The 135,565-nt window shown below is 47.2% G+C and overlaps 18 protein-coding genes and 1 long non-coding RNA gene across 24 annotated transcripts in view; 14 read left to right on the top strand and 5 right to left on the bottom strand.

The window, feature by feature from the left end:
• Positions 1 to 5,470: 5,470 nt before the first annotated feature.
• On the bottom strand, positions 5,471 to 6,193 carry LOC100826630 (putative invertase inhibitor). The gene has a single exon (XM_010228933.3). The coding sequence runs from the start codon at positions 6,143 to 6,145 to the stop codon at positions 5,606 to 5,608; it is 540 nt and encodes a 179-aa protein (XP_010227235.1). The 5' UTR covers positions 6,146 to 6,193; the 3' UTR covers positions 5,471 to 5,605.
• Positions 6,194 to 8,866: 2,673 nt separating this feature from the next.
• Positions 8,867 to 10,347, bottom strand: LOC100826005 (E3 ubiquitin-protein ligase ATL4). The gene has a single exon (XM_003581527.4). It carries the CDS (start codon positions 10,194 to 10,196, stop codon positions 9,117 to 9,119), a length of 1,080 nt encoding a protein of 359 aa, XP_003581575.1. The 5' UTR covers positions 10,197 to 10,347; the 3' UTR covers positions 8,867 to 9,116.
• A 2,588-nt stretch (positions 10,348 to 12,935) lies between these two features.
• LOC100828455 (receptor-like protein kinase FERONIA) lies at positions 12,936 to 14,935 on the bottom strand. The gene has a single exon (XM_003580383.4). It carries the CDS (start codon positions 14,581 to 14,583, stop codon positions 13,039 to 13,041), a length of 1,545 nt encoding a protein of 514 aa, XP_003580431.1. The 5' UTR covers positions 14,584 to 14,935; the 3' UTR covers positions 12,936 to 13,038.
• An 8,614-nt stretch (positions 14,936 to 23,549) lies between these two features.
• Positions 23,550 to 25,458, top strand: LOC112269392 (histone H3.v1-like). The gene is made up of 5 exons (XM_024456075.1): positions 23,550 to 23,733; positions 23,816 to 23,926; positions 24,022 to 24,168; positions 24,261 to 24,436; positions 25,405 to 25,458. Exons 1-5 carry the CDS (start codon positions 23,550 to 23,552, stop codon positions 25,456 to 25,458), a joined length of 672 nt encoding a protein of 223 aa, XP_024311843.1.
• Positions 25,459 to 26,798: 1,340 nt separating this feature from the next.
• Positions 26,799 to 27,677, top strand: LOC100822402. The gene has a single exon (XM_010242022.3). The coding sequence runs from the start codon at positions 26,917 to 26,919 to the stop codon at positions 27,235 to 27,237; it is 321 nt and encodes a 106-aa protein (XP_010240324.1). The 5' UTR covers positions 26,799 to 26,916; the 3' UTR covers positions 27,238 to 27,677.
• A 2,302-nt stretch (positions 27,678 to 29,979) lies between these two features.
• On the top strand, positions 29,980 to 30,869 carry LOC100822608. The gene has a single exon (XM_003580364.4). The coding sequence runs from the start codon at positions 30,109 to 30,111 to the stop codon at positions 30,409 to 30,411; it is 303 nt and encodes a 100-aa protein (XP_003580412.1). The 5' UTR covers positions 29,980 to 30,108; the 3' UTR covers positions 30,412 to 30,869.
• A 1,686-nt stretch (positions 30,870 to 32,555) lies between these two features.
• Positions 32,556 to 33,505, top strand: LOC100822298. Its single transcript, XM_010242021.3, has one exon. The coding sequence runs from the start codon at positions 32,837 to 32,839 to the stop codon at positions 33,137 to 33,139; it is 303 nt and encodes a 100-aa protein (XP_010240323.1). The 5' UTR covers positions 32,556 to 32,836; the 3' UTR covers positions 33,140 to 33,505.
• A 694-nt stretch (positions 33,506 to 34,199) lies between these two features.
• On the bottom strand, positions 34,200 to 34,926 carry LOC100821989 (oleosin 14.9 kDa). Its single transcript, XM_003580362.3, has one exon. It carries the CDS (start codon positions 34,876 to 34,878, stop codon positions 34,366 to 34,368), a length of 513 nt encoding a protein of 170 aa, XP_003580410.1. The 5' UTR covers positions 34,879 to 34,926; the 3' UTR covers positions 34,200 to 34,365.
• Positions 34,927 to 39,742: 4,816 nt separating this feature from the next.
• On the top strand, positions 39,743 to 40,553 carry LOC100821672. The gene has a single exon (XM_010242020.3). The coding sequence runs from the start codon at positions 39,948 to 39,950 to the stop codon at positions 40,236 to 40,238; it is 291 nt and encodes a 96-aa protein (XP_010240322.1). The 5' UTR covers positions 39,743 to 39,947; the 3' UTR covers positions 40,239 to 40,553.
• A 7,010-nt stretch (positions 40,554 to 47,563) lies between these two features.
• On the top strand, positions 47,564 to 48,507 carry LOC100821368. Its single transcript, XM_003580360.4, has 2 exons — positions 47,564 to 47,858; positions 47,957 to 48,507. The coding sequence occupies exons 1-2, from the start codon at positions 47,653 to 47,655 to the stop codon at positions 48,111 to 48,113; spliced, it is 363 nt and encodes a 120-aa protein (XP_003580408.1). The 5' UTR covers positions 47,564 to 47,652; the 3' UTR covers positions 48,114 to 48,507.
• A 2,232-nt stretch (positions 48,508 to 50,739) lies between these two features.
• LOC100821069 (angiomotin) lies at positions 50,740 to 52,041 on the top strand. The gene is made up of 2 exons (XM_003580359.4): positions 50,740 to 51,253; positions 51,394 to 52,041. The coding sequence occupies exons 1-2, from the start codon at positions 51,120 to 51,122 to the stop codon at positions 51,653 to 51,655; spliced, it is 396 nt and encodes a 131-aa protein (XP_003580407.1). The 5' UTR covers positions 50,740 to 51,119; the 3' UTR covers positions 51,656 to 52,041.
• Positions 52,042 to 61,967: 9,926 nt separating this feature from the next.
• LOC100825384 (serine, glycine and glutamine-rich protein) lies at positions 61,968 to 63,934 on the top strand. Its single transcript, XM_003581526.4, has 2 exons — positions 61,968 to 62,494; positions 63,277 to 63,934. The coding sequence occupies exons 1-2, from the start codon at positions 62,175 to 62,177 to the stop codon at positions 63,455 to 63,457; spliced, it is 501 nt and encodes a 166-aa protein (XP_003581574.1). The 5' UTR covers positions 61,968 to 62,174; the 3' UTR covers positions 63,458 to 63,934.
• Positions 63,935 to 65,557: 1,623 nt separating this feature from the next.
• LOC100846877 lies at positions 65,558 to 68,630 on the top strand. The gene is made up of 5 exons (XM_003580358.4): positions 65,558 to 65,975; positions 66,074 to 66,153; positions 67,799 to 67,874; positions 67,945 to 68,076; positions 68,155 to 68,630. The coding sequence occupies exons 1-5, from the start codon at positions 65,646 to 65,648 to the stop codon at positions 68,281 to 68,283; spliced, it is 747 nt and encodes a 248-aa protein (XP_003580406.1). The 5' UTR covers positions 65,558 to 65,645; the 3' UTR covers positions 68,284 to 68,630.
• Positions 68,631 to 69,728: 1,098 nt separating this feature from the next.
• Positions 69,729 to 72,646, top strand: LOC100825076 (uncharacterized protein At4g15970). Of its 3 annotated transcripts, none has more exons than XM_010228932.3 (4): positions 69,729 to 70,094; positions 71,034 to 71,399; positions 71,633 to 72,051; positions 72,189 to 72,646. In XM_010228932.3, exons 1-4 carry the CDS (start codon positions 69,852 to 69,854, stop codon positions 72,208 to 72,210), a joined length of 1,050 nt encoding a protein of 349 aa, XP_010227234.1. In that variant the 5' UTR covers positions 69,729 to 69,851; the 3' UTR covers positions 72,211 to 72,646. The 3 variants fall into 3 exon arrangements, with proteins under 3 accessions (XP_010227234.1, XP_014751242.1, XP_024311252.1); XM_014895756.2 differs by having other exon boundaries at positions 69,729 to 70,122; XM_024455484.1 differs by having other exon boundaries at positions 69,730 to 70,094; positions 71,039 to 71,399.
• Positions 72,647 to 74,299: 1,653 nt separating this feature from the next.
• On the top strand, positions 74,300 to 86,991 carry LOC100846265 (glutamate receptor 3.1). Its single transcript, XM_024456074.1, has 22 exons — positions 74,300 to 74,797; positions 74,885 to 74,977; positions 75,182 to 75,255; positions 75,334 to 75,392; positions 75,486 to 75,534; positions 76,495 to 76,592; positions 76,775 to 76,809; positions 76,878 to 76,979; positions 77,402 to 77,460; positions 77,549 to 77,723; positions 78,377 to 78,550; positions 78,769 to 78,880; positions 80,109 to 80,166; positions 80,260 to 80,365; positions 80,719 to 80,917; positions 81,715 to 81,804; positions 83,024 to 83,311; positions 83,420 to 84,768; positions 84,852 to 85,129; positions 85,494 to 85,525; positions 85,631 to 86,037; positions 86,165 to 86,991. The coding sequence occupies exons 1-22, from the start codon at positions 74,414 to 74,416 to the stop codon at positions 86,663 to 86,665; spliced, it is 4,722 nt and encodes a 1,573-aa protein (XP_024311842.1). The 5' UTR covers positions 74,300 to 74,413; the 3' UTR covers positions 86,666 to 86,991.
• Positions 86,992 to 89,699: 2,708 nt separating this feature from the next.
• LOC100845961 (protein S-acyltransferase 21) lies at positions 89,700 to 96,173 on the top strand. 4 transcript variants are annotated; one of them, XM_014903419.2, is made up of 11 exons: positions 89,700 to 90,009; positions 90,115 to 90,522; positions 91,592 to 91,705; positions 91,797 to 91,899; positions 92,000 to 92,199; positions 92,709 to 92,777; positions 92,888 to 92,959; positions 93,109 to 93,237; positions 94,435 to 94,515; positions 94,603 to 94,794; positions 95,112 to 96,173. In XM_014903419.2, the coding sequence occupies exons 2-11, from the start codon at positions 90,481 to 90,483 to the stop codon at positions 95,958 to 95,960; spliced, it is 1,851 nt and encodes a 616-aa protein (XP_014758905.1). In that variant the 5' UTR covers positions 89,700 to 90,009; positions 90,115 to 90,480; the 3' UTR covers positions 95,961 to 96,173. The 4 variants fall into 4 exon arrangements, with proteins under 4 accessions (XP_014758905.1, XP_024312055.1, XP_003580403.1 ...); XM_024456287.1 differs by having other exon boundaries at positions 90,115 to 90,707; XM_003580355.4 differs by lacking the exon at positions 90,115 to 90,522.
• A 7,033-nt stretch (positions 96,174 to 103,206) lies between these two features.
• On the bottom strand, positions 103,207 to 105,576 carry LOC100824774. The gene is made up of 3 exons (XM_014896193.2): positions 104,576 to 105,576; positions 104,227 to 104,456; positions 103,207 to 104,114 (listed from the first exon to the last, which is right to left on the bottom strand). Exons 1-3 carry the CDS (start codon positions 105,285 to 105,287, stop codon positions 103,986 to 103,988), a joined length of 1,071 nt encoding a protein of 356 aa, XP_014751679.1. The 5' UTR covers positions 105,288 to 105,576; the 3' UTR covers positions 103,207 to 103,985.
• Positions 105,577 to 106,219: 643 nt separating this feature from the next.
• Positions 106,220 to 106,886, top strand: LOC112269452. Its single transcript, XR_002961303.1, has 2 exons — positions 106,220 to 106,361; positions 106,444 to 106,886. It is a non-coding gene; the product is annotated as an uncharacterized LOC112269452 (long non-coding RNA).
• Positions 106,887 to 133,029: 26,143 nt separating this feature from the next.
• Positions 133,030 to 135,565, top strand: part of LOC100823959 — a 2,775-nt gene continuing 239 nt past the window's right edge. The window contains exons 1-3 of the mRNA XM_003581524.3: positions 133,030 to 134,398; positions 134,673 to 134,902; positions 134,992 to 135,565. The exon at positions 134,992 to 135,565 is cut by the window's right edge and continues 239 nt beyond it. Coding sequence (XP_003581572.1) covers positions 133,372 to 134,398; positions 134,673 to 134,902; positions 134,992 to 135,565 — 1,831 coding nt within the window. The 5' untranslated portion in view covers positions 133,030 to 133,371. The remainder of the gene's footprint in view (positions 134,399 to 134,672; positions 134,903 to 134,991) is intronic.

Raw genomic sequence — 135,565 nt, 5'->3', positions numbered from 1 at the left:
CGCAAAGACGAGACCTCTTCCGCTTCAACGACGTCGAACAGGGAGCAGCTCCTTGCGCCAGAAGAAAATAGGCAGAACTGGGCTTCTTCGACGACCGGAGTAAGAAGAGATTGCCCCGACGAGAACGACTCGCACAACGGCAAGCCCGCGCAGCACAAGGTCCTCCCTGGCCAGGATCCCAGCCAGGCCCCCTAGCGAAACATGCTCCACCGCCAAACGAGGGCTCCGGAGGCAATGCCTCCAAGGAGGATACGACGTCCGAGGACGCCGCCGTTACCTGACCCGGACACCGAATCAGAGTTTTCGCTCGGAGGCACCTCGTTTGCGAAGGGTGGGATGTGGCGGAGCTGCACAACGATGCCTTCAGGAAGGAAACGACGTCCAAGAACGCCGCCGTCGCCGGCACCGACAACGTCGATGCAGGGTTTTCACCCGCAGCCGCCGCACCCACCACGGACAGGAACGGACAGCTCCGCCGCAAGCCCGACGGCCAAGGATCTGGCCAGAGGCCACCACACCACAACGAGCGCCGGCGAAGCCCGCCGAACGCCATGCGCCAAACCACCAAACGGGCACCGGCCAGGGCGCCGCAACCGCTCCATGCACCGGATCTGGCTCACAACGCCGCCTACGGCGGCCGAGCGCCACCACCCCACCCCCCCCCCCCCCCGCCGCCGCCACGAGGCATCAGCAACCACGGATCCGGCACAACCACAGATGGAGCAAGCTGCTCCGGCCAAAGATCCGGCGCAGACACCGCCGAAGCACTCAAATCGGGCACCATCGGCCCGATGCCCTGCCGCGCCGCCGCAGGAGAGGACCCGCACCGGATCCGGCCTCCCCCTCCATGGATCCGGTGCCAAAGGCCGCAAAACCGGCGCCAGCGGCCACCCCCGAGCTCGGAGGGGCCGGGCTGCGAAGGAGGCGCAGAGGAGACGAGGACGCCTCGAACGAGGCCCTGCCGCCGCTGTCCCCACGCGGGCTTTGCCCGGCGGCGACCACTGGCGGCGGCGAGGGGGTGGAGATGAGAGGTGGCGGCCGAGAGTTGGGGCGACGGGGTTGCCTCCCGAGTCGCCCGACTCGAGCGACGTGGGGGCCTGTTTTTTCCTTGGCGCCGTTTGTGTCTGTGACAAGAGTACTTGTTTCAACATTCAACATTCTATAGTTATCGCAAGAATAAAAAGGTAAATGTATTTAGCACATCTACGTATCTGCATTTTCTAGAAGTATATGTACATAAGTTTTATCGTTGCGACGTTGAAAATAGAAGAGGGCATCGACGGAATGGCAGTTGTTACGAACAATCTATGTGGGCTCAGTTTTTGGAATTGACACTGTGTACTGTATTTTTTTCTGGAGTAAACACGTTAAATAAGATAACTCTAGCCATGCTAAGTACGATCTTCGGTGCCTAATAATTTCCTAGTCTGTGTGTATACTGGTGTGAGTGTGACGTGTGGTTTAATGGGTCGTCTGTTTACATTCTCAGAGAAATGACACTTGTTAAAGAGGTCAGGCCTTACCGTTGTTTATAGATACCAAAATAGGATTACTTGTTGATGGGTTCGTTGCATAGAAAACAAAATTTTTCCTATGAGATGTGCGGAAGAAACCCAAAAACATATATACTAGATGTAAGTAACATGAGGGATTATGAGCATCATACTCTTGTAGACCACAAAGCGTTACGATCATGGGATCGTTGTTGGTGTAGTGATACTTTTGATGAGATCGATCTCAATGCTGAACGTACGGCACCTCCTTGGTATCCACACGTACGGCTTGATGTCGTCTCCTCCTTCTGGATCCAGCAAGACGAGGGGGAGAGGTTGACGAGATCCCGGCAGCACGACGGCGTGGTGTAGGATATGGTAGAGAGCTCCGCGGGCAGGGCTTCGCTGCGCACGGGAGAGAAGGAGAGGGGCTCAGGGGAGAAAGATCCAGCTGAGAGCTTGGTGTGTTCTCTCCCCTTGCCCCTCACCTGTACTTATATAGGGGGTGGTGGCCAGGGTTTGTCCCTCCTCCAAGAAAGAGCTAGGGCCGGCCAGGGAAGGGAAAGGAGTCCCGGAAGGACTCCCTCCCCACGAACTCCTCCTCCACGTACGGTTCTCCACCGTACGGTGGAGTTGTTCCTCCCCTTTCCCCCTAGGCCCATTAGGGGATAACTAATTAGATTGCTCTAATTAATTACTATAAAGGCCCAATTAAATTCTCAGGAATATTCTGAAACATTCCAGAACCTTTTGAGAACTTCCGGAACCTTCTAGAACATTCCCGGTCGATAACGGAAAATATCCCAAACTTTTCCGAAACCCTGAAACAGCTTTCCCATATATAATTCTTTATCTCCGGACCATTCCGAAGCTCCTCGTGATGTCCTGGATCCCATCCGAAACTCCGAATCAATATTCGATATCACCATTTATTATCGCATCGAACCCTAGCGACATTGAGCGTTAAGTGGGTGACACTACGGGTTCGAGAACATGTGGACCTGACCGAGACACCTCTCCGATCAATAACCAATAGCGGGACCTTGATGTCCATAATGGTTCCCACATATTCCACGAAGATCTCATCGGTTGAACCACGATGTTGAGGATTCAATTAATTCGGTATTCAATTCCCTTTGCCTCGCGATATATTACTTGCCTGAGATTTGATCGTTGGTATCACCATACCTAGTTCAATCTTGTTACCGGCAAGTTCTCTTTACTCGTACCTGTCGTGGTGGTGTCACGGCAGATGTCATAAGATGGCTTAACTTGGGGCCGATGGACGAAGGAGAATCCGGAGGAGGGAGGACGTGAAGAAGAACACGCACGATTCACACAAGAACACACAGATTTACCCAGGTTCGGAGCCCTCTTGCCGAGGTAAGACTCCTACTGCTGCTTTGTTGTATTAGCCGAGATAGGCAAGCTCTACAATGGCGCTCCTTGAGCTGTATTCTTGAGGAGGAAGAAGAAGAAGGGGAAACCCTAGAATGTCTAAGTGCTCGATCCCTTCTCTAGGGAGGTGTAGTGCTCTATTTATGGGCCAGGCATGTCACACTGACATGCGGGCCGAGTCTAACGTTAATTTCCTTGGGCCCCGCCGGGCACGCGGCTTGGCTCCCTCCAGGCAGTACCGCAGGGGACAAGACAACTTTACTTTTCCCTGCCAGCCTGCAACGGGTACAGCTATCCTCTGCCGGCTTCCGTCATATATTTCCTTTCGGTGCTTCTCTAGCGTGGTCACCTGACACAGTATGCAGGCGCTGACTGCTTTTCTGAGATGATGATGGCACTGTTTCACTTTGCACCGCGTGGTTAGGATAAGACCGTTGAAAGATCTTGGCACCGCCGAGGTCAAGGGACTCGTCCTTGTCCTGCAAACTTACAAGATAAGAAAACTATGTCGGCATACGCCCAGGATGCCGGCTTATCGTTAGTTTAACTTTATGATGCTGGCACACGTTGCTAACCGGCTTTGCCTCCGTTATCTCGGCTAGAGTTGTGTCGCCATGACCCTACCCGGGGTCATCCCCCCGACACTAGTCCCCGAAGCTGTTGTGATCCGGCATAGAAGTATGTCGGGCTGCGACAGTTTTCCATAGACAGACCAATGACACCGCTGAGGTCAAGGGGCTCGTCCTTATCCTGCAAACTTACAAGATAAGAAAACTATGCCGGCATACGTCCGGGATGCTGGCTTATCGTTAGTTTAACTTTATGATGCCGGCACACGTTGCTAACCGGCTTTGCCTCCGTTATCTCGGCTAGAGTTGTGTCGCCATGACCCTATCCGGGGTCATCCCCCCGACAGTACCGCAATATAATATCTCCGTGACTAAACACATTAGTCATATGCTTGCAAACTCATTAGGATGTTATATTACCGAGAAGGCTCAGAGATATCTCTCCGTCACATGGAGTGACAAATCTCAATTTTGATCCATACAACCCAACAAGCACCTTCCGAGATACCTGAAGAACACCTTTATGATCACCCAGTTACGAGATGACGGTTGATGTCCACAAAGTATTCTTCCGGTACTAGGGAGTGGCATGATCTCATGGTCTAAGGAAATGATACTTGACATAATGAAAGCATTAGTAATTTAAACTTAAGTGACACGATCAAAAGCTATGCTTAGGTTTGGATATGTCCATCACATCATTCTCCTAATGATATGACCTCGTTATTAAATGACAACACATGTCTATGGTTAGGAAACCTTAACCATCTTTTAATCAACGAGCTAATCTAGTAGAGGCGTATTAGGGACACGGTATTTGTTTATTTATCCATACATGTATTTAGTTTCCTGTTAATACAATTATAGCATGGATAATAAACCTTTATCAAGAACAAAGAAATATGAATAATAACAAATTTATTATTGCCTTTAGGGCATATTTCCAACACTTGTAACTTTGTAAGTTTGAACATGTCAACTAATGCATGAAAAAATATTGGTAGAAGAAAATTTATTCAAATGATTCTAATTTAAAATCAGTACAAATGTACAATTGATTTGTAATGAGTTGAGGGTTTTTACAATTGATTTACTTTATAAAGTAAGAGTGATACAACAGGGTGTGCAGATCCTCAAATTGTACATGCAGACCGCTTAAAGAAAAGCATGGCATACGTCAAGGCGGTGGAGCTTTTCGATTATGTGATGAAAGTCACCATCCATGTTGGGCGAACACCTACTTGTCCAGATTAAGATGTCATCCATAGTGAGCGAACATGTTCCACCTGAGAACACGTCACTAGTATTTATCGATAGACCGCTAAAACAGAGTATATCAAGTATACACAACCAATGTGAGCATAACCAAGCTTAAAAAACAAAAACAGGGAAATGCGAGCACACATGTCAAGTCGGAGAGTTGAATCAGCGTTGTGTTTTCAGTGGGAGTGGCGTACCCGTCAACTACGAAGCGTCTGCGGTGACTTTGTCAATCTTAAGATGATGTGTCGGACTAGTCTCTCCGAGGTGCTCATAGGGATACGATGTGCGCGCGTTCGTCGTAGGATGAGTGTGCGTGTGTTTGTCAGCGTTTGCGTCTGTACCGTGTTTTCTAAAAAAAATAAAAGCAATGCATAACCAAGATCAGAGACAGCAGTCTCTTAGACGACCCCGCACGTAAGCTGTTGAATATGGCCAAAGGATACTGATATATATCGGATATTTTGCTGCATAATTGCATATGGTAATTATAATATGTAGATATAGATTGATTTCATTGCTTATTAACAAGTAGAGTATCTTGTGCTTATCTGGCTACTAGCATCTCCAGCATCTAGAATCAATCAGCGTGCTTGTACATTGCGTGAGTCTTAATATAATCGCGATATCCAATCAAATCATCACCGATCAGGGCGGGCCTTGGCGCGCCGCAGTTCTCTCGGAAAAATCACCGATCATGCATGCGCAAATCGTGTGCCATTCCCAAATCAACACAAAATCAATCCCACGAGAGAGAAAAAAACTGCGCCCAAACGTACATTGATCTAAAATTGCGGCTTAATTACAGAACTCCATGGAATTATTATTCCAAACGGTTCTAGGCTCCTTAAGCTGTTCAATTCAGTCCTCGATCGGCGCGGGGGGCTAGCTAGAGAGCTCGCTCGTTACAGAGAGGGCGAGGGTGGCCTCCTTGAAGAACTCGGAGTTCTCGGCGGTGAGCGGCGACTTCACGCCTAGCTCGCCGAACCCTTCCTCGCAGGTCCCGGGGGCGCCCATGGCGGCGCTGAGATTCGTCGCGGCGTCCCGCAAGCCCCGGGGTACGCCCGACGCGATGCCCTTCGCCGCCGCGCGGAGCTCGTCCACGGCCTGGGAGTACACGTCAGCGCAATCGGAGAGGCCCTCGCGCGTCTTCTTGTCCTTGTCCGAGGCCTTGAGGGCGTGGATGCGCTTGACGGTGCTCGCGGCCGTTGCTCCGGTGATCTTCACGGCGATGAGCGCGAGGCCACGGATGTCCGCCGTGGAGCTCTTCTTGCTGGCTTGGAAGAACTTGATGCAGTAGTCGTAGCCGATGCCCTTGTTGGTGGCGGCGATGGACTTGCACGCGTCCTCTAAAACGGAAGCGCCCGACGAGCTGGACGATGCGAGGAGGATGGCGAGAAGAGAGAGAGCTTGGAAAGGCCTCATGGTGAGATTTGTTCCCAATGTCTTTGTTGTTGATCGAATCGACTTATATGTAGTTGGTTGTTGATATATAATCGCACGACGGAAATTGACCGTCCGGTTCTTAAAAAAAAAACGGAGTATACAGGACACTGACATGGGGAATAATGAATACATACTCCGTATATTATATCCTTCCATCAATGAATACAGATATTTTTTTCATCGCAAGAAAAATGAATACAAATATTATATCCGTACATGGCAAACCACGAAAAATGGTCCGTATCGCATAGACATTAATCGTTTCCTAGTACATAAACTACTAAGTGAAAAAGGAAGCTGGTTCCTTATTTACAGATAGAGTACTCTTACAGATATTGCATCCGGATATCAGCCCGGACTAAAATCTTGCAACATTAAGTGTTTGTTTGCTACGGAGTAATAAGCTACCAAGAGAAAAGAGAAACTGATCTGCTACCTCCGTTCCTGAATGTAAGATATTCTAGTAGTTTCGTTGTAAATCAAATTTCTTAAAATTTGACCAAATTTATAATAAAAAAATGTACTAATATGCCCAATATCAAATCTACTGCTCCGTGCAGTTTTGGTACTGTGCATCCTTAAGAAAATAAAGTCAAAGAGGAATTAGAAGCCTAATCAGAGAAACATGTCTAAACTGATGCCCTATGGTAGTAGATATGAAATATCCGGGTCAACTTGTTTTTTAGACTTTAAACCGCAGCTCTTACAATCCGACTGTCTATAAATATATAAATTTTACAAAAATGAGACACCAAAGTGTAACTTTTGAGGATCAAATTCTGCTGGGCTGCTAGCACACCTGCCTGGTTGACCATCCAAGCTATGCAGCTTGGTTCTATATCCGGATCAACTTGTTTGTTGGACCTTGAGTCCTTGACTCCTCCAGAAGTTTTTTTTTTTGGCTCAAAAGGAAAGAAATTTCGTCTTGGGTTCTTAGCTATTTTTTAAAAATGTGGATGAGTACTTAGCCCATTTGCGGTGGTGTTTCGCTTGCCCGTTTAAGGCCTTGTGCTCCTATTCTGGGTTGGGGTTGGGTTTAGGTGGCGGACAGATTTGGCCTATTATCTGGAGAGCTTGTAAGCCTTGTAGGAGGTTTGGACGAGCCAGAAATTCCTATCCTAATATCGATGAAGACAAGGGGTCAAGAGGACAAGCCCAGCCCAAGTACGTGGTGATTATCGTTTAATGTGCGCAAGGCCTCTCTTCGGCCCAAAACTGATGATAATAGATCCCTAGAAAAACAGAAATAGTAGCAGCCGTAGGCCTGTACCAGTAGCTCTGGCAAAACAAAAGGAAATAGCAAATATTTCGGATTCGCTCAAAAAAAAACTAATATTTCGGATGAGCTAACAAAATTTGACAGTTGAGTTCAAATGGATGATACTTTTTCCTTAAACAAAATCAAACTTTTAACTAAATTTAAACAACTTCTAACCGCTCTGTAACAAAAACATTTCAACAACTTTCAATCCCTTTGGTTTAACGCGCAGCTATTCGTGGCAAAGGAGCGCTTTCGGTGAGCTTCCTCGTACTAAGTCTGTATTACAGTATATATTTTGATTCGTAGTACGGAGTACAACACATGAACCGTATATACAGTTTTACTTCACCCTGTAGTAGCATCATCTTGTCCTGGAAACGTTTTCCACACTCTTCGGTCGACAGTCGACAGGAGTACTATACGTCAGTAATTGTACCAAACTCGCGTTCACTTGTTATACCAACAAAAAAAAAATCCTGTTAAGTCGTGGTGGCACTGGTAAATGCAGCTTTGGTTACCTAAATGGTACTGCTAATAAACCGTAATCAGCTTAATAGAAAAAGATCTGCCGGTAAAAGTGAAGCTGGCTGACCAGTGACAAGTGTGCGCTTGTTTGGAATCGTTGCACCAAACCAACCTTCAGAGATCGAAAAGGGCGGCGGAGCAACTCTGCTCGTACCGTAAAGCAGTGCTCGTGTCGTGGGGTTTGACCGTGGCTCTGGAAAACGGCACGAGAATTCTGCTCCCGTCATGGATAGAGTTGTTGACCAAATCACATCAGCTAACTAGCTGCTGCTGAACTTACGCCGATGACATCGCCGACCAAGGGAGCTATAGGAGAGGACGCAATTTGACCGACTTCAGAACGCCCGCCGCCAGCTCCCGCCCGTGGCCATTGTTCTGCAGCTGGGTTAATTTCTCTGAATGTGTGCACGAGGAACGCGATCAAGGTTTGGGTGACCTGGGAGAACGGATTATACTTTCTACCCTTCTTTGCCTTTGCTCGAGCACTCGCTCGTGTTGCCGCGGGCTGTCCGTGCCAGCGGCGTGTGACTTGGGAGCTTCAAAACTCAAAAGTGAGGCGTATATACCCATAATTCTGCTGCCTTCCCTGTGACTGCAGTCAGTGGTCACTGACTATGTTGCAGCTGGGAGCCTGGGAGTAGATATCTGAAGTTGAACAAGTGCATCGGAAAATGCAGTACAGGATCTCAAGTTTCAGAACCAACAACCAAGACATGACTTTTTTAAGCATGCGAACTCTTAGATCCATTCTTTCCTAATTTCCTCCGCGGACTGTACTAATATGGCAACAACTCTCACTGCCGTGCCACGTCGCGAGGGTCGTGGACGCAGGCGCATGAGTACACGACACGGCTGCATCCCTGGGATACCAACGAAGGACGACGCGGTCTACTACGGAAAAGAACAAATTTGCGTCCATGGATTCTATCCTGTTCTTCATCAATTTTGCTTGTTTTTTCCAAGATCCAAACTCCCAGGACAGACTATCCTATCTGCACTACAACTGCCAACTGCTCGCACCTACAATAGAAGCTTCCAAAGCATCGGATTCACATTCACCTGACAGAGGCCACTCCCTCCTTTTCAGTTTGTAATAACACCACGGCATCCTACATTGACAGCTTAGCGCAGAAAGAAACCCTCAGCACTTTCAGTAATTACAGTTTATACCGCGGCGATCCACCGGTACAGCACCATGAACGCCGTCTCCTCCTCGTCCGACCCCGCCGCCGGCACCGCCGCCGCCTCTGTGTCCCACAGCCACGGCTCCTCGTTCCTCTGGCCTTGATTGTTCTGGCTCCACCGGGAGCTCCACCGCCCGGAGAAGGAGAACGATGACGAGGCCGAGGAGGTAAAGCGGTCCAAGTAGTCCCTTAGCCAGCCACGCGTCGAAGGCGACGACCCTGCCGCTTCGGCCACCGCTTCCCCTGGAGGCGATGGCGTCCCCGGAGCCGCCGAAGGTTTCTCTTCCTTGGTAATGTCGGCGCGCGCCGTGCGGGGCACGACGGCCTCGACCTCCTCGTCGATGTGGTAGTCGAAGGAGCCGAGCGAGTAGGTGCGGCTGTCGCTGCCGGCTGCGGCAGGGGACGAGCCGCGGCTGCTGACGACGCTGCCCATCTCGACGCGGAAGCTTCTGGACCGGTACTCTCTGCTGCTGCTCATCCTCGTCTCCGGCCCCGGCGGGGGCTGGGCGGCGGCCGCGAGGATGGCGGCGACAGAGGGGTGCTGGAGCGTCACGGCGGCGCGGCAGAGCGGGCAGGTCGGGGCGGCGGCGCGGAGCCACGCGTCGACGCAGGCGGCGTGGAACGCGTGGCGGCAGGCCGGGAGCAGGCGGAGCTCGGCGTCCGGGGTGAAGGGCGACAGGCAGACGGCGCAGTCCGGGGAGCTCTTCGGCAGCGCCGCCAGCGCCGACGCCATGGTGAACCGGGGCAGCGACTCAATCAGCCGCTGCTTCTCGTCGCCCGCTTCATCCTTCCTCTCCGCCGCAGCAGGATCATCATTCCCTGTCTCGGCGCGGCGAGTACGATCCGTCTGGGGGAGCGGCGGAAGCGAATCAGAGGACGAAGAGCGGGAGAGGTAGCGGAGGAAGGTGTGGATGGCGATGGAAGCGAGGCAGACGAAGAAGAGGAGAGCGAAGATGATGAGGAGGGCGGAAGTCACGGAGTCAGAGGCGGGGCTGTCGACAGAGTCGGCGGGGACGGTGTAGTACGGCGGCGAGGGAGGCGAGAATGAGTTGGATGCCATTACGAGGGATCGGAAGCTTAGCTTGGAGTGGGCCGGGAGTTGATTTAACCGTGAGGGGATGCAGTGTCTCGCGCCTTTTATTTGCCGGGCTCGGGGGCTCTCGCTCTTTGGAGTGCGGAGGGCAGAGGCCGGGAGTAAATGCTGCAATCGGATATCCGGAAATGAAGACATTTCTTTTATTTTTGCTGGAACTGATTAATGTCTGTGTGTGCTCCCTTTGTTTCTCACCTACTTATTTCTTTCTGATTACACTGTTTTTTTATCGTCAGGTCAGTATTACTACGGTATATATGTTTTCTGAAGAGGCCATATCCTCCAAATTAAGTTTTGGAACAGAAAGCGGAAGTTTCGCCCCGTTTCGATACTAACGCGGAAGCTTTGTCCACTTAATTGGCCGAAAACCGGCCGATCACCCACAATGTCGTTACGGAACATGAAAACCTGCCGAACACCCACACTGTCATTGCGGAACATGAAAACCTACCGAACACCCGCAATGCCGTTATGTAACATGAAAACCGGCCGAACACCCGCACTGGCGTTATGGAACATGAAAACCGGCCGAACACCCGCAATGCTCCCTTTTGTTTCCGATCTGCTTATTTCTTTCTTTCACACTACCCTCTCTTTTATAATCCTCGTTATTAATTTTTAAAACGGAAGTGAAATCTTTCTCTCGTCTTAATAATAAAGAAGAAGTTTGATTGCCCGTTTAATAAGACCGACCAGCCAATCTATCGACTCTGACTTCAGCGCAAGTCGAGCAACGAAATATGGTACTCCCTCCGATCTATAATAAGTGTCTAGGATTTAGTACAAATTTGTAACGAATTATCAACACTTATTATGTACCTGAGGAAGTAGCACTTTAATTCTAGTATGCGTGTAACCGTTGACGCTTGGCTTACGTATTACGGTGCCGATTTCACTACCAGACTACTGTAGCAAGCAGGGTAACTTAAAGCACCGCCCCTTGTGTAAATGCTGTAATGTCACCATAGATTAAACTGCTTACTAGCGTATCCATTCTTTTCTGAGCTCTATGCAGGAGGCACGTAGCGGTCCGCGGGGTCCTTATGCTTAACGAGGTACACTTCTCAGCGCTAGACATGCGAACACACTGAAGCTAAATCCGAAAATATAATGGCACAGTATGTAACTACACCTAACTCCTAATTATACCGACGAAAATGGTAACATCATGACAGACCAACGTGTTGCATTGCTATCCGTCTCGAATTTATCCTTTTTTTGGCTACGAATGAGCTGTAGATCCATAACTCGATCTCCATTTCTTCAAGTTTCCTCCGAGATAATTCCACGTACCGGTGGCAGCACATGTTTTGTACTGATGGCTCATTCAGTTACTAGCTGGCACTTGGCAAGCGTCACGAGACTCAATGACTCATGGCCACAGCCCACACACAGGCCACAGCCCGGTTACGATAGCTAGCCCGGTTAATTTCAGGTTTTCAGTTATCTCTCAAAAGGAACAAGGGAGTGTTGGAGTTACTGCTCTCTACTGGAGAACCATGTTGTTCTTTTAGGGATTTATTTGTTGTCCCAAGGTGGAGTAGCAGCTGACAAGGGGATGTTTCGTCATTAATCCCGGCCGAGAAGCTGTCTTCCGTTAGTGCAAAAGATGAAGCGGCTAGACGTGTCCCAAAGCAAGGAGGAAAGCGCACTACAATGCTTGCTTCATTGCTTGGCTTGCACACTTAGCATGCGGGTTCCTCGATTGGTTTCTATCGTCGCGGCCACGGTTTGGGAGCCATATATATCGGGAGATTGCGGCAAAGGCTTTGCGCTTTGGAGATGAATTCCTGCGCCTTTGTTTCCTGCCTCGTGGCATTCACTTTTCCGCCCAATTATGATGGGCATGAGTCGTTCCCCTGTGCTCCTGACACTTTCTAATCTTACTAGAGTTGTCCGTCATGATGATGCATGCTTAGCCTTCGCTTTTTAATGGAGTACAGCTTTCTAGCTCTGATCTGAAGGTGGCACTACCGCGAAATCGAGAGAAAGAATGTGAACTTGTCTGGTGCTCGGTGCTCCCCTAATCCAGTACTAGTACTCAGTGAAAATGGTTGTAATTGAGTGTTTCGTTTCGTTTACCAATTCACATTTTCACCTGAATCACCTGAATTAAAAGCTGATAAAATGTGGTGACAAGATCAGGAACCTACCTGGCTCCACCGTATAAATCATTGTTTTTACCGAACTTCCACTTGAGCAGACTACTGCATAGATGCCGTTGCTAAAGAGGTTTTTAGGGGGAATGGATTACCTGATGCCACGAATAACTACCGATGATTTGTCAGTCGAATCGTGTAGGACCAGCATAATTAACAAGCCAGCTAGCTACACGTACATATATATCAGGCTCACCCGAAAATCCATCCAATATACGTGTACTAGTACGGGTTGTTAGAATGACACGACGTGATCTCTCGCGAATGCTGTCAGCCTGTCACGGAGCTAGAGCTTTCTTGCTTGCTTGCATCCACACGGAAAATCGATCGTCTCCTGGCTTTCCATTTCCGTTGATCCACCGCGAATCATGGCAGGCGCAAAGTTTGTGAACGACGACGTGAAAAACCGAAACCAGCCGAATTTGTTAGCAGGATGTTGCTCACCAAAACAAGAGAAAAAGAATCGCCAACGCCAAGACATGTTGATCTGGCTCGCACGTAATCGTCCTGCAGTCTGCAGATGCGAGGAAAATCGGAAGGAGGGGAATAAAAAAGAGAGAGAGGAAATTGCAACCTTAGCTCACAATTTGGGCCCAATATTCACTTTGTGTAATGCCCAGTAACAGTATAAGCCCAAAACACAACCCTACTTATTTCTGGGCTGAGTTAAACAAAGCAGAGCTTTTATTTGGGCTAGGGAGTCCATGAACCGGTTGCTCACCCGAGGACTCGGGTTCGGACACGAGCACCGGCGCGGCCTTCCTGCCCCGCCTGCAAATAACGCACGCGCAGACGAGCCCAACCAACACCGCAAGGAGGCCACCGGCTGCGGCTCCACCCAAAGCCGCAGCGAAGCCATTCTTCCTCTTCTTGGAGCTTCCTCCTCTGCTTCCATCATCCACGGCCTGCTCCTGCGAGATCGGCGGGCTTTCCCCCGCAAGGCTGTTGTCCCCGTAGGTCTGGAGCTTGAACACCTCGAGGCCATTCAGTATCGCGTCGTAGTAAACCGGCCTGGTGGCCACGTCCGGGTGCAGCGCGACCCAAAGGTCCATCTGGCCTGACCCCGCCGTGACGACGAGGTAGTCGGTGTACACCGGGACCCCGATCCCTCCGCTCCACGCGATCACGTCCATCTGCTCCCTCGCCGTCTCGTTGCTGATGTAGACGTCGAAGGAGCGCTGGTTCACCTTTGTGATCGGGTACTGGATCTCGCAGAAGTGGAGCCTGACGAGGTAGAAGAAGCCGGCGTCGACGGGGAGGATCCAGGTGAGATTGTAGTTGAGGTTGATCTGGGCCGTCGGGCCCATGGACCTCGCCGACGCGTACACGGCCTCCGGCGCCACGTACCGCGGCACGGACGCCGGGTACCGGATCGTGACGTTGGCGTCCTTCCCGTAGGACACCCCCGCGGCCGCGCCGAAGATGTAGGGCGCGTCGTTGTCCCAGGAGCGGTAGAGCCTGGCGGAGTCGTCGGTTGGGGAGAGGGACTCCCCGCCCACGTTGAGGCGGTACATGGTCTGGAACGCCGTGTCGGCGCGGATCGGCATCGGGTCCGGGCGCGCCCCGTTTGCCAATGTCGGCACCACGGGCGCCGCCGACGTGAGCATGTCCGGCGTCGGCACGATCTCGATGCCGTTGATGAACGCGTAGTGTGAGGAGGAGGACGAGGGGATGAAGGTGACGTTGAGTGTTCCGGTTGCGCTAACGTTGACGGAGAACTCGCGGACGAGGTAGGCGTAGTTGAGCGCCAGCGCGGTCTGGGACGCGTTGAAGCCGCGCAGCAGCGTGACGCCGCCCGCGGTGACGCCGAAGAGGGCGTCGGAAGCGGCATGGGTGCCGTAGTTGGAAGGGTAGAAGTAGAGGCGGAGGAAGGCGCGGCCGGGGCGGACGAGGAAGGAGTATGTGTAGCTCGACGAAGCGAAGACGCGCGCCGTCGTGTAAGGGACGAGGGAAGGCAGCGAGGGGTCCTTGTATGACGCGCTGGCCGCCGCGGCGTCCGGCATCGATGGCGCGAACTTGGAGGCCGCGTCGCCGGCCCATGCGCGGCCGTCGGCGTCAGTGGCCGAGCCGGACTCGCCGCAGTTCAGGCGGATCTGCCCGGGGTTTTCATCCGTGGATTTGCCGGCGCTGTCCGCCGCGGCTAAGGACACGATGGCTAGCAGCGAGAGGCATCGGAGTAGAGTCGAGATGGCCATGGGACTAGGAAGAGTGTACGCCAGTTGCTCACGCCAGGTTCTGCTGGGTCATGTTGTAAACGGCGCCCGTTTGCTGCCCGCTTAGCGCCGTTTAGGTGCAGTACCGTGGAAAACTGACGAAAGGATCAAGCTAGACAGCTTAGAATTGTGAGAAAGATGAGGAAACGGGCCCTGGCAGACAATAACTGGGCACCGCCTGACATCACTACTGCTGGGGCAATGTTGCAAGCTGATGTTGCTCGCGCGCGCCGGGTAATTTTTGTTGGAAGACGATGGAATGCAGGATGGAACTCCTGTTCGTTGGTGCGTGGGGAAAATGGGGGTTGTGTGCAGAATGCAGAGTGGTGGTGCTGGTGGGAGGAGACATTTGTAGTTGTGGGGCGCCGATTTTTTCCAGTCACTATCTCAGCGTGTTCAGCCGCGCGACAGCTAGTTCATTGAATCGGTCGTTGCTATTCAAATTCCCGCGTTGCTATAATCCACTGGAGGAACGCAGCAAGGGCTCTATTTCCTCTTCCGAGAGGAAAAACGATCCGATCGATCGTGTTCTCCTGGGTGGATCCAAGCTGGTGCCTCGCTGACTGATTGCTCTATTTCTCGAACGCGTATATATTTATGCACCGAAAAGAGCCATAGAGGGCTATCTACATCTGTAAACCACTGCCTGAAGCGACGTCGCAGAGGACTCCCGTTGAATGTTCAAAGTCGTCGGATCGTCGACGAAAACATCAGCCTCACCGTGTCAGCTCATCTCGTGATCGCGTATCAGTGGGATGTAACGGGCTAGCCGGCCACCAGTGGCACAGCAATTTATACAGTTCATCTCCGGGACTTCAAAACGCACTAATTCTGTCCTAGTCGCCACTGCTCTTAGCCTCTTAATGTTCAGTAATTAAAGCCACGTTGAGGCTTTACCTGCCGACTCATATTATTCTCGTCAGCTTTCCTTGCAATGAAATGATTCGTTAAAGAAGTTCCGTAATATTCTTTCTACTCCATAGGAGTACTCACTCGAGAGCTAGGTTGCACGGATACCGTGATACGGATACGGACACTGCGATACGGCAATTTTGCGAAAACACTGGTACGGGCATACGCTTATATATACACAATAAATATTAATAACATATACAAATTAGTGATTTTTATACAAGAATGATGACATGGTTGTTGCTAGGCGAGCAGCATTCAGTACCACTGTCCACGTTCGAGTTGGAGCTTCAACTCTACGACCACACCAAATGGAGTAGATGGGAGATTGGGAGGTACAGAGAAGAGATTAACGAGCGAAGTGGAGATGGGACAACAACAGGGGCGGTTGGTCGGGATTGGAGAACAAAAATGAACAACCTAGGGATGGGATTAGGTATCCTTCCCGTATCAGTGGGTATCCGATGGAGTATCCGATTTATTTATTTTAAAAAAAAGGAAAATCATCCAATACGTATCAGGCACGTATTTTGCCGTATCCGACCCCCGGTACGCGCGTTTTCCGAAGTATCCGTGTTTCCCAGCTGGAGAGAAGAACTCAGGACGAAGGAGGCGGGGGCGGCAATTGCCGCGGAAGGCCTAGGAGGCGCAGGGGCTGCATGGGCGGCCAGCGGCACAAGAGATGACCGTGTCCCCGTGCTGCTGCGGCAGCCTGAATCGGTGCCGGGAGCGGAGGAGGAGCCTGACGAGATAAGGTTGGGCTGAAATTTCAATTTTTGGATGGTTGGGGTCCCTCCATCCTTTTGGGTATCATCATGGGTAGCGTAGCTTTGAGTATTCATATTTGAATAGTGAAACAAATCTTGCGTTGGTTTTCAACTTTATTGCCCGTGCTTCGACTCTGTCTATACACGCTTGTACCTACATAATGAAACATGCCTAAATAAATGTGAATCTATACAAAGCTACGTCGGATGTAGTAAAATGTTTCTAACTCTTTTGAATATGTACATTGCCTGAGAATATGAATCATGTCTTATAAAGAAAAGAATCTACCTTGCTCAATACTATAAGTAAACGTTGACTCAAAAGGTTTCTTACTTCTTTTTTTAACTCTGTGAATATCAACATTTGCTCTTCTTTTTAATTGAGCGATTGTGCTCCTGCGTTTTATTAATAAATATTTCCACTTAACAAACAAACACAACAAACTTCGTTATCAAAAACTAATAATTGGACAATTTATTGCGTCTTTTTACACACAAACCAAAATATGACACTATCGGGAATACAAAAGAATGCGACATTCTCTGTCAAGTACACAATTGTGTTTGTGTAGGCTGCACTCGAAAGTGGCATGATTTGTCAATCTAGAAGGAACTCGAGGTACACATATATTCATTACCAAATCACAGATATTTCATAATGCTTGCAAAAATTATTACACCTTTTTTTTTTAATAAAGATCTGCGTTGGTGGTCATCTGTTCGCCGTATTGAGACTATCCTATATATATTACTGTAAAATTATTATAATCTGCACACATTCAATAGGGTAGATATGCATATAACAATCTTTTGATTATGATTGATTGGATCCATGTACATTTTAAGATAATTGCTATTCAACACCAAATTCAGGAAAATAATGTCAAAAACGGATTTAAACAAGTTATAATAATAATAATAATAATAATGATAATAATAATAATAATAATAATAATATGTTTTTATGATCTAAACAATTGATACGAGAACAAATATAATTATATATTCTAAAAATATATTATATTATATTATTTTAAAATAGATAATTATACAAGTAGGAAGGTGCTACCTCATTGGGTGCCCTCTTTATCACAGTCCTAAGACGACCACCGCTCCGCTGTCCCGTCCTATGAGCCAACCTTAGGCCATGAGTGATGACAACTCTGGCAGAAATAGGTTGGTCACTCTCGTCGCGTTTTCTAACGAGTACCAAAAATACCGCAACCAGGTTCGCATGGTTAGTTCAATCTATGTGAAATAATATTCAGTTATAGTCCTACATTTCCAAACACCGTATAATCATCGATCATCTTGAGTGTAGCGACGTCTAGAGTGCAAGGTAAACGCACAAATTCACCCGCGACAGTGACAAAGTTATGAATAGTGGTCTAGATGATCGTATTTTCATATTCTATGGTGACCACAAATCTCCTGCTGCGCTTAGTAAGTATTCAGAACTCAACAATTCAAAACAGATAATATGCTTCTACCTTTTTTTAGGTCCATACTTATGAAAACAAAATGAATGCAGGAAATTGTCACATTATGGGTTGAGACATTCACGTAGCTTTGGAAACATGTGCAATGCTGGGATCCGTCCTGAAACGATGGAAAATGATGCTACCCAAGCATGTAAAAATATACCTTCAGATATTTGGGAATCAATTCACAAGGGTTAGGAGCTTGAACTTTGTGCTTCGGTCATGGGTTTTTGAGGAGAAAACTATAATACTGAGTAGTAATTTCCCTTTGCGTCTATAATGAACATTTAGTTTAAATGATGTATCAGCATTCAACAAATGAATGACAGTTGATGTTGTACAACATCGTTATGGTTCATGACTAAACTGTATATAAACTTATGTTTTGACTTCCTGGAGAAATACCCAGGAATTTTAAATCTCTGATTGTGATAGCAAATGAATGCTAGGCAGCGATGTCATTTCAGTACTAGTGATCACGTGCAAGTTGTTTGCTGCTGCTAGCTCTTCAGTTCTTATCCAGCTCCAACCACACAAGCATCTTTTTTTTCTTGTTTTGATGAACTGTAGTTTCAGGTTTAAGCTATAAGAGCCATTATAGCTGTTAACTTCACTCTGCCTGGTTTCATATCAATAGAACTGGGGGGTGGTTTCCCTGCCCCCTGTCGATCTAAAAAAAATATGAGCCATTATCATTGTCAGGTTTCAGATATGTTTGGCCTTGTGATCTGAGATACAGATTTCAATTGGGATGTTACCTGGATGATCTCGAGTTCTCAAGTTTTGTTTTCTATCAGATTTAAGTAATGTTGTATTTCATATCAACGGCAAAAAAATTTTGTCTGAATTTGACTGGACATCAATCTTTTTTACGACTTCTGAAAAACAAAACTGAACCATGTTTCAGTTTGGCTTGAATTCACGTGTCAGTGATTTTTGTGGCTGATCATAGAATTTTTGACTGACTAAATGTTAATATGTCGGCGCCCAAGGAAACAGAATTTCAGGAATGTTTCTGATGGAATTTCAGGGGAAATGACATCCCTGGTTCAGTCAATACTCTGTCCGGCATACAGACAGAGAGGGTAGGGTGACCGAGGGTCATAGTTTTGTGCAATTGGAACCAAGAATGAAGAGCTCAACTATAATTTGGTAGGAAGGTAGCCCACTGCAAAGGGCAATGCCCCTGTGCAATAACACTGAGTTTCTCAACTAGGGAACACAGTAGTAGAAGCTATAGTGGTATAGATTGGTTCCTCGGTCATCATGCATTCACACAGCGAGGGTATTGGTCACCGGGCGATAATTTTGGTTACCGCCCGGTAATCGCGTTTGATTTTTCTGAAATATTCGAACTTAAACGCTCAATGAAAGAATATATTCGTATCATACTGTAGGCAGTTAAGACATTGTGGCGCACTGATATACTTGCTCCTCGCCAGTCCTCCCATTCAGATCGTGGGTTCGACTCCGCAATCCCTTTTTTACCCTGAAATTCAGATATAGAACACTAAAATGAAGTGGGCTGTGGTTAATTGAACTCAAGACCAGGCAGCTGCGCGGAAGAGTGTAGTGCAGGTGAGGATTCAGAGGCTGAACAGATAAGGAAGCTTGCTAGAGAGATCAGGAGACATAAGAGGGACAAGAAGATGGGGCCCACAACAGGTCCAGTTGTGAAAGACAACAATGTTGTAGAAGAGAAAGCTGGTGATCTTGATGCAGGTTATGACATTGACTATTTTGACTCAGATGATGATTGCTCCTATGATGAGGAGAGTGATGGTGAAGGAGGTAAACTATTCAAAAGGAGGAAGAGTTCATGGCCAAGATTTGATAGCAAGGCAAAAGAACCTAAGTTCCAGCTAGGCATGGTGTTTAGGGGGAAAGAGCAAATGAAGAAGGCTCTCATAAAGTATGGGATAAAGCAGCATGTCCATTTGCTCTTTACTAAAGATGAGAAAAACAAAGTTAGAGCCCATTGTTCATGGCCAGGTTGTAAATGGATGATATATGCATCCAAGACAAGTAAGAATAAGTGGTTGCAAGTTTCTACACTAGTTGATGAACACCATTGCATTCCTAGAAGAGACAACAACTTGGTTACAGCACAAATGATTGCAGCTAAGTATGCAAAGTTGATTAAAGCAAACCCTACATGGAAACTTGAGAATATTAAACAAACTGTTCTGGAGGACCTGGGTGTTGATGTGCACATTTCAAAGTGCAAGAGAGCAAAGCAGCTTGTGCTTAAGAAACACTTTGACTCAACACATGGTGAATATTCAAAAGTATTTGACTATCAGTTGGAGCTGTTGAGAAGCAACCCAGGCAGTACTGTGCATGTCATGCTAGATCCAGACCAGCCTGATGGTAAGCATGTGTTCATGAGATTTTATATGTGTTTCAAGGCATGCAAGAAAGGTTTCCTGGCTGGCCGTAAGACAGTGATAGGTTTGGATGGGTGTTTTTTCAAGGGAGCATGCTATGGTCAGCTCCTATGTGCACTTGGTAGAGATGCAAACAATCAAATGTACCCTATAGCATGGGCAGTAGTTTAGAAGGAGACAACTGATTCATGGTTGTGGTTTCTTAACTATGCGGATAAAGATCTGAAAATCAAAAACGAAGGAGAAGGATGAGTATTCATATCTGATCAACGGAAGGTACAACATGTCTTGTTTATATTATGTTCTTTGAATTCAAACTTCATATCATATTAAGTTTATTCTAATGATGATCTTTCTTACAATTGCAGGGTATAATTGGTGCTCTTGCTGGAATAGTACCAAAAGCTGAACACAGGATGTGTGCAAGACACATCTATGCCAACTGGAAGAAGAAGCATCCAAACCATGATTTGCATAAAAGATTCTGGAGGTGTGCAAAAATCTCCAAACAGAATCATCTTCAACTACACCAGGGCAAGGCTGGCTCAATTTACACCAGAAGGAGCAAAAGATATGATGAAGACATCTCCTGAGCATTGGAGCAGGGCTTTCATGAAACTGGGTGCCCATTGTGATTCAGTTGACAACAACATGTGTGAGTCTTTCAATAATTGGATCCTTGAGTCCAGGTACCTTACTATCATCTCAATGCTTGAGAGGATTAGATGCAAGGTCATGGTTAGGATACAAGAGAACATAACAAAGGCAAGTAAGTGGCAAGGAACAATATGTCCTAATGTTTTCAAGAAACTAAAACTGAGCATCAATAGGTCATATAGTTGTCATGTACTTTGGAATGGGAAGGATGGGTTTGAGGTTAAGGAGCATGACAGGTTTAGGTTTACTGTGTCATTGCAAAAAAGAGAGTGCACATGTAGGTATTGGCAGCTCTCAGGATTGCCATGTTGCCATGCCATTAGTGCAATATACAAGAGCTCACAGCAGGTTGAAGCTTTCATAGCAAGTTGTTTCTCTATCGAGAATTATCACAAAATCTATGATCACTGTTTAGAGCCATTGGAGGGAGAAGAGAGTTCGCCCACAGCAGACCATCCTAAGCCAGAAGCACCAAGGTTCATAAGGATGCCAGGCATGCCTAAGGTAGAGAAGAGAAGAGAACCAGGTGAAATTCCTAAAGGAAGCAAGATGACAAAGGTTGGAACTAAAATCACCTGCAGTCTTTGCCATAAACAAGGACACAACATTAAGAGCCGCAAAAACAGTCCTAACCACAAGCATAATCTGAATGCTCACATAGTGAAGCAAGCAGCAAAGAAAAGAAAAGCTGATAAGGATGCTTTTGAAGCTGAAAATGCCAAAAGAGCTGCTAAAGGGAAGGTATGTAATGTCCTAAACTTTTTGCAACTGAACATGTTTTGCTCTTGCACCTGAAACTGAACATGTGCCTTTTTTATTGTAGGGTATTGCACCTGTACCTGAACCAAAGAACAAGTCTTCTTTGATTGAGACAGCTTTAAGAAGGAAGCCAACAACTTTCAAGATTGGAGGAAGTCAAGACTTTCAACCAAGTTCTCAGCCAAGTTCTCAACCAAGATCTCAGACAAATTCTCAAACAAAGAAGAAGCCAAGTTCTCAGCCAATCAGCAAGAATAGCTCACAACCATCTAGGCCATCAAGTTCCCAGCCATCTCACTGTGTATTCAATCTTGCTGCTTTCAAGGCTGCAAAAATGGTTAACAGTGGCAATGATGGTTCATCATCAAGGAAGTGAATCATGTAATAGTGTCATGAACATGTATTTTGTTAGCTTAATGTGTCATGTTAACATGAATTGATCTGTATGTGACATTTATGTGCTGGTAACTTGAAGTTATGGCACTTATGTTTTGTCAGCTATTTGTGTGCTGGTAACTTGAAGTTACAAGGATGTGTCAATTTCAGTCATCAAATTCAAATGGTATTTGCAACATCAAGTAAGACAATCTATTTATTCAAGCCTGACACAATTTTGCCTTACATTGTAAACATTACAGGTTCACATTTGTCCCATTACAAATTACATCCATCAAACTGACATTACAACATAAATAACTGAAGCTAACATGAAAACTAGGACAAAATTAACAAGTTTCTAATTTTGTAGCTCCTTCCTCATTGTCTTCACCTCATCCTCTAAGCTCAGAACTTTATTTTCCTCCTCTGCAATCCTCTTCTGCATCTTAGTTAACTGCATTTCAACATCAGCAGCCTCTGCCTTCAGCACTTCATTCTCCTTCCTCCATTTCACACAAAAATCACGAAGATCTCCGATCAATTCTCGAAGAAATGTTGTTGTCGGAGGGTCTGACATACAAATAACTTGCAGCCCCTGGAAGCCTAAAGAAACAACAAAACATCATCTTTACAGGGTAATGCAAAATTTCTGCCCACTGAATGCCTCAATCAAGAGAACTTACATGGCGGAGGGGGCATGTGTGGTATCTTCGCCCTGGGTTAAGCACGCTCCACGAAATCCAACAGGGTGCCTTCAACCCGCAGTGGCAGATCACCACCGGCGAGTAATCTAGTGGCATCTCGCGGTATGGGATTGGCGACGATGAGACGGGAGCCCGCGAGCATGAAACCCTAGAGGACGACGACCCGTCGCGATGCTCCATTGACGACCCGCCGCGATTTCTAAGGTTTCCAGGTGGGGAATCGAGAGCGATTCGAATGTGGCAAGCGGGAATCGAGAGCCTCTTCGCAAAAAGAAAAAAGAATCGCGGGAGATTTGACCGCCGTGGCCAACTCAGCAGTCAACAAATCGGTCCACTTTGCCTAATCACACACTAAACCGCCTCAAATGTGGCACGTCAGTTCAAATACCGCTAATGGGGTGATTTATCTGGTATTAGTGAATTCAGTGATCTAAATAACCGGTTTTGCAATTCGGAGGTATCCGGCTATAGGGTCACATTTGAGGGTGAAAAATGGGCTTCTTTCGAACAATGAAGACCTCAGGAGTCAGGGCCGCATAGGGCAGTTCGTTGACGAAGGCCTGGTTAATATTGCGCTGCAGATCCTTTTCCTCAGCGGCAGCTTCGGCATCTTTGCTGTTGGGCCACATTGGGCCTAATCCAAATTAAATCGAAATGTCACAACGGCTCTCCCTCCCCCGCCGAATCCAACATCTCTGCATCTCTATATAATCACTTCTTCTCCGACCCGTGCCCTGCGCCCTTCCCCTCCCGCTCCTTTCTCCCCGCCTCATCTCCTGCAATTCTTGCAAAGGTGTTCGATCGTTGGTCTCATAGCTAGCGTCTTGGTGGCGTGGGGTTCCCGGAGGCGAGATGGGCGACTGGAAGAGGAATTCCATCGCAGGCGGGCCGTCGCCCCAAGCGATGTCGCCGGCGACGCCCAATCGCGGAGGCGTGATGGGCGACTGGAAAAGGAATTCCATCGCAGGCGGGCCGTCGCCCCAAGGGATGTCGCCGGTGACGCCCAATCAAGACATCCCCGGCGCCTTACACTTGGATTTCTTCTTCCGCGCCGGCGCCTCCCGCACCGCCTCCCCCTGCCATGGAGGTAGGTGCTCAAGATTCAAGAATGGAGCACGGTTCCTTGCGATTCTACGATACTCATAACGTCGTTTCTTGGATTCTTGCAGTCGGAGGTAATTGCTCAGGGAGCACGAGGGAGGTTGGGGCGGCGATCACGCCATCGTGGCCTGGAGGATCGACATCGACGATCACCGATGGGACCTTGCGGCAACCAGGAGGTGCGAGCCGCGCAATTATTTTGAGGTTCTCGAATTCTTTTTAGCGGAGGTTCTTGAGTTCTGTTGTTAAAGTTGCATTTCTTGGTTTCTTGCAGCCGGTTCGAACGGCGCCGATAGGACGACGCGAGTGGTGCCGCCGAGCAGGAAGCGGCGTCGGAGTGGAGCGAGAGCCCCCTGCCCGTCGTTTACCATGTTATCAACGATACCCGAGCATGACGCCACCACATTCGTCGACAATGAAGGTGGGTGCCCCAAGAAAGATTCAGATTTCTGTTAATGGTGGCCGTAAGGTTATTTGATAGCGACGTGGGTTCATTTTCTTTGTTTCTTGCAGATGGCGACCACCGGATCTCGGGTCATGGGTCGGAGACTGAGGAGAGCATGCGGGAGGAGGCCATGTTGGCAGCATACAGCGAGAAGGAGGAGGAGGAGGAGCAGCAGCAGCAGCATGGGGAGGACGTGCAGGAGGAAGAAAAGGAGGAGGAGGAGCAGCAGCAGCAGGGGGAGAACGCACAGGAGGAGGAGGAAAAAAAGGAGGAAGAAGAAGAGGAGGAGGAGGAAGAAGAAGAAGAGGAGGAGGAGCCCGTAGTCCCTGACGAGTGCGTGGAATACGGTTCGCCGGAACTGGTTAAGCTGATACCGTGCAGGCATGCCTGGTACTGTGCGGACTGCTTCCCCGCCGCCTGCCGAGACGGGCGGTGCCCGGCTTGCGGTGTCATCTGGACTCGGATACACCATCAGTCTGCTGGGCTTTTGCGACCCAGGGCCAAGAAGAGGAGAAAGAAGAGGTAAGGCAAGGCGCCACTGCCCCTTCCAAAATCAAAGTGAACGATTTATGCTTCTGTTTCATCTTGCAGTTCAGAGATACAGCAAAGAATCACCTAATTCGATCTCAGTTCTCATGTCTGTTTGGGGGAATTAGTTGTTGTTTTTTTCGAAAAGGAGGAAATAGTTGATCTGTTCGTTCTTTTGTGATTAGTTGATGCAGAGCTACAATAGCAATTCACCTTTGCATCTATAATGCACATTAGTTAGCCTGATCTATGAGCATCCAATTAATTGATGATGTAGTGCATTTGTTACGGTTGACGAGGAAATTATATATGGACTATAAACGTGTGATTTGACTTCTGAAGAAATACGCAGCGATTTTGAATATCTGTTGATTGCGTTAGCAAATGAATGCTAGTCAGCACTGTAGTTTCAGTTCTAGTGATCAGGTGCAGGTTGCTAGCTCCTAGCTGCTGTCAGCTCTTCACCTAGTCCAGCTCCAACCACACAAGCATCTGGTTTTATTTCTAGTTTGAAGAACTGCAGTTTCAGGTTTAAGCTGTAAGAGCCGTTGTCATTGTCAGGTTTGGGAAATGTTTAGCATTCTGATCCTAGACACAGATTTCAATAATAAATAAAATTGAATTGAAACATTTCAATTGGGATGTCACCTGGACAGTCTGTGGTTCTCAAATTTTTGGTTTCAGGCAGATTTAAGAAATTTTGTGTTTCGCATTGGCGGCAAAGTTGTTTTTGTGTGAATTTGACTGGAAATCTTTTGACAAACAAAATTGAACCCTGGCTCGAATTACGTGTCAGTTATTTTTCTGGATAATTTTAGAATTTTGTCGGCACCCATGGGAATAACAGAAATTTAGGAATGTTTTCATGGAATTTCAGGGGAAATGACAATCCTGGTTCAGTCAGTTTAGCACACTAAAGAAATAGAGTCATTTTAGTGCAAATGGAAACTAGCTCAACTGCAGTTTGGCACCAAGGTCGCCCACTGCAAAGCCCCTGTGCAATAGTTTCCTAGTAGTTTCTCAGTTGGGAAACAGAGTAGATGCTACACTACAGATTAGTTCCACAGTCGTCAGGAATTCAGACAGGTAAAACTGCTGCTCGCTCCCAGGCTCGCAGCGGTGCTGTTTGTTGTCAACACTTGTCAGTTTCAGGATGGGACTGAATGTCATCCGCATTTTGTTCTGAAATAATCCCAACCTTGTCATCTTTGGAAACTTTAGGGAGCGGTACCCTGCAGCATTGTTGGATGAACCAGACGCTGGGATTATCCTTGGGTCTGGGCTTGTCTAAAAAAAAAAATTTGATTGAGAGAGAAAACGTGTTGGATTCTCAACTAGTTGGGCCGTGCTCGGCCCAACTCTCCTGGCATGAGCTATCAAGGTTTGCAGCCCAGATGGTTGTACGTTTTGGTCGATAGAGTGAGCAGGGAGAGTCTGATCGGCGTAAAGCCCATATATAGTGAACAGGCCTGTAAACAAGAAACATCACACGGGAGGCCTGCTAGAGAGGCCTTAGCTTGGGCTACACCTTCTTTCGGCCCTGTTAGCAGTCGTATCGTATGCTCCCTTGATGAAGAGCAGCGGGCACATGTTCGACAAAAGAAAGAAAAAACGGAACCTGGCTCTTTCTCGAACGGAAAAGTAGGCGCCACCAGCACACGTACGCTAGTACCAGCAGGGCGTGTCGCAGTGCGGTTAGACTCGAGTCAATTCCACTGAGGTCACTCACCGGGGAGCTTTTGCTGCACACTTTTCTCAGTGAAAGAGCCCAAACCTTTGTGGAGTCCCTACTACCGTGAAAGCATTCCCCACGTCCAGCTGTTGGCCACGTCAAGCTGAGTCCGCGGTACGATCGATGCAACCCGCCGGATCTTGTCGTTTTCGCGAGACTCACCACCACCAACCGCTGCGCCATGGGGCCACGCACGACCACAGAAAAATGATTATATTAAAATAAAACCAGCTCTGCCCTGTGGGTTCCAGAACCACCCACGGTTTTCTTTTCCTTCGACTTTCCGCCCAAGCTCCACGTCACCGCCTCGTGTCGCGTACCTCCTCTAGCGGATTTATATGCGCGCTCCCTCCCCTTCCTTCGACCTCCCCCAAGAACTCCCCCCGCTCTCTCTTTCTCTCATCGGCCTTTCTTCCTCTCCAGGGCAAAGGCTCGGCAGCACAAGTGGTCGAGCTACCGCCGCAATGGCGCGATCCGTCGCCTGCGCCTTCTTCTTCGACGCGGAGCCGCTCCGCGAGCCCGAGAAGCACGCGCTGGACGCGTGCGCGCTCTGCGCGAAGCCGCTGGCCCGCAACAGCGACATCTTCATGTACAAAGGCGACACGCCCTTCTGCAGCGAGGACTGCCGGTACGAGCAGATCGAGCACGACCTCGCATGCGCGAGGCAGCAGGCCAGCGCCAGGCGGAAGCAGCAGCAGGCGCAGGCGCAGCGCACGCCGGCGCCGGCGCCGGCTCCCCGCGCGTCTGCCGTTTCCGCCAAGGCGGACGTGTCCGTGGCGAGCTAATCGGGCGGCGCCGGCCGGATCGTGTAGATAGCTAATTAAGCTAGGAAGTGCCTTGCCTTGCCTTGGGTTGGAACTTGGAAGAAGCGAGACGCGGGGGAATCGGAGGGAGTTGCTCTGTTGGGCGGCCGATCGGTTGATATGGTCGGAGCCTCGGAGGCGGATGTGAGCAAGGCAATCGAACTGGAATCACCGTGGGGTCAATTTTGGCTTCGGCGGCATGCGCTGATGCGAGGATCACCCGTTTTGTTTTTGCCCTTTTGATCGGCTCCTTTTGGGTTTGGGTATGGGTATGAGAGAGAGGCAGTGCTGTGTTGTGCAAGAGCACTGCTGCTGTGTAATTATTCAAGGCAATCGATATAAGTTTCTATTTGCCAAATTTTGAGCGAGATCAGATCATACATGTCTCCTCTTTTCGATGATAATCTGTGAAACGATGCAGAGATGTCACGGGTGATTGTTGTCTCTTAAGTTCTGTAAGACAACTGCGCCGTCTGCGGTGATTAAAGATCATGCACGAGTTCTAATGTTTTACCTGACTGAATCAGCGTGGCTGCGCTCTCTCTTCATGTTTTTTTCTTCTTCCGCAACTTAACTGTATTGTTTAACTTCCTTGCTCCACGAACGAAACGTGGCCAGAGATTAGCAATCTCCGATGAATAAAAACAACCTGATTTCAGCTGTGAGAGCCTGAGAGGTCAGTTAACAAAAGAAAATGCCAAGGTGGAAGAGATGATCACACACTCCGACGTCAGATTCGTTGAACACACCCAAATTATTGAATTATTTTCTGTACGCCTCACTACTCATCGCCGAGTCGGTAGTGAAAGGTACGGGAGCCACCGGGGGACGGATGATGCGTCATGGCCCGGCTGGATGGTGTGGACGTGCAACCACCCATGTGTCCCTCGTCGCTACTACAAGGTAGGCCGTGCCGTGCCGTGCCGCCGTGCGTGACCCCACGCTGCACGTATCGACGTCGTCCACGCTTACACAAACGAACACTTTATTCGTATACCCCTCCTCCACTCTGCAGCCAGCATTTGTGTGGCAGACACTGGAGTGCGCATGGTTCCGATCAAATCAATTTCACAGCCCCGCTTTCAGGTTGACAGTTTTCAACGGAGTATGTCTCAACTTTTTGACTAAATTTGAATGTATGTATAGTAAATCATGTATAGGTACATCCAAATTTCGACAAACTTGATAGCATATTTTGTTGGAAACAGGGGAGTAGTTTTTTTCACCATCCACTCGTTGTCAACCAAGTGTACGTCGCTGCTTCTCCGGAAAGAAAAGTCGATCTTCAGCTGCCGATCGTATTTGCTTTCAAAATGCAGCATTTTTCAGATGTGAGCGAATACGGCCGATCGTGTCGATTTCAGAGGCGCGCCTTTCACAACCTTTATTAACCGAAATGTTGGAGTGGTCACTTTGTTGCTTATCCGGCCACTCGCTGTCAACCGAGTGTCGCTGACCGATTCTTCCCGGCAGAGTTTCACTCTACAGAGTTCAACCGCCCACGAGATTAATTACTACTACAACCCGCAGGCGCAGCTTCCAATAATTACGTGCGATGCTTCAGTGTTAAGACACGTAAACAAAACTGGGTGCAGATCTCGAGGAAGCTGTCTCCTGGAACGAAGCCTGCCCGCCTGACCGGCAATGCAAGATGCAATGCATTTTCCCGTATTCCCGCTCAAGGACCACCAGTACCAGGGAAGAAGAAGAAAAATAAAATACACAAGTGGTGTAAACTTGGCAGCCTCTCGGTTAAACAACGCAGATTTGATGAGCTGCTTTACTTCTCTACAAAGATTCACTCCAGCATATAAGAAAAACAATAATGCACCAACAGATGAACGACCGCCTGTAGCTGCCGCTGCTGTATCGGTGACCAGTTCACGCGCCTGATTGCGTCGACAAGATCTGCCATACGTGTGTGCCCACCCTCCCCTCCCCTCCCCTCCCCTCCCAGCGTTCTCTCGATACTGTTCACAAGGCGCTGCCCTGGCGCGCATGCACCACCTCCCAAAGGTTCCCCTCACGGACCACTCGATATAAAAAAACGGAACCTCGATTCCTTTCCTGTTTTTTTTTTCTGTTTTCCGAAAGATCCCACATGATAGTGCTTCCGTTTTATTACTAGTATTAGCGTGCCTAACCATGTGGGGCACCTGTCTCGTATGTTGGCGAAAAGGCTGGCGGGCTAAATAATATCAAGCCTTATGATAAATATCGCACTTGGTTTAGCCCAAAGATACATCAGATTTGATGCTCACGATTCCGACTAGAGGGGACAGCGAGTTCTTTCGCGTTGATTAATCGGGGCGCGAATATTTACTTGCGATCTTTCGCGCACGAAAGCGGAGCGGGTATTCCTTTGTATATCTCAAACGGGTCCATAGGCCATGGTATCGCTAGCTAGTCTAGCAGCCGAGCACGTAGTTTTGCGGGTACATCGATGGCAACGTTTTTTTGGAACAACTCAGCTCTGTTCCCGTCAGGGGTTAACATAACACGTACGATCCCTGTCGTTTTCGTCGCGGTGGAGCCACGTACTTGGCCCATGTCGACCGCCGCACGATGCGCAAATTATCGAGTCGAACCAGTCCATCGTCCATGGTTTTACGCGAACCCGGGGGCCGTCACGGCTGGACCGGACCTTGCCAGACCAGCTTTCTCCTCACCAGGCTGTTGTGACTTTGCCGTGTCCGTCTTTGCGCAACCATATATACACCCCCAGGCTCCGCTTGCTCCAATCAGCTCAGCAAACTCAAACTCATCTCTTGCTCCCTCCCGGCCAGAGACCCCCAAAAGCAGCAGCAAAGCCGCGCCGCGAAGCTAGCTCGTCGAGCTCGACCTTCATTCCTAATGGCGGCATCAGTAGCCTGCGCCTTCTTCTTCGACGCGGAGCCGGCCGGCGAGACCGGGAAGCACGCGCTGGACGCGTGCGCGCTCTGCACCAAGCCGCTGGCGCGCGACAGCGACATCTTCATGTACAGAGGGGACACCCCCTTCTGCAGCCAGGAGTGCCGGTGCGAGCAGATGCAGCTCGACGCCTTCTATGCCAGGCAGGCGGCCAAGGCGGCTGCCCGGAGGCAGCGGCAGTTCTCTTCCGGGACAGAGGCCGGCAGCGGGAAGCCGGAGTCCAGGGAGGTGCCCGTCGCAAGCTAAATTGACCGGCGAAGCTGCAAACGTGGCCCAGGAAAAGTTTTGTTTGCGTGAGAAGAAACATCTAAGTTTCGATGTTTTGAGATAGAATCATAGGCCCCCCTCCGGCATCTACGGAGCCACCGTTGTCCGTGCGAGCTGATTGAGCAGCGCAATCGGAGTTCTCTTGGCTGGCCGCCGCTGCACGCGCGGCTCCGGTCAACCTATTTGGCCTTCAGAGCTGCAGACAAGAAAGGGATTGGATCTGGAGAAGGCAAATCAGGCCAAGCGACAGCGTGCACCTACGATTTTCTTGCCACCTGCTGCTTCCTTTTTCCCCGAAACGGAGCCCCTTCCAGTTTCTGATTTTTTTTTTCATTGTATTACTCCTGCAAGAGTAGCTTGCAAGTTGCAAGACCATGCTCACTGTGTAAATCTCCAAGATAATCGAAATCAGGGTATTTGTGACCAACTTCGTCTAATTTAGCCTCTGATGTCCTGTTTCTTTCTCTTCGTGAATTGCTATAAGCACATATCTAAAAAAAACTAATTGCTGTGAATCGTACAACACAATTAATCGGGTTTTTTTTCAAGAAATTAGTAGGAGTAAGGGAACTGTAACTTCAACGATAGAAAGAGCACCTTGCCTGCTTGCCGCCGTTGCCGGAGATAGAAACAAGTAAAGACGCAGCCGATTAATTTTCCATAAACACAAAGAACAACAGGTAAAGGGGTGAATTCGAGGAAATTTTCACACTCCATCGCCAGATTCTTCTTTTTCTTTTCAGTCACGTCTCATTGGAAGTTTTGGTTGGGGACATGGCTAGGCTGTGGACGTGCAACAGAACATGTGCCCCATCACTAGTACCTCGTAGGCGATGACTCACTGCCACTGCATATCCAGCACAGCCACATCATGTTGACGCCGTCCACTCCCAATGAAACGAATCACCTTTTTGTACCTTAAACCGCAGGCCGAGTTTGTGGTCTAGACTCTAGACTCGACACCCGGAAGTCGGAAGCGAACACAAATCAAGTTTACAACGGTAATTTTCAGTTTTGCATCAGCCATGTACTGTCAAACAAGTGTTGCTCCACTTTCCTCCGGGGTATCTTTCTCACGAAATTGCTTGCAGACTCCGATGATTAGGTGCAATGCTTCAAGGTTAAGACACATAAACAAACCGGACGCGGATCTCGAGAAGGCTGCTCCCTAGAACGAAGCCTGCCTGACCGCAAATGCAAAGATGCCATCTGCCCCAAGTATTCTCGCACAAGGGCGTTACCCCAGAAACTTAACTAAACTACCGGAAGGGAATCTTGAGCCGTGCCGCTGCCACGGTAAATGCGAAGGTGCTTCCCCCTTTGCTCCAAAACATGTGGGCGCACGGGTACAAAGATGAAACCTGGCAACTTCTGGGTTAAACAGCACGCGTCTCGATGGCTGCACGATTGGTTGCACTGGTAGCTGTTGGCGTATGACTAGCTCATGACGACGATGATTAACCTTGGGCAGACAAGATCTGAATATGTGTCATCCTCCGGGCGACTGGATTACTGTTCACAAGGTGCTGTCTGGCGTGCATGCACTACACTACTCTCATTCCCTAGATTCCCGTATGGAGCACCGACTGAAAAAGAGAAAGAGGACATCAAACTCTTTTTTCCTCTTCTCTTTTTCGGCAAGACACGTAGAGTAGAGTACGACACAACCAGGTGCGCATTTGCTAGCACGACCATGCCTAACCATGTGGGGGTGCCTCCATGCCCGTCTTATGTGTTTGCTAAAGTGCTGGAGCCTTAATCATCAGCACCAATACGTTCGCATTACTTTAACCCAAAGTCGGAGTAGATCTGATGCCCTCGATTCCGACAAGGAGCACAGCGGCTGCTTGCTTCAATTATTGAGGCTATTGTTAATTTACACACAGAATCGGAGCAAAGTATAGGGCCTTGGTTTCACTGTAGATCGACAAGGAGGTTGCTGGAGCGACTTCTCGCCGTTTCTATCGGAGGTCGGGACCCTTCTCCGTCCAGGACACGTCGCACGTAACAAAAGTCCATGTCGTTTTCTTCGCGGTGGAGCCGATTCGGTGGCCCACGTCGCCCATCGGCCCAACCAGTGCAGAATGGCCAGTTCCAAATAAGGTCCCACGAATAAACAAGTCCAACGAACTCCACAGCCTTTGGTTTAGCCAGTCCCGCCCCGAGACTCCGAGAGCGGTATCGCGGATTCGCGGGACCTGTGTGCCGTCGTCCCGCCCACACCGGGAACCCGGACCACAGTTCGTTTCCCGTGCTCGTCCATATATACATACCCATCCTTCCGCTTCCGAGAACTCATCCCACTCACCTCGATCTCTTCCTTTCGACACCAAAAGCAGCAAATCACTCGCTCGCTCACTCTGAAACTACTGCTAGCTCAACCGAAACGACACTTACCAATACCATGGCGGCATCCCTCTCCTGCGCATTCTTCTTCGACGCCGAGCCGCTCGGCGAGCCCGGCATGCCCGCGCTGGACGCGTGCGCGCTCTGCGGCAAGCGGCTGCGCCGCGACTGCGACATCTTCATGTACAGAGGGGACACGCCCTTCTGCACCGAGGAGTGCCGGGACGAGCAGATGCAGCTGGACGCCGTCTGCGCCAGGCAGGCGGCCAGGGCGGCCACCCGGAGGCAGCAGGTGTACTCCTCCGGGACAGAGTCGCCCCGCGGGCACCGAGAGACCAGGAAGGTGTCGGTCGCGAGCTGACTGACCGGCCGGAGCGCGTGGATGAGAAGATCTGAAGAACAATCCAGTTCTGAGGTCTGAGGAGTTCGATGTTCTCCGTCGTCGATCTAGCCAGAGCTGCACAAGAGTCCGAACGATCGGATGAACCGCGACGCCGCCGCCTGCCCGAGGCATGGCGGCATCAGGTGCCCGGAGGAGATGATGTGTCCCTCGCTAGCTAATTTGTAGTTGTTCTTCCGGTCGGTGCTGTACCGTGCCGTGATGATCAACTGATTTGGTCAGAAATGAAATACGGAAGGCCATGGATTAATTTGAGCCATTTGTGCACCTTCCGTTTCAATTGTAAAAAGCGGTATTCATAAGATGGACGTGCCCAAATTTTTATCTGTTTTCTGAATTGATACCGCACAATTATATCCGACAAATAATTCAAGTCGCTACTGAAGTACAGTCACACCAGTGTCTCTATGACATGGCTGATGACAACCAATTTGAAATATCCATACTTGGTTACGAGTGATGCAGACTCGCTGGGAGTATCAAAGCTCTAAAAAATCTATACTTGGTTACTAGTGATGCAGACTCGCTGGTAGTCGGCAGTAAAGTTTTTCTTTAAAAAATTGTTTGTTAGAGAATGTCAGATCTTAATCGATCCGGCGTTGAGAGATGAAAGAATGGATGACATCTTATATCTTCGACTGAGATTTAAACATTTTTGTTAAAAAATCAGATGCTTGAGATACAACTACACCCATGAAGCAAAGCGATCATGCTTATTTGAAATTTCAGATTTAAATTTAAATATATGAAAACGAAATGCATAATTTGGAACGAATAATACCATTTTCTACATGGTTCTGAAATACATGCATCCAAAAATGACTTTGGATGTTTCAAAAGAAATAAACAAAGAGATTAATTGATTTAATAAAAACCAGGAGAGAGAGCAGAGTGAGACAACGAGAATGTGCAAGGAGTTTCTAAATAAATGATATTTGAGGTCATCTTATTTTTGTATCATGAAAATAATATCAAAGAAATACATTTCTTCGATTTTGACAACTGATTATGCCATGCATTTCGTTCTCAACACCTGTCTTACATGTAAAGGTAAACGGCTGCTTTGTACACCAAACCGTAAAAGCATGCATACTGGTTTTCAATTAAAGAGAAAGCATGCATACATCTTGCGAGCGCCATGCATGTGACCAGACGCCACACACGTACACGCGCGTGTACATTCAAATTCAAGCCTTGACGCCCAGCGCGTCGTTGCCCAAAGCGGCCCCCGGGGCCCGGAGTCTGTGCCCGACGAACGCCGGCTCCTCTGTTCCGTGCCGCTGCTTCCCGCTGCTGTCCAGCGGCTGCACCACCATCCCGGCCACCCCGCCGGTGTCGCCGCCCTGCGCACCGCATCTCTGGACGTACCCGATGATCCACGCGAGTGTCGAGAGCCCCGCGACCGCGAGCGTGCCGGCGGTGGCGAGACCTGCCACGGCGAGCGCCGCGCCGAGCGCCGCGGGCACGAGCACGGGGCTGAAGAGCACGAGCAGCGGCGACGCGAGCACGACGCCCGCGAGCGTCGCTAGCAGGACGAGGCCAGAGAGCGTCAGCAGCGCGCCGCCGAGCGGCACGAGGAGCGCGGCCGCGGCAAGAGCGGACGCGCGCGGGTTGTTGCGGAGCGCGGACTTGAGGCTGAGTCCTTCCATGTGCCGCAGGGGTTCGTACTGCTGGTGCGTGCGCCCCGACGCCGTGGCCATGGCGATTTGCCGATTTGATGGGGTGTGTTTTGGAGACTCTTGTTTGAGCTTTCAATCTGCCGGCAGGCGAGGAATAGATAGTGTTTGGATTCGATTTATACGATGTCTGGCGACATATAGAGAAGAGCGGCAAGAGGTGGGACTGTGGGAGTGGTGACTCGATAGCGGGATCGCCGAGGTCAGGTGACACGTGGGTTGCTTGCATGGCGATGCACCCGACACCTAAGCTAGCATGCGCCAGAGCGGCGCTCCTGGCATGACATGTAACCGATCCACGTCGATGATCCTTGTGCATGCAACGGCACATGTAGCCTGTCGTTCCAGGCTGCCTTCGTCACACATCCTGCGTTTTCTGATCAAGTTCAGCCGTAGCAGAGCACCGCTTCCAAACGGTTGCTATTACTTGCGGAACTCCTTTTGAATTGCTCCAGCTTTTTCAGATGCCTTTTGCGTTAGTTTCCGTTTCCTCGGTCGAGAGGATCCTGCAATGTTTTTGTCGATGATAATTTCGTCGATGGTGAGGGTCCGTAGACATGAATTTGCCTAGGTTAGGATCCACTTATCACGGATATTAGCCTTTTTCAACTCAAAGAACTAGTATATCCCACTCGTTAAATTTGAGATCCAACGGCCAGATAATTGACCCCTCCGTACCTCTCATACTGACTGTTTGTAAACTACTCACTCCATCACATACTAAGTGACTCAAATTTGTCTAAATATGGATGTATCTATGCCTAAAAACTGTCTAGATACATGTAATGGAAAGTCATTTAATATGAGACGGAGGGAGTACTATATAATATACTCATTTCGTTCCTAAAAATATGTCGTACATTATTTCGTTTGACCTACCCTTTCACCAAGAATTAGTCTATTAACACAAACCATAATCAAAGGCTTTGCCAAATCATAACCAGGGGTATATTTTTTGTGAATTTTTTTTGATATCATTGCATCGATATTAAAAAATACTTGTTTCTGTTATGATTCCATTGGATCGGAGGAAGTATATTGCATTGGATGTACTCGGTTGTTCGTAAGTATCTAAAAGGCTGACAATATTGGTGTACGGTTTACCTGTTAGATCATGGATTTTTAAACCGAGCTCTAGCTTTCCATCTTCAACTTCTTCTCCCTTCCTGCCAATATCCTTTTCAAACATTCTCACCGATGTGATATTTCTATGTGCCCGGCTAGTTATTAGCTTTCTAAAAACCAGTTTCTCTTCTTCCCTTAGAAATTCATCTAGGGTTCCACTTCCGACGTCATCGATCTTTCCTCCGTCGGTAGTTCGTGGGTGCCTGTGTGCAAGAAGATCCGACTCACCGATGGAAGCTAGTTTTTCTCGTCTACGAGCGTTGATAGGTGTCTTTGTTTGTCAAGGATCGGCGCCGTGGATCGAACAAGGTCTCCACACCTCGGACCGATTCCGATAGTGCTTCGTATACCGTCAGGGACTATGTCGAAGATGATGTGGTTCACATGCAAGCGGCACTTGCGGATGGCGACGCTTCGTTGTCGAGATGGCTTTTCGGGCTCCAATTCCCCTTGAGTTGACTCATCAAGACGGAATGGCGTAATGCTGCGTAGATCCTGTCTTTCCCTTGGGGGGAGGGGGTTAGGGGTTCTTGTCGGGCATGGTGTCAGGTTATTCAAACCGTTTCATGAGTTCTATGACGGTGACAACGGCTCCAGGACATTAGTTCTTAGGGCACGTGCACGAGGTCTTCTCAGTTGTCCTTGACAAGGTCATTCTGGCTCCGGTATGGGAGCGGCCACGACGACGTATCATCTGCTCGTTTTGTGCGGCAATAGTGGTCATGAGGTGGCCCGGAGATCTGCATGTATTTCTTTTATATTGTGTTTTAGATATTTTTACTTCCGGTGAACCTTGTTACGGTCCAAGAGGCCTTGACATTTGCCGTGCGGAGTCAATATAACGACTGAGCAGGGAGAAATATAGTGCATTTTTACGGTACCCTGGTACTCCTTGGCATGGATTGGAGTACCAAATAAATCTGGCCGTCCAAACATGAGGGTAATTTGGACATTTTGTAAAGGGCTGTTTTGACTGAGCAGTGCTGATCGAGCGGCCCTGCCCTCGTGTCTGGCCACCGACGAACGATCGAGCCCCCGTCGGTCCCGCCGCTCTCTGCACTGCCCGTGCGCCTCTGTCTGGCCGCCAGATCCGCCCGCCGTCGAGGGTTCGCTTTTATTCTTGGATCACACGTGCCGCCCACCCGCTACGGGCTGCACAGCGCCGTCGGGGATTTTGACGGCGCTGTTCACAGCAAGGACAACACGTATGGATCAATCAATTGTGCAGCCTCCTCGTGGATTCTTGGATCACAACAGCGACAGCACGTATGGATTGATCTATTGTGCAGCCTCCTAGTGGATTCTTGGATCAACTATACATCTCTACCCTTGATTTATTTTAGACCTACGATTGAATCTATGGATGATGGTCTCACCTGTTCATAATTAGGGTTCATCAGGTTATACTTTTTTCACACGAAGAATGTTTTCATGTTGATTGCGAGGAAAAACTCAAATATTGCCCCTAATGAGAAATAAGAAAGTCTCTGATTACTATTTTATCCCTTGTAAGAAGATACTCCGTGACTTTTCGAGGTAGTACTTCAAAGAATCATCGGTGAAGTACCCGTTAACAATAGCGGGTGAATGGATGGCCAATATTAATTCCGAAATACTGTAAAATAACTCGAAATATATCATATCCAAGTTGGCTTAACATTTTGGTGTGGGTACGTCTCGCACACTCGCTACGAATCGCCGACTCAGATCCAGCTGGAAGATGATGCGTCATGGCATGGTATCTCGTGCTCTAATTCAGACTTGCTTAACAGCTGGTTATCATTTCGTGGTACGTCGCACTGCTAATTGCCGAGTCAGACAGCCGGAGCCGGAAGATGATGCGTCATGGCATGGCTGGATGCCTGGATGCTGTGGCCACCGCGGACATGCCACCAAAACAATGTGCCTCGTCACGACCAAGTGGGGACGTGACTCACTGCATGTTAAACACGTACGCATCGACGACGCCCACACCCGAACAGAACCCAGCACTTTATTCGTGCACCCCCACTGTGCAGCCAAAAATCATGTGGTCGAGGCTCGGCAGGAAGTCAGGAAGTGCGTACATGGCAGGTAGGACCGTATAAGTAATTTGTACTAGTAGGATGCACCGTTCACTGTCTGTCAAATACGGGTGCTCCAAATGTTGTTTGTACTGCTTGTCCCCAGAGAAAAATTTTACAGACTGCAATGATCACGTCAGGCATGTCCAATGCTTCATCAGTGTGTGAAGACGCGTGGAGTTGAACAAACTGGGCGCAGATCTCGAGGAAGCTGCCCCCCGGGACGAAACCTGCCTGCCTGACCTATGTTATTACCAATACCGCCAACAGAATCTTGAGCCGTGCAACTACAACTGCAAGGTGATTCCCCAATACTAATAACGTGTACTATACGATCTCCGAGGTGACTCCGGTGGCAAGCAAGCTCTGCGTTAAAATAGCTCATTTCGTATCGCTCGAGCAGATCTCCGGAGTTTTAAGAGTGCAAATTGCTTCCGGCAAAACTAAACGGCTCATTTCATATTTTCTCGAGCAGCGCACTCATCTCCGTAGTTTTAAAACTGCAAATGGCTGCAATAGATTTTTAAAAGAAATGCAAACGGCTGCACGGTTTGCTTGTAGCGGCCGCTAGTGTAGGCATGACCATTGACCTGGTCCTGCGGAGAGCACAAAAGATCTGCATATGTGCCGAGTCCACCTCCTCCCGGCTCCTTTGCTATGCTCCTTTGCTACTTGTGCACAAGGTGCTGCACTGCTGCCTGGAGTACAGCTCGCCGGTACCAATGATTCCCGGCCGAACGCTTTCAACTTCCTTTTTTTTTTCCTCAAAATAAATTCACGTGTGATTGATTGTACACGTAATAATACGGAGTAGTAGGCATTGTAAATTCGTAATGTATTATTGGCATGGCTAACCATGTAGGGTTGCCTGTCTCGTATGTTGGCAAAAAGGCTGGCGCCCTAATTATCAGCACTAAGACGTTCGCGCACTAGTTTAAGCAAAGCTGCCTATAAGCCTAATGATGTACGGAGTATAGCACACTAGTTTAAGCAAAGCTGCCTAATGATGTACGGAGTAGAATTGATGCCACGATTGCACGCTAGACCAGGCACACTGAATTCTCCGGCAATGATTATGGAAACTAATTCAGAGCCAGATCTTTTGCTGCGAAAAGCGTAGCAAGCAGTCGTATTTCCAATTGATCGATGGTGCGCCAGTAGAAAACAGTTAGGTGTTGAAAAAAGAATTTTTTGTTTGCCAGGTCACAATAGACATTTTTTTAGCAAGATCACGATAGACTCTGTCAGTATGGCAAGCCCTATTCCTGGTATCTTGTGACAATGGGCTTCGCAACGTGAAGTTTTCCAGAAACTCCTCCAAAGTACTAGTACTACGTACTACGGAAATGATTTGAGCAACGGTTTGCTTTTCGAGAGTCTCGCCATTTCGCTATTTTTTCCAGTTTTCGGAAAACTGCACCAAGTCAATACCAGAGACGTTCAAAAGTGACGTCTCCGTTTCTATCATTGGTGGGTCCACGTCACGCAGACATAGCACGATTCCTGTCGTTTTCGTCGCGGTGGAGCCTAGCATACGTGGCCCACGTCGGGCCATCAAGCCAACCACTGCACTCCACCTTTGGCCCATACGCGAATAAAGTAATCTTAACGGCCCCATTGTCCATAGCTCGCTCGCCTAGTTCCTCCCGGCGCGCGGTATTGCCTGACCCGTGGGCCGTCCAAACTCTAAAACAGTGCACCTGGCCACAGTCCCCCCCCCGGCCTCGGCCTCTCCGTGTCCGTCACCGCGCAACCATATAAACGCGGCCAGAGCCTCCCCTTCGTCAAACCCAGCTCGCTCGCTCTCCTCTTCTCCGTCCTCCCCACACCAAACGAAGCAAGATCGACCCTGCGCGAAGCTAGCTAGCCTCGCTCGGCAGCCGCAGCAGCCACAAACAAGCAACCATGGCGGCGTCGGTAGCCTGCGCCTTCTTCTTCGACGCGGAGCCGCTCGGCGAGACCGGGAAGCACGCGCTGGACGCGTGCGCGCTCTGCGCCAAGCCGCTGGCGCGCGACAGCGACATCTTCATGTACCGAGGGGACACCCCCTTCTGCAGCGAGGAGTGCCGGGACGAGCAGATGGAGCTCGACGCCGTCCGCGCCAGGCAGGCCGCACGGAGGCTGCGGCAGTACGCGTCGGGGACGGAGACGCGGCGCGGGCACCAGGAGTCCAGGAAGGTGTCCGTCGTCAGTTAGCCGGCCGCCAGAAGGGGCTAATCTGAATCAGGGAAAACTGGAGAACCACCGATCTGACGAGAGATGAAGGGGTTTTGGCTTCGCCTGAAGCCGGAGAAGGATCTGAGAGGAAGTTCATCTGCTTGAGGCTCCGGCCATCTTGGTCGCCCGGCCACTGGACGTCCTTCTCTTCGCTCTGACCGGCTGCTTTTCGCCTCTTCTTTTATGTGTGTTTTGAGGCTTTGAGACGTGATCGGTGTAAACACCGTATGTAAATCGAAACTATTTGGAAAGCCTTATTTCGATACAAAAATTGCGGAAGATCATGTCTTTGTCCGAGCTTCAGTTTTTCTTATCGTTCAGACTCTATCGTTCTTGATCTGTCGATCATACTCAGTACCAAACGTGTGTCTAACACAATATTGCCGAACTTAAAATAGATCATCGAGGGCTCGAGGCGGAGAGGCAAATGGTTCAAAGACCGCTTGAGTGGGAGCATATTGATACGTCATGAATCAAACGGCCTTGCAAAACTCCTACTCCCTCCGTCCTAGTTCTCGGGGCATAATTTTTGAACGATTGGCGCTGGGTTTTTTCTCCCTCTCCTTAATTTCTCACGTACTCCAAGATTAAGGCCCTTAATGTGACGATTTAGCTGCCAGAATTAACTGCCGGAATTAATTTCTCACGTACTCCACCAAGGGAAGAGGAGGCCAGCAGTTTATCCATCCAAAAAACAGAATGAGTGCATACCTACGGCTGGGAATAAATGTAGAGCGTGCTTACTCTTCATAAGTAAAATTATGCCTAGAAGGTGGGGGTTATGGAACAAATAGATTTTGAGATTATATCCTGGAAACTAGGATCACGTGGACGGGGAAAGAATTTGGACACATTTAATTACAGAAGTGTGTTTTACATCGACGATAAGCACTCGCTTTACACTTTCTTGTTGTTGTTAGTGAAGTCATCTAACGTGTTGCTTATAATTTTCACACAGATTCTAAATTTGTAAGTAGATTTTTGCGATTAAGGATTTTGTAATCTCGCCTTCCCCGCGCACGTACATATAACATTGATACTTTCTGACGAGCTTTTCTTTTCTGTAGTAAATAAAAAAGATATTCATCGAATTATCATTTGCAACGGGACATTTGACTCCGGATTCCGGAGGCGGAGTACGACGATCGGGTGGACATGTCATGGCCTTGCAGGATCGGACGGATGCACGAACCCGACATGTGTCAGATCCCGGATGCGTGACAGCGCATGGACGGCCACCGCCCATGACCACGCCTCGCTCGTGCTCCCTCCCGGCCCGGCCCGGCCGGTCCGTTGCCAGCACCCTGCACCCGTACGTGTAGCCAGGCACGTCTAGTTTTTTTTTGTTTTTTTTACAGCACCAGGCACGTCTAGTTAACCACCTGCTTCCAAGCAACTCTTGGAGCACCGCGATACGTCCGCGCTCACGAGTTACTTTAATCCTTTGTTCTAGCCCCAGCTGTGCGGCGCCTGTGAGTTTTACAAGCGCCATCGTCCTACGGACGGCCCCCGTTGGTGAAAACGTCAGCATTTGTTTATACCGCCCTTTACACACGGCTGCCCCAAAGTGATTGTGCTTCCGCACGAAGTTTCGTTATAAAATGTGGGCACAAGGCAGTGCATGCCTGCTTCCCGGAAAGAGGCCTCGCCGGCAAGTTAAAGCGAGATGCCATAGCCCATAGGTGCCCTGTTCTCAATGCTCCCAAGTGGACGCAGCTCACGAGGGCGGCTAACAAATTTACTACTGTATATCATCAACGGGCAAACTGCAGTTAAACAACACAAAAGTTGACATGATTGGACGGACCCAACTCAAAGGCAGCCCTCTCGATTCTGGTGCCGCGCAGCAAAGGTGCGTCTCCCCGAAGCCAAACTAAGCGCATCCCACGTACGTTTCCCGACGCGAAACCTGGCACGCCCCGGCGCGGCCTCCGTAAAGCACAAGCTCGTGCATGATCATACGTGTTAAGTTTGGTACTGGCCTGGAATCTGCGAAGGCGTCATGCGTCTCGTCACGCGGTTCCCAACACGGTGGTACGGGTCATGGCGTGCACGGTGCACCAACGCTGGCGAGACTAGCCATGATTCCCGTCGAGAGAAAGGGAGAATAAAGGAGTGGGAGCTTATTCCTGGTCCATGGAGGAACGGCGACTGTTTATTCTGTGTGCCTAACCTCGTGGGTGTGTGTTGCCGTCTCATACGTCGGCAGAAAGGCTAAGCTTGTGTTTAACATGAGTACTTTCCGCCTTTCTGTGTGGGCTACCACGTATGTTAGTGTCAGTAAGTGTGGGCATGATGCTACTAGTGTTAAACATGACGTTTAAGAGGAGTGCTTTAACCTAAAGTATACATACAGAGGCTGCCTAAATGTACTACTATAGTGCAGCAGAACTCTCTGGATTCGAGATGCTGGCCACATGACCCGGCCTACGGCTATAGTCTAGGATTCCGAAAGTTCATAGATGCTGGAACTCACCACACGCATTCTCTCGTCTGCTGGGAAAGGCGTGGCAAGAGCGAGGATGCATGTAAAAAACGGGCTAAATTTGGTGTGCAAGTAAAGAAAGGAACCGGTACAAGTTTGATTACTTTGATTCGTACGTTCGCCTAGGCCGGCCGGCCGGGACACGTGTGGCTGTTGAGATCTAGGAGAGGCATGCATGCATGTGCACGCATGCGGTCCTCGTCAGCCGGCCATTAGTATGCCACGTACAGATGTACGTACTCACCGGTGTCTGCCTCGGCTAAGTCGCTGGAAACAATGTGCTTATGGGACAAACTAAACAGCAGTTGTTTGTTGGGTTCGTGTTGGACCTGCGTGCTAATCTTACTTGAAAAGTCAAGGTCAGCAAACATGCATGTGGGCGCTGCTAGGGCTCTCCAAAACAGTTGAATACGGGTCGGTATTAATTTGCCAATGCTAACTAGAAGGTACGTATACTCTGACAACACACAACGAGAAACGGAATGCTTTCATGTTCATGTGTTGGGTGGTTGAGTGTTGAGACACCGAATCCAGGGTCTCAGGTTGAAGTTCTTTGCAGAGTTCCTCTCAGTTGTCATAAAAGAATTAAAAAATTAGAGGTGTCCGTGTAGACTTTCTCTTCCTTGTTGCCGGGGCTATCAGAAACTGGAATCGACCAATTCTATTTGTTTGTCCTGCACAAATCTTTATTGACGGCACTTGGATTCCCTTGAGTATTCCATTTTACGTTTAAGCTTAGAGAAGATATACTTTAACTAAGGTCAGTTTCCGTATGCTTGTAGCCAAGATTGAATATATAGGTACGTGCTACGTCGTGTAATAGTATTTCTGTGACTTCTATTCGTACGAAAGATTCTCATTCTTTTATTTTATCTGAGGAATACATCAAGGTTCCTTTCTGCCGAATTTCAGAACCTGTATTGATCATCCGTGACTCAGCCAACCAGCATTTTTTTTTCTATGTTGGTTGTATTATTTTTTCTCGGAGAGGATTATATTGAACGGCGCTTATTTTTTATGTCTGTCGAATAATCAGGAAGTTGGGCCATCAATCGCACCATACCAGGTCTGGTCAAGTGTGACTGTAGACATGACAATTAATAATTTTTATCATACCGTGATGCTATGTTTGACCAGCGGAATAGTTCCTTTCAAGTTTCAACGTCCCGTTGATCTGTTATATTTTTCACCCCAAGACGAAATCGTACGTTGCATTTGACTTCTCCTGCTGCCATTTGCTGCAAAACAAGCACGGTCATACCGAGTATATTTAGAAAACATGTTCAAAGCATGCAGCTTAAACCGTCGCTCCGAGAGCTAGCCTAAAAACCACTACATTTAACACGAATTATATACATCACTAGTAGGAGTATCATAGTATCAAGTCACATCTGAAAGCAGGACGTACTCCGTGTTAACTCCGATGCCAAAAACTGACAGCCATCTATATATGAACGGGCTCCATCACACAGACCCCAGAGTCCAGAGAGCACCATATGCATGTCGACATCCCGTGTCCGACCGCGCATCAGAATGGCCCTTTTTCTCCCCTGTGGCGAACGTGATTCTCCAGTGATTTCTGCGCTCGTGACAGTAGCCCCCTCCCCCGGCCGCGTCGTGAAAGCAAGAACCGGCAGACACGCAGAAAAGCAACAGTGGAAAGAGGAACAAAATGCCTCGTGAACGCGACGCGCGCAGCCCACAATATATCGATACTGCGTGCTGTGGCCACTACTGGCTTTCTTCTTCGCCTTCCTGAAAACGACCCCATCGAGTCGAGACGAAACACGTACTACACGTCGAGCTCGGCGATGAATATGATACCGCCACCGATGTCTCTTTCGTTTCATGCCAAAAATATTACGGGAGCAGCCAGAAAAAATCGTACTCTTTGCAGAAGGAAAGGAGCCGTTTATAATTCGAGTGAAGTAAGCAAGGGATATAGAATGGAACAAGCAAATGATGCCGCTAAAATAAGCTCGAATAATTGAGATGTCTCATTAACATGGAAAACCTACCCTCACCTATTATTGAAGGTGGCTCATGACTCGGAGCTGTCCCGGATTTCGATTTCTTAATGTTAGGAATGGTGCTACCGGTTCCTACTGTTCGAAGGGGAATTGATGCCGAGTGGTTCTTTTTATTATTGCGGGAGGTACCATCTGTTGTGTATTGGGTGTCAAAGAAAGCGACTCTTTGACAAGGCCATACCGTATATATATGGTGGTGTCTATTAATTAAGCACCCCATACCAATTTTAAAAATGTGGTATTGGCAGGGAGGCCATGGCGTTTATGTTGTATATTTTCTCTGCCTTCAATTTTATTGTAGTTACACATTAGTCCTCGAAGTAAGGTAAAGGAACACTACAAAATGGTATTTTCTTGCTTGAAAGAATGGAATTACCCAATTCAACCAATATTTGTTTTCTGTGACACTGTTTATCACAATTTTGTTTTTTCTGACATTGTTTATCCCATTTTAAAATCTCTGCCACATCTTACCTTCTATTCGTACAAATGTGGCAGGTCTACCCAATTCAACCGATTAGTCTGATTCCGACATGCGGGGCCCACCGTTCAGGGTGAAGTAGCATGTTCTTGTGGGAAGCATATTTGCCTAAGTAGTTTTCTCAATGGACCCGACTCTTTAGCAATTTCTTCCCAAATCCATTCGGGTCAAAAATTAGGGATTCGGCGGCTGCGACCGGAGGCGAGGGCTGGGGGCCACAGATTGCAGCGTAGGAGAGGGACGACGATGAGCATGGGAGCCGGCTCCGCCAGATTTGTGTGGCCGTCGATTTTTTAGCTGCCCTCATGGCTTCCGAACGGTGGGTCCCATATGTCAAAATCAGTCTAATTGGTTGAATGAGGTAAATAAAACCTGTCACATCTGTAAAGCAGAGAGTAAAATGTGGCAGAGATTTTAAAATGAAGTAAATAGTGTAACAAAACAAACAGAGGGAAAAAAAATCTCATGGTAACCAGAACGGTGTCAAAATAAAAAATTGCTACTGAAAAATTCTTTTGCCCTGCATGTTTAATTCCCCTGCGCTAGGTCCTGTTTAAATGATCACGTCACTGGATGTAGTAGCCGTTCATAGATTTCAGCGGGGGGCAGGTACTGAAACCGCTTGATCACTTTGCTGTTGTTCAGTGTACCTATACGGCTACAGCTATCCCAACTCCCAAGCAACATTAGATCTGAACATTCTCATGCAATGATGCAGCAATGTATACCAACCGCTTTATCGCGCCAGTTGCATGATACGCTTGACAAGAAAAAAGGAACGTGCCATCAACGACCCACAGCATGCACACGATTCATCACACGACAAGACAAGATAGAGAAAAGAAAAAAGCGCGCCTTGCAAATTGGTTGGGTTCTTTCGAGTAAATTAAGCTTCTTAAATGCAATTTGCAGGGCCCCGCTCGCTTGAAGCCGAGTAGGATTGTCGTCAAATCTAGCGGCCGCACCAACTGCTCTCCTGTTTTCCATTCAATCAAGCTTAGCTGTGTTTGGGTCGTGAGAGTCTGAGAGGGATCCATGGAGGCAGGAGGCAGCCAACCACTGCTCACTCAGCTACAGAGACTCAAAACCAGGACGGTTTTATTAATCCCGTCGAATCTCGGATGTGACATGTACTGAAGAGAAAACCAAACGGGGTGGTAGAAGAAGAAATTAAACGGAGGAAAATATCGAATGGTTGGTTGGACTGATGACCCGTGATGCTGCTCGCTGAAATAGTGTGTTATACGGTGCTAGTACTACAATAGTGCGTGCAAGGACCACCTCCAGGGCTCCACCAGCACCAGCATGAGCCCTGGTTTTGATCTGCCTGAGCAAACCTGATTAGCAATCGAGGAAGACAGCCTTGCAGCTTTGCAACTGGGTCACTTGCCTGGCCCCTCTTCTAGAGAAAGTGCTCATGCTAGTGGTGCTATGCTATGTGGGCCCAGAAGAAGAAGTCTTCCGACGGAAGGGGGATTTTATTGATGGAAAAAATATCACACATGCCACTTGTGTTCGCTACATTTTGAGAGTCTGCCACCTGAGTTTGCGTGTTATTGCGTTTGATGATAAGAACACACTAACGTTAACTTGTAAGATGGCAGAAAGATCAAAATACAATCTAGATTGGTGGCGCAATGCAGTCTATGACAAGGATGCACCATCGTTGAAGGCAACGCATACTTGTCACACAACATGGGTGAAGACTGACCTCGACATTTTTTTTCTTTGGACAAGAAGTTGACATTTGATTTTCATCATAACAGAAGAATTGATTTACATGCGAAGAATATAATTTTCACAAATAGGGCATGATGACGTGTCACTCGGAAACAAAACCCCACGATCGTCAATGTTTCTTTTAGAGATCAACACACCCTCCTCCGACGACATTTATGCATATATTCAACAAAGCATCCTTGTAATAGAAGCATATTGTACTGTACATAGACTTATAGATGTACTTCCAAAACCACAGAGTCAAAATCAGGTCACAATTGACCCATGAAACGAATTCAGGTTGGAATGTTTTTCTTACAATAGAATTAGCGTCATATTTCAAATTTGAATATCAAAAGGTTTGCAGGTCCACGCAGTCATACAAAGGTAACACCGCTAACTTTGTTTCATTTTGTTAACTATACTATATAGACCAACAAGGTTTACCGAATAAACACTCAAGTACAAGGCTTCTAATGTGATGTGCTAAATTTTAATTTCTTCGGCTACAGAGGTCCAAAATGAAAAAAGATACCCCACTCGCTGCTCCATTTCCCTCCTAATATAAGGGGATCTCTTCTCCACGCTCCTCCATCACTCCGTTTGGTCATTCCCAGCTGAAAAAGAAGAGAAAGCATAGCAATTCGCCAAAGAAACAACCACCACCACCCGATCTCCATGGAAGTCTACGGTGACCTCGAGGCCGGCTGCCTCAGCCACTCCGCCTCGCCCCTGAAGCCGGCATCCTCGTCGAGGAAGCCCGTCCGCTTGTTCTGCGACCCGTGCGACGACACCGACGATCTCCTCGGCCACCGCCACTACCTTGACATCTGCTGCAGCTGCCGGAAGCTCATCGCCGGAAACAGAGACATCTTCATGTACAGGTGAATAAACACTTCCCTGCTTCAGCTTGCTTGGCTGGTTCTGTATACTTCTGCTGAAGAAGTGTTTCTGACGGAGACTTGATTCTTCTGTGTTGCAGAGGTGACATGCCCTTCTGTAGCGAGGAGTGCAGGCAGGAGCAGATCGAGATCGACGAGGCGAGGGAGAAGAGGTCGAAGCAGACGGGGAGGGCGGAGGAGCAGCGGCAGAGACAGCAGAAGCAGAGCCCCCAGAGGATCCCGGTCTGGGCGTGGTAGTAAGAAATTTTGGCCACCGAAAACGTAGGATTTAGCAGCAGTTCAAGGAGGAAAGCTTGGTGAGCTGGGTTAGCCCAGATCCACGCTTCCGTCGTCAGTTCGACTGGCGGCGACAATCGGCAGGAGGGTGGGCGGCAAATCGTCTGTGGCCTTTTGTATCCCAAAGTCCAATAGGCTGGCTCTTCCTTTTGATCTCCGAAGATGGAGAGATGAAGAGTCAATCTTGTGTCTGAATTATCCCCGGTTTTTATTTTGTTCCTTTGCACACTATTGCACTTTTGCACCAAAATGAAAAGTGCGTGTGGGGGTGCATCCGGTGTCGCGTAAGGTGTATAACCTGTTGATATGAAAGAAATGAGAGGCATAACAGAAAGTTCTCTCAAGTTTCTCATTAGTTCAGTTCATATGCTTCCATGACTCCGTCCTACCGGGACAGATGATGGTGGTGCCACAGCTGTTACATGTTTTTTTTTTCTGTGAACAGACTATTAAACGCAGTAGAAATTTAAGGCCGTTGCCTGGTACCTACTGTTTACAAACAACAGAGAACCAACATATGGTGCTCCAGTTCAAAAATAAATAAATAAAAACAGATGGTGGTCGCTATTAGTTCTTGGTGAAGCAAGTGCAGGCCATAGAATCCCGCAGCCCCCAAAGAAAACTAATGACACCTTCAGTTTCTTACTGACCGAAATGTTGGCTGTGAAATAATTGTTACCTTTTCTTTTGGAAAGGAAAGATTTTATTCATTGCTAGAGGACGAAAAGGAACGAAGCAATGTGCTCAAATAAACAAACGGAGATTTGCTTTTCCGGCGACACAGTTCACGATTCCATTCGTGAAGCCTGCTGCTTCTTTGAAACTTACATAAGGTAAGGACAAGCAAGTGGGCGATCTTTTTTTTAACGCCGAAGCATTGTAAGCACGTTTTTTTTTTCTAACTTTACCATCCTTTAATTTTTACGAACACTGCCTGGCGGATGGACCCCATAGGTGGAGGGCCCACCTGCCAGCTACCGTCGTGACAAAAAACAAGCCATGCTCTGCCCGTACGTGTAGCAGGTACCAATACCGTCCTTTGCTTCTAGAGGGACTGCCGGAGTGACCTCACACCTTGCGTAGTTCACTGTGAACAAACGCTAAACTACGCAAAGCAAAGCATGTTGGCACTAGTGCTCGCAGATCCGGACTTAAAAAAACTGGCGATAACAAATCTTTCTCGACGCCCGGCCAGCCCGTAGATTTCACCGTTTGTTGCCTGCCCCTGCCCTGCCCCCCATGTGCCACCGAGAATCAAGTAGGCAATCTAGCTAGAGGCCTTAAACAAGAAGCTTAATTAGCCACCAGAAGCTTAGTTAAGTAGTTAGGCTTTTGAGGGAGAGGAAACAAGAGAGGCTCGGATTCGGCTGCCGCCACGTTACGGCCTCCGAGAGCTCACGAGGCGCGCGATCATTCTGCCTTTGGGCGGAAGGAAACACATAGTACTTGGCGCAAAGGGCATCTCCTCGCCTCCGGTGCCGGTGGTTCGGGGGGCACCGCCGGGAGCCTCGCACGTGACCGATTCCTTCGTTCCTCGCTGTGCCAGTGCTCTGCTCGCCGCGCCCAGAGACCGGATCGGCACCATGTGAACGGCAACGAACACAACTTATTAATCACCCCCCTCCGTTTCATAATTTTTCTTAAATTTGATAAAAATGGATTAACCTATTTTAAAACAATGTCTAGATACATGTAAGATTTTGACAAGAATTATGAAACGAAGTAAGTTCTGACGGGTTGGGTACTCCCTCCGAGATATTACGGTGTTGTGTGTGTGGCGTGTCGTCGCTGTGGCACCGGCTAATGTCCGGGGATTGGACTGGACTGCAACGTCGTTCTCTCTCGGAGGGAGGACGGTCGACGAGGATGGATTTGAAAAAAGGGTGGTGCTTTGCGACGGGGCTTTAATGACGACCTGCAGCTTTCGAAAACGACGGACGTGCCTGTCGTCTTCACAGTTAAGGACGCCCGCGAAGGCGACAAGGAATTGTGCTCTTTTCTTTCTTTTCCCGGAGGGGTGGGAGGAGGAGGTCAGGAGGATGTGCTCATTTCGCGTTGTCGAGACAGCGACGCAAATTGTATTTGGACATGACATGGGATACGATGATACAGTCTCGACGAATCATGTTATGAGAGGTGCTGCTATTTTACTCGTACTGGCGTATTACCTCACCTGAATTAGTCCAAGCAAGAGGAGTATTCTGAATCCGCTGAGAAGGAGTGCAGAATATTTCAACACATACATGTGAGTACAGTGGTGTGTAAAACGTAAGATATGAATTGTCCGCTGAGTACAGTGGTATGAATGTGTATGGTTCATCTTTACCTCAATCCTGTCGTGTGATTGCCGAGGTAACGCACAGTGGTACTAGTATCGTAGCAAGGGCTCTGAACCTTCCGTCCAACAAAAAAATATCTCAAGTTTGTCAAAATTTAAATGTATCTAGACATGACTCAGTGTATAGATGTATTCAAATTTAGTCTTTGTTGCACGGAAAAAGTACTGAATTTGATTTCTGGCAATGGAAATCGAGGGTTTCTAACTGAATTCCCTTGCTAAACAAGAAAGAACACGGTTGCAGACAGTGGTTCCCAGTTTCTAACTGAATCCACTACGGCGGCCGGACGGTAGAATCGTTCCCCATTTCGACCAAACAAGAAGCAACAGAAAACGAAAAACTCAGGTTCGATCGATGGCTCTGGAAACCTCCATTGTCAAAAATTCCGAGCCTCTCATCGTTGGCCGGAGCCTAAAAATGGAGTACGCTCGTGCCCTATTTGTGCACGCCCCCGGCGCCCCCGGAAGACGGCAAGCCAGCCGAGCTCCTTGACATTTAGTGCCAAGTCTCGGGGGGCATTTTGCTCTCCCACTTCTCGCCCGCCTAATTTAGGCGCCTGGCCCATCCCCATCTTGGAGCGACGATCGCCGCAGCCGCATCAAGGCAGAGGGGGGGGAGCGGTGCTGCCATGGCCATGGCCATGACCATGAAGCCGTCGTCCATGTTCTACGTCCACGAGGCGGACGTCGCCCACATCCACCACTTCCTCGAGGACTGCTCCCTCTGCGGCAAGTCCCTCTCCGGCGACATCTTCATGTACAGGCACGCTCCCCCATCGATCCTCGCCTCCCATCAATGCAATGCCGCCAAATTATCAGAATTGCGCGCTATGTGTTCGTGCGAGTGTCCACGAGGAAACTTGAGATTCTTGTTTCGTTTTTGGCGTGTGTGTGTGTGCGCAGAGGTGACACGCCGTTCTGCAGCGAGGAGTGCAGGCAGCAGCAGATCGAGGTGGACAGGGCGAAGCACCGGCGGAAGAAGCACGCGGCGGCGCACGCGGTGTCGGCGCGGAAAGAGCAGCAGCAGCAGCACCGGCACCACCATCACCACCACCAACACCAACACCGTCAGCACCAGCAGCCACGGAGGCCCGCGGCCATTGGCGGCGCAAGCCCGTGGACCGACGCCGGGTTCGCCTCCAGGGGCCCTGCATTGCGCGTGTGACCGATCGATCGATGGATCGAACCAACACGCACGTACATACACACACACACATACACACGACAATGGTTTGGTTGCAATTAGCGGTGCACGTACACACGCCTGAGGATCTGGCTCCCCGGGCGGCTGGACTTGGGTCTCCTTTTTTTGTTTTTGTTACTACTCCGTAGTATTTTTCTTCTGCACAAGGTTAGAACTTTAGAGCCAGGAGACGGGGCGGCCATCATGCGTTCGATTCATGCTTGGGCTCCGTCTCCATTTCTCTCGCCTCCCTCAGATTTTTGGCTATTGTTCTGCTGTTGTGGAATGGAATTGAGTTTCCGTACCAAAACGATCTAGATGTAAAATCTTGCTAACTTTTCTGAATATAGTTCGTACAGTTTTCTGAACCTTGGATGAATAGCCCCATTGGTGGTGCTCTGCCGGATTCGATATAATTAACTCCCTGTCGAATGGAAGTTCTGAACAAAACGAACAGGTTCGGTGTGGTGGTGCATGGAAGGGCTTTTTTCTTAGAGCAAAAGGAACAGAGCTCCCGGTTTCATTAAAGAAACCAGATGTGTTATAGAGGTGCATACAGGAAATGTAAACAACAGAACTGAAAGTCTTGTGATCGCGGGGGCTGTCAGAAAGAAGAAGAGAAACTGTCGAAGCGATCAAGTACGGAATACTTTACAGTGTCATTGCGATCTCAAGGATGGCGAGCATATTATAATCTGCATACTTGCTGACAAAGGCGATCTCAATTCGACATGCAAACGACTGTATTAGTTAAGTAGCACATCACAAAAGGAATCAAAAGCTGACGGCCAACGGAGTCCGTATGCAAAGAAAGACATAAGTTATGCCCGAGTAAAGTTAGCTTCTTAATAAAAGTCCCCTCGGATGCGTAGGATTAGATGCCCCCCGCAATATTGTAACGAATACAATCAAACCCATAGATCTTATGCCAGATTTCCGGCCTGATTTCGAGGCATCTCTATTGCTACGCCCGACAAGAAAATTGCAGTTACCATGAAGAATTCATCTTTTCAGCCAGCCAACTATCTCGCTTTCATTTACACTACCGTTGTTTTTCCTGGAAGGTCCCTATTTCCACGGTGCAAGTTCGGTTTCAGTGGAAAGGGAGATGTACGATAGCACAGCGGAAAAACACAGACAGGAATCTGCGCTGGCAACAAGCCCATTTATATTGCAAAACAACTTCAGAGAACCTTTGCAAGGAAAGAACGAATTCCACAAACAATTTCGACGGTGCTATGATCCGTGGATATCCTGTGGTCCATCCACCTGTATGTCTCCCCAGCGTGAGCCGCGGGCTGGCTGGAATCCGGGGGACCAACTATTGGGGGTCAACTTTACCTTATTTTACTCCTCCATGGCTGCTATACTTGGAGGCTTGGAGTGCTACTCTATGCTACTCCAAACCAAGGTACCACCAAACCAAGGTACCACCAAAACCTACTCTCGATTAACCTGATGCCGCCCAGCGCCAATAATTTGCTCATACTTTTGTTGGGGAGTGCGCACGATTTTTACTTCTTTTTTTCTGAACGAACCAAGAGTGTACGGTATTCACAGGACAGTTTTTAATGGGCAGTGACCTATGCTGCTTACTGCTGATCTTACCGGGACCTGTTGCCCGTTAGGGGGGCATGCGATCATAATACGGATTACGGAGGGGTGGGTAACCGGGACGTCAGTACATGAATCCCGTAAAAAAATGCTCGCAGTGGAGCTAGCTTACGTACTGATAGTACTACCACCACACTTATTTTATCGGTTGATGATCTCGTAGTGGTCGGTCACCTAAATCATGGTAGAGATTATCAAAATATTTATCACCCGTGACCCGTGGTGAGCAGGTGTGTATATTGTTGTTGAAAGAACAGGAAAGCTGACTTGTGATCGGGAAGCTTCTAGATGGCCTTTACGGCTTTGGGCCTACAGTACGGCGTTAGGCCCAACTCATTTAGCACCGGCCGGTCCGATGTTACGTCTTTCACCGGCTTTTGCAGAGTTGGCCATTGGCCTCATTCAGGCTTTGGAATAACTCTTTTTCTTTCTGAGGTGATGTGCCTATGAAAACTGGCGATTATGACAAAATTCAAAGGCTTCTCCAGCTATACTATGCAAGAACCCTCTATAATGTAACATTCACAGGTCGAAGTTCAGAGTCGTTAATTGATGAGTTGATACAAGGTAAAGAAAATTCTTCAGTTAACTATACTTCACAGCAAATCTCAGTTGATGTCAGATTTCGCTGCGCGACATGCAAAGCAAAGAAGCATGTGCAGTTTTGAGACATGTATTCGACGAGATGCAAATCGGTAATAACTGTAGTACTCAGGGTCCCCTTTTCCTGTTGCAAAACGCGTGCCCTTTTTCTGTTAAGTCGCGGTGCTGATCAATCCGGGCGCCTGCTGGTGGTTGGTCTGGTGCGGCAAGGGAACGGGTGTAGCTGATCAATTAGTTTCCTGGACGGACAATAACGCTACTGCTTTTCTGTCTGTCACCGTCAGACGTCAGTCGCTTCGGTGCACGGCCAAGCACCCGAGTCAGCTGGTGCTGGGGGGCCTCTTTATTATGGATTTTCATTGGGGACAGCCTATTCATGGCACAAAAATGTTTGATTTAGCGAGCGAGTGAGCTGGGCGGCGAGTACTATTCATCGGTCAATTGGGCGGTCGATTGCTTAACCGGGATCTCGCTCTCTCGCATTGTCCTGCAGTGGGCACAAACGCATCGCGATTGTTTCCATGAGCTCTCCGCACGATGGATCTTAACGAGTGGAGTACCAGCCAAGTGTATAAGTTTGTCCAGACTCCAGACATTACCCTAAAGAGCGTGCTTTTAGGATTGTACTACCTTAGCCCATATTCCCTTGGTCACAATCATATGCTTACCTCCTGCTACGACTAAGTGCAAATGTTAGAGATACAATTGTGTTTAAGTTAGAGATAAGGAGATAGACATATATATATATATATATATATGAAGGTTTAAACTTACAACAATTTGTCTTGTACTCTATATCTATCTTCCCCTTTATATTTTACTAGTACATTGTCCGTGTGTTGCCACGGCCTCTTAAACATATGCACATAAAAATTCACTTTTATAGAAAAGCAACATGATTTGACATTCGCAATGGATAAAACAATGGCTATTAATCAAAGTGTCATTTACTTCCTAAATCTAGAGTCAAGCTTGACAAGTGAGCTGTATACACAGATGGTGTTCTATTTGCCACTTGTATTGAATCAATTGTTCATACAGACCTAGCATTGGAATTTGGAACACATCTTGTTCTACATAACATTGGTGTTACTCCATTGCGTCGAATTGTCTTACTTTTTATATCTATCTGTAGAGCTAACTCTTGAAACTTTGTGGCCGGGTTGAGCACATCTTGCTCTACATAACAAAAAGAATTGGGAACTTTTACGTCTGCATGACCTGCACCACGCCACCACAGCGAGGAGGTCCACTGAATAGAGACAGGCCCTTTAAGTGACATAGAGTATGTGCTAGTGCAGAGAGGCCATGAGCCTGTCAAAGGACCAGTTTGAGAAAATTCAGTTCGGCAACTTAGCAATCAGCACTGACCATTTTATCAAATTGATCAGCCCGCACAGAGTTACCAAGTTGAAGTTCGCGATACTTTGGTCCAGGCCAGCGGCTTTAGCAGGGTCAAATTCTCCTTTTACTTCTGCTAATTCACATGAGTAGACTATAGCAGTATCACCAGGCTTCGAGTTGATATCTGTCAAGCTACTGGCTCCATTATGGTACCTCGGTTAACATTGTTGATATACGAACTACTCCACCGTCAATAATAACAGTAGCATCTGAAGATTGTGAAGAAGATGCATTGCGTTCCACATGAAGTCGTCTGTGAAGCATCATTTGGGATAAAAGATTTCAAGGTCTGAAGAGCCCCATATATTCACCTGCATTGCACTTAAATGTTAAATATTATAACCAATTTGAACAAATAGATTAATCGAAAACATGCATGAGCATCAGCATTTAGACATTACTGGAAAGAAAGCAATAAAGAAACTATTTCATCTCACCGACATGCCCTCATCTCCCACACCAGTCATAATTAGCACAAGACCTACATTAAGCAAGAACCCTCCTGAAACATAAGCTTAGGCCCAGTGCAATTCTTCCAAATCCAAGCAACTTACATGCATGTTCATAGTTCAGATCAAATCAACTTTGGTCATAACATAAACAATTTCTTTTCTTAAACAAGCTTTCACAGATGACTCATAAAATATTGTTCGAATTAACTTATATCTGAAGAAAAACTAAAGCAACATGAATATTTACAGTTACAGGTGTCTAACCAGGAAACATCTAAAATGACCAAGGACCCAAAACAATAGCAAATTTCTGATCTTATCTCTACTCACCATGACACCGCGACCCTCGTCAGCAATCCTTGCGTCTCTCAATGCTACTACACCATCTTCCACCATGTGCTATGCAGAACTGTTAGTGGTGTATGTAAGATCTCTCCTTTTCACTTCTTTTGGAATTTAATTGGTAATAAAACTGCAATTTGTGTATAGCTTCAGCACAAAGGGGTACTAAAACTGCAATTGGCTTATATCTTCAGCACAAAGCTGTGCTCACCCCGAGTGTTCTCGTGAGCATCTACATAATCTCATACAAAGTCTTCTAGATCCGTGACGAGAACTGAATTGGCTTATACAGGTTGGTCTTGAGGTGCCCTTCGCGGACGGAATGGATCGGGGCGAGCTCGGTGCTGACGTCGACCTTGTCGCCGTTGGATGTACAGTCGGATCCCCTGCTATAGTGGGCCTTGGCCGTGGGGAAGGATGGCGACGGCGGGGTATGGGGCTGCGTCCTGTCACGACCTAGATGAGGAGTGGGGGACGTCTCTGGTGCGAGTCCGTGGCTGGGGAGGGCGACCTCATCGTCCGCAGAGGGTGAGGGCGGCGGCTTCGGACACGGCGTTCTCCCGTGCGTGTCCCATCCGAGGAGGTTGGCGGCGGCGTCCGCCCGGGACGAGGCGCGGCTGGGACAGCCAAGGTGGAGCAGAGCGAGTCGTGGGGAGAGGACGAGAAGGCCCTCAATCTAGATCGATCCGCACGATCGGCGAGGTTCAGGGCCATGACAGAGGCAGAGGGCGGCAGAGGTGCGAGGGATCGAGTTAACGAAGGGTTGGACGGCAGGTTGATTTCACACTTTCGTAGGGGGTAAAATGCAAATATCCGGTGGAGGACGACGGAGGAAACGTTCCTCTTTTTATTATTAGGGTAGATATACTCCATGAGGGTTAGATGAAATACAACACTGAATATCATGTAATGTCAATTAGGATTTCAATCTAATATTTCTACAACACATTTTGTCAACACTTAGTTGGTTGGTATTTACAGTCAAGACTCTTCAAATCATTTTTAAAAGAAGGTAAATAGCCAGCTCTAGTCGGAAGGGCATCTTCAACAATTGTTACCACACGGGTACCAAGAAATATTAGACCAACGAGAACAAGACTTGAATAAAATAAATAGGTAGTGGTTACTTGAAGAAGTAACAGCCTCTGCACGGGTACCAAGAAAAAGAAGAGGATGACATGTGGGTCCATCAAGAAAGAGAAGAGAATAAAAAAATGTATACTCAAGAAGAGAGAGGAGAGAAGTAGTAACAATTACCATTGGAAATGCCCTAAGGATTCGTTTTATTCGGAAAGGAGAAACTAATTCTGGCTTATGCATGCACACAACCATATGTTACTTAGTATAATGTCTTTCCATCAAAAGACGTATAAAAGATCTATGTTATACACGCATCACAAAACCTATTGTCGATGTAACAAATAGGAAACCGATACAACTTCATATACATGTCGTTTGGATCATAGGATTGCATCACATTAATTTCACAGGATATGAAATTTTCCTACAGAGTTTGGAGAAATCCAAACATGAGGTTTAACCTTATGGAAATTTCATGTGTTTGGTTAAAGATTTAACTAATGTAACACGAGTCTTATATCAAAAAAATTATACCATTAGAAAATAGAACATGTTACATGAGTTCAACCTTCAACCTACGGATGTGTGGGGCCTTCATAAACGGGAATGGAGAGAGTAGTGTAAATGTACCGTCTTTTGAAGGCAGCATATTTCCAGTGGTTCTCGAATAAGAGTATCCTTTGGCACGTGTGTCCCAGCAAGACCGAACACCAGTTCCGGGTTCACTTTTCAGCGCGAAACCTAGCTCAGAAGCTCGAAAATTGCCTGGAATGAACTAATATTTTTGAAATAGAAATATGTATAAACATATTTTTATCCCCCAAAATATATTAATTTATTGTTCTTAAGCCAAAAAGGTTTTCTAGGGTCTCAGGCTTGGGGGTTTCTTAACGGGCTTTTTGAAACCCCAAATCATGGTATAATGAAGTTCTACTCTTGTTTAACGATGGGGTGTGACGTGGTTATGACTAACCACGTACTCGACTCGGGTATATCTGGTACAGCACAGCTTGGGGCCCACAAGAAAGCCTACTTCGACTATAGGAGTCTACATGCCAAATCTTGTGACTCAAGACAAGTAAGGTTAGTTAGAGTATATCTCCTCATGGTAACCGACTTGGACTCTACCTGAGTTCCTGCATATATAAAGGACCAGGATGGGGAGCCAAGAGGACACCCCCAACTTAGATACAAGTCGTCTAGACGCACTCGACGACTCGGTGCATCTAGACTCTGCGACACCCCATTGTAATCGACTCATTAATACAGATCCGACAAGCAGGACGTAGGAGTATTACCTCATCGGGGACCCTGAACCTGGGTAAATCGTGTCCCCTGTGTCTTTGTTAGCCGACGAGTTCGCCAACACACACTATCTTTCCTTAATACAAGTCCATCAATATGGATATTGTCGAAATTACATCTTCGTCAGGATGTATTCTTTGGATCTATACCTCACTACCTAATTGTGGTCATTAAGCAATCAAAGCTTTCAAAGATAATCTCAAAGTCTCATAATTCTTGTCGAAATATTACATGTACCTAGACGCTTTTTTGAACAAAGACATTCATATTTGGTCAAATTTGAGACAAGAATTATGTGAGGGAGAGAGTACACACCATCATGCAGCGATCAAATAAGATGCCATCAACTGTTACAAAAACAGCTCAAGTGATGTTGTTGTACCTTGCCACCGTAGCGCGGGCTGAAGAGTGAGTATAATGATGTCAAATGGAAGCACGTTTCACGAAAAAAGGTGACGTTTCTTGAAAGAAATAACGAAAACCATGATGTCCTGACTCTGATCCCGCGGAACCGGGAAGAAAAGGCTAGAAAAAGAAGAAGAAAAACAGAAAACGTTATAAACAGTACTACTCGTATTAGAAATGAATGCACTTCAAAGCGTCCAAAGCAAAACCACAAGAAGATGTGTAGCACTGGGGACAATGAATCCTCGTCGATTGATTCACCCTTAAGACGACAGGCAAGCAACCTTAAAGCACGAAAATCACACGCACGCACCCATCGCCGGCTTAATTCGCTTCGTTGCGAAAATGTGACCGACCCGTACTCGTAATAACGTGTGACGTACTGTAGAACGTTGATGCGTCTTGGCAAAATATCTTCGGGAACCATTTTATACCGGCCAGGTGGTCCACCCAGGGCGTACCCACCGCCTACACGCGTCGCGGGCCCACCGGACACAGGGGCGTGCAGCCGGTGCCGCGCGCTTGGACGGTCACTTTCCTATTCTCCGGTGCTTTGTATTAAAATGCCCGAGACCTTTTCGGGTTTAGGCCGTGCTCCATGACAGATGGACCCTTGGATGCGCTCTAAAGATCTTTTGCACGTTCCGTTTTCACTCTCTCCGTTCTTGCTTTAAAGAGCGGGGTGTTCCTCTCCCTCTCACAGTCTCGACGTCTCGTCTCGTCCCGGACAGGTCTCTCTCTGAGACCGAGTTGTGTAGAGCTGGTAGATATAACTTACCTGCCATACACGAATGTACGATAAGACCCACAGCATGTACGAGAGATGCAAAAGATGAAGATTCGATAAACACTGAACCTTTTCCCTCGTAGAGGTTCTGAGATTTAACTCCGATTGCGACACTGGATCTACAATCTGATCGCAGGACAGGTGTTCCTGAACTTTGTTCGCATCGTAGATGAACCGAATTCTGGACCACGAGGACACATGAACATGTCCGAGCTACAAACCGCAACGTTTCAACTACCAAAAAAGGTAGTGCATCGCTGCCTCTAAGACACCAGATCTAGCTAGGATCGTAAGTGCCAAACATATGCGCCTAGTTTACCAATGGTCACCACTCTACCTGACGAATTACAAGCACCCGACATAGGGAGTTGCTGGCTCCCACCGAACGGCATGGCAAGCATGTTTTCCTATGCTAAACTGATGAACCTGGCAAGGACAGTTCATGAACTGATGTCGTGAAACAAAATACTCATCCTAAGGCCGTGGTTGCGTGGGTTGGAAGCTGGAATTCACCGGAGCGAGTTCTACGGGTTTTAACGTCCCTTTATTTCGGCATTTCGGGGCTCTTTTCCATGATGGCCGCCGGCCTTCAGTGGCACGTTCGAGCCAGGAGTCGCTCAAGTGCTCAACAACCTCTCAAGGCTAGTTGCAACAAGATCCTCCGAATGCCGTAAAGCTTGCGGGGCATGCGAAGTTCGCTTTGAGCACGATGATCTCGTAGGGACCTCCCAGTACAGACACGAATACACGATGTTGCCTCGCCCTTTGGACATGAAAGAAAAAAATATCTTCCCCGAGAAAGTAACGATCGATCAACTAAGCTCAGTTAATGGAGTAAAAGGATGTGATGTAGCGCATGTTCACTTTAAACAGTTACTTGACGCTGCCGAGAGTATACATGGACACTAGTTTTCCTGCCTCAATTAATTCTTCAGCTTTTCCTTTCGAGCAGTAAAGAGGCGCATTTGCTACTTTTTTCTTTTTCACGAAAGCGAGCGAGCAGTGGATGTACTTTTTTTTTCTCGAGGGGAAGCAGCGGAGGTACTGATCAGTCAAAGAGGAAAGAGATATATATGTAGAGAGGCATTGGCAAGTGGTGCAACAGAGAATGACAGTTGCTATTTGCTTGCTAGAGTCAGTATAAGTTGAAAACAGCTCTTACAGTAATTTGCACCGGCCGGCCTGTCTGTTGCTGGTTGCAACTTGTTTTCACGTTTAGGACGGACTTGACAACTTAGAAACGCTGCCGTATACCTCAACTACACATCATAAAAAAGACTCGCACGCCCTCCCCGGTATGTCGACTGTCGTCACCGTCAGTTCTCGGGACAACGGCTGTCGCGCTTCACTATCCTGCGCCGGACTACCAGGAGCCTACCGGCTGTACCATCAATCGTGCCAAGATATCAAAGTTACCCTGAACTCCAGGGCGATGTGAAAAAACTAGACGAAAGTAAGTAAAATCTACACTTTACGCTTACTCATTCATATGCATGCATGATTTAAACTGCGCGGCTACTAGCTGCAGCCAGGGACACACACATACACCACAACACAGGATCACTGCATCAGTAAATCAAGGAGACAGTGAAATCCACCACACGAGTGATGAGTACGGTCTAGTACTAAACTTTTACTTACTGGAAGTCTCGCGGCCCTCTCCAATTAATTCAGCCCGAGTTAACTTTGCTTCAAGTCCTACACTAGTGGTAGTGCGTTTCGAGCGTAATACCTTACTACTACTCGTGTTGCCTTGCAAAATGAAAGGTAATCTTGATTTGCAGCACTCATCCCGTTGGCCTATTTCTATCGGCAGATCAAAAGCGCGGTTTAGTGGGGGCAGAAAATGTGCTGACAGCGTTGCTTCTGTCCTGCCTCTGGTTGCCTCGGCTCACCGGCTGGCATGCTTTGTGCATCTTGTGTTCCAAGTTTCTCCACATTGTGATTCTGCGTACTACGTATATAGGTCGTCCGCTACTCACTGCCCTGTGGGCCCAGACAGTGGCCCCACATGACAGTCCAGCAACCAATCCCTACGTACCTAAAAAAAGCTACCCGGTCCCACAGGCGCAAAGAGCATAGTACTACTCCAGTGATAGCGGAAGCGTCCAAAAACGATACGAAAGCAAAAGGCAAAGGCGCGCACAGCCCGAAATCGTGGGGACGCCGAGCAAAGCAAAGCAAAGCAAACCCAGAGTCCTGGACGGGGGGGTGGGCCCTACGAAGCCATTTAGATCTGGGCCCGCCACCCGGCCTCCTCCTTCTCTCCCCTCGCTCACTTAATTAAAACCACCTCCCACCTCCTGCCGAGCCTGTCTCCCCTTTAAACACACACCGATGAGCGCACCGTCCCTCCTCTCCTCTCGCCCTCGCCCTCTGCACGCACCCGACGAACATTGACGAGGGCGCCACCGAAGATCGAATAAAGGAGTCGCGGAGGATTTGATTTGCGCCGGTGGATCGGTCCCCCAACCCCCGAAGGGCCAAGGGGATCCCCTCTGCGCCGGCGATGGACTCCTCCGCCCACGGCAGCGGCGTCAGCCTCCGCGGTGCGAGCGGAGGCCTGGGCTGGGGCGGGAGCGGAGGGAAGGGCGGCAGCGGCAGCGGGAGCGGGATCGGCGGGGAGCTCACGTCGGCCATCGGCGGGGGCGGCGCGTCGGCGGATGCGTGGACCCGGCTTGTCAGCTCCGGCGTGGAGGACGACTTCGTGTGCACGGCGGGAGCCAGGGGGGCGGCGGGGGCCGGAGGGCTGCCGTACGGGCACTTCCTCGATGCGTGCTTCCTCTGCCGGAAGCCGATCGCCAGCAACCGCGACATCTACATGTACAGGTCTGCCTTTGCCCCGCCCCGGCCCGGAGTCGCCTCTGTTGTTTGATTTCCCTTCGTCTTGTTGTATTTGGGGGTTGTTTGAGTTTTGGGTCCGGTGGGTCCCCGGGTCGGGACATTTCCGGCGTCTTTGGAGCTGTCTTTTTTGGGGCAAGAAAAAGGAATTTTGACCGCCGGGGCAAGCTAGAGTCGGTGCCACGGCAAAAAAAAAGGGTCATTCGTTTCTTCGTGTTAGGACAAACGAGGGAGGAAATCGGTGCGGGTTCCCTTTCTTCTTTTTTTCTGATGGGTTGTTGGTGCATAGGTTTTGTCATCTATGTCGTGTTCGTACGGGTACTCTGCGCGTGATTCAATTAAATTCTTCGTGCCATGAACTGGTGGCCTTAATTATGGTCACGATTTGACGTACACTGGCATGTGGAGTTGCCACTAATTTACCATCCGCGGTCTGCTTAATACTAGTACTCCCGTAGATTGAAGAGAGACTCCGTGGCTAAGCATGGGTGATTTCTATGCGTTTTCTGTCCTGCAGGAGTGCTGGTAGAAGCCAAATCGTTTTATTGCTTTGCTGCTGTTAGGTTGTACTACTGCTTTTGTAGCTAGAGTAAATGTTATCTATATATGCTATTGTTTGATTACATTCTGATACAGCATGACTGAAGGATTAAAGATGCATACATGTAAAGGGTCTAGCTTGATTACTGATTCTCGTATACTCACTGTGGATTATTCATCAGTTCACATTCTAATCCTGGCCAGCGTCATGCTATGTTTTGTTTGAGCAGAGGGGACATCCCGTTCTGCAGCGAGGACTGCAGGAGGGAGCAGATGGAAATGGACGAGGAGATGGAGAGGAAGGAGAAGAACACCTCCAAGAAGATCTCACCGAGGCCCCCATCCGCCTGGGACGTGGAGTCCCCACCGAGGCCTCCCAAGACCCGTGCCGGGTCAATCCTCGCCGGCTGACAAGTTACAGGAACAAGAAGCCCCCAAGAACTGAGCTGCTCGTTTTCCCCCAGGCCAAGATCAGATACCCCGTTACCACCAGAAACTACCTTTTACTTACAGTTGCACGTATATGGGTTTGTGGTTTTTGTTTGAACCCCTTGCGCTTTTTGGTGGTGTTGCGACATGATTTTAGTGCCTGCAGCCTGTATCGGTGATGATGTATAGTGACCGAAATAGAGAGTTCAGTGTCTGATAATTAGGATTCTGGAGTGGCTGCAGCACTGCCAGCTGCTGCTTCCCTATGCTGTGTGTGTTGTTAAGGACTTTTGGGGCTTCTTTTTGGGGTGTTTTGTTTTGAAATTTTTCCTATGTGTAGCTGTTGTTGTTGGTGGTACTGGTAGGCTAAAAATGTTTTGCTAATGAAGCTGATGAAACATAATGGCTACAGAAGAAATGGACATATGGATGGACGAATCCTTGACTTTTTTTCTTCTATGTAGTACTTTCTTTGCCTTGATCTCGTGAGTTGTGTGTTGATTGCACTTGACAGAAGGCCGGGAAATCGCCAAAGATCCTGCGCGTTCCATGGGTAACCTGCTCTTTTGTTTGTTTGCTCGGAACGATGAAAAGTCTCGGTACTGAAAAACTTTTCGCAAAACATTTGGGACATGGCGGTGGCAATAAAGGATCGCTCGCTCCAGATGTAACGCACTACTGATCAAATGTCGTCATTGCATGACTTGGGTTCAACTAGAAAAGCAGAAGGACTATTGCCGCATTGACTTTTTCAGCGGAAAAGATGAAATCAAATCGGTCGCCAATTCCAGTACGTACCCGAGAGACAAAAAAATAATATCGATACGTACCGTCCTCGCTCGCTACCAAATCTACAGCAGAGCAGGCGTAGTACTCTCGCCGCAGGCTAAACGACAGTAGGTACAGTACGTACGGCGCATTGACCCTTTCACCTCCTAGAGCTCTTCTCCCTCGCCACCCTCCCGCTTCAATTCTCGCAGTCGTCAGCTCGTCACAAGCCATCCTAGCCTGCCTTGTATAGAGGAATAGGACAGGAATTGAATGCTTTTGACGCAAGCGGGTGATAGTTTCTCTTCCTTTCCAGGAAGCATCCCACGAACCTCGCCGCGGCATGTCAGATCGACCCACCTGTCAGTCTCGTGCCGACTACCCCTCCCCTCCTGAGTCCTGAACTGACCTGACCTGCCTGCCCAGCCGCCTGCAGCTGCATTGCATGCGTTTGCTTGGAATTTCTAGCTTTCGTTGGGAAAAAGGTCGGGTCGCCGACGGCCATGTGCTGACTGACTGCTGCTGAGGCGCCTGCAGCCTGCTCGCAACCGTATCACTACTTTTTGCGAGAAAAAGAAGAGAGAGGAGGCGTGCGTTGAAATTGAAAATGGAATTGGCCAAGGGGAGAAGGTTGATTCGACAAGAATTCAGGGAGCGCGGTCGGACTGTGGTCGGTGATGGCGAGTGCCTTCACTGCGCTCCCACTACCCCCTTCAGTTCCGCTGCGGAAAAAAGTGACCAACGAACGAACCAAAAGGTTGGGCACGTTGCGTCATCTGGTCGACGTTTGTGGCTTGCGCTTTTTGTGAGTTGTTGGGGGCGGCGGCGGGTAGGCAGGCGAAGTGCACAAATGTGTACTCTCAGGAACATGGGATGGCTTCAATGCCTGTGTGACTCTCACTCAGGCTTGAGCTTCAATGTTTCAACCTTGACCCGTATCGGACTGGTCTGGTTTGGAAGGCCGACGGGAGAAATAAGTTATGGCCTTTCTGGGCCTGCAATATACTACCTCTACTCTCGACTAGTATGCTCTACTCGTACATCTTTAATGGGCTGCGTTAACAGGCCGTTTGCTGGACCAGCTTCCGAAAGCTATTTTCCATTATTGGATCGAACTTGGTGTCCGGAAAGGCGTAAACTCTCGGCTCTAGCGCTTTACTAATCCGTAGTTCGCTAAAAAAAGAAACCAATCCCGTAGTACTATTCTAAAAAATAAATCCCGTACTAATACTCTAAAAAAAATCCCGTACTAATAGAATACGCCAACGTGTATCGAAGGCGAAAAGCATGACTTCCATTATCAACTGAAGGCAGTAAAGGCAGTTTGTCTTACCGACCCGGCAACCCCTGCTCGACCGCTTGCTGTCCCCGTCCTCCCCGCAAGGCCGGAAAGCCAGCTCCGATGCTCTCCGCCACCACAGCCTGCCTTCCCCTGCTTCTCCGCCGCTCGCCGCGGCCCACCCCCTTGAGTTCCTCCCATGATTTCCAGGGTTTGGCGAGCCCTACCCACCCGCGGCCCCGCCGGCGGACTTTGGCCTGCCGTGCGGAGCTACAGCAGGACGCGCCGTTCGTCGCCGCCATGGGCGCTTGCGTGCTCGCTTCCCTCGCGCTCCCACAGCCCAGGATCCGAGGAGAGGCTGGGGAAGAGGAGGACGAAGGGGGGTTTGGCGCGACGGACACGAGGATGGGCGTGATGGGCATCATCTCCTTCCTGCCGTACTTCAACTGGCTGGTGAGCCGAAGCTAAGGTCTTGCTGCTCCTCGTATACCTTCCTCTCCCACAGACTGATGCTTTTTTTCTTTCTCCCGGTATTGTGGTCTTGGAATTAGAGTTGGGTCTTCGCGTGGCTGGACAGCGGGAGGAGGTTGTATCTGGTCTACGCGGCCGTCTACTTGGCTCCTTATCTTAGGTTTGCAATTGTGTATTCTGAAGCTACGAGTTCCTGTTTCATTTACTTAACATTCTGGAACAGCTGATAGAGCGCTCTGTTAGGTTTACTTGGGACTCACATTTCAAGTTGATGTAGTTCTGCATTCCAAAACCTCAGCTCTATGATATACTTATGTCAGATATGGTGCTGGCTAGTTACTAGTCTGACCATCCGGGCACCGTCTTTTTTTCTTCCGAATTAAGGGTCTTTTTGCTCTCAATTTCATCGAATGAAATCGATACACACCCAATAACAGGTTCAGAGTCTGTCTGATAGTAAAAGTCACCAGGGCTACCATCTGCCAACTCAGTCACCTACTTATTACAGTTTTTCAACGAAGTTTCAAACATTACGCATCTACAAAACTCCCAGCAGGATGCATCATTTCTTCTTCCCTGGCCTTCTTTGGTCATCCTGCTATCAAGCAACGCCCCTCCAACCCTTCCCACCATCGAATCCCACCCATTTATCTTGTGAAAGACCTCAAATGCCACGCGCAGAATCCCCGCATAAAAAATGTCACATACAGAAGCTGCTTTGTCCCTGTACCCTGTAGTTTTCGCAAATCTTTGCTTCTGGAGACCAGAAGAAATCAAAACTTTCTCTGAGGCCACCTTACTTGTTTAGCTTGCAGTGGCATATGCTGATGTACATGGAGTGAAGAGAAAAAACAAAGTTTTTCTCCAAAAGCCACTTATATGAATCATTCTCTTCAGAAATCCTAAACCCTCTACAGTGATCCTGGAGTTCTTGCCACAACACAGTGGTTTCTCCAAACTACCCACTGTGGTTGGCAAATGTTTCTTGTGCCTTTTGAGCTTCCAGGGAAGCTAACTGCTAATTTTATTCAAAAAAGGAAAGAAGCCAACTTCTGAGGATTCGACTTAACTACTGCCTTGGGCTTCCATCTATAAAGTTCAAATTGTTAGACCATCTTCAATTGCCGAAAAATTGCTATGGGTTAAACAACTAGGAGTGAGCAGCCTAGTATCCCATTTCTACTTCAAGTTCTCGTCAATTTGCCGTGTGAATTTCTTCCAATACCTAAAAAAGGGGTATTGAAGATAAAAAAAAGCGGCTAGTTTTTCTTTCTGGAAAGACAATATTGCTTTCATCCTTTTGCATTAAAATAACAAATCAAAATCAAAATAATATTGATTCCACCTCAGACCCTTTTAAATTTAGCAGATAATAGTGGAGCTCGAAATTGATGTGCATTAGAGTATAGTCATAGGTAAATTAATATCTACAGGCTGTAGACTGCTCTGTTTGTTGTATCCCATGACGTTGCTAACTTGCTATGAACCTAAAAACTTCGAGATGCAGTTGTTAGGTTTTTTATTATCTTTGGTATATGTTGTGGTACTATGTGTAAGCTTTATATATGGAAGCAATACAATATGGAACAGTGACACAGAGGGCTTGTCACCATAGCTTTCCTTGCGCACCTCTTCCATAGATTATGATGATTGAAACCTTAGCGTCATTAGCCAGATTTTGTTAGCCCTGGTAACAATGTACATATATTGTCTGTTCAAAGGTTTACACATTTCTGATGGATGCATTGGAGATTGGACCAAAATGCATGCTCAGTTCACTTACAAATATCATTACTGTTTTTCAGAACGAACTTATCGCTGTCCCCTGATGAGAGCTGGTTACCTATCGCTAGCATCTTCATCTGCATTTTGCATGTTCAGGTCAGTGAGCGATCCCCTTCAGGATTAGGCAAGCTGGCTTCATTTGACGAGATGCTTTCTTCCCTTGCAGCTGGAAGCAGGCATCAGGAGTGGTGATATTGAGGGCTTCACGTTTGTCGAAAAAGCACAGAAGCTTCTCTTTCCCAATCCTATGAAAGCAAAGGATGGTCACCGTGGGAAGAAGAGAGAATCTCTCAGAACGGTACAGATCAAGAACATGTCTGTCCCAAATTCATGATATCTCTGTTCAGTGAAACTCACATACTCTGCATCTGTTCAGGGCCACCGGAGCAACACGAGAATACCTTCAGCGCATGAGTCTAGAGAGAAGCTTCGCAATTCAGATATCTTCAAGAGAAAACTTGATGAGCCCAACGACGAGAAACAAAAGAAATCAGACTGGCATTGAAAGCGATAGGGCTCCGTTCTCGTTCATGGCAATGAAAAGGTTTAGCGGAGATGCATGTATCTGCAGAAAGTCATGTGTGGGTTGAAGCTGAAGTTGTAGTATCCTTGTTATTGCGAATTGGTCTGTATTTTCAGATTTGTTGTGTTGAATTAGGTACTAGGAGTAGTTAGTTTCCAATAAAGTGTGCGACCTGCTCAAGCGGGCAACCAAGGGTACCTTGACATGCTGTAACTTCAGTGCTCTGGAGATTCTGTATGATGTTGTAGTGTTGGCATAATATTTGTACTCTCTCTGTCCAACAAAAGATGTCTCAACTTTGACCAAATTTGAATGCATCTATACGCTAAGTCATGTCTAAATACATCCAAATTTTCACAAACTTAAGACATCTTTCGTTAGACGGAGGGAGTAGTATGATTCACGAGAAATCTAACCTAGTACTGCAGTGGGTTCATCACGCAGAACCAGAAGATTGGACTGGTGTGAAGGAAATGAACGATGAAAACCAGCCATTGAATGTATAAAAACTCTGGTTTTGGGTTCTTACAGTGCAAGCACCGAGGTGGAGAGGTAGGAGTATAGGCAAGCCGACTAGGGAGCTAATCAGATCTTACGATTTGATTGTGCCATGGAAATGTTGTGTCAATCTGGTATTCTAATTTTTCCGTGGCATCTGCTTGTGCATTAAGTGCTGCAGGTGGCTAGGCCGGATACGTTTTCCATGCTGTGCAAGCTTTGTTGATCATTCATTTCATTAGTTCTATTTTGTTTTTTCTTTCCTTTTTCGGTTTTGTCCCCGGATCAGCGTGGTACTCGAGTTATTGTTTCGCTATCATAGATTTTCCTTTTACGTACTCCCTCTGTTTCATAATTCTTGTCTCAAATTTATCTAAAAATGAATATATCTATTCCTAAAAAGTGTCTACATACATGCAAGATTTTGACAAGAATTGTGGAATGGAGATAGTACTTCGTTATTATAAACGGTAAGCTTAGAGCTCGCTCTACTAAGTAGGGACACAGTTCATGTTAAGCGTGAGTTGCACATACAGAAGGGACAATTGTTGTATAAGCTAAGCATTGATTTTTTTTCTGACTGGGAAAGATTACAGTCAGTTTATTAATTAAGTTAACATAAATTGATCAGCACATAGCAATGTGCAGTAGTTATTGACTAAATTACATGCAATCCAAAGAAAACCAGACTTAGCCCGAAAATGTCCCCAGTAACCTCAAGAGTAAAACGCAGGTTCTGAAAAATGAGAGAGCTTCCAGGATCTAGCCTCTGTAGCCCGAACCAAATCATTCCAGTTTTTCATCTTTTTAAGTTGTTTTTACTCCATGCAGCAACATTTATATCTCAACAAAAATACGTAAAAATCCCAGATTACGAAGAAAACGCCTCTGCCTGTGCTTGTCTCTTTGTCATAGACCACCAAGGTCCGCATTAATAAAAATCCGTGGGCGTACAAACCACTTTACGCTTTCCGGTTCCGGCGTCCGCCGCCCAACTGCTCCCCATTCTGCCGCTGCGGCAACAGCCACCGCCCGCCTCCTTCTCTTCCGACATGGCGAGGCCTTCGCGCCACGCCTTGGGTACGATCTCCGGCGCGCACCGTCGTGGATTCCAGAAACGCGCTGTCCTGCGAGCCGGTGTGGTGCTCTTTCTCGCCACCCTCGTTGCGCTGTCCTTGGCCGTGCTGCACCGTGCCGATCCTGCCGTCTCGCAGTCGCATGAGGATTCCTGGGGGTGGGACGCAATGCACTCAGTCGCCGAGTACGACGAGGATGGCGCCCAGGGCGAGGATCTGGTCAGTCCGCCTCATCCCTCTTCTGTTAGTACGTTCAGTTCCCCCTTCCCAGTGACCCAGTCTTTAGTGCGATATGTCTGCTATGCACTGTTAAATACTTCAATTATGATCGAATTTTGGTACTTCTGCTTTGCCATTTCACTACTGGATAACTAAATTGCTCTGCCATGTTGATTACTTGATCAGGTATGATCAATTCGCGTGTAGTGGTGTATTATAGTTTATGAGTTGTTTTTAGGAAGAAAAAAACTGGAGGTGGTTATTATGTACTGCAAATTGTATTTAAGAGTTAGATATTTACAAAACTGGTCAGCCAGCATAAGCTTTCATCCTATCTCTATGAGAGTTGTTAGTGCATAGTGAAATCATTTCTGGGAATCCTTCGAGTGCATATATCTTGGCGATAGTTGATTAGTTGGTGTATTGCAGCCTATTCTCTAGCTTGAACTTCTGAGTCTCTTTCACTGAATACTGAATTAGTGTCTCTTCTTGGGGTGCCATTGACCTGTATTCTTGGAATTCTGCTGAAGAACTTGATTAATATATCCTCCTGGACAGCGATGTTATGTTATTTTACTTCTTAGTAATTGAATGTCACTCTAACATGGAAATCTCAGAAAATTTGGAAACAAAATTAATAATGCATCTTGCACGTTATCTCTTAGTTTTGCTTGTCATGGCTTCCAGTTAACTATGTTGTTGAATAACATGGCCCACAAAATTATTCATGCATTAGGACTGTAGGAAAGTTTTATGTTAGTTGTCTGTTTCATGCATTTGTTGCCTCCTACTTTTTCAGACAATCCATGTATTATTTTATTTTTTGATCTCCTATTTTTTTTCAAGATAATCTACTGTTTTTACATTTGCATGTACGCTTAATCAGTTAGCTTCCTTAATTTACTCATTGGACTTCTATTAATATGTGATCCTTTCTAGGACAGTGAGGATCTCAAACTTGATCGAGTCTTGCAGAAGGCCTCAACAAGAGATAACACAGTTATATTGACTACACTTAATGCTGCATGGGCTTCTCCTGGCTCGGTGATAGACCTATTCATTGATAGCTTTCGCTCTGGTGTTAGTACAAGTTCACTCTTGAATCATCTAGTCATCATAGCATTTGATTGGAATGCATACAAGCAATGTCTTAAGATCCACCACTATTGCTTTGTTCTGGCAACCAAGGGTGTGGATTTTTCTGAAGAGAAGAGGTTCTTGACTTCTGGGTATCTGGAGATGATGTGGAAAAGGCTTGATTTCTTGCGGACGGTTCTTGAAAAAGGTTACAGCTTCATATTCTCGGTAAATTCTGCTATACATTAACTCAGTCACTCTGATATATGGTTGTTACCGATTAAGCCTTGTTGCTAACCACGATAGGATTTAACGATGTACTTTTATTTTTGTGAAACATGCCGTCATAAGTGATTTGGCAATTTGACTGAATCTAGCTTTTTTTTTATGCATTTCATGATGCAGACATAATGTGGTTTCGCAATCCATTTCCTCACTTCTATCCTGATGGTGACATTCAGATTGCTTGCGACCACTATGTTGGGAATGCAACAGACTTGAAAAGCATTGCTAATGGTGGCTTCAATTATGTGAAATCAAATGATCGGACCATAGAATTTTACAGTTTCTGGTATTCATCACGATTGCGATATCCTGGCTACCATGACCAGGATGTATTCAATGCTATCAAGCACGATCCTTATGTTACAGACATTGGGCTGAAAATTAAGTTTTTAAGTACTGCATACTTTGGTGGATTCTGTGAACCGAGCAGAGATTTAAACAAGGTTTGCACTATGCATGCTAACTGTTGCATCGGTTTGCGGAGCAAGATTTATGATCTAAGGATTATGCTGGATGATTGGAGGAGTTATTTATCATTGCCTCCAAGCTTGAAAAGATTGAGGCAATTGGCTTGGAGGGTGCCACATAATTGCAGGTATTATTTCCAACATTTTCATATAGTAAAAGACTGTTTTGAAATATAGTCGGTTTATGTTTCTACGACTTTCTGGTTGGCATGTTCTTGTTTTGTTTTAGGGTTGCATCTATTAACATCAATTCCCTATTTTACAGCCTTTCTTCACTGAACAAATAAGACATGCTTGCGAACTACAAAAGGAAATGAGAACAATGGAGCAGCCTTAGCTGTTGTGCATATTTTGACCAGAAAATTAATAGGAAGGTGGGTTACCAACTTCAGTTTATGGTAAGTATGTTCGTGCTTGCCATCATGGCATGTCATCAAGCACGTACTTGGTGCATGGATTTAAGGAAAAAATGTGCTACACTGATGTTATGCTTCTCACTGAGAACGTTAAGGGTATTGTCAAAAGAGAAGGTGCAGGTTCTCTGCTGACTCTAGTATCTTGCAGCTTCCCCCCTTCTGGTTCCAAATGTTGTACCTGGTGGTTCTTTAGGTCTTTAGGTTTAGTAGGCCTAAGCAAAATTTGACAATATAATTGCTGACCGCTGTAATGTGTAGATTCAATTACACTTCGTTTAATGTGCATGCTTGCCTTTCAAAATTTTCATAATTTTAATGAGCATTGCTTAAGAAAAAAAAAGCCCGCTGCAATGAGTCTGGACATGGACATATGACGGCCCAGGTTGTCACGAGAGGGTTTCATCATCATCCGGCGCATAGTTGGGGACATACATACTAGATCATCGTTGTCTACCTTCCAGAAAAAAACTAGATTTTATTTGGTTGTGTTCATTTCGATTGTACCGATCTACTGTACTTTCTAGTTTCTTTCATGAATCAATAAAGTACTTCCTCCGTTTCTAAATACTTGTCACTGTTACTGTTTTAGTGCAATTTTGCACTAAAACAACGACAAGTAGAAACGGAGGGAGTAGTTCATTATTCTAAAAGGACAGATCAAAGAAAACAATGCTGTTTTTTTTCTAGTTTTGGCACCATTTTTTTTAGAAATGAAAGACATTAACAAATATTACGGAGTATTTGGGAAATGATTTGCATCACTAGTCCGATTTTAGCTTTGCATTTGGTCGGACAAATTGTCATTGGATTTTTTCAGCACATGGGAAAATGTGTTAATTGCACAAATTGTTATTTGGAAACACCATTTTCATTGTAATTTTTGTGTGGCTTTCTCGAGAGTTTAGATAAAGCCGAGAGCGTGTCATGGAGCACATGAATATCTAGATGATGCCCCCCACGTTGTTGCGAATTTTTTTAGTTAACATACGTGAGTCCACGTTGTTGAGAACATACATGAGTGAAAAGTAACAATAAAAGAGTATCTAATGAAAATGTATAATGGAATTGTATGATAGATTATAGATTCTTCGCTTAGTGGAAATAGCTTCATGAAAAATAACATGCATGCATGTGCAAACAACATGAGTGTTCCACTAAATAGGTGTGAACAAATTAATGGTGTGATGATATGGCATGCTTGCATGTTGAGAGAAATCAAATAGTGGGTTTCTCCTACTTAGATATATTCCCTCTGATCCTAAATTCTTGACTCAAATTTGTTCAAATATGAATGTATCTGTTCTTAAAAAGCGTCTAAATACATGTAATATTTCGACAATAATTTAGGATCGGAAGGAGTAGAAGATAATTTGATATGTTGATCCGTAGCAACGCGCATGAGATTAGGACGTGCACTTACTGTACTGTGGCAAGGTTCGGACGTCTGACCATAGTCCGCTCCATAAATATTTTCTAGCCTAACTCCTCAAGATCTTGTGATGGAGTTCAGGTACTTCCAAGCAAGCTCAAACGCAATCACTTTCCTGCTCTGAACACAGTTGATGCTTGACATCAGCAATTAGAAATGGCTCTGTTGTTAGCAGAAGACGGCAGCTGTAAACTTGAATACTTTCCTGTCGTATTGGAAAACAGAAACCCTTCCGAGCAAAAGACTGCAAATATTTTCATAGTTCCTCGCGAATTTGCAGCTAGCCATACATTTTTTTTTGAGGGAACAATGCTATGATTTTTTTAGGGAAATTGATTTTGCATTACATAGCTCCCGGAGCATCGTCGTACTCACGCATTGACTTGACTGGTTTTGGATTGAAATTGTTGGGGAGCTATGTAATGTTGGGCCTCATGGCATGGCCCATGCAGCCTTTCTCTATGGGCTTTACTGACATGCGGGACCATCTTGGCAGTCTGGGTCATCAATAAACCCCAGAACCCGCTGCCTCCAACTCACCGTTGCCTTTGCTCGGTTGCCCTTGCCCCCAACCTCGCCGCCTCTATTCCTTCCGCCTTGCCGCCGCCTGCCGCTCGCACCCACCTGCCAGAGCCTCCTCCCGCCATGGCGAAGTCGTCGTCGGCGGCGGCGCCGGGCAGTAAGAAGCGGAAGTCCAAATCCGGGGCCCTAACCCACGAAGAGGTGAAGTCGCTCGGCTACGAGCTCCTCTCCTCGCGCGCTCACCTCAATCACGCCCCCGTCCTCCTCGCGCTCCTCTCCCCCTCCGCGCCGCTGAACCTCGCTCTCGAGGCGCTCATCTCGCTCCAGTCGTTCTTCGAGCCCTTGCTCCCCTCCATCCCCTCCTCCTCCGCCGCCACCGCCGCTGCAGGAGGTGCGAGCAGCGACCCCGAGCTCGTGTTTGGGTCGTGGCTGCGGCAGCGCTTCGACGAGTTCGTTGCTGCGCTGGTCGAGCTCAGCGTGTCGCCGCACAGCGACGACGCAATCAGGGTGAGTTTCGCAGTTGTTATTACTGTTCATTTGCTTGTTCGGTGAAGGTGGATTGGCTGAGTTAGTATACCCTTTTCTTCGCGGCAGGATGTGGCGCTCGATGCGTTTATGAATTTCGTGAAGCTGGGGAAGGACGGGAGATTCCACTCGGCAATTTACCACAAATTTCTCCACGCTGTGGTGAGTTTTAATTCCTCCTGATATGGCTTACATCTATCTGTGTGATATATTACGAAATATAGTTTAGATTTCGTTACTGTTTTGAACGAACCTCATGTTTTTGCATCCATGTTTGTTTGTGTTCTAGTAACTGGCTTCCTGCAGCCAGAATTCTGTTTTCGGTGTTTCATCTCTGTTCTTTACCTGCTTCCAATTTTTCTACAGGTTCATGCTCCAGATTCGATTGATCTTTTGCTAGAGCTGCTTGGATCAAAATACTTTAAATATGCTGATGTTTGGTATGTAGTGCCTCTAGTTGTTCCTTCTACACTTTATTATCTTGCGGTGCGCTTATTTGTCTCTGATTGCTCCTGCAGTTATTTTACTTATACTAGCTTAGACAAGATCACCAACAGTCTGAGCAGTGAAACCACTGGTAATATCTCTTTCTAGACTTAGTTTGATCGCCACATCTTACTTTCTTTTGTAACGTGGTTACTTTACTTTTGTTGGAATTTGTTCTAATCAGGCTCTAATAAAGATGGCTCTCAGAATGGGGATGACGGGTCTGAAGACAGGTATACTTCATATTTTGTATGCAAATATGCCTTAAATCCTGAGCATCAATTTAAGCTTGTGAATGCAACTTCGTGAACCAACTATGATTGTATGACCTTTTCTTTGGATGTAGGGGGCATACTATATTGAAATGTGAACTATCACAACTTTGTTTTTCTGCATACGCAACACAAAAATTGTACCATGGAAGCACTAATTTTTGAATTGTTTCCACGTAAGATTTTTTTGTGGTGGAATCATTTTCCTATGCAATGGAAACTTGACCTGCCAAAATCTAGTACCAGACTACAGATGTATAGGAAATCAAATCAGAACTCCCTAAACTATCGCCACCTTCCCTAAGCCTGTCTCCGTTTCTGATCTCACAGAGCAGCTGTTAACCATTAGACTAACGGATTCTGTTAGGTGGATATTGGCATGGTAAAAGTGAGCTATATGAGAAACAGAGACAAGTTTAGTGAAGCCTTGCTCAGAAAAACAGGTCAAGAGGGTGGAAGTGCTTACTATTTAGGGAGTTCTAATACAATTTTCTACCATTTTCCCTAATTTTTGTATGTAAGATTGAAGAAATGTGCTATTTTGCACCATATCTACTCTTATGTTACACATGTGTTACTGCTCACCCGATACTGAGCATGCTTGCTTCTAAAAAACAAGCGAAACCAGAAAGTCATGTTCATACTTCATAGTTGTATTTTATATCTTTGAGGCTTCAGCACCAACACCTTGAGTATAGACAAATGAGATGTTATGAACATAGGGTATGTTGATGTGTTCGTCTTTCTTATGTCATGCTTGCATTTATGTGATTAGCTTGTAATATGGCACATGAACGATTTTGTAGCTTTTAGCCCTGAAAGTCATCTGCAAAATTGCATCTGATGACCTCTGGTGAATTATTTAGGTCACAATAATTTTTGGTTCCATTTCTCGTTCATTTTTCCTGATTGGTTTAACAGGGTTGTTGTTTGTATACGCAATATATACAATATTCTGGTGCACATTCCTACATTGGATTTTCAGAAGGAATCGAAGTTTGATATGTGGAGTACTGTTGGTGAGTATTTTCCGACTAATCCTGTAGGTTGAACTCCCTATAGTCTTCATTAGCATCTGCATTCTTTTCAACTCGTTTTTTCTGTATTGTTGGTGTGTGCTACTCTTCTTCATGCATGCACCAAGGTGGGATTACTGCAATATTGTTTTTCATTCTGACTCTTTTTATGTGTGTTTGTGAAGGCCTTTCTTCAAAGGGAGAGAAGGGCTTCCCTGAGGTACCTCATATACTTTATGAAGTAAAATACACTGGCAGTTCTAGCGACTAAAGTTTGAAATTTTGTAGGGCTCCTCTGCTACAAATATAAACAAAAAGCTAAAAGTGAAGTTCACCAAAGCATGGCTAGCCTTTCTCAAGCAACCACTTCCGCTTGATGTCTACAAGGAGGTAAATATGCAGCTCTTGTTCTGGAAGCCATAACAGTATTACGCAATGTTTCTATTTGTCATTATTTTAATAATCCTGCGAATTTGTACATTTGCTTCCTATTCAACTGTCCTTGAATGGTTATATGTGTTGCATCTCATTTTGAACACCCTTCCAAGAACAAATTGATACTGTTGAATTTAAACCTTGCCTTTTATTTTCAAACTATGGACCAAGTTTTCTTCCAGTCTGCCGTGCAAGTGGAATTTATTATATAATACATGAATTACCTAACCACTTAGGTTGATGGAAATGATTTGTCGTTTGCTGTTGGTATTCTGAGTTTACACTAGGTTTTCTTTGCAGCAATAATGCGTTCTTTCGTGAATGCTTTAATGGCTGATCGTAGTTTTCTACCTTGAGTTATGTTTTGTAATTTGCAGGTCCTTGCTACAATTCATCAGAATGTAATTCCTTCATTGTCAAACCCAGCCATCTTGTGGTAGGATCTTTATGTCCATTTTGTTCATATTTGTACTTTGTTTGACATCACTCAGAGACCTGACACCTTGATGTTTTTCCTGTTGAAGTGATTTCTTGACTAGATCATATGACATTGGTGGTGTTATCAGTGTGATGGCTTTAAGTGGTATTTTCATCCTTATGACACAACATAGTCTGGAGTATCCAAAATTCTATGAAAAGCTCTATGCATTACTGACTCCTGCTGTTTTCATGGCAAAACATCGGTCAGTGTTCTTGCAAGTAAGTTAGCTCTTAATAAATATGAAATATTAGGTTGCCTTATGAATGTAATATTGCCAATCTTTACAATGCAACAACTTCTGTGAATTAAAGGGGTTTCAAAAAGACTGTCGGTTGTTCAATTGTGGTTCACTTCACATCCAATATTTTCCATCATGGTCTTACAAGTGGCTGTGGAGCCATGCAGACCTTTACATGTTGTGAAACCATGCTGTTGAGAAAGTAATGTTAGATTAGACTTGTTAGTTAGTTAGTTAGCAATGATGCCTGCAGCCTGCCCAACATGAATACATCTCGAGGTTCTTTGTATCCACGTGAACCGAGGAGTGTTTTTCTCGAGCATGCGTTTAGACACGTGCATTTTGTATTAGAAGAAGAACGAGGGTGATTATAGAATGTCCAGCTATTGTTATCTGTTTAAGCTAAGGTGTGTGGATAATTAATAGCCCAGTGGTAGGTGTGCAGTAGATCACCACCATGCCTTTGAGGGGTTCGAACCTTATCCTTAACCTCAATTGTTATTTCACGAATTGAATAAACCTGCTTTTCTCGTTGCTTGCGCTTCTTAGGACTATGCTGAGGGGGTTTCTCCCCCTTGCAAGTTTTTAATTACCATCTATTTACGGCTTTATGATTTACTTGTTTTCTTTCAGCTTCTTGACGCGTGTCTGAAATCTTCATATGTTCCTGCATATCTTGCCGCTTCATTTGCAAAAAGATTGAGTAGACTCACTCTTTCAGTACCACCAGCTGGAGCTCTTATCATCATTGCTTTAATTCATAATCTGCTGCGGAGACACCCCTCAATTAATTTTTTGGTTCATCGGGTACGTTTCTTGTTTAAACCTTTTAGTCCGCATGCAGGAGCTCTTAATTGATTCCAGTGTGTATACATCTGTGTGCAGCCAATGAACCACATGTTAACATATTCGTGTCATTCATGCTTGTGCTCACATTTTTATCTTGTGTTGTGCGAGAGTATTTTTATTTATTTTATTTCAGTGTTGGTCCATAAGCTAATTCCAGTGCCTTGGAATCTCTTCAGGAAATTGCTCAGGATGATACCAATATGAGTGGAGAAGCTAGTCAACCTAAGAAGATTGGTGCTGATCCTTTTAACAATGAAGAGACAGACCCTGAAAAGTCTGGGGCAATGCGTAAGTATCTAATCATGCTGAAAATACATCGTCTTCTCACTTCTTTTTCTTGCAATCCTCAATATGTTCTATGACAGTAAGACAAAAAAGGCGAACAGCTGTTATGGTCTTGCAAATTGGATTGGATGTTTTATCGGTGTGATGGTTTCGTAAGAGATGGGTGGTGTGTGGATGCAGTTTACAAAAGGGAAAATCTTCTCCTAGTTGCTTGATTTCATGGATGGCATCCTATGGTTTTTTTAGTACCTGGCTCAAATTTATTTATACAAGTCCTAACCAAGTATAATTGGTGTTAAAAAGAAAGATCAAGTCCTACCTGGGTGCAGCTTGTGTTTAAAAACAGAAAGCGGGTAGCCCTGATTGGCCTAGGGAATATATAGTTAGATACTGGATCTTGGATTGGCTAGTCTTGACTAATCGAATCCAATACGACTTATGGGTGGCTGTATGGCTGGCCTGTGTCGGCTGCTGAGTCCAGCCTCCACAGAACAGAACAACCTTCTTTATTTGTTCATCCCAAAGCATATGTTTCAAGATAACTGGCTTGATGGCAGACAGAGGAGTTAAATATGATGAGGAAATCTGGAGCAGGAAACAATTACACCATATCAACGAAACTAATAATAGCACATATATCTCGAAAAAGTATACTCAATTTTGATGATTATGTAGTTTGCTAGTTTGTTATTTTCCGGGGCTAAATATTATTTCGAGTTCTTTGTTGTATCAAATGATCTAACCTATATTTTGACTTTACACCTTAAGTTAGGGTAGTACTTGGTTATCTGTAGAGAGATTATTTTATGTTATCCAGGTTGTCATAAGATTTTGTTGTCTTTGATATGGTACTTAGGGAGGAAATGGTAAACTTAGCATTTTATCAGTAAGAACCTTGGATGAATCAACTCCTCTCTTCACCGGTGGAACTTAAATGAACAGACCACTAACTACTGTTATTTGATTGCTACAGAAACTGTAGTGGACCGAACTAGGTGGAAATAAGTCCGCGTGAATTACATAAAGTGCCTGAGACAATGACACTGATTTCACTTGCCTGTTCTTCTAAATTACATCTTCAAGCAACTTTAGTAATGAGTTGCTGGAGGTCATTGCAAGTCCAGATGCAAGCATGATTTCATCTTTATGGGCAAATTCTAACCTAGTCACTGTATAGTTGTGAATGATATCTTGCCTATCATGTATTCATCTTTTCTTTTATGCACCACAGGAAGTTCTTTGTGGGAAATAGACACTCTGCGCCATCACTACACTCCTGCGGTTTCTAGGTAACATCTAACATGAATACAACATATTGTCCTTTTCCAATGGCCCTTCCTTTTCTTGCTTGAATTTTATCTCATTCTATGTATTGCTGCCAGATTTGTTGCTTCACTTGAAAATGATCTCACAGTTCGGGCCAAAACTACTGAGATGAAAATAACAGATTTTAGTTCAGGCTCCTATGCAACAGTTTTCCAAGATGAGGTATGTCTGCACCCTTACCTCTCACATCAACCCTCCTCTTCCGCGCCCCCGTGCTGCTTTCTGCTTATGCATGACATATGTATCTGTAGCAGTATACATTTTTTAGGTGAGGTAGTTCTTCACCGTGCCTTTCACTAGATTCTACCCTCTGGTTTATGTATTCATGTGGCCTGTTTACCTGGTATTTCCTTTAGTTTGATTCAGTTCTGGCAAAACCAGCTCGTGATCCTCTTCCTCTTTTTTAGTGTTCAAGCTCAGCCCTTGGCGAACGTCCTATCCGCTGCCATTTGAGTGCTTATTATTAACCACCATTAGAAACTCTAAAATTTACCAATCTTGAATTTGAATTGTAGGTGCGGCGGCGGATAAAACAAGTTCCACTTGCATTCTACCGAACTACACCAAGTTCTTTATTTCAAGAGTCAGATTTTCCTGGATGGACCTTTGGGTACCAATCGAATGTCGTTGCACAAGCTAGTTTAGAAGGAAATGAGAGCCGCACGGTAGAGACTAGTAAGGGGTCACCTGCCAAAAGGTCACGTGTGGAGACCTGAGTAGGACCAGACAGAGTGTAACATTTTGCTCCAAGTTGTTGTACTGTTAAAGAGGTGGGGGTCATTTGGCTGTCATCTGGTCCCGCCTTTTTATTTCCATTTCGTTTTTTAAGATGTTGGGATGTACTATGTCAAGAAGCAAGTGTTGTAACATGTTTTTTCAGTTTTTTTTTGTTTTTTCAGTTTAAAGTAGTAGAGTATTAAACTATGCGAGGACTTCGTGCCAAATATTTCTGTATAGCAAATACCGTTTCAGCTTAAGAGTACAAATGGTGAACAACATTTAAATCTATGTCTGTGGGCCTATCTTACCAACAATAATTCTCCTGAGGTGACAGATTAGATTACCATAGCCACGTCCCACGTTGTTTGACTGATGGTGGGCTATATGACTGGATATAGGTTGGAGTTTACTTCTTTTTTTTCATTGCTAATTGCTGCATCAAACATTATCGGATATTGGTTTCTACTGAAAACAATCAGTTTCTCTTTTGAAGCTACAGAAATGATATGCTTCGTCTGTTCAACTGTACTTACGGCTTTTGGTCGACATGTCGCTGGTTCTGCACATTGAGATGTTTGTCGTCTTCAAAAGCCCTTAACCGGTCCATTAATCTAACTTTGTATGCGTTCAACATACCGGCTTGTCTTCACATGAGAAGGATGTCTTTCTCGCAGGAAGGTATGCCCATGTGCGTGGATCTGGACCGGGCCCACATGACTAGAAAGAGGGTGAGATTTAACGAGTATGTTGCGAATAACAACTAAATATCTTTTTTGCTGATGTGATGTCAGGCCCAACATCGTTCTCGGTGACAGTAACAGCTTGTGTTGTTTACTGCAGGGTCCCTGAACAGACGCTGTTGTTGCTGCCGACCTTTCCAGGTATGATATGTGGATTGGGATTGCCAAACTATCTAGTCCATCCAAACTATCAGGCAGCATATCCTCGGGTACCAGTAGTATCCCAGTTAGTTATCTTTGCTTAGAATGCGCTGTATGGAAGTGGGGTCGTTGTGGAGGAAGTCGTCCAGCTGAGATTCACGACAGGTACGCAAAACTCCCAACAGCTGTATGGTCTTGGTATCAGATATTCACGTGTGTAAGCGATGTGTACTAAATTGTAGATGTATCCGAGTTCGCTCCCCTTCCAGTTTCCAACCACATGTTTGACATGAGGACCTGAATGTTTTCTGCAAAATAAGTTTGCATTTTGTGCTCAGAACGTGCTGGAAATGTGATACAGCCAGGCACACCAAGTAGCGAGCTGTCTTAACAGACTAGACGGTCGTTAGCATCCGGGCTCCAAGACGATGATATCTGGACGGACATGGCTACTCGAATTGAGGTGAATGGACCTCAGGAACAGCAACCTGTGGTGGCGTCACATTTGGTGAGGCTGCACAGGGTAACCGGAATAGCTGTTGTTCACACGGGCTACGGCACCTCACACCTTTCTTGTGTCATCCGAGTAGAAGCAACTGCCGACTAAAGCTTCTTCAGGCCCAACGGTAAGAGGAACTGTGCCTGGATTCTCATAAAGCAAAAGAGAGAAGAAAGAGGTTCAGGAGGTCAATTATTTGTTTATTCTGCATGTACCACGCTTTTGGATGCACCCAATTGTTTAATTCCATGTCGACTTCGTAGAAGATCTTGCCCCTCGAGCTCATAGGGAGAATCAGCTGTTGAGTTCATCTCCGCATCTCGTTTTCTGTTTCCTTTCTTTCATTTATTAGTTGGACAAGCATATCTTAAGGTGAGGGGTCTTAATTTCTTAAGTCAGGGACGATAGCATTTGCTGATTTATGTTTTGATGATGTCTTCCCAGTGTTTCTTATCAAGAAGTGTCCAATTCTGTTCTGTTGAGCCCCAATTCCTATAGACACATCACTTAACCCCATCTGTTTCCTTCACTTTCTGATCCTAGGCTATAGAACTGGCCATGTTTTTTCAATTCATGACTCCAATAATTTGTCGAGTTATGTAGTCAACATATCTGCTTAACAGGCAGCATCAGGAAGCATATCTGCTTAACAGGCATCATCAGGAAATTCTGTTTTGATTATTTCAGCCTGTCAATTGATGAGCTGAAGGATGAACTCCTAAAGAACACCTCGGCATTCTAGGCTCACCATGGAGGTCACTCTCCACTTTTGGGGCATCTTTTGTTGTCTGTGTTCCTATGCACTCAGCAAGAATGTCTCTGCAAGACCCGATGAAGTGAGTATTGGAGCTCTGTTCACATTCAATTCCACAATAGGGAGAGTTGCCAAGGTTGCCATTTCTGCTGCTGTCAATGACATCAACGATGACCCGAGCATCCTTCCAGGCACAAAGCTGGTTGTTCAGATGCAAGATTCCAACTGCAGTGGCTTTGTTGGCATTGTCCAAGGTACTTCTTCCATGTTTGATTCTGCCACCAAATCATGCAGATTTATGTTGTGACAAGTGTCATCCTCATGGTATAATGCATAATGAATTTCTTCTTTCCATTGTTCAGCCTTGCAATTCATGGAGAAAGATACAGTTGCCATCGTCGGCCCTCAATCTTCTGTCCTTGCACACATTATTTCTCATGTTGCAAATGAACTCCAAGTGCCTATGATGTCATTTGCTGCAACTGATCCAACTCTCTCCTCACTTCAATTTCCTTTCTTTGTGAGGACAACCCATAGTGATCATTTTCAAATGGCTTCTGTTGCTGACTTAGTCGACTATTATGGGTGGAAGCAAGTAACAGCTATATTTATCGATGATGATTATGGAAGGAGCGGCATATCCTCTTTGGGTGATGAGCTTGCGAAGAGGCGATCAAAGATCTTGTATAAAGCTGCAATTAGGCCAGGAGCAAGAAAGAGTGAAATAGTTGATTTGCTGGTCAAGGTTGCAATGATGGAGTCTCGAGTCATCATTCTACATGCAAATCCTGATATTGGACTTACAGTTTTCTCATTAGCACGCAATCTCGGCATGACATCCAGTGGATATGTGTGGATTGCAACAGATTGGCTCGGTTCATTCCTTGATTCGTCACAACACCTCGACATTGGATTACTGAGCACAATGCAGGGTGTTCTCACATTACGCCAGCACACAGAAAATACGAGAAGAAAGAGTATGCTAGCTTCAAAATGGAGTACACTGATGAAGAGGGATAATGTTGACAGAAGGTTCTTGATTAATTCCTATGGCTTGTATGCTTATGATACTGTCTGGATCATTGCTCACGCGCTGGATGCATTTTTCACTAGAGGCGGAAACATTTCTTTCTCTATCGACCCAAAGCTACATGAAGTTGTGGGAGGGGGTTTGCAATTGGAAGCAATGACTGTCTTCGATGGGGGAAGGCTGTTACTAGAAAGAATCCGCCAAGTAAATTTCACGGGTGCAACTGGCCATGTCAAATTTGATTCAGATGGTAATCTTATCCGTCCTTCATATGACATTGTTAACATAGTAGGGTCTGGTTTGCGGATAATTGGTTACTGGTCTAATTATTCTGGCCTGTCCACTGCGACTCCTGAGACTCTTTACCTGAAACCAGCTAATCATAGTAGGGAAAATAAGAAACTCTACCCTGCAATCTGGCCCGGTGAGACTACAACAAGGCCTCGGGGATGGGTGTTTCCTAACAATGGAAATGAGATCAGAATTGGAGTTCCCAATAGGGCAAGTTACCGTCAGTTTGTATCAGCTGAGAAAACTGAAATGGTGCGTGGACTCTGTGTTGATGTGTTTGTTGCTGCAATAAACTTGTTACAATATCCAGTTCCGTATAAATTTATTCCGTTTGGCAATGGTAGTGAAAATCCAAGCTATGCCGAGCTTATCAATAAAATTCTAACAAATGTAAGTTCAGTTTCTTAAATTTACACCATTTATAGATGATGTATATTGTATACGTTCAGTTCTAACAATCCTTTGATGGCTAGGACTTTGATGCTGCGATAGGTGATATTACTATCGTCACAAATCGGACAAGGGTTGTTGACTTCACGCAGCCATATGTTGAGTCAGGGCTTATGGTACTGACCTCTGTTAAGAGGCATAGCTCGAGTGGATGGGCCTTTTTGCAGCCATTCACAATCTCAATGTGGTGCGTCACAGGACTGTTTTTTCTTATCATAGGAACCGTGGTTTGGATGCTTGAGCACAGAATCAATGATGATTTCCGTGGACCTCCAGCGAAACAAATCATTACTGTATTCTGGTAAGATCTCACTCGTATATTAGAGCCAATTTTTGCTGATTGTCATATTGGCTCATTTTGCTGACACAAACTCTAGTGTCTGTAGCTATATAATTCCGTGCTAGTGTCATTTGTCATTCTAAAACACATATGTTGTAGATTTGAGTTCCGGGATGAGACTTATTTCCAAACCTGGGCGTAGGGTGGGGCTGAGTTCTATTTTAACAGACAGTTAGGAAGATCTACTTCTGTACCCGGTATAGTAGTCTCATGAACATTACGCAAAAAAATCGACATGATCAAGTTTCTTAGCTCTTATGATTTACGATGCATGGGTTGTGTTGCATGATATTGCTTACATATTGTTTTCATTTTGCATTTGCAGGTTCAGTTTCTCAACTCTGTTCTTCGCCCACAGTGAGTGAAAGGCAGCCCTTAACCTTCCCACATATTAATGAAGATGGAACTATCTTCCCTGCCTAACACTCATGGTGAAGTGAACGTGCATCTTTTATTTTACAGGAGAGGACACGAGAGGCACCCTCGGCCGCTTCGTGATCATCATATGGCTCTTTGTGGTTCTGATCGTCCAGTCCAGCTACACTGCCAGCCTGACTTCCATACTCACCGTGCAGCAGCTCTCATCTCCGGTCACGGGGATCGATAGCTTGGTCGCCAGCGACGATCCCATCGGGTTTCAAGTCGGCTCCTTCGCGGAAAATTACCTTATGCGCGAGCTCGGCGTCCCAAGCTCAAGGCTGAGAGCGCTCGGTTCTCCAGAGGAGTATAAGCAGGCGCTTGAACTTGGCCCCAGCAAAGGAGGCGTCGCGGCCATCGTGGACGAGCGCCCGTACGTAGAGCTCTTCCTGACTCAGCACTCCAAATTCGCAGTTGTGGGCTCGGAGTTCACCAAAAGCGGCTGGGGCTTCGTGAGTTTCTTTCTTCCCACTTGGCCATCGAATCTCGCAACTCAATTGTCCAACTCAGTCAAATGCCTACATATTCTTCTTCTGACGAAATTACTATCCACAACTGAAATGGGCATTGTCATGTCAGGCGTTCCCAAGGGACTCGCCGCTGGCCGTGGACCTGTCGACGTCCATCCTGGCGCTGTCCGAGAACGGCGACCTCCAGCGGATCCACGACAAGTGGCTGGCGAGCGACGTGACGTCCATGTCCCAGTCCAAGGAGGTGGACCTGGATCTGGAGTCGGAGCAGCTGCAGGTGTACAGCTTCTCCGGCCTGTTCTTCATCTGCGGCGTGGCGTGCCTCATCGCCCTCGCTATACACGCCGGCATCCTCGTCAGGAAGTTCTACGAGCACTCCTCCTCGTCCTCCTCCGCCGTCTCCTCGGAGCGGGCCGCTCTGCCCACCGACGGCGGTAGCTCCGGCCGCAGCAAGCTCCAGGCCTTCCTGTCCTTCGCCGACCGACGGGAAATCGACACCAGGAGAACGGCCAAAAACAAGGCGGCGGCGCTGGCAGGAGGGGAGGATCACTATGTGAGCGGCGGCAGCGCAACGTCGAGTAACAGCGTCGGCACTAGCGCGTCGTGCTAGAGGCTGGGCATTGGGCAAAAGCCAGCCTTAATTTACAGGTTTTCTTTTGCTGCCGATTAACTAGATCGTAGTATTCATCATCTGGATGCGATGCACGGGCAGTCAGTCAGTCATACGTAGACTACGTAGTATACTTAATTAGCGCGCTATTTTCTGTCCTTGTGTGCCACAGAATTGTAGAGATATGTATGCTGTGGTGCGCATGGGGCAGCAATCGAGCACCCCCACGGGCGTGGCTTTGTAACTTTTGCGCTCTTCTGCATGGATACTCAGTGTAGCAGAGTAGCTGATATAGCAATTTGGTTGTGGCTTTCTGCCTGCTTCCAGACGCCTGCCGGAGATGCATGTTTCCGTTTCCTCCATGCGGCAAGCAGTGGCTGTTCGGAACCCCGGCCTTCCGCGGGCTGGCTTTGCCCCCTTCGCGGTGGTCCTTGACTGCCGTTGGCCCAGTTAAAGCTCATGGGCTCATTTCCTGCAGGGAAAAGACAGTTTATAACCGGTAAAAATAAAAATTGCATCAGTTCGGCCTGTTGACGTGGCTGTATTCGATTACGGTATGAATGAACTCAACCGCTTCTCATAACAGCAATGATGCCATGATGGTAGGTTAGGTATGAGAATGACACCCAGCTATGATGAGGATCGACATGATCTACAGGCTCACAAAACACGGTTAATAGTTTACAGACAAAAAAACACGACCAGAACACATAGGATCGTGCATCATATGTTGGTGCAGAGAACGAAAGGTCAATACATTATTCCTTCACAAAAGTTTCAACAAAATAAACTCATTTTGATATTTCTTTTTATATATAGCGTAACCTTATGCTAGCGCGCTAAATTCACTAATCTTTGGAGCGGGCATATTCGATGAATGATGTTGTTGGGTCCAGGATATGAGAATGACACTAAAGCATTTTTGCTTCAGCAACGCTAGCTACCCACCGACTGGCTACTTGAGCAACGCCTTCTTTACGAATGGGTCACCCGTTCAGCTTGCTAGTGACAGAGTGACCGTGAGCTGTCCACAGGCTAGTTATAACGACGTTTATACTTGGTACTTACCACTACTGGTCCGTGCTATACTGTTCTAGCTAGCTGGACGATTGGCCAGAGAATAGCAAATACATTCATGCATCATGACTCGATAATTATTGTATCTGCACGACACGTTTCGTTGGACATCGATCCATAAATGACAGAAGAAAGGCCAAGATACCGTGGCACAACGAAATACTATGACTTACTGGCAGTGATGCTCTGAACTCATTTGATAATTTCCTGTGAAAATTGAAAAAAAAACTAAATAAGCAAATAATGCGAACCGAGAACGTGCAACCGAAATACTTAAATAACACAATAACCGAACCTAAATACTCGTCTGGACCTATATAAAACGGCCTAAATAAGGACAAAATCCCCATGTCGGGTTGTTTTAGGATGCGTCACATTCCAGCTTCATCTGAGTGGCCTTATCTCTTGCATTTTTGTTCAGGGCGAAAGCGACCGAAGGCGCCGTTCACATGTGCACGCCACTAGTTTATGCAGCAAATATTCTCCTCTTGTTTTGTTCGACGCCAACACCAGACGATAATAATGGAGCAGGTGTACAGGAAACTGGCAGCACATACATGTCACCTGGTTGATTGACGTCGGATCGGCAATAATTTCCATATGTCATGTAATTCCTCCCTCCAACGGGTCATATTAGGATTCGGTTGATCAAATCTTTGATCACAAATTACTTCATGAATATGTGACTAATGTAATTAAAATAATAACCATAAGCAAATATCAATATAATGAATATGAACCTATGTCACATAATTATATATTAATAGAGTAATTTGTGGTCAAACTATTGGTCAAAAGAAAACTAATACGTCTGGTATCGTTACACGGACGTAGTATTATAACTGCACGGTAGACTTCTTGTTGTGTGTGTACGTGCATTTTGTCGTGGCAGACGTGTGACATTTGGTACGGTGGCACCGGCATTATTATACCATCATCGCGTCGTCTCAGGCGCTCTGCGAATCCCAACCTCCTCCATGTGTGTTCGCTAGGCGACAGCACGGAAACAAAGGTCCACGATGGATGGGAGCAGTAGAATATTTCCAGTTTCTGCTTCTTCTTCCGTTTGGTCTCTCCGTTGTCTGACCTCCGTGGCTTTAGGTGAAAAGGTCATGGGAAAACTGTAATCTAATCCTTTCTTGATGGACTATGTGGAGTAGTATACTGTAATGCAGATTCCCAGGACCGATCAGTGTCCCCTCCTTTTGACTGTGCAGAGCCAAGAAACAATCTTTGCAATCAGCAAGATGCCATCGGGCATCAGGGAAAATAATGAATGAATTGAGAACTTGAGATCTACCGGCATGTCGAGATGTAGGCATGACTACGCTGTGAGCCTGAAGACCTTGCAGAGTGCCCCTGGCAGCATGTAGGAGGTTCCGTCTATCGTTACGGTGGATTATCATAAGCTTGTTTTTCTCATCCGTTTTTCATTATTTTTGTGTTTCGCTAATCAATTTTTTCTTACTTTCGTATGTATTTTTTTACAGCAGATTATAAAATAAATTCAGCGCAGCACAGTTCAGCAATGCCAAGCTGAACCTTAGAAACGTAGATAGTATCCTCTTCGTCTAAAAAAAATGTGCATTTTATTTTCGTTGCGTCGTTATAACACTACTCCTTCCTTTTCGGTTTTTAAGCCACGCATATATATATTTATTTACGTTAATCGATTTGACTAAAATACGAGTTATATGCCATGAATGAAAGTTAGCAATATCACTGTATAGTCTCAAATAATACATTTTGTATGGCATGAAAATCAATGACCTAAATACACCCGCGTAAACAAAAAGGGAGTATTACCAGAGTTACCGACTGACCCGCTACTCAGTGAAACAGTCTTCTCGAGTAAAAAAGTCGTCACAAAGGAAAGAAAAAAAAAGGGTTTCTCGGGTCGTTAAAAAAAAAAAGGGTTCTTCACTCCACGCAGTCCACGCACCATACGGCGAGCAGGGCAGAGGACAGCCCAACGAGAAGAGAATCCGAGACCGCCGTCTCCAGTAAAAACCCAACCACCATTGCCACCCATCCAACGACTCCCCACCACTTCACCACGCCCTCCTCTCTCTCTCCCGGCGCAGGCACACACGCGCCGAGAGGAAGGAGCCGTACCGTACGGGACAGCTAGGATTTACTCCGCGGCGACTCGGGATCTGGCGCCCCCAATGCAGCCGCCGCGTCGCTGATCCCCTCCGCAGACGCGGCTGCGCAGCGCCTCCATGGCGCGGCGTCACGGGTGGCAGCTGCCCGCCCACACCCTGCAGGTCCGTTTGGCGTTCGTCCTTCCCCTTGTGTCCCTATGTGCTTGGACTCGCAATGTGGCCTCGGATCTCTCCAGTCTCCACTGCCTTCTGTTCGTTTTACCGCAGGACCCGGAATTTTTCCGTTCGGTGCTTCCATGAGCCCTGTGCATGTGGTTGTGCCGTTGTGGCGTTTGAAAATTCTCCTGGTGCTATGTCCGTGCGACGCTGGACGTGTTCCCTCACCTTTTGTCTCCACTCTTATCCTTATTTCGTAATTATGCGTGTCTGATGTGATGGGCTACTTTTACCTGCAATTTTTTGGGTGCTTCTGCGCAACCTCGCACTGTGTGTACTGTTTAATTGGCGATTAGTACGTTGCCATTTTCTGCTGCTCTGAAGTGAGGTAGTACATGGGTTTGATTTTCTTACTACTTTCTCTTGATGCCATGCTAACTTAATTTTCTGTGACTCTTTGTTCTGATCTCGTGCGCTATGGAGTATGTTTCTGCTCGATATGGCATTTCTTTCCAGCCGGTAAAAGTGCTACTTTTTGTTGCTTTCCCGTTGGTCCCTTATGCATGGATCTTGTCCTGGCGCTCTTTTGTGATGATGCAAATACGCGATAATTCGGTAGATAAAAGCTCTACCCCGTTACGTCTTTTGACTTAATGTTTTTTCCCGTCGAACTGGAGTCCAAATGGAATTGTAGCAGAAACCAGGTGAAACCATTACAACTCGCCCACAAAACAACATCTGCAAGTTGTTTGTAAAAATCCTCTAATTTTTTTTTCTTGCTGGTCCCTGCCTTAATTATGCAATAGGATGCCTTAAAGTCAGTTACATTTATTCAAGAAAATAATAATCTCAATGTAAATTTGAGTATCATGTAAACTCAGTTACATTTATTCAAGAAAATATAATTTGTAGGTTTAGTTCCCAGGCTTTTTAGCTTTTCTAGCTCTGTTGAGTGCATCTTACTGCCAGAATTTTCCTGGATTCAATGCATAATTATAGCTTGCTTGTGTCCATGCAGCATCCCAGCTGATATATATCCTGGCTAAACACAGCAGATCAGAAAGAAGTGACCTAGGATTTTAAAAGCATGAGCTGTAATAACTAATAAGGGCTTTGTGTATTGAATTTAGTGAGTATTTTTCATAACTAACTATTGGATATTTCTTTACTGAAGAAAATTCTGTTGGACAATTTCATCCTGCATACCTTCATCTGATTGTCTTATCTACCATTTAAGATTAGTTCAAAAGATCAAGCAAATTGGGAAAGGGTATTATCGGTGATCTCGTCCTTCACAAGAAATCTATAACTCCTGAGCAACCACGGTTATGTTGTGTACAAATTTAAGTTTCCCACTTATAAATTTGACAGTTTAAGCACACGAAATGCTCATTGTTTATGCAAATACTCTTGGTTAGGTGTCCTTGGTTTGTTTTCAGCTTTTTATTGGGGTTTTGGTCTTGGTTTTTCTTCTAAATGTCTGACATCTTAGTTGGATTTTGCACTTCCTCCTCCTATGCTGGTGTCACTTCAAGCTATTTGTTCTTACCTCTATCAAATCAAGAGTATGGTAATCTTTTTTTTGCAGGTGGTTGCTATAACGGTGTTCTTCTTGCTGTGTATAGCATTCTATGCTTTCTTGTCTCCATTTCTTGGGAAGGACTTGTACCAGTATATCGCAATCGGTGTTTATAGTTTCCTGGTAAGGTTCCACTTTACGCCTTCCCATGCATGGATCGGATCCTGGATTATATTTTGGTTGATAAGTGCTTGGTATCCATTTCTGTTTTCAGGCCTTATCGGTGCTGATTTTATACATCAGATGTACTGCTATTGATCCTGCCGATCCTGGCATTCTGATTACCGTCAATGGTTCACTAATCTACAAATCAGAAGGTATGTCCTGATACCTGATGAGATTGCTATTAAAGTTTATCTAATTCATTGAGTTGTATGCATATGTTATACTAATGCGGCATATCCTTTTGGTTTAAAGCAAACATAGACACTCAAGAAGAAGCTGGCAAGTCAGGATCGCAAGCCAACGAGGAAATCCAAACGCATAACTCATGTTTAGGAGCTGGTTGGTTTTGTTGTGCTATTTTTATGAAAGATGATTGTCGCAAAGAAGATGAAGCTTACCAACAAGAAGATTATGGCGAGGAGGCACTCTTTTGCACCCTTTGCAACGCGGAGGTACTTATGCTCAGCTCCAATGCTATTCTATCAGAGTATACCATAATTAAGAGTTTGGACACATTTTTTCCTTTTGTATAATAGTCATGGTAGTTTTGAAAAATGGTGCACTACAAATGCTTGCACCCAAAGCAAATTAGCTAATTAACATGGATGCAGTAGCTGGTAAACAAAACTGACATCACGGATGATTACTGAAGGGTGCATGCATGCGATAATTCCATAATCATGTTTCTATTGAAAATAGGTCAGTTGGAAATAAGCAAAAGATTGTTTACGAGATTAGATCTGTTATTGTCAGTGGCATCTACATCTTCTGCTGCCTTGCTATTTATCTGTTTTGGTGTTTCTTCAATTTTAATACTTCAACAGTTTATGAGCACATCATTTAGCGTCTGCTTCCTTTTATTTCTTTGGTGTATCAAGTGTCCTTTCTTTTTACACAAGTTGCTGTTAATCCTAGGCTATCGTCTGTACTGAAATGCCTTTTCCTTTGTGTATTGATACAGGTGCGCAAGAATAGCAAACATTGTCGAAGCTGTGACAAGTGTGTTGATGGTTTCGACCATCATTGTCGGGCAAGTATCATGTTGAAGCATGCTGTTCATTTTGTCTTTTTACTCTTTCTCATGCTCATTAGTTTGTTTGCGTGGCTTTTCTGATCTCTTATTTGATCTTTTTGATGCAGTGGCTGAACAATTGTGTTGGAAGGAAAAACTATATGACGTTTTTGTGCCTTATGGCTGTGAGTCTTGCTTGGGTATGTAGAAAAATCATGGAATGCTGATATTCTATCTGTCGACATTAATATTCTTTGAAATCTAAGCTTATGTTGAGTGTGGATTTGACGTTCTGAAAGCATTTCATGTTTCTAACTGTGATTGCTGTGATTGTTCATAATGCATACAGCTTGCTGTTGAGTGTGGAGTTGGTATTGCCGTGTTTGTCCGTTGCTTCACTGATAGAACAGCCATTGAAGATCAGATAGGGGAAAAGCTGGGTTATGGCCTTTCAAGAGCACCCTTTGCAGTCATTGTGGTAAGTGTTAACCCTTTTGTTAATCTAGTTTTGAGGCATATAGCTGAGTACTTCATGTACATATGGATGATTGGATTTCACCTGGCTACTTTTACAATATCCATCGTCTTCATTGTGTATTCTTCCTAAGTTACAGATGTTGGCTTTGCCCCAAGACACATAGAAAATCACCCGCGCACAGGATCACAAAACTATTTGGCCAGAGGCATGTGACGTGCCTCTCTTTCTTTCTTTCTCCTTTTCTCAATCTTACAAGACTCGCCATGTTACAACCTTCGACTGTATACTCAGGCTAGTACTCGTATACCCATACAGACTCAGCTATACCATGGCATGCAAGCCAAACACGCTGGAAACTCAGCAACTCCTAATCTGATTAGGATCCAAACACACCTAGCCTACTCACAGCTAGCTAGATAGGACTCATACTCAAGGCACACATATTTCATGGAAACTAATTATCAAATCTAATTAGACCACAACATTACTCTAACAGCAGAATCAAACCAGTGGTAGTTTGTGTAATATTTCTGTCGAGCTGAGGTAGGGTAATGGAGTTAACTTAGTATGAACTGAACTAGTCTTATTACATGATGACAGAACAGAGTTTCTAATTGTGTGCAGCAGCAGTTGTACGAAAACGCTGTCACTGTTACAAGCGAAACTATAGTTTTTTGGCTTTGTGGCCCAAAAGAACGATTTATGGTCAATTTATTGATCATTTGAGGCCCTCTCTTGTCTGAAAATAGAAGCGCCATGCCAACTTTGTACACTTGCACTGCAAAGACATGAGAGGTATCATTGCTGAAGAATGTGATATCAATGATTCTTCCTTTTCTGTTTATGATCCATTTGCTCTTGTTCACAACCACATCATTTCACACATGAGGGGTTCGTGCTGTGTGAATTTGTATACTGACATCTATCTAGCAGTACAGTACAATACTTGTTAAGTTGAGCTACTTATCCTTCAAGCAATGATTACTACTCCCTCCGATCCATAATAACTGTTGGGTATTTAGTACAAAGTTAGTACAACTTTATACTAAATCCTTGACACTTAATATGGATCAGAGGGAGTATAATATTCGATCACTGTATTGAAGTGTATATCATGATATGCGAGCTAGTTGTCGTTCAAGCAAATGATGACCACATAATTAGAATAATACAATCTTAATACATCCCTGACTTCAGGCCCTGGGTACAGCGCTTTCTATGCTTGCTGCAGTGCCCTTGGGGGAGCTGTTCTTCTTTCATATGATATTAATCCGGAAGGTTGGTCACTTTATCCTTTGTCAAGTTTTAGCCTCATTTGCTCAGTGAATGGAATATGATATTGCTTTGTTACACCATTTTTTTCAGGGCATAACAACTTATGAATATGTTGTGGCAATGAGGGCTCAGAGTGAACCTCCTGGTCTCTCTGTCAATGATGACCAGCAAAGCTTGCCATCTTCTCCAATGAGTTCTGCACCAACTGCTTTCAGTGGAAGCTCGTTTGCACGGCACTATAAAGGTGCATGGTGCACTCCACCGCGCATCTTCATCGACCAGGTGTGTCTTCTATCGAGTGACACTTCTAGGTCATATCAACTTTCCAAAGAGCCAATTGTCCATTGTTTTTGTTTCCATCATTGGAAGCACATCAATTTGCTGTGTAATCGTTCTTTTTCAATGAAGGATTTATGTTTTCCACTTCAATCAACTTCATCAGAAACCTCCAGTGTTATTTGAGATATTCTATCATGACTGTTTGTGCAAGTGATGTGTTGCCTATCATCATCGGTTTCATTTTCAAGTCCAACTTATCTTCCTATGTTTTTTGGGAAAGTTGTTCTGCCTATATTTGATCCTGTCTTCTCATATCACAGGATGAAATCATTCCACACTTGGGTCCTGGGCGTTTACCATCAACTGTTGATCCTGATAGCATGGACCCAGCCGAAAGAGCCAAACAACATGCAAAACGTCAAGTTCGCATTAGCGCGTGGAAGCTCGCAAAACTGGATTCAAACGAGGCAATGAAAGCGGCTGCAAAAGCCAGGGCCTCTTCATCTGTACTGAAGCCGATCAATAGCCGTGCCCAATATGAAGCAGACCGGTGTTCCAGTGACAACCTCAGCTGCAGAAGCAGTGTCATGAGTGCTGATACCAGTCACCACATAGACACTCGATCTGGCAGGAATGTCCAGTACAAGTCATCTTATCCACCCAGCGCAGCAAGTGGAGATGACATTGAGCTGTATCCCCAGACACCCAGCAGTTTCCAAAGCAACTCGCGGACTCCGACACCTATTGCAGAGCACCATCCCTCGAAGCATTTCAACCCAATCTATCAGACATCAGCAAACAGGTCTCCATTCTCAGCCAAAGCAAGTGGAGTAAATGAAGCAGCCATCTCAGAATCCAACAACGCAAGGAGGTTTGGTGCGCCAAACACAGATAGATCTCCTCGGTCATCTGTTTACTGGGATCAGGAAGCTGGCCGGTTCATGTCTGCGCAGCCAAACCAGGGATCGAGCTCTCGTGTGGGCCGTCCTGATCTTCTCTACACTGGACAGTCTATATTCTTTGGTGGACCACTGATGGCAGATCCTACAACAAGAAGTTTCAGAGATCCTGGCGGTTCGAGCCAACGCTCTGCTGTGTCTCGCCCTCACCAGCTCCCTGTGTTCATTCCCACCGATCGCCGAAAAGATCAAGTCTCTAGGTTAACATGAAGTAAACTGTTTTTGGAGTATTCATCTCTGCTTGATTGTTCAATGTATAGCTCTTAGTTCTTACATCAGGAATTGTAGGCTATGATTTTCTGCCAGTTAGGTGGAAACCGTGCTTAATTTAGGTAAGATTTTAATACAGAAACGATGAATTCTCTTTCATTTATTGAGGCAAAAAGTGTCCTGAAATTTTATCAAAGAGCGGCTTTTTTGACATGTTTGATATTTCCAAGGGAACCCCTGTATCTTCATCATTTGTCCAATCTTGTCCATACGAAGTTACATGTGAAAAAACATGAGTAAATTTTATAGAACAACAGTTTTTGGGGCAAATTTCTCACTCAGTCCCCGTTTTTGCTAATTTGTTCGAGAAACCACAGGTTTTCAGTCACACTGTAACAACAAGACCAAAATAACAAGGTTAGACCACCTGACAGTTTTTCTTACGGTCTGGCCCCACATGTAAGAGGCCATGTTGGACAAACCATACCCAACCCGATAGCCTGTTAAGTGTTTTTTTTGAGAGATCACCGGGGGGAGAAATCCCCACCTGAATATCATTACTCAAAGAACTAGGTTACATGGATCGTGAGTCGCGAGGATAGATAGTCACGCCATATGGTGGCGGCTATCTTTGAATCGGCGTTCCTTAGCCGATGAGACCATAGAGTAAAGTCTTCTAAGATGTTCCTAATTATTACAATTGGTGGTAGAAATATATGGCGAAAAACAACACTATTTCTTGAGTCCCAAATCTTCCAAAGGACGGTGAATACCATAGCGGGCCATAGAAGTGCACAGACAGCAGCGTCCGGTGGATTGGATGTCCAAGGCACATCACTCGATGAAGGGGATGGAAGTCCCGGCTGAGTCCACACGGCCTGACTTGATTGACATTGGAAGAAGAAGTGCTCCTTAGTTTCCGGCGCTTGATTGCAGCGAGGACAAGCATCATTAGTGATGATATGTTTCTTGAGGAGGTTTCTTTGTGTATTTAGGCGATTATGGTAGAGAAGCCAGTCAAATATTTTAACTTTAACCGGCACATGGCAACGCCAAATTGCTGCCGCATCCGGGTCATGCTGTCCCGAGGACAGCAGCTGGTAAGCACGTCGCGTGGAGAAGGGAATCCCAGTGAGTAGCATTCTCGAGTCATCTGCCTCAGGTAGGCTTAAGTCCTGCAAGAGAGAACAAAGTTTGGCGAGTTCATCTTCCGCACCCGCCGTTAGTCTATTCCGCAAGCTCAAATCCAGTCCATTACATATTACATTATTTACAGGCGAGAAAGGTAGAGTGCAGTGGGAAAAAAGTGTGGGAAAGGCGACGGAAAGAGGTTCTGGTAGCAGCCACCTATCAAGCCAGAAGAAGCAAGATTTCCCATTCCCTATAGTGACAGTGGTGATTTGACGAAGAAGTGGAAGGTGCTGTGCTATGATGTTTTTGAGATATGTGAGTGGTGTGGTGACAGCTTCTAGCTCCTGCACAGCACCCATTTGTAGCCAAGTTTTCCAAGATAGATTTTCACCATGCAAGTATTTGTATGCAAATTTTAAAAGCAAACAAATTTTTTGAATTTGCAAGTCTTTAACACCAAGACCACCAAATTTTTTTGATTTTGAAAGTGAGTCCCAAGCCACCAAACATTGTGAACCATTACATGTGTCGTCTTGTGTCCAGAAAAAAGCACGGCGTTTTTTATCAAGTCTTTCGGTTGAAATTAAGTTGAGATCGAAGGCGGACATGCAGTAAGTTGGCAAGCTATTTAGAACGGCCGGGACCAGCGTTAGCCTCCCACCTTTGGAGAGTAGCTTTGCACGCAGCCGGCTAAATATGAGCTGCACTTGTCAATTAGAGGCGCAAAGGCAGCGCTGTGTATTTTGTAAGGAGACAGCGGCAGGCCTAGGTAGACTTGAGGGAAAGATGCTACAGCGCATTGCAAGACAGAAGCCATTTGTTGAGCATCATCGTCAGAAACATTCATGGGAATAAACGTGGTTTTGTGGTAGTTGATTGCTAGCCCGGTAGCATCAGAATTTTTTTCTAAGATCTCTTTGATCTTTATGGCAGCAGTGACAGAGGATTGTGCAAGTATAAGTGTGTCGTCCCCATATTGGAGAACGGCTGCCAGTAGGTTTTGACATATCGGATGCCGGATGGAACCAAAGTCTAGTTCGGCCTTAATCATACGTTGCAATAAATCTGCCACAATTATGAAAAGATATGGTGACAGGGGGTCTCCCTGCCGGAGGCCATTTTTGCAGGTGATCCAAGGTCCGGGACACCAATCAAGAGAACCGAAGTTTTGCCCGTTTGTAGAATATCCTGGATCCAGTGGCACCATTTGGGTGGATAGCCACGGTGAATGAGAATTTTCAGAACCGAATCCCAGCAAACGGAGTCAAAGGCCTTGCGAAAATCTAATTTGAGAACGATAGTTGGCATTTTCCTTTTGTTGCAGCAGCTTAGAAGATCAGCAGCATAAACAAAGTTTTCGGAGATACACCGGCCAGAGATAAACCCAGATTGGTCGCCGTCCACTAGTGCTAGGATGACAGGTTTTAATCTATTTGTCAGAAGTTTGGCCGCCGCTTTCATGGGCCCATTCTGGAGTGAGATAGGCCGGAAAGCATCAGGAGTTCGAGCACAGTCTTTTTTCGGGAGCAAGGCAATGTGGGCTCGGTTTATTCTGGTGAGATCGGAGGTCCGGTTATAAAAGCTAGACATGAAGGCAGTAATTTTCGGCTTAACCATTGACCAGGCTCTTTTGTAAAACCAGGACCAAATCCATCCGGTCCAGGGCTTGCATTTTGGTTCGCCGAGTGAAAGGCGTCGAGGATCTCAGTGGCAGAGAAAGGTGCGTCTAAGTGCTGGAAGCTAGCAGTGGTTGTCGGGTACATAGAGGCCAGGCTAAAGGCCCAGGATGGGTTACGCCGCCCAATTCTTCGCCGGAGTTCGCCCGCGCCGCCGCTTGTTTTGGTCACCGCCAACAAGCTCCGTGAGTAAACCTCGAGGCCACATACCCCTCTCTTCCCCTCTCTCTCTCTCTCTCTCTCTCTCTCTCTCTCGCATCCCCTGACGCGCCTCGCCGTCGTCAAGCCGAAGCTCCGGAGCCGTCCGCCGCTCGCCGCCGTCTCCGCGCTGTCCTAGGCGAGCACCCCGACGACCCCGAGGAGCGCCGACCCCGTCACCGAGATCACCGTGGCGCGCCGTGTCGACCCAGCCCCTCCCCGCGCCATCAGCTTCACCGGAGGAGCCGCGCCACCGCCGCCCGCACCGCGCCGCCGCTGGAACTCCCTCGCCGGAACCCTAGGTGAGCCCGACCTCCCCTCGTCCGTCCGATCGTGATCAACGGTCCAGATTAGACCCTGGACTTTTAATTTAATCGAACCGGTACGCGCCTATTAGATGCTGACATGTGGCACGGTAAAATAAAAATGAAAATGTAATTTTAATCCTCCGGAATAATTAGAAATGGCACTTTTGCAGAAAAGCCCTGTAACTTCAAATGATCATATCTTTTAATCTGTTTGGCCAAATTTGATGATCCACACCTTTTTGGAATCCTTAGGAAGTGTAGAATCTTTTGGAACTGTCCAATTTCAAATTTGAATATTTAAATCACATTTAAATTACAGAATAAGGTTTTATACCTTTTAATTCATAACTAATTATCTAGGGGTCCTTTTTAATTGAAACCAGTGCCCAAAAATTTGTTTTATTGTCCTCTGTCCAATGGGACAGAGAAATAAATATTTTGAATTAATTTATTTGGCTGATGTCAATAAAACCTTATTTTAGGGTTTAAACCTAACCTTTGCTATTTATTTAAAACCCTAATTACATATGCTGAATTATCAATCATGTCACATGTTTGCATTGCATCATAGCATATCCTTTTTTGTCGTGATGTGAATTGTGTGTTTATGTACGTGTATGTTTGTTTGATCGTATAGTTTTCTCGGAGAGCGAACCTTGTGACTGTGACGAGTGTTTGAACTCAAAACTACTGTGACAAAGTCAAGTTTCACTTTGATCATAATTTCCCATTACATTCCTATTTTAAATACTTATGCACTAGTGTTGTGTAGTTTGCATTGATAGGGATATTATTCGTATCTATGCTAGCTATGACTTGACCTATTAGTGATAGGACTACCTTTGCCATTACCTTCCACCAATTGCCATCGTAAGTAGTTGATTTGCTACGCTATGTTAGTATACGTGGGAGGGAACCTCAATCACCTTGAAACTTTTATTATAAAGTATTTTGGAAACCTGGCAAAAACAACTTTAATGAACCGTCCTGGGTGGGCTGCTTTGAGGAAGTGGAGATGTATGCGACGTCAGGTCCATTTCTATGGGTCCATTTCTATGAGTCGTCTCACCATTTCTATGGGAGCGCCTGCGTTGCAACTGAGGAATGCCACCTGGGGTATCAGAAACTGGACTAGTTTCCTGTTTAGTAGCTTCTAGTACAACCACATGGCATTATGGGCTCTGCCAGGATGGATGTAAGAAATATGAACCCGGATCCGAGGTGACATCGGTATGTAGCAGTGTAGGTGGGGGCGCGTCCCTCAGGTGGTCTGGGGGATTATGTTCTGAAAATTCATGTAGTCGATGCCGTTGCTACTCTACCCTGAGGATAGCAAGGGATTAAGACGTCGATTTCTTGTGGGTAAAGTGTACCACCTCTCGAGCGTGTCAAACTAAGTACTTAGCCGTGTCCCCGGTTACGGACAATTATGAGCAACTAGATATGGGGGCTGTAAGGAATGTGTCACTCATTCCAATTTCTTAAATAAAATAAATGGTTTGAACAGGGTAGGGGCACTTGATGTATCTACTCAATGTGTTCTAGGTTAATAGGAGCATGGGTGTTTCTATACCGTGTCCATTAGTTAACAATAATGTAACATTCATTTGTAGTAGGATAAACTATGTTTTGCTACCACGCCATAAAGCCTGAACCCCACTATACCTCAATTGCATATACTTGGTAGGATCTGTTATAACTTCCAGGTGAACTTGCCAATACATTCAAATGTATTGACCACGTAGTGGCTGCAATGAATAATGCAGGTGAATCTGACGAAGAGTGAGGTTCGTCGATGTTCTTTGGGTCATGTGCTTACATTCCAACATGCTCTCTCCTTTGGGAGTAGATGAGGCCCATTTGCTCTACCTTTCTGCTGCAGTTTTATGATACAATGATATCATGGTTTTGAAACATTATTTGCTTATGCTGGCCTAGGAGGTCATGCAATTTTGTAAGTACAATTAAGTTCTGGATGATACGATGTAATAAAGTACATTTGACATTTGTATCTTGGTATTACATCTTGAAACTGTGTGTGCTAGCGAGTCAATCCGTGGACTAGCACAAATAAGCACAGAGATCGAACCCTAGTAAGGGGGAGGATCGCTTCACCGCCGTTCGGTAACGGCCGGTTCCGCACCCTACGGGTGCGCTGGGATAATTGCTATTCAAAGGGATAATGCGAAGAGTGGCCTTAACTTCCCAGTTTAAGGGGAAGGTTACGACGAAAATCTCGCACCCACTACTCCGTCCGTAACGGCGGGGTCCTTGGGACGGCGAAGAGACATGGGCCCGAGGCGAGTCAAGACCCACACGTCGGTTGGGGCGTAGCCCGGCAACCGGCCAGGGAAGGGTTCGCCCGGGAACAGGTGTTGCGGGCCCATGCCCGGGGGCTACTGTCGCACCGGTGGCACCCGGGGTGCCACCGGTGCACGACGCGTGGGTTGCATCGCTTGGTTCCCGAGAGGGTCGCACCCCGGGCGGCAGCGCCCAGGCGGCCCGGCAAGCTACCAACCCGGCAGGGCTAGCGGGGCTTCGGGGAGAAATCCCGCCTGGGCTCCTCCCGGGAAGGCACTTGCCGGGAGGAGGCGTTCCCAGGCACAGGATTCTGCCGCGAGGGCGGGGCTGAGCGAGCAGAGCAGCAGCGCCACGTGGGTGCACGGCAGGCGCCCGATGTGCAGGATCACCAGGACGAGGAGTGAAGTGCACGGCACATTTAATGAGCCGACAGGAGGGGGGTTATCCGTCTAGTCAGGCAAACAGTGGCTGCCCAGGGCTAACTTTTAGGCCTTAGACCCCTTGTCACGGGGTTGGCGCTCTTTCATGGATGCCAGCGCACCGAGGAGGAGCTGCCCAAGCTCCCCGCTCGCCACTTGTAATCCATGCACCGTGGCACCTGTGGTATCCCCTTGGCTATATAAGGAGGACCCCCGCGAACGGTCAAAAGGTTCATTCTGTTCGATCTTCGGTTCAGTCTTTGGTTGGTTCGGTTTTCTGTGCGTCTAACCGTTAGTCCAGCACTAGCATTAGCTCAGAATAGTAAGGAGCACTTAGCCAAAAAGAGAGCACCAGGGGACCCTTTGCCGGCAACTTGTAAACCCACAGTCTTACGATAATATAAGCTCAGACAAGCAGGACGTAAGGTTTTACATCGCAAGGTGACCCGAACCTGAGTAAAAACGTTCTCGTGTCCATTGCACCCTTACGCTTTGCATTGGCCTCGCCGGCGATCGCCGAAGCGATCCCCGTCGTCCACTGCCGAACCTATAAAAGGGGTGCCCGCGCATCTCCGGTGTCGGAGCCCCGCGCGACGACACTATTTGATGAAACTTCACTAGGAAGGAACATTGGTACAATCACCAAGCCTTGGTGTACTTAATGATACCAAGTGCAAGTCTATCTATGTCGGTGATTTGGTTGATCATATTCTTTCATGCTAGTGTTGCCAATAAATAGAGAGCATCACATGGAAAGATTTTGCATCATCAGTTGAAATGAATCAAATTTGCTATTGGGATGTATACCTCCAACAACTTAAGTAGTGATCAAGATTTAACTTTTCCTTTGAATCGAGGATGAATAGCCCAGCAAATGCTTAAACATGTTATACTTTTTTTTTGACACGTCATGTTATACTTGTTTATAACGTTGTCATCAAGTCATCCCTTCCATGCATCGAACAATTTATCCTGTTGTATCATTCACTGTTTTCCGCCAAAAATCCTCATAAGGATATTCTCTCCAGGTCATTGGGTGATTCGTGCCCCCACAGTTCTCCGTTCATCACATTACAGGGGTCATGACTCGCTCCGTTATGTCAATAGGCATCTCTTGGACTACTATCCTGTGTTGACGGCTCTTAAAAAAAATGTGTGGACAGCGAGAAAAGAAGAAAATAATAACACAACATATCATACTAGACATTTTGCATAACAGAACCACTCACTAATTAAAACAGAATCCTTCACACAACATAACATATAAGTTGGTCACTGCACGAATAATTTAAACTTGAGCTGATACACAAACAGTCAACATAAGCTAGAGCTGATACACAAACAGTCAACATAAGCTAGAGCAGACACACAAACAGTTTGACATCTGACATAGCTGCTCAATATAAATAGCATTCTAACAAAAAGCCAGTCTATAACATTCATGCATGGGCAATATGTGCCATCCTTCTATGTCTGGGCAATAATTGCCTCAGTGGAGACATCCATCTTGTTCTGGACAAGGCGGGACCAAGCAACAGTAACCTCCACCTTAGAATCACCAAGGACACAAAGATCCTGGCTTATGTTGCATCGTTTGGGAGTGAAGTAGACATGGGCAGCAATACAACCAGATGGTGAGTAAGCTTGTACAGTAACTTTCAGAGTGTCTAGTATATTGACTGAAACAACATGCCTCGACAGATGAAGGTAACCATTTGATCCTACAGGAATTTCTTTACCCTTATAATCAAGCAATATAACTTGCCTAGATCGCGGATCAGTAACCTTTGCAATTCCCTGACTATCAATGGCCATAACTTCTGCAGATCGTGAATAGCAAGCAACTCGGCCTCCATGTTCAAAAGGCCACGACGCTACATCAACAACACGAACACCCAAGATAGTGGCTTGGACCGAATTATCAAGTAGCTCAAGGCTTAACTCTGCTGTACAAGAGCGGCGGCCAATGTGAACTGTATGACGACGGCCATACTAACGGTAGTGCTCAGTGATCAATGCTCTATCACCTGCTCCATCTTTTATTCTTAGTTCAACTTCAAAGATAACAGGGTCCACAGCCAAAATTGCACGAGACGGGCCAGTCAAGCGCAAAAAAGAATCCTACAAGCATGATCATCATTATACTTAATAGCAATGAACTAATCAACATGATCGCAGGCAGAAAGAAGAAAAACAAAAGGAAAATGAAGAAAAATTTGAATAGCAGGCATACTTCTTCAGTGAGCATTTGGCAGTTAGCCCTTGATCGACAGAATAAAAGGTTGCGGTTGTTGTCCACAGTATCTCTGGCAGCAACCACACCGTACACATAGAGTGGCCAGTCTAACTTGCCATTTGGTTCAGCAATTTTGATGGTATATATCTGCAAGGTGCTCCCGGTGACAGAAGCTAATTGGGGTATTCCAGGTGTGCACTGTGTAAAGTGCATCGGGCTGAATGTGGCTGCAGAAACAACACCAAGTTTATACTGTTAGAAATCTAACAAGAATTACTAAACTAAGCATAAGAGGGAAAAAAATTAAGTAAACAAATTGAGTGAGATAAGCAGCATGCATGTTTACTTGTATCTTCGAAGCCACCGCACAGTTCAGTGTTGCTGCCCCATGTAGATTCCCAGCAGATCCGGTAGTCAGCGAAAGAAATCCTCTCCTCACCCACCATCTCCGACCAGGTCTTTCCGCCTGATTTACTGGATTGAGTCAAGCTTATATGAACGGAGAGCTCCATTAATCTGGACGCCACACTGTTGATCTTCTTCAAGGAGATGGGAATACTGTTTTCCCTCAGCATCAATGCCACAGATTGCATCTGGTAGCACAACACCTGAGCCTCGTGTAGGATGAAATCAAAGGCCTCCTCATGGTCCCTAGCACCGTAGGGCAAATATACCTGCTCCGGGATGGATTCGACTATGAAGGCTGGTTTGATCTTGCTCGAATCGATTCCCTTCTGGACGGACACTGTCTGCTCGGAGATGGAACTGACTTGCGAGTTCATCCTCCGCGTATCCTGATTGGCCAGGTGCTGCTTTTTGGGCCTCCAAACAAACCTCCCACGAGAAGACCTACCGCGAGCGCTCCAGCGAGAGCGAGAAAGAGCGCGAACCAACACCATGCGCTCTCTCCATAGGGAGATGATCTCCCTCATAATCTGCAACCCAGAATACTGCACCATGAACTTCATCGGTTCCCCATCCATCTCCTGCGCGGATTGCCCGACCACCTCCATTTGTTCCCTATCCATCTCCTGCACGGATTGCCCGACCACCTCCATCTAACAGGGCGTACTCACCTAGTCTTCCCCCGCCGCCAGACGCCGTCGATCTAGGTTTTGTTGGGTTGAGATAGCTAGCCTGCCGTCTGGTACACCCGCCGCCGCCGCCTGGTCCTAGCACTTACGGTTTCAACGAAACGCCGGGCTGGGATACTTATATTCAGGACAGTGTTAGAAGCTGATAAGAACTCGAGTTTATCTCAGCTTCAGCGGCCCAACCCCTGGCACTGCTTGGACGGGCGTTTTATGGCCCAATACCGGGGTATTAGTCGGCCCAGTAAACATTTCTGCCCGAAGCCTCGATGTCACGGACCAGCTCGTACCGGTCGTCCTCTCAAAAAAAAAAAAGCTCGTACCGGTCGTCCTCTCAACCAAAAAGAAAAAAAAGCTCGTGCCGGTCGCCGTCGAGCATTACCGACACATCCATCAACGGCCCCGCCGCCGCCGACGACCAAGACACGGAAATCCGTGCCTCCCAGTCCTCCGCAACCTCCTCTCCTAGGATCTCACGGAACAGAAATATTTGCCGAGCCTCACCCGTCTCCCCCACCTCGCCGCCGCCGGAGGATGCCGGCGGGCAAAGCCCTCAACGGCGGACGGCGGCGGCGGGGCTTCCCTTCCTTCCCTGGCGGCGACACAGCACTTCAGGGCATTTCTCCGGTGCGAGGCGGCGTGCTCCGGAGCGAGGCAGCGAGCTCCGGCCGGGGCAGGGCTGCGCGGGATCTGGGGTCCCGTGCCCAGATCCGTTGGGGGCAGCCGGCGGGGCGCGGGGCGGCGTTGGCAGGGGTGGTCCGCGAAGGATGGAGTAGGCCGGCGTGGGCCGCTGAGGTGGCCGGGGCGGCGCCGCCGAGGTCAGTGGCGCCGGATCTGTTCTGTGCGTCGCCCGATCCGTGGTGGGCGCGCCTTCACAGTGGCTGGAGGTGGTTGGTGGCGTGTGTTGTGGCGTTCCGGCCGGTGGGCAACGGGCTCCGTGGCGTGTAGCGGCTCCGTCGGCGCCTTGGAGTGGTGGTGGTGGGGGCCTCCTGTCAGGCTTCCTCAGCTCTCTGGGTCGCTGCGATAATCCTTTAGTCCTTGGTGAGTTGTTGGTGGCTGCGGGTGAAAGTCTTCGGCTTCCCGACGACGATGTTGTTTACGGACGTCATTTTTTTTTTTGAAGGCGGCGTCGTGCAGCATCGGGACATTCGGCAGTTGAAGTGTCTCCGATCGCAAGATCAGATTCAATTTATCTGGACCGGGCAACGGCGGTGTCTTCGGACGTCGTACCCTCCTTGAAGACGTTGCTTTTGGACCCTTTGTCTCAATGCGGCGGATCCTTGAATAAGTATTGTGAAGTTTTCGGCTCGGTTTTCCTTATAAACGGAACCATTCTATTCTTCTTAATGAATTGCAGGAGCACCCTGCCCTCTTGACGAGGTTCCGTAAAAAAAAGTGACGTGAATCACGTCACTTATTTCAGGACGGAGTGAGTATAATTTTTCCTTCTATAGTTGATGGTTGCTATGCAGGATGTTTGATTCACTAGGAAAGGAAATGCTCACATCCAAGTTTGCCATCGACCCCTTTGTGCCGGGGGCTGGGAAGCAGGAGAGATTTATCTGATTTACCCGTGTTACTTGTTTTCGTAAGTTTCGAAGATTTTTGCAGCACCTCGGACCTAGTAAGAGTCTAACCTGTAGAAAAGGGAGGAATCTTGTACACTGTGGTGCTCGTGAGCTGCCCACGGGTCGCACCACACACCGGTGCCCTGTGGTGAGGGAGGACCGCAACACAAGAGGACCACCGCACTCCGAGGCTTCTGAGTTGACGGCTTGCCGCCACGTGTGCCGCGGTTACCCGGTAAGCATGGCGGCGGAAACTGCGCCGCGTTCAAGGGAAAGACGCCCCGGTGCCGCGCGGATCCGTCGTGCGCGGTGGCAAGCCTCCCTCCCGCGTCTATAAAAGGCGCGCCCCAACCATGGAATTGCTCAGACCGAAGCCGGGTTCGGGGCCGTGAAGGCAGGTGGTGCAACGGAGGTGCGGAGGGGGTGCTTCCCGCCGGCGCCTAGCGCCGGCGGGTGTGCCGCCATCGCGCCCCTGCTGCGTCACCCCATCGAGCCCACCCCGAGGGGTGCCACAGAGGCACGATGGTAGTGCATGCCATCGGCGTCCTACACCGACGGGTGCACTGCCGTTGTGCCCCTACTGCGCTTCCTCAAAGGGGCGGTTCCTGGGCGAGGGTCGCCGCAGAGGCACTGTGGTGGTGCATCCCATCCGCGTCCGGCGCCGACGGGGTGCATTGCCACAGTGCCCTTGTCGCCCCCCTCCGTAGGACACCTCCGCAAGGAGCAGGGGCTGCCGCGGAGACTCTATGGTAGTGCATGCCATCCGTGCCTTGTGCCGACGGGTGCACTATCATAGACACCCGGCCGCATTCCTTTTGAGAGAGCCTTTTTCGGGCGCGGGTCGTTGCGAGGACGCTGTGATGGCGCCGGTGCCGGCGCTCGTTGCCCGTTCCGGCCCATCACCGCGTCCTTGCCGCGGCCCTCGAGCAGTTTTGCTCTCGGGTAACAAGGGTCGTCGCCTCCGTTGGGACGAGTTCCCCCGAGAAAACCTAGGTCTCCCCAGTTGCGGGGGCTGTTGCTGGGAGGCTATAACTTCCTCGCCACCCGTGCCCGCCGTTCGGGGTGGGGCGAAACCGGTGGCGAGGACGTTATAGCCGTCTCGCGGCTGCTCCTGGGGCGGAGTCCTCCTAAGCCAGGGTTCGTCCCTGAAAGCCAGGGTCTGCCCCTGAGGGCGAGGGTTGCCGCGTGAGCGTGGTGGGAGCATCGTCGGCGGCGGTTGCCGCCGGCGGCGATCCTGCCCCCGCGTTCCTGCCGCATCTCTTCGAGATCATTTCCCTTGAACAGGTAGCCCAGATGGTTTCCTACCGAGGCAGTGCCCCGTCTGCACTCTACCGCAGAGCATCGCGAAACATTGGACCGAACGGAAAAGCTAAGTATCTGAACATGAACGCTGAATTCGCTAAGAGCTGAATGAAACTGAGCACTGTCCCACTAGGTGCGGCCCCGAATCCCGCGCGTAGCCGGAGTGTAAAAAGGGACGCTTGCGGGGGGAGTGCGCTCCCCGTGTGGCTCCCGGGTCCGCCCCGGGAGGACACGGCTTGGAGTGGTTACCCCGCAAGCGGAGTGGCTCCCCGCTACCGCTTGGCCCCAGGTCGGCACCGCGGGTCCGTCCCGGGTCCCTGGTCTGGTCAAGGGTGAGGCGTGCGCGAGTCCCCCCGCAACACAAGGCAAGATACGCAAATGCTAAAAGGGGCCACCCCGCTGGACAGCCTCAGAAACAACGAACTGGTCGAAAAAGTTTACTTAACTAAGAGCTAACGCTGCTTTGCCGGAGTGTGGTCCCAGAACCTACGCGTGGCCGGGGTGTGAGTAGGACGCCTGCGGGGGGAGTGCGCTCCCCGTGCGGCTCCCGGGTCCGCCCCGGGAGTTCACGGCTTGGAGTGGTTACCCCGCAAGCGGAGTGACTCGCCGCCTGCCGCTTGGCCCCAGGTCGGCACTGCGGGTCTGTCCTGGGTCCCTGGTCTGGTCAAGGATGGAGCGCGCGAGTCCCCAGCAACACAAGGCTAAACACGCAAAGGCTAAGGGAACCACCCCGTGAGGCGGCCTCGGGAATAAAGGACAAAAATTGAGCAAACTAACAAGCTTGAGTGACCAAGTGTCGAATGGTTACATGGACTAATCAAAAGGTCATTGTCCAAACGGCGCTAAGCGCCATACTTGCAGGAAAGCAAACAAGAAGGAGGTACAGTGGAAGAAACGAATATAGCTGGGGGCTGCGGCAACTAGCTGTCGCCGTCTTCGGCCGGGTGGTCGACGGGGGGATCAGGCTCCGGCTTCATCTGCATCCGCTCGACGACCTCGTCGACGAACTCGCGCATTGCTTGGGTGTGCGTGGGCTCGTCCTTGCTGTTGGACCAAGCGTCCAGCAGGGACTCGAAGGGAAATTCCGGGTCCCGGAGATGAATCCGCGGGAGGATTGTCCCGGCAACCTCCCGGGCGCAGTTGGTGACTTTGTTGGTGCCATACTTGACGATCCAGACATCGAGCGCCCCAAGCTTCCCCAACAAGTCGGAGAAGAAGGGGATCAGCGTCGTGATGTCCGTGCCGTCCACCTCTGCCGCCTGCAGCTCGAACTTGGGCAGCAGGTCGCGCAACGACTCGGCGATCTTTGCCAGCTTCTCCGTCTCGAGCTGCCGCTGCCCGATCAGCGTGCCGTGATGGAGTCGGCCATCTTGCGCGGCCTTCTTGGCCTTGCTGACGCGGCCCTCCAGCTTCGCAAGCTCTAAGGCCTGGGTTGCGTTGGCCTCGCCGGCCTTGGTGAGCTCTTCCCGGACGGCAGCCAACACGTCCTGAAGCCCGGCCGCTTTGCCTTTGACGGAGTTGAGCTCGGCCTCGTGCTGAGCCGCCGCTCTCACCGCGTCCTCGGCAGCCTTGACCTGCACCTCCAGCAGGACACGAAGGCCTTGGATTTCGCCGCGGTAGTTGGCGATCAGCTCGCTCTTCTCGTCCAGCCGTGCTTGGGCCGTCGCGAGCACCTCGGCATGCTCCTTCCAGGACGCTTCGAGAGTTGCCGCCATCACGTCGAGCCTTCCTTGGAGCTCCGTGCGCTGGTCTCCAGGACTACCGGCTCCCGAGCAGCCTCCAGGGCTTGCCGGGCCAGCCGCGCCTCCTTGCGCAGCCGGGAGAGTTCGCGCCGCTCTCTCTCCACAGCCTCCCGCACCTCGCCGAGTTGATTCTTGGCGGCGGTGTGGCGCTCCCTCACCTCGTTGTAGGAGGTGACGAAGGCGAACTGCTGGTCCCGGACGACGTCCAGGAACCGGTGCCCCCGCTCGAAGACACTCGGATCCTAGGTAAGAGGATTCCAAGCGACCCCGGCAAGGATGCCGAGGTCAATGCCGGGGAGAGCCCCCGAGGAGGATGAAGCCCTAGCTGCCGAAGTGGAGCTAGGCGCGGGGTCGCCAACTTGCTCCCGCAGGTGTGGCGTTGCCGGGGTACCGGCGGGCAGCCCGGGACCGGTTCCCGCTGCAGAGCTGGCGGCCGCCGCCAAGGCAGGGGCCGCCGCCGAGGCTCTCGCGGCCCCTGTTGCCGCGGATGCCGTAGGGGTACCAACGGGCGCCCCAGGAGCGGCAACCGCCGCCAGGTTGGTGGCCGCTGCCGGGCCGGACGTCGCTGTTGAGGAGGTGGCCGCGGCCGCCGCGAACGCCCTCGACCATCTCACGATCAGGGGTGCGCTGTCGCTGCTTTCCTCGTCGTCGTCCTCCACGGCGACGACTTCCGGGGACGCAGCCACCTGGCCCGCCTCGTCGTCCAGTGACCGGAGGGAGGGCCAGCTGGGCTCGGACCCGCCCTCGCTCTCCTCGAGCAGCTGGTTCCCGCGGGGTGCTTGCGGGGGAGCGTGCGGGACGCAGGTGGGGGTGTCGTCCATCAGCCCCCACTCGTTGCAGGGCGGGAAGGGGCCGACGATGTCGCTGAGCGCCCTGACGCCGGCATGGAGAGCGGAGACCCCCGGCGGGAACTCCGTCGACTGGAAGACCTCGCCGGAGATCCCCCTCACCCACGTCCTGAGGGACTCCAAGTCTATGCCGTCCGCCTGGAGACGTGTCCTGTCCCCGGAGCCCGTGTACATCCACAAGGGCCGGGAACGCAGCTGCAGTGGGGCTATGCGCCGATGGACGAAGGTGCGCGCCACGTCGACATCTGTGAGCCCCGCTAGCCGCAACGCCTTGATCTTCTCCACGATGGGGAGGAGGTCAGCGTCGCGGTGGTACCTATCCTGCCAGCCGATCTGGGGCACCGGCAACTCCGTCGGCGGCTGGATGAACTCCTGGGGGTCCTCCACTCGGACCCAGCACCAGTCGCCCTGCCACTCTTTTTCGATCTTCTTCCCCGACCGGACGATTAACTCCGACTTCATCTGGTCGCGGGCGCAGAAAACCACCCCCGACGACATCGCCTTCGCGTTGTCGATGCGTGGGTAGAAGTAATGGCGGAAGAGCCCCACCGACGGCATCACCCCCACGAACGCCTCGCAGAGGAACTGGAAGGTGGCGAGGAGGAAGAGCGAGGTGGGGTGGAGCTGCGCCACCCGCAACTGATAGGACTCCATCAGCGCATGGAGGAACAGAGAGAAGGGCGGCAACATGCCGCAGATGAGGAAGCGCGCGAACACCCGGAAGTCGTTGTCCTGGTGTTCGACGCCCGCCGGGAAGATCCGCGTTTCCCCGTGCTCGTTGAAATTGGAGGCGACGGCGTGCCGGAGCTTCCCCAGCGCCTCGCCGTTATAGCCGGGGCGGAAGAAGGCGACTATGGCGCGCATCTCCCGCCTCTTCTGGTCCTTGGCGGCGGCCGCTTTGAGTGTCGCCTCGGTCTTGCTGGTCGGGGGCTTCTTCAAAGACTGGACCTCCTTCCCCTTCCTGGTGGTGGGGGGCGCCATGGGGAGCGAGGGCAGAAGCTGGCAGGAGCGCAGGGATGCGAGATGCGGAAGAGGATGGAGGCGAAAGGGCAAAGTGTTGTTCCCCAGTTGGCAACAGTGGAGGCTTTATGGCACCTGGCCGTTTGGTAACGGCATGTTCCATACCTTACGGGTGCGCGGGGATAACTCATAATCACTGGGAGTAATGCGCGGAGTGGCCTTAACTACCCTATTTGAGAGGCGGGGGGGGGGGGGGGAGTTAGGGCGGAAATCTCGCGCGTCCACTCTTCCGCTTTTAACAGCGCCGTACACAGGGCAGCGAAGGGACGCGGGCCCGCGACTAATTGGGGGCCCACGTGTCGGTTAAGCGCGTAGCCCGGCAACCAACTAGAGGGAGACCCTTCCGGGAACAGGTGATGCCGGCCCACGCCCGGGGGCTACTGTCGCACCAGTGGCACCCGGGGTACCATCGCTGCGCGACGCGTGGGCCCCTCCCCCGGGTTCCCGGGAAGGTCTCATCCCGGGGAGCGCCGACGTGCTTCCTGGCAAGCTACCAGCCCGAAAGGGGCTAGCGGGGCTTCGGGGAATATTCCCGCTTGGGCACCTCTCGGGAAGCTGCTTCCCGGGAGGAGGTTCCCGGGTGCGCTGGGCCCGGGTGCTTCCCGGGTCGACTTGCGGGGACTGGGGGCTCCCGGACGCGTGCCCCCGCCTCGGGTCGTGGGGCCCAGTGGACAGCGCCGCGCGGGCGCGTGGCAGGTGCGGAACGCGCGGTCCCATCAAGGAGTAAGGCGCGCGGCCTAGGAAACGAGCCGACCGACGGGTAGTTACCCGTCCGATCCAAGGAACAGTGGTTGTCCAATCCTACCCTAGGGTCTTAGGCCCCTAGCAGTGGAGGTGGCACCCATGTATGCCACCAGCTCACCGGGGAGAGTTGCGTGCCTCCCCGTTGGACACTTGTAGCCCATGCACCATGGCACATGTGGCATCCCTTTGTGTATAAAAGGAGAACCCATGCCAACGGTCAAGGGGGTTAGACGGTTGGCGGGACAGACAGTTGGTAGGATAGTGAGTTGGTCAGTTGGTTCCAGTGGACACCAAGCGAGTACTTAGACATAGAGAGAAAGCCCGGGAACTGGCCCAGCAAAAACTTGTATACGCTTGATCCGCAATCAATATCAGTTCAGACAGGCAGGACGTAGGGTTTTACACCTCCGGGTGGCCCGAACCTAGGTAAAAAACGGGTGCGCATTTGTTCTTGTACTAGCGCGCCCACCTGGCACTTGGTCTCACCGGCTCCGTGGGACCTCATCGGCCGTGCCGGCGATAACCGGGTCTCCGCCCCAGACACCTCTACCGAACCTAAAAGGGGGACGTGGCTGCACACCCCCGGTGTCGGAGCACCGAGCGAAGACAAATATGTTCTGAAAATTTCTGTAATCGATGCCGTTGCTACTCTACCCTGAGGACAGCAAGGGATTAACACGTCGATTTCTTGTGGGTAAAGTGTACCACCTCTCAAGAGTGTCAAACTAGGTACTTAGCCGTGTCCCCGGTGACGGACAATTATGAGCGACTAGATTTGGGAGCTGTAAGGAAGGTCTCACTCATTCCAATTTCTTAATAAAATGAATGGATTGAACTGGGTAGGAGCATTGATGTGTCTACTCAATGTGCCTAGGTTAATAGGAGCATGGGTGTTTTTACCCCGTGTCCAATAAAATTAAAACTATTTGTTTAAAAATGATAGAATTGAACAATGATGCTTTTAAGAAAATAGCCAAACCCCTCTTAGCCAATTTATGCATGTACTTGGTAGGTCCTTTATAACTCTGGTGAACTTGCCAATACATTCAATGTATTGACCACGTAGTGGCTGCAATTAATAATGCAGGTGAATCTGACGAAAAGTGAGGCTCGTCGATGTTCTTTGGGTCATGTGATTACATTCCAACATGCTCTCTCCTTTGGGAGTAGATGAGGCCCATTTGCTCCACCTTTTTCCGCTGCCGTTTGTGAAACAATATTTTGTTTTCTTGAAACTCTATCTATTATGCTGAACCAAGGGGTTATGCAAGGTTGTAAGTACTATTAAATTAGGGATGATGTGATGTAATAAAGTACTTTGACCTTTGTTTCTGGATATTTCATCATGAAACTGTGTGTGCTAGTGAGTCGATCCAGGGACTAGCATAGTAAGCACAGAGATCGAACCCTGTAAGGGGGCGGTCGCTTCAGATGGTATCAGAGCAATGTGTTGCCTGTAGGAACATGACCCTAGCTTGGATTAGGATAAGACCAAGTCATAAGACCAAACCTTAAGATTATTTCTTATCCCTATCTGATATATATATATATATATATATATATATATATAGACACACACACACACACACACACACACTTTACTCCTTATCCCTATTCATCTAAATCATTGCATTTATATCTTACATATGCATGACACGTTTGTTGATTTATTTTACATATACACCAAATACTATGTCTTATACCACAGATGCATGTTTCTTTTATTATACCACATATGCATGTTTATTTTATTGTACCACAGATGCATATTTCATTTTATTATACCAACTACCACTATAATCATGTTGCCATGTTATTCACGTATTATTATGCATCCAATTTATTTTGCAATTCCACCATTTATATTCATTTTTATCATTTTATTCCCACTCTACTATCTTTTATTTTATTCTACATACATCTGACCATTTGATCATGTCACTGATACTCCCTTACCTTTCCTTTTTGTTTTCTATAGATGGGAAGCCCAACACCGTTCGGTAACGTACCAACGTTTACCCTAGTCTACTACCCCTCCACGGACGACGACCAGTTGTTCAGTGCCCTTTTGGCGGCACTATGTGCGTCTCTTGACCTGCCACCACCCAAGTTTAGAGGCCGAGTTGAGCCCGCCGTGCCAGAAGGATGGCAGCCACGGTGGGAGATTGAGGCGAAGATCCGCGGACGTGAGATCACGCCAGCAACACAGGATATCACCTTCATCGCCCGCTACCCCACCTTCGAGCAAGGCCTTCAGTTCGCCATGCAGTGCGCCTTCGCGCAAGTGTGCCGGGACTATCGGCACGAGTTTTCCGAGAACTCCCCCTTCCATCTCTTTGGAAGGCGGAACCACACGTGCCAGGCCGTGCCAGCAGCCGACGACCAGGAGGTGTCCGAGGTGGCCGCCCAGTTTGAGAGCATCGAGAAGAACACCGAGAATCTGGAGACCTGCCTCGGTAAGGAGATGACCAGAACTGACGATGCTGAGAAGCTAGTCGGTCATCTGCTGGAGGAGAAGACCCAATGGCAGGAGGATAAGGCGTTGCTGCAGAACACTATCCTCGACATGGGAGACGCCATTGACCAGCTGAAGTATGAGAGGGACCTCGCCCGCTATTACTGCGAGCAGTTCAAGGCCTTCATTGAAGCCGCCGCCGCAGCTGCCGCCGAGCCAGCACCCACCGCAGCACCAACTGCCGCACCGGCGCCAGACCAGGCCCCACCTCCACCGCAGGATCAGGAGGTGGTACCTCAGGAGGGAGTGCCGACTGAGGAGAAGGAGCCTAGGAGGTCCACGAGATGGACACCCCTGCCACCAACACCCGCTCCAAGAGGAAGAGGGTGAACGGGCCCACAACGACAGCCACACCTCCCTAGTCTCGATGCCTGCCAGTTTTTATCAGTCTTTATCGTTATCAGTATTGGCGAGTTAGTCATTGACCATACAATCTATGTGTATGGCAATGTAGATCGATTGCATTTTTCCATACTTCTTTATTTATGGGCAATGTCCCATCATGAACAAGTGTTATTTGCTATCTTTTTCAAAACCTTTTTTTTATGAATGATTGAGTGTATGATTGAGATATGCTTGTGTTAATATCTGGTTTTGTGGGGGCTTAGACATCCTTAGCTCTATTCTATCTGTTTCCTCATTTATGCTACCCTAAACAGATGCCTCCGAGACGCCAGAACCCCACCAACAATGCTGAGGCTAACAACGCCGAAGCAGACGGAAATGCTGCCACCATGCAGCAACTGTTGGCAGCACAGACCCAATTTCTGCAACTGATTACCCAGCAGATGGCCAACAATAATCACCAAAACAACAACAACAACAACAACAACAACAAGCAGCGCCACCCTCCACAAGTGGATATGCTGACCAGATTCCTGCGATTACGCCCGCCTACCTTTTCCAGCTCCACTGAGCCCATTATGGCTGACGACTGGCTCCGTTCAGTCAACAAGAATTTGGTCACCATCAACTGCAATGATGAAGAGAAAGTGAGGTTTGCAGCCCATTTGCTAGAAGGACCCGCAACATCTTGGTGGGAGAACTTCCAGATCACCACCCCCATCGAGAACGTCACCTGGGACATGTTCCAGGAAGCCTTCCGCACCGCCCACATCTCTGCGGGGGTGCTTAGTCTGAAAAAGAAGGAGTTTCACAGACCGCGACAGAGAAGCCGCTCTGTGTCAGAATATATAGAAGTTTTCAACCAGCTGTCCCGCTACGCACCGGACGATGTGAACACCGACGCCAAGCGCAGGGAGAAGTTCTTGGACGGTCTGAACGACGAGCTGTCGGTTCAGCTTGCTGTTGCTTATACCCCCACCTACCAGTCCTTGATTGACAAGGCCATCATTCTGGAGAGCAAGCTCACTCAAATGGAGAGCCGCAAGAAGAGACTTCACCAAGGAGGCTCTCACACCAGCGAACCTCCTATGATGGAAGTGGCGGTTCCTCCTTGAGCAGGAACGGGAACTAGAACAGCCACTGCAGTGGAGGTAATGGACACAACCATCGCCAGGGAAGCCAAGAACACCACCACCAGGGTGGCAATGGGAACCGGCACCATTCGCAGCACCAGCATCAGCATCCGTTTGCTCGCCCAAGGCCCACCAATGGCAATGGCAGGAACAACGGCAATGGCAGAGCAACAATGTTCAAAACCACAACGCCAACAAGGACCTAAGCAAAGTGGAGTGCTTCAAGTGTCACAAGTTGGGACACTACGCCACCAACTACCCGGAGAACAAAGATGGCACTGGGAACAAACCCAATCCGTTCCAGAAGGGCCACGTGAATCACGTGGACGTGGAAGAGACCACCGAGGAACCAAGTATCATACTTGGCACCTTCCACGTTAATACATTTGAAGTTCTAGTTCTATTCGACACTGGTGCATCACATTCATTCATTTCAAGAGTATTGGTAGAAAGAGGAAAATTACCCTCTGAGACCATGGGTAGACCCATGAAAGTGAACTCACCGGGTGGGACAATGTTAGCAACCCGACACTGTCACCAGCAACCCCTAAGTATTGGGAGACACACTTTTCCCTCTGATCTCATAGTGATAGATTCCCGAGGACTGGACTTAATCCTGGGAATGGACTGGTTGACCCTGTATGAAGGACTAGTAGACTGTGCCCAGAGGACTGTCAAGCTTACCACCCCTGACCAAAGACGCATTCGGTATAAGTCAACCCATGTGCTTAAGAACCCAAGGTTAATGCTCTTAAGGGGGTTAGCATGGACGAAGTACCAATAGTAAAGGAATACCCGGACATATTTCCAGAGGAATTACCAGGCATGCCACCGGACCGTGACGTTGAGTTTCTCACTGAGTTAATGCCACGAAGTGGACCCATAGCCAAGAGACCATATAAGATGGCTGTGGATGAATTAAAGGAATTAAAGAAACAGCTTGCCGAGCAGATGTCGAAAGGTTTCATCCGCCCCAGCTCATCACCATGGGGAGCACCTGTCCTGTTTGTGGAAAAGAAGGACAAGAGACAACGGATGTGCATCGATTATCGATCACTAAATGAGGTGACGATAAAGAATGAATATCCTTTGCCCATAATCAATGATCGTTTCGATCAATTGAAGGGAGCTCAAGTGTTCCCAAATATCGATCTCAGATCAGGATATTTTCAGTTGAAGATCCAAGAAGCAGATATTCCCAAAACAGTTTTCACCACTAGGTATGGATTGTATGAGTACACTGTGATGCCATTTGGTTTGACCAATGCACCTGCATATTTCATGAACATGATGAACAAGGTGTTCATGGAATTCGTGGACAAGTTTGTCGTGGTATTCATCGATGACATCTTGATTTATTCCAAGAGCAAAGAAGAGCATGAGCAGCATCTGCGCATGATATTGGATGTAACAGCCCGAGAGCAACTTTTACATTTAAGCCCCTGTGTGGACATGGTTGTAATTTATTTTTGTCGCATAACATGTTACATTTGCATCCATGTCATGCCATGTCTACTTATTTGTGTCACATGAGTTTCAAATGTGCATCTCAACTTGTGGTTTGAATTCTTGTTGTGTGATTTTTGGTTAGAAGATTCAAATATGAATCGTCCTTCTTGATTTTGAAATCTTTTCCCTATAATTTACAAATCACATTCAAATGGGTTTTGTTTCAAACCTTCAACACATTTGAATATTTTACAAATACTAGTACCATATTTGTTTTCTCCTACTTCTCAGCTATTCAAAAAGGTGTTTGAAATTTGAATCCAAAAACTATTTGCAAAAACAGAAAAAGAAAAGGGAAAAGAAAACCTTACCTGCTCACTTGGCCCAAGCCGGCCCATCCGCCTCCCGCCTTCCTCCCGCGCGCGCGAGCAAGCAGGCCAGCAGTGCAGGCCTCGCTTGTCAGTGACCGTGGCTAACTCCCCTTCGGTGTAGGTTATTTTGCCTGTTTGTTTTCTTTTATAAAATCCCAGAAAATGCTTTGATCTTGTTTTAATTGTAGAATATTCATTCTAGGTCCAAATAATACAAAGTCTATATGTTTTGGAATCAGAAAAATGCAAGGATTTTAACTATGCAATTAGAATTACATTTTGAGGTTTCAAATTTAAAATCTGTCCCAGATTTGAAATTCAAACGTATGAACTTGTTTAGTCTCTAGTTTAAAATTGGTAACTCTTCTGTGGTTAGTGTAAACATCAAAGTTGATCCCTGTAACTTGTAGAACACACTAGCAGACTTGGTTAGGCCATTTGTGTATTTTAAAGCTGCTGTTTTCCATGATCTAATCACCTACTAGTTAATTTTGTTGCTAAATGGAATCTTTTCACTTGCGTATGGTCGTATCATGCTGTCACATGCCATCTCATGTTGTATTGTGCATTGCACCTCTGAATTGTTGCTTATTCGCGTATCGTGTGATTTGGATCTTTACGATAGCGACTCCAACTTACTCCGTCGACGATCCGGGTTCCTACACTACTTCGGATCCCCTCTCTCGGTGCCCCGCGACCGAGAATCCACGCAAGCAGCCATTCCTTGAACATGTTGATTATACCAATGCCTCTCTCTCATTCTTGCATTAAGTTACGTTCTCGGTTCTTGTCATGATGCCTCTAAGACTGCATAGCTTTAGTCAGCTCTACTCAAATGGCTGTTGTCTTGTTCTTGCCCTATTTGGTAATTAGAAGTTTGCTTAGCTTGCTAGTCTAGTGTCTTGCTTGGGGTTATACAACTGCTACACCCACATGCTACTTTTCTGTATTCAACTACAATTATTAAACTGTGACATGCTATTACCTGCACAAAACAACGATGGGAGGCCGTGCTAACGCATTGGTGTTTTGTTCCATTGGCGCCGACCTAAGGACTGAGTTCTCGTTTTTGCCAACCCAAGAAACTTCGCGCTAACCGCTCTTGGGAGAATATATGGGTTCCCCCTCGGTTTAGTACTCGATTCATAGCTCTTCCAAGGGCCACATAGTTCGGGCGTTCCATTTGGCATATCGCATATACACTGGTATTGTGTTGGAGACTTGTTGGTACTTTGCATACATATAGGACTGCGGCACACGTCTGGAGTGCTTATTCTGCGGACACTGAACCACTACCAGCTGTTCCCGCAACTCTTGAGTCCGTACGACGCTTCGGCCGGGCTCTCGTTTCGGATTAGACTCAGTTGGGTTGGTCCCCTGGATTAGTTGTGGGGCTTGGAAACGTCGTGTCACCCAATCTTGCCGACACACGTCTTTGTGTGTTCCTACTCGAGTGGCAACAAGGGTTGGACAAACATGTATGGGTAAATTGGCACACCCTGCAGGGATAAACCTTTCGGAAAGCCGTGTCCGCGGTCATGGACGACTTGTGTAACATCCCAAAATTTCAAATTTTTACATGTGCATTGCATCCATGAGCATCATACCACAATTGCACATTTGAATTCAATTTTGAATCTCAAAAGGCTTTGGAAAGATTTTATTTCAATTTAAACCCTAGGGTTTACACCCAATTGAACTTTGGATCTTCAAACCAATAAATTTTAACTATAAAAGGGTTTATTGCATAAATAAGCTATCCCATAATTTTTGGATAAATATTTGGAGTTGAAAAAGTATTTTATTTAAATAGTTATATAGCCCTAAAGGCATTTATAGGGTAAATGTATTTTTATATATTTTATTTTGAAGGTAAATTACTCCCAAAAGTTGTATCATGGTAAAACATAATTTTACAATTTTCTGAAATTTATTTGGGCCAATTTGGAGTTCAAAATCAAAAGTTATCAAAGAAATAAGGAAAACAGGAAAAGAAAAAGGCTAAAAGAAAAAAAAGGGGAGAAAACCGGACCGAACCGACCGGCCCCGCCGAGTGCACGTGCGCCCGCCGCCACTGACGCGTGGGACCCACGCGTCAGGGTCTTCGAACACGATGGAAAGCCGCCGCATTCCCCGCGCCGCCTTCCTTCTTCGCCGCCGCGCCGTCTCCGCCGCGGATTCTGACCTTCGCTCGCCGAGCTGCGCGCGTCCTTATAAAGCCTAGAGCCCCCTCTCTTCTTTCCCTCTTCTCGCCCCCGCTCGCACGTGCCCACGCCGCCGCAATTTCTCGCCGCCGCGTCTTCGCTCGTCGCCGGCAACCAGGTGAGGCAACCTCGGCCGTGGTTCAATTTTCGGGACCCCCGAGACCGTGCGCATCTTTTGACGTGCTTCCCCCTTCATTTTGCATGCTGCAGCGCCCAGACGACCCGCGCTCGAAGCTCGCCGGAGCTCCGCCGCCCGCCGTCGCGGTCAAGTCTTCCTAGGCGCCGTTTCCGTCGCGCCCGAGCCTTGCCGCCGCCCCCGACGCCTCCGCCTCAACGAGCCGCGTGCGCCTGTGTTCTCCCCGCTCTGCCAGCCTCGCCGGAGCACGCCCGCCGCCGCCCGCCCATGTCGCGCCGCCGCTGGAAGCCTCGCCGGAACCCTAGATTCCCGGAGGTGAGATCCCGACCGTTGGATCCTGATCAACGGTGTAGATTAGATCGGATTAATTCTTTTTAATCGAACCGGTACCAACGAATCAGGAGCCGCCACGTGTCACTGCTTTAATAAAAACGAGAATAATTTTTTAATCTCGGAATAATTAGAAATGGCATTTTTGCAGAAAAGCCCCTGCAACTTCAAAGGATCATATCTTTAAATCTGTTTGGCCAATTTTAAATATCCACACCTTTTTGGAATCCTTAGGAAATGTAGAATCTTTTGGCACTGTCCAATTTCAAATTTGAATTTTTGAATCACATTCAAATTAAAGAATAAGGTTTAATCCAATTAAATCATAACTAATTATTCAGAAGTCCTTTTTGAATGAAACCAGTGCCCAAAATTTTATTTTATTATACTCTGTCCAATGGGACAGAGAAAAAAATATTTTGAATTAATTTATTTGGCTGATGCAAATAAAACCTTATTTTAGGGTTTAAAACCCTAGCCTTTGCTAATTGTTTAAAACGCTAATTACATGTCCTTAATTATCAATGCTTAGGATCAGTAGATCACCCAAATAAAATAAACCAAGCCCATATCACATGTTTTACATTGCATCATGGCATACATTTTTACTCTTGATTGTATTGTGTGTTTATGTATGCAATGTTTGTATTTGATTAGTTTTCTCGGAAAGCGAACTGTGTGATTGCGAAGAGTGTTTGAATACCAACTATTATCAAGGCAAGTTCACTTCGATCATTCACCTATTACTTTATTATGCACTAGATTTTATTAGTTGCATTGTTAGGACTATTATTGTATGTATGCTAGCTATGATTCCTCCTAGTAGTATAGGACACCCCTGCCTTGTCCTTACCACCAATTGCCATTATAGTAGTAAAATGCTATGCTATGATAATAAACGAGGGCGGTATCATTACAATGTGATACTATTGAATTACAAATATGGTTTTCCTAGTGTATGGCAAAACAAGTAATTCAATGAACCGTCCTGGGTGGGCTGCTTTGAGGAAGTGGAGATGTATGCGACGTCAGGTCCATTTCTATGGGTCCATTTCAATGAGTCGTCTCGCCATTTCTATGGGAGCGCCTGCGTTGCAACCGAGGAATGCCACCTGGGGTAACCAGAGACCGGACTAGTTTCCTGTTTAGTAGCTTTCAGTACAACCACATGGTATTATGGGCTCTGCCAGGATGGATGTAAGAAATATGAACCTGGATCTGAGGTGACATCGGTATGCAGCAGTGTAGGTTGGAACGCGTCCCTCAGGTGGTTTGGGGGAATTTGTTTTGAAAATTCCTGTAATCGATGCCGTTGCTACTCTACCCTGAGGACAGCAAGGGATTAACACGTCGATTTCTTGTGGGTAAAGTGTACCACCTCTCGAGATTGTCAAACTAAGTACTTAGCCGTGTCCCCGGTTACGGACAATTATGAGTAACTAGATATTGGGGCTGTAAGGAAGGTCTCACTCATTCCAATTTCCTAATAAAATGAATGGTTTGAACTGGGTAGGAGCATTGATGTTTCTACTCAATGTGTCTAGGTTAATAGGAGCATGGGTGTTTCTACCCCGTGTCCAATAGAATTCAAAACTATTTGTTTAAAAATGATAGGATTGAACAATGATGCTTTTATGCAAATAGCCAAACCCCTCCTAGCCAAACTATGCATGTACTTGGTAGGTCCTTTATAACTCTAGTGAACTTGCCAATACATTCAATGTATTGACCACGTAGTGGCTGCAATTAACCACGCAGGTGGATCCGACGATGAGTGAGGTTCGTCGTTTTGTCGTGGGTCATGTGCTTACATTCCAACATGCTCTCACCTTGGAGTAGTTGAGGCCCTTTTGTTCTACCCTTTTCCGCTGCAGTTTGGAAACATTGTTTTATGATGATGAAACAGTATTTGTTTTATGCTGGCCCAAGAGGTCATGCGAGGTTGTAAGTACTATTTAAATTCTGGATGATGCGATGTAATAAAATACTTTTGACCTTTGCTTCTGTATATTTCATCATGAAACTGTGTGTGCTAGTGAGTCGATCCAGGGACTAGCACAGTAAACACAGAGATCGAACCCTAGTAAGGGGGAGGATCGCTTCAACTTGGTTGGTCATTACTTGATTATAGAGAACTCATACCAATTAATTAACTTAATCTCCTAAACTTGAGTAGTAATTAGCCTTAATCATGGATATGCTAAAACTGCTTAAGTGTGAGTACCTTTGGATCATTTCCTCACAAGGGGTTGAGGGGGTGATAAGGGGTTGTGTTTGTTTGGTGTTAGTTCATAGGTTATCACTTCACTTGGTAGACGCTTCTCATCCTCTACTTAGACGATGTCCTTAGCGTGTGTCTCCAGATATATTGCTACTGCATGACCCCACCGTATTATCCATCCTTTGAGACTTGTTGCATTGTAGTTTAGATCTCCCGTAAGTCTTGCGAGTACTTTGTACTCAGTTGCTTTGCAACGTTGTTATCTCTAGAGTTTCCGGAGGAACAGGTGAGTGGTTACTTCATGGAGTTCGACGACTACAGCTTCGACGTGTAGCCAGAAGATTCCAGACCAGGGTTCTGTGAACTTGTGGCGGCTCTCCTTTTCAGTTTCAGCCTCTTAGGCAATAATTGTAATTTGTCCGTACTCGGGCCTAATTTGCTTCCGCCGGTGTAATGATGATTGTGGACATGTGTCCGCGAGATGTAATAACTTGGTATTTTGCTCCATGTATGAGCTTGACTTAATTCTTGTGTCTTAAGGTGATGCAATGATATCTTTGTTGTTCCAACCTGTGGTGAACACATTGTGTGTATGTGGTGAAGTGTTCATCATAGAGAGGCACTGGGACTTGTTTTATGCGCGAGTTAGCATTTGGGGCTAAATTGCATAAAATCAGTCTCGGGGTCTCACATTGGAGCAGCTGAGAGCGCACAAGCTGTACGCCAAATTCAGCAAGTGCGACTTTTGACTGTCAGAAGTTAGTTTCCTTTGACACATAGTGTCAGGAGCCGGAGTAGCTATTGATCCAGCTAAGGTTGTAGCAGTTACAGAATGGGAGGCACCGAAGAACTTCAGAGAAGTCCGCAGTTTCCTTGGACTTGCTGGTTACTACCGGAGGTTCATTGAGAATTTCTCCAAAATAGCAAAACCCATGACTGAGCTCTTAAAGAAGGAGAAGAAGTTTGTCTGGAATGAGAAATGTGAAGAGAGCTTCCAGGAATTGAAGAAAAGACTAGTGTCTGCACCCATCCTTGTTTTGCCTGACCTGCAAGAGGATTTTCAAATATACTGTGACGCCTCACGTCAAGAATTGGGAGGAGTCTTAATGCAGGAGGAAGAGTTGTAGCGTATGCTTCGCGACAACTGAAAAGCCATGAAGGCAACTACCCCACTCATGATTTGGAATTAGCCTAGGTAGTGCACGCCTTAAAGACCTGGAGACACTACCTAATGGGGAAACACTGTGAGTTGTTTACTGATCATAAGAGCCTGAAGTACATATTCACTCAGAAGGAGTTGAATCTGAGGGAGAGAAGATGGCTAGAGCTGATAAAAGATTATAATCTGAACTTACAATACCATCTAGGCAAGGCTAACGTGGTAGCCGATGCTTTGAGCCGCAAGGGCTATTTGAATGGACTGGCAGCTAGGGAATTACCGCCAGAATTGTGCGAACAGTTCAAAGACCTCAGACTGGAAATAGTACCGGAAGGTTATTTAGCTACTTTGGAAGTACAGCCCATGTTGCTGGATAAGATTAGAGAAGCACAGAAGGGCGACTCGGAAATAAAGGAAATAAAAGAGAATATGGTTATCGGAAAGGCCAAGGATTTTCGAGAAGACGACCAGGGTACCATATGGTTCAGAAAACGCATTTGCGTACCGCAGGATCCGGAAATCAGGAAGTTGATACTGCAAGAAGCCCACGACTCACCGTACTCAATCCACCCTGGAAACACGAAGATGTACATGGACCTCAAGGAGACGTTTTGGTGGTCTGGATTGAAGCGAGACATCGCAGAATTCATGGCCTTGTGCGATGTGTGCAGCAGAGTTAAGGCAGAACACCAGAAACCAGCAGGATTGATAAGACCACTGCCAATACCAGACTGGAAGTGGCATAAAGTAGGCATGGACTTTATCACCGGTTTACCAAGGACCAGATCAGGATATGATTTCATATGGATAGTGGTTGACCGTTTGACCAAGGTTGCCCACTTTATACCGGTAAAGACCACATACACTAGTGCTCAGTTAGCGAAGCGCTATATGTTTAGAATAGTGTGTTTACACGGAGTATCCAGGAAATAGTTTCAGACAGAGGTATTCAATTTACCTCAACATTTTGGGGACGGCTACATGATTATCTAGGAACGAGACTGGAATTCAGTACAGCGTTTCATCTGCAAACGGATGGACAGATCGAGAGAGTAAATCAAATCCTCGAGGATATGTTGAGAGCCTGGGCTCTAGAATATGGATCCAGTTGGGATGACAACCTGCCGTATGCAGAATTTTCATACAACAACAGCTTCCAAGCCAGCATAGGAATGTCACCGTTTGAAGCTTTGTATGGAAGGAAGAGCAGAACACCGTTGTTATGGGATGGTGTAGGAGACCGTAGCCTGTTCGGTCCCGATATGATAAAGGATGCGGAAGAAAAGGTTGGACTGATCCGAGACAGGCTGAAAGTATCTCAATCAAGACAGAAGAGCTATGCAGACTCCAAACATAGGGAGGTTACCTACGAGATTGAAGGTAGAGCGTATCTTAGAGTTCCGCCGATACGCAGAGTAAAGAGATTTGGAATAAAAGGAAAGCTAGCACCCCGATTTATTGGACCCTTCAAGATTTTGTCACGCCAAGGAGAAGTAGCCTACAAGTTGGATTTACCGGAAGCACTGTCGAATGTCCACAATGTCTTCCATGTATCGCAACTGAAGAAGTGTCATCCCGAGATGGCCGACACACCCCTGAGAGATACAATTCCACTCGAGGAAGTCCAACTGCAGAGTGACCTCACCTATCAGGAGAAACCGATCAGAATCTTGGATACAGCGGAGAGGCATACGCGATCCAAGACTATCAGAATCTGCAAAGTTCAGTGGGACCATCATATTGAAGAGGAAGCCACTTGCGAATGCGAAGATGATCTTCGAGAAGACCACCCGCACCTCTTTGCTAGCCAAACCGAATCTCGAGGACGAGATTCATCTTAAGGGGGTTAGGTCTGTAACATCCCAAAAATCCACACTCTTTCATATGCATTGCATCCATGAGCATCATGCCACAATTGCATATTTGAATTCAAATTTGAATCTCAAAAGGCTTTCAAAAGGTTTTTATTTCATTTTAAACCCTAGGGTTTAACCGATTTGAGCTTTGGATCTTAAAACCAATAGGGTTTATCTATAAATGGGGTTTATTGCATAATAAGCTACTCCATAATTTTTGGATATTTATTTGGAGTTGAAAAACTATTTTATTTAAATAGTTATATAGCCCTAAAAGCATTTATAGGGCAAAGGTATTTTTATATATTTTATTTTGAAGGGAAATTACTCCCAAAAGTTGAATCATGATAAAACATGATTTTACAAATTTTCTGGAATTTATTTGGATCAATTTGGAGTTCAAAATCAAAAGATATCAAAGAATTTAGAAAAAGGGAAAAAAAGGAAAAGAAACAAAAGGGAAAACCGGACCGGCCAGGCCAAATGGGCCGAACCGGCCCAGCTTCGGCCGCGCCCGAACCGGACCGAGCCGGCCCGCAGCGCGCGCGCCCGCACGAGCCACCGACAGGTGGGCCCTACCTGTCGGGGTCGTCTTCCCCGCAGGGGAAGCCCCGCGCATCATGCGCGTAACTACCGCGCGCGCGCGTCGCGCCGGCGACGCCGCCCCGTCCCATCCCGTGCCGCCCGCCGCTTGCCTTCCACGTCAGTATAAAGCTCGAGCCTTGCGCATAGTTTCCCCCCTTTCCCGTTCGTCAATTACGCGCCCACGCCGCCCTAATTTCTCGCCGCCGTTCGCCTCTGCCGCCGCCGTCCCGAGCTCGCCGCCGACCGTACGCCCGTCGCCGTTGCCGCCCGAAGCTCCGCCGCCGTCCGCACCACGCTCGTCGTCCTAGGCGATGACTCCGACCTCCCCGAGCCTCACCGACGCTGCCAACGTCTCCGCCTCGCCAAGCCGCGCCTCCCGCGCACTTCCCCGACACGAGACCTCGCTGGAAACGCCCGCCGCCGCGTCCCCACGTCGCTGGAGACCTCGCCGGAACCCTAGTGCCGCCGCCGGTAAGCCATGTTCAATCTCAGCCGTGCATTCTTCATAAACAGTTAAGATTAGATCCCGTTAATTCTTTTAAGTGAACCGGTACCGACGAATCAGGGAGCGACACGTGGCACTTGAATAGAAAAAGAAAAATGTAAATTTATTCCCGGATTAATTAAAATGAAACTTTTGCAGAAAAGCTCCTAGAACTTCAAATGATCATAACTTTTAAACCCTTTGGCCAAATTTGACAAATTTTACCTTTCTGGAAAGCTCTTGACCTGTAGAATCTTTTGGCACTGTTTAAATTCAAATTTGAATAAATTAACCACAGTCAATTTACAGAAAGGCTTTTATGCCATTTAAATCATATCTTTTTGTTTAGAAATCCTTTTTAATTGAAACCAGTGCTCAAATTTTTTTTATTATCCTCTGTCCATTGAGACAGAGAAATAAATATTTGGAATTAAATTGACTAGCTGATGCAAATAAAACCTTGTATCAGGGTTTAAACCCTAGTTTTTGCAATTTGTTTTTAAACCCAATGCAATTATTTTAATTGCTAATACTTTGGACCAGATTTATGATCTGGTTGATCACCCAAATAAAATAAACCAAATAATGTCACATACTTGCTTTGCATCATAACATACCTTCTTTTGTCGTGATGTGAATTGTGTGTTTATGTATGTGTATGTTTGTTTCGTATAGTTTTCTCGGAGAGCGAACTTTGTGATTGCGAAGAGTGTTTGAATACCAACTGCTATCAAGGCAAGTTCACTTTGATCATTCACCTATTATTTTATTATGCACTAGTTTTATTAGTTGCATTGTTAGGATTATTATTATACCTATGGTAGCTATGATTCTCCTAGTAGTATAGGATACCCTTGCAATGTCCTCACCACCAATTGCCATCGTAGTAGTAAATGCTATGCGATGATAGTATACGTGGGTGGTATTATTACAATGTGATGTTATTGAATTACAGTATGGTTTTCCTAGTGTATGGCAAAAGAAGTAATTCAATGAACCGTCCTGGGTGGGCTGCTTTGAGTATTTGAGATGTATGCGACGTCAGGTCCATTTCTATGGGTCCATTTCAATGAGTCGTCTCGCCATTTCTATGGGAGCGCCTGCGTCGCAAATGTGGAATGCCACCTGGGGTATCAGAGACTGGACTAGTTTTCCTGTTTAGTAGCTTCCAGTACAACCACATGGTATTATGGGCTCTGCCAGGATGGATGTAAGAAATATGAACCTGGATCCGAGGTGACATCGGTATGTAGCAGTGTAGGTTGGAACGCGTCCCTCAGGTGGTTTGGGGGAATTTGTTTTGAAAATTCCTGTAATCGATGCCGTTGCTACTCTACCCTGAGGACAGCAAGGGATTAACACGTCGATTTCTTGTGGGTAAAGTGTACCACCTCTCGAGATTGTCAAACTAAGTACTTAGCCGTGTCCCCGGTTACGGACAATTATGAGCGACTAGATTTGGGGGCTGTAAGGAAGGTCTCACTCATTCCAATTTCCTAATAAAATGAATGGATTGAACTGGGTAGGAGCATTGATGTGTCTAATCAATGTGCCTATGTTAAAAGGAGCATGGGTGTTTCTACCCCGTGTCCAAAAGAATTAAAACTATTTGTTTAAAAATGATAGGATTGAACAATGATGCTTTTAAGAAAATAGCCAAACCCCTCGTAGCCAATTTAAGCATGTACTTGGTAGGTCCTTTATAACTCTGGTGAACTTGCCAATACATTCAATGTATTGACCACGTAGTGGCTGCAATTAATAATGCAGTGAATCTGACGAAGAGTGTGCTCGTCGATGTTCTTTGGGTCATGTGCTTACATTCCAACATGCTCTCTCCTTTGGGAGTAGTTGTAGCCCATTTGCTCCACCTTTTTCCGCTGCCGTTTGTGAAACAATATTTTGTTTTCTTGAAACTCTATCTATTATGTTGACCCAAGCGGTTATGCAAGGTTGTAAGTACTATTAAATTTTGGATGATGCGATGTAATAAAGTACTTTGACCTTTGTTTCTGGATATTTCATCATGAAACTGTGTGTGCTAGTGAGTCGATCCCCGAGTAAACTAAAATAAACAAGCATATACATACATAAACACACAATTCACATCACGACAAAAGAAGGTATGCTATGATGCAATGCAAACATGTGACATGATTTGGTTTATTTTAACTCTCTGGTCAAAAGCTTAAATAAAAACTAAACCAAAAAGAAAAGTCAAATTATAGTCAAATTAAAGCTTATAAAAGAAACAGCAAGAAGATTTAATCAAAAATTTATATCTCTGTTCCAAATGAACAGAGGATATTAAAAAAAAAATTTGGGCACTGGTTTCAAGTTAAAATGATTTTTAAATCATTAGTTATGAATTAAATGGTATTAAACCCTATTCTGTAAATAGCTCCAGAAACAATTTATCAAATTTGAATTTGAATGGTGCGAAAAGATTATACAGGTTGAGAGCTTTCCAGAAAGGTAAAATTTGTCAAATTTGGCCCATTGGTTTAAAAGTTATAACCATTTGAAGTTCTAGGGCAGTTCTGCAAAACTGCCATTTAATTAAACCGGGATTAAGTTTTTCATTTTATTAGAGGACACGTGGCTTGTTGTGATTCGTACTTACCGGTTCGGGAAGGGATTAAATCACAGCCGTCGGATCTCACTTAAATGGATCAGACGATCCAGATCGCGTACCGGTTCGGTGAGTTAAGTGATCTAATCCTAGCCGTAGATCTAGATCAGATGGACAAGGATTCTTGGGGCTTACCGGCGGCGGCGCTAGGTTTCCGGCGAGGTCTCCGGCGACGTGGGGACGCAGCGGCAGGCTTTTCCGGCGAGGCTTCGGGTCGGGGAAGCGTGCGAGGGGCGCGGCGTGACGAGGCGGAGACGGGGGTGGCGTCCGTGAGGGTCGAGGAGGTCGGAGTCCACGCCTCGGACGACAGAGAGGCGGCGGCCGGCGGCGGAGCTTCGGGCGGCGACGGGCGACGGGCCACGGTGCACCAAAAACGAAGCAAAGCGCGTCAGATTGACCGCAAGGAAGAGAGGAGAGGGAGAGACGAGGTTGCGTCGACCATGACGTACTGAGCGGTCGGCAGTGAGCTCGGGATGGCGGCGGACAGTGGCGAGCGACGACGAAGAATTAGGGCAGCGTGGGCGCGTAATCGAAGAAGAGGGGACGGGGAAATGAGAGAGGAGGCGTCGGGCTTTATAATGATGCGGGCAACAAGTCGCGGGGAGCATGGAGCAGACGGCGCGGCGGGCATGGCGCGCGGGATCGGCGGCGCGGACGCGGCGGCGTGACGGGCACGATTTCCTTCGGGGAAGACGACCCTGACGCGTGGGCCCCGCGCGTCAGTTGCTCGGGCGCGGGCGCGCTGCCGGGGCCGGTTAGGCTCAGCGGCTCAGGCGGGATGGGGCCGGTTCGGCCCATTTGGCGGGGCCGGTCCGGTTTTCTTTTCCTTTTTCTTTTTCCCTTTTTTTTCTGATTTCTTTGATATCTTTTGAATTTGAACTCCAAATTGATTCAAATAAATTCCAGAAAATTTGGAAAATCATATTATAATATGATTCAACCTTCGGGACTCATTTCCCTTCCAAATAAAATATATAAAAATACATTTGCCCTATAAATGCCTTTAGGGCTTTATAACTATTTAAATAAAATAGTTTTTCAACTCCAAATTAAATCTGAAAAATTATGGGATAGCTCTTTTATGCAATAAACCCCTTTTTATAGATAAACCCTATTTGTTTAAAATCCAAAGCTCAAAGGGGTGAAATACTAGGGTTTTAAAATGAAATAAAACCTTTTTAAAGCCTTTTAAAATTCAAATTTTGATTCAAACATGCAAATGTGGCATGATGCTCATGAATGCAATGCAAATGAAAGAGTTTGAATTTTTGGGATGTTACACCATTGTTCGTGGAGTGTGAGCTTCCATTTTTTTCTCTTGTTCATTGATTCTGCACCGCCAGAGAGAACATCGGCCCACTCCATCATTCGCTGACCACCTTGATGCCATGCCCCAGCCGCCACCGTCAACCTACACAACGTGGTGCCGGTGCTCCCGCCGCCGCCAACCACGACGATGTCGTGCTGCTGCTCCTGCCGTCGGCACCTGACCAAATTGGTAACTAAAATTTGAAGCACATGCTGCTGTGACTTAGTATGATGCGTCGGCAACTCGCCATGGTCAAGGTCGGCACAACAATTGCAATCACAATGAAAATTTGGAGCTGCTCTTTTTAATTTTTTCATATCTGGATCTCGATCTTATGTGGTCATGGTTTATTACGGGTTGCTGTAGCTTCAATTGGAGACCAGGTGTGCTTGTGGTTCTATTAGGAGAACCAGATTAGGAAATTCAGAAGAACATCGGGAGGGTCAAAGGGAACTCGTGGAACAGAGTAGATTTGGAGACTAGAAGAGAGATGAGCAAAGCGTATTTTAGTGATCTACGTTTTCTCAACATGGAATGCGTATTCCATCCATTTACGTTTCCCATTAGGCACCTGCTTCAGAGTAGCCCAAACCAAACAACAATTTTGATCCATGCCTAGCCAGCCAAGAATTATCAAATTCAAATGCTACTCTCAGGAATAACAGTTTGTCAGGCATGTAGCTCAGGTATCTAACCAAACATACCCTAATCCGACACGCCCACTAGTACTGAAACCCAACACAAACAAAATGTCTTGTTCGGTTAACCGATTTAATTTTGGTTTTAAACTGAATTAACTGAAGAGCCAACGGTTAGATATTTTGCTAACCCGAACTGAAAACCGCAAAAAAACCGAACTATTTGTTCGGTTCGGTTTTGCACGCCCTGATCTCCGAGGGTGACCCCCCATTTGTCATCCATATTTGTTTATTTGGAAGGTGTTGGACAAATAGAGGTGGAGAAAATATCATTTTTCCCAATGGGAACCCCAATTTGTCCTTCTTCTGAGTCTTCGACGTTAGGTCACATCAAAAAGTGAAAAACTTTTGCACAAATGTGGACACCCTATTTTCTCCCCAAGTTCGGTGTAAAAATGAGGTAGGTGGACGCATTTTGAAGAAATGGAGGTCTTCATTGGGTTGCATTGTATCCTCAAATGAACAAATGGGGAGGGTATGGGGATGCCTTGGAGACGTCCTTAGAGACTCGTACGGCACTAGCCAGTCAGGGTGATGAAATTGACATGTTACCCGGCAAATGGAACAGCCCGAGAGAAAATTTAATTCAAAATCTGGAAATATATGGAAGGATGAAAAAATCAAAATAATACTCCCTCCGTCCAGCTTTTCCAGGCGTGCATGCTCTTTTAGCCACTAACTGACCAAACTACCCCAGTTGGCCTTTACTGCCAGGTCGTTTCATTGGCAGAGAAACCAAAGCTCAGAGTAAATGCATGCAGATCAAGTTGAAGGACAAAATAGTCCAAAACGCTGTCTACACAAACTGCCTTGGTACCTGTGAGAAAACCAACACGCGGCCTAAAACAGGACGGAGGAAGTAATATGAAGAATGACCAAAAGGAAAAACGAAAAAGATAAGAAAAGTGAAAAATTATGAAAACATACTTTTAAGTTTGAATTGGGCCGGCCCGATGAAAACAGTAGACTGCACAAAACGTGCGAAAACTCCTCCTGACCGATACGAGCGGAGCCGGCGTGTCTACAATGGGCCGGGACGGCCTATGCGTGAGAGGTGATACCCACGCCGGCCAACAAATCTGAAACCCTAAGCCAAGTAAGAGCAGGCAAAGGCATCGGCGGCGGCGGCGGCGAATAGAGGCGGCGAGCCCGCCCTCGAGCACCCCCCCACCCCCCACCCCCCACCCCCGTCCCGTCGTCACCACCCCTACTGATCGAAGGCTTGACGCCTTTTGAGATGGAGATGATTAAGGGATCCGAAAAGCAGGTGGGAGGGCAATACAAAATCCTGAGCACGGGTCGGGAGCGCAAAGATTTAGACGACTCTCTTCGTCGCCACCGTGTCCCCCCCCGTCCCGTCGTCGCCACCCCTACAGATCGAAGGCTTGACGCCTTTTGAGATGGAGATGATCAAGAGATCCGAAAAGCAGGTGGGAGGGCAATACAAAATCCTGAGCACGGGTCGGGAGCGCAAAGATTTAGTCGACTCTCTTCGTCGCCACCGTGAGATGTTGAGGAGGGAGACCACGTTGCTGAAGAGCCAGATCAAGTCCCGGAGGTTGGCGAAGATCGCTGAAAATAAGAGATTGGCGGGGATTGCTATCGCTCGAAAGGAGAGATCGGAGAAGATCGCTAAAAAGAGGGAGAGGGCCCTGAAATATCTGAAAGAGAAGGAGCAGGGAAATGTGAGGTCGGCGGAGATCGATGGAATTATTGAGAAGGCCCGGAAATATCTGATTGAGAATCCGACTTTGATAAGTAGGCATGTCAGTGGAAAGGAGTATTTGGCCGACCAGGGGAGCATAGATCCGTCTAACTCTTGTAGTAGTTTCGAGAAGCAGAGTATGAGCTCCCAAGTCAGTTCAATCTCCGAGCTGATGTCCGAGGTGTCTGTCCAGAGGGGGATGGCCTCGAGCAAAATCAAACCAGCCTCCAAATCTGTGTCCAACTTGGAGCAGGTATATTTGCCCTTGGGTGTTTGGGAAGAGGAAGAGCTCAGGAACTGCATCAATTCTATCTTGCATGACCTGGAGGAGTTGGGGTACCAGATGCTTTCTGTGCCATATATTATGAGGGAAGTCAGCGTTCCCATCTCCTTGTACAAGGCAAACCAGTTGGTTGAAGTGACATCGAAGTTAATGCGGATCACCAAGGATTTCGTGGAAGTTACCGAAGGGGGTGATAAGGAGGAGACTGAATTCATAACCGAGCTGGTTGAGTCCCAATTCATGCAGATCTCTAAAGATTACATAAAACTTCCTGCCAGTTATGAGTTCATAGTTGATGATGATGATGATGATGATGATGATGAGGAGGAGGAGGAGGAGGAGACTGAAGTGGATGAGAAAACTTTTGCTGATCTGCGTGTTGCCTGGGAATCTACATGGGGCAGCAAGTTTGGGCGGTGTGGTGGCTTCGTAGATACAAGTAAGCATGCATGCTGATTATTTTGCTTAACTTAATTTGTTTTATTCAGTTTGCTTCCTTCTCTCAATGCATGACTCAAGCAGATCAATGCTTCCTCATATTAGGGAAAGGAAGAGAATGGTTCTGGTTTGCCTTATTTAGTAATTAGTGTTAAGCAATGCAAGCAGATCACTCCCCTCCTCCTTGTATAACGGAACGGAAGAGGACAGGTTTAATTTGCCTTATTTCGTAATTCAGGTCATTCTAATGGTATATGCTTTGCTTTGCTCTGCAGCCACATTGAGTCCTATGCACTTTACACACTGCACACCTGGACGTATCCCATCGTCTTCTGTCACTGGGGTTGCCTTGCAGATCTACTCCATCAAAATTGTTGAAATAAGAGGCAACTTGAACTGGCCACTCTATGTGTATGGTGTGGTTGCTGCCCGAGACACTGTTGATCGCAACCGCAATCTTCTGTTCTGCCGGCCAAAGGCTAAATGTCAAAAACTCACCCTAGAGGTATGTACAATTTTCTGTTTATTTTTCTTTTGTTTTTCTTGCATCTGTGTTCTTTTGTTCGTTGCAATCAAGTATAATGATGCTTGCAGGATCCTTTTTTGTGCTTGACTGGCCCATCTCGTGCAATAGTGGCTTTTGACCCTGTTGATTTTGAATTCGAACTAAAAATAAAGGATGGGACAGAGGACGGGACTGTATTGATCAGTCATATGTTGCATTACTTCGGTATTGGTTGTACCACTTTCTTCCACGACCGCCTTTGCACAGCAGAGATGAGCCTTGAGCTAGTTGAGACAACGGTCCAAGGCACTATCTTGGGTGTTCATGTTGTTGAAGGGGTATGGCCTTTTGAATTTGGAAGTCGAGTTGTTTGCTCCTCATCATCACATAAGGAAGATGGAGCCATTGATAGCCAAGGCAAATCTAGGCAAGTTGTGTTGCTTGATTCTTATGGTGAGAAAATGCATGTAGGATCAAATGGTTACCTTAATCCATCAAGGCATGTTGTTTCGGTAAAGTTACAAGAAAGTCTGAAAGTTGTGGTACAAGCCTACTCGCTGTCTGGTAGTATTGGTGCCCAAGCTCATGTCTACTTCACTCCCAAACATTGCAACATCAGTCTGGCTACTTGTGTCATTGGCGACTCTAGGTTGGAGATTAGTG

The sequence above is a fragment of the Brachypodium distachyon genome, chromosome 5 (assembly GCF_000005505.3).
Source record: "Brachypodium distachyon strain Bd21 chromosome 5, Brachypodium_distachyon_v3.0, whole genome shotgun sequence".
NCBI lineage: Eukaryota > Viridiplantae > Streptophyta > Magnoliopsida > Poales > Poaceae > Brachypodium > Brachypodium distachyon.
Note: the sequence above shows the minus strand (reverse complement) of the source record. Positions and strands in the feature narration are given on the sequence as shown.

Bases quoted from the DNA above. Each gene is read 5' to 3' on its own strand.
- LOC100826630 (XM_010228933.3), bottom strand. From the start codon at position 6,145: ATGAGGCCTTTCCAAGCTCTCTCTCTTCTCGCCATCCTCCTCGCATCG.
- LOC100826005 (XM_003581527.4), bottom strand. From the start codon at position 10,196: ATGGCATCCAACTCATTCTCGCCTCCCTCGCCGCCGTACTACACCGTC.
- LOC100828455 (XM_003580383.4), bottom strand. From the start codon at position 14,583: ATGGCCATCTCGACTCTACTCCGATGCCTCTCGCTGCTAGCCATCGTG.
- LOC112269392 (XM_024456075.1), top strand. From the start codon at position 23,550: ATGTCGCCGGCGACGCCCAATCGCGGAGGCGTGATGGGCGACTGGAAA. The intron at 23,734-23,815 runs GTAGGTGCTCAA...GGATTCTTGCAG, and splicing joins CGCCTCCCCCTGCCATGGAG to TCGGAGGTAATTGCTCAGGG. The intron at 23,927-24,021 runs GTGCGAGCCGCG...GGTTTCTTGCAG, and splicing joins GACCTTGCGGCAACCAGGAG to CCGGTTCGAACGGCGCCGAT.
- LOC100822402 (XM_010242022.3), top strand. From the start codon at position 26,917: ATGGCGCGATCCGTCGCCTGCGCCTTCTTCTTCGACGCGGAGCCGCTC.
- LOC100822608 (XM_003580364.4), top strand. From the start codon at position 30,109: ATGGCGGCATCAGTAGCCTGCGCCTTCTTCTTCGACGCGGAGCCGGCC.
- LOC100822298 (XM_010242021.3), top strand. From the start codon at position 32,837: ATGGCGGCATCCCTCTCCTGCGCATTCTTCTTCGACGCCGAGCCGCTC.
- LOC100821989 (XM_003580362.3), bottom strand. From the start codon at position 34,878: ATGGCCACGGCGTCGGGGCGCACGCACCAGCAGTACGAACCCCTGCGG.
- LOC100821672 (XM_010242020.3), top strand. From the start codon at position 39,948: ATGGCGGCGTCGGTAGCCTGCGCCTTCTTCTTCGACGCGGAGCCGCTC.
- LOC100821368 (XM_003580360.4), top strand. From the start codon at position 47,653: ATGGAAGTCTACGGTGACCTCGAGGCCGGCTGCCTCAGCCACTCCGCC. The intron at 47,859-47,956 runs GTGAATAAACAC...TCTGTGTTGCAG, and splicing joins AGAGACATCTTCATGTACAG to AGGTGACATGCCCTTCTGTA.
- LOC100821069 (XM_003580359.4), top strand. From the start codon at position 51,120: ATGGCCATGGCCATGACCATGAAGCCGTCGTCCATGTTCTACGTCCAC. The intron at 51,254-51,393 runs GCACGCTCCCCC...GTGTGTGCGCAG, and splicing joins GGCGACATCTTCATGTACAG to AGGTGACACGCCGTTCTGCA.
- LOC100825384 (XM_003581526.4), top strand. From the start codon at position 62,175: ATGGACTCCTCCGCCCACGGCAGCGGCGTCAGCCTCCGCGGTGCGAGC. The intron at 62,495-63,276 runs GTCTGCCTTTGC...TTGTTTGAGCAG, and splicing joins CGCGACATCTACATGTACAG to AGGGGACATCCCGTTCTGCA.
- LOC100846877 (XM_003580358.4), top strand. From the start codon at position 65,646: ATGCTCTCCGCCACCACAGCCTGCCTTCCCCTGCTTCTCCGCCGCTCG. The intron at 65,976-66,073 runs GTGAGCCGAAGC...TCTTGGAATTAG, and splicing joins TGCCGTACTTCAACTGGCTG to AGTTGGGTCTTCGCGTGGCT. The intron at 66,154-67,798 runs GTTTGCAATTGT...ACTGTTTTTCAG, and splicing joins TACTTGGCTCCTTATCTTAG to AACGAACTTATCGCTGTCCC.
- LOC100825076 (XM_010228932.3), top strand. From the start codon at position 69,852: ATGGCGAGGCCTTCGCGCCACGCCTTGGGTACGATCTCCGGCGCGCAC. The intron at 70,095-71,033 runs GTCAGTCCGCCT...GATCCTTTCTAG, and splicing joins GCGCCCAGGGCGAGGATCTG to GACAGTGAGGATCTCAAACT. The intron at 71,400-71,632 runs GTAAATTCTGCT...GGTGACATTCAG, and splicing joins GTTACAGCTTCATATTCTCG to ATTGCTTGCGACCACTATGT.
- LOC100846265 (XM_024456074.1), top strand. From the start codon at position 74,414: ATGGCGAAGTCGTCGTCGGCGGCGGCGCCGGGCAGTAAGAAGCGGAAG. The intron at 75,256-75,333 runs GTATGTAGTGCC...TTGCTCCTGCAG, and splicing joins TTTAAATATGCTGATGTTTG to TTATTTTACTTATACTAGCT. The intron at 78,881-80,108 runs GTAAGTATCTAA...TATGCACCACAG, and splicing joins TGAAAAGTCTGGGGCAATGC to GAAGTTCTTTGTGGGAAATA.
- LOC100845961 (XM_024456286.1), top strand. From the start codon at position 91,520: ATGCTGGTGTCACTTCAAGCTATTTGTTCTTACCTCTATCAAATCAAG. The intron at 91,706-91,796 runs GTAAGGTTCCAC...TTCTGTTTTCAG, and splicing joins TCGGTGTTTATAGTTTCCTG to GCCTTATCGGTGCTGATTTT. The intron at 91,900-91,999 runs GTATGTCCTGAT...TTTGGTTTAAAG, and splicing joins ACTAATCTACAAATCAGAAG to CAAACATAGACACTCAAGAA.
- LOC100824774 (XM_014896193.2), bottom strand. From the start codon at position 105,287: ATGGAGGTGGTCGGGCAATCCGTGCAGGAGATGGATAGGGAACAAATG. The intron at 104,457-104,575 runs GTAAACATGCAT...TTGTTTCTGCAG, and splicing joins CGGTGGCTTCGAAGATACAA to CCACATTCAGCCCGATGCAC. The intron at 104,115-104,226 runs GTATGCCTGCTA...TCATGCTTGTAG, and splicing joins GCCAAATGCTCACTGAAGAA to GATTCTTTTTTGCGCTTGAC.